This window comes from Populus trichocarpa, chromosome 19 (assembly GCF_000002775.5).
Source record: "Populus trichocarpa isolate Nisqually-1 chromosome 19, P.trichocarpa_v4.1, whole genome shotgun sequence".
NCBI classification, from domain to species: domain Eukaryota; kingdom Viridiplantae; phylum Streptophyta; class Magnoliopsida; order Malpighiales; family Salicaceae; genus Populus; species Populus trichocarpa.
In genome coordinates, this window is record NC_037303.2 from 4,581,732 (window position 1) to 4,708,954 (window position 127,223).

Consider the following 127,223-nt stretch of genomic DNA (forward strand, 5'->3'; position numbering starts at 1 on the left):
CAATGGAGGATATATGCCTATCAAGGCTTCATTTGACCGACATCTAAAGGTGCTTTGATAGTGTCCATTGATGCATTAAAAAAAAAAGAGAGAGAGAGAAGAAATATATATATATATATATATATATATATATATATATATATATATATATATATTCATTTTACACTGTTTTTTAATGTATTTTGAGCTTATTAAAGTTATTTTTATAAGTTTGAGATGCCTAAAAAATTTTATGAATTAATTATTAATAGATAAGAATTTCTGTATTTTATATTTCGGACCTTACTTCTTGTGACAGGTTTTTCACTAAGTTATAATTTCAGAATATGAACATAGACCGAATAAAAATTAAAATACACATATCAAGCTTTCCAGTAAGGTATTATAGGTTGAAATCCAAGTTTGTTTGGACCTCTAATTAGACATGCAAAATCAAATTGAAATCCTTGTTGTAGCATGATTATTTATTTTCACATATCAAGCTTTTCCGTAAGTTAAATTACATATATTAAGCTTTATAATAAGTTAAAATTTCAGGGTTTTTTTTTTTTTTTTTTTTGAAGATGCTGCTCACTGCAATCAAACTCGAGGTCCCAGTCATCAACCTGTCAAATGATGTTGCCCTTCTGCAAGATATATTGCTTGCCAAGCTGTTTCAGTAAATCGACATTGTAAAACAATTGATTGCAAACTGTTTCAATTTTGTAAGCATTTTGAGCTTACTTGATTGCTACTGATCGTATTTTCCATCTCTGTCTGCACAGGTTCATGTAAATGTCATTAGATCCGATGTAAATTTGTCCTCTGAGTCTGCTTTTTAGAACAAGGATATGACAACGATCAGTTTCAAGAACCGATCAAAAGCTGAGCCATTGCGTGTATAGTGAGGAGAGTTACATGAATTTGCAAATCACCAAAATGATACAGACAGTGTGCTGATGAAGAAGAAGAAGGTAGGGTTAAATCAGCATCCCCAGCATCGTCTTTCTGATGGAAGCCTGTCCTCCTTGGAGCTAGCGATGTGCTAAATCTGTAGCCTGTAAGATTTCAATTTCTTAAGCTGAGCCATTGGTGCATTTTTCCAAGGATTCAATTTCTTTTTGGTTCTTTGGTGCACTGCTAAGTGGACTTTTCAATTTTCACCTTGTTTATTTGTGTGTTTTAAAAATATTTTAAAAAAAAATTAATTTTTTTTTTAAAATTAAATTTTTTTTATTATTTTCATATTATTTTAATATATTGATATTAAAAATAGATTTTAAAAAATAAAAAAAATTATTTTAATATATTTTTAAATTAAGTCGGAACCTAGTATGATTTGACAGATCAATTCTCTACTTGATCGACCCGATTAAAATCTGATTTGATTTATCTAAATTTTAAAAGATAAACTACCCAACTCATAATTCAAACTTTGAATTTAGCTATAAACCGAGAAGAGTTTAATAACTATGCTATAAAGTACCTAAACAGTATCATAATATTTTTTTTTTTTTTTTGAAGGATATCATCTTTCACATTTGGGCTACTGGAACATTAATACACTGTTTGAAATCTTTGAAATTAAATTTAATTTTAAGAGTTAAATCAATTTTTTTAGTATAGAATTCTTTTAAAAATATTGATTTGAATTTAGAAAAACATAAAATAGATTATTGAAGGTGGAAGATTCTTGAATTCTATACAGGTGGGGTTCTCTGTCGGTGAGTAGTTCTATTGCTTTAAGAATGAGATAAACCATGATGAGAAATCTAATGAATAAACAATATAATTAAATTCAATTATATAATTTAATATTTTATTTCAAATATAAAAATTATAATAAATTATTAATTGAATTTAGTTTCATGTGACGTGATTCTGTTTTATCTAGACTGGGTAATGTATTTAGATAATAAAAATTTATTTAAAATTATAATAAATTATCAATTAAATTTAAATCACATGTAGAATTAAAATTAATTTTACATGTGATGTGACCAACTAAGCTATGATAAATTTGTTTAGAACACATAAATGAGAAATCTTAAAAACGGAAAGAAAGGAAGGAAGAAGGCAAGCATGTGGGTGGTTTTCTTGACAAGCAACACGCCACGAGCAATCCTAGTTAGAAGCAACCGGAGAATATCAATTTATAGTTTCAAAATGTGCAGCCAAAAACCCACCATAGAAAGGTGAAAAGATAAAAGAAAAAGATATCACCGCTTGCTTTTGATCGAAACCACCACCCCACCCACCGCCCGATCTCAAGACATTGATTGTTTTTTGTATTCTAAAAGTATTATTATTTTAAAAAAATAATTTATTTTTATTTTCTTTACTTGAAATTTATTTTTGTGTTTTGATTTGATGTAATGATATCAAAATTGATTTTTAAAAAATAAATAAATATATTTTGATGTATTTCTGAGTGAAAATCAATTTGAAAAGCAACTGCTACCATACTTTTAAACACCCCACTTGATTTAAGGAGTGTTTCTGTTTTTTTTTTTAGATATTTTTTAAAAGTGTTTTTTACTTGAAAAAATCATCATTTTGATATTTTTTTTAGTATTTATTTTTTATGATTTTGATTTGCTGATGTTAAAAATAAAAAAATATTTTGATATATTTTTAGGTGAAAAATTATTTTAAAAAATACATTACTTGTTTGACATTATAGTCCAACCGTGTTTTTAAAAATTTTTGAATATCTTTTTTAGCTACAAATTATTTTTTTGATGTTGTTAGATCGTTTAATTTAATGTGCTAATATCAAAAATAAATTTTTTAAAAAATATTATTTTAATATGTTTTCAAGTAAAAAAAACTTTGAAATCAACCTTTATCGCACTCACATGCACTACGCCATAATCCCAAATACACATTTAGACTTAACACAAGATCAAAACCATATTAATTTTACATACTTAAAAGCTGAAGGTAGAAAATGAAGGTGTTAAAGAAGAAGAAGATCTCTTTGCCTAAAAGCTCAAAGTTGTTTATATAATATTAAACTCATATATATATATATATATAGCTGCATGCAGACAGAGACAAGACGGTAGATTCACTCACAAATTCTGTGATTTTGAATTATTTAAATGCTTTTCCATTATAGAAAGCAACCCTTCACTCGATCTTGAGAGTTTCATGTCTCCATGCAGCAGCATGGTCGGTGAGGTCAAGACCTAGGCTGACCCAGTGAGTCTGCTCGAGTTGGCCCCCCCCTGGCTGGGTCCCCTTCGACAGAAGAAGAGGTGGGTTCCCCTCTCCGGGAGGTAGGCCGGCCCAAAAATATATATCGGAATACATTAATATGTAAATCCATCCTCCTGTAAAAGCATGATAAATATTAAATTTTAATTCTGTTTTAATCATTTAGAGAGAGATTGAAATGAAAAGAAATATGTTAAATAGATAAAAATATGGTGTTAACTCTTCGTTAATTGCAATCCATTTTATAATATAGTTTGCTGGTTAAATCATTCTTGATTTCAATTCAAAGTCTAATTGAGTATAAAATAGATAAAAATAAGATTTTTATGCTAAAACAAGGACCAGTAGTAAATTTAAATATAGTTGTAAAACCCGAATCAATTTTTAAATAAAGTTTGAGTTACAGATCAAGAGATTCGATTTGGATTAGAAGGATTGATTCCTAATTTTTTTTTAAATGATAAAAATAATATTGTTTTGATTAAAAAATTTTAAAAATTCAAATAATTTAATGATTAGATTTTAACTATATTAGGCTTGGATTGACTGAATCAAGAGCCAATCTAAGATTTTAATGGAGTAAATTAGATTAATTTTTTTGTAATTGTTTTTCTTTAACCGATATCGGTCCTAGCCTCGAGTTAGCAGGGATCATAATTGACCCGGCAGACCGTTCTAGATTTTACTCTATGAATTTTTTATTTTTTTATTAATGTGGGTGTCCGGGCCAGGTTGCGCGTACCTCGACTAATCCCACGAGCTTTAAAGTTAACGACCATGTAAGCCTCCAGTGGCCCTGAAATTTGTGAGACTCAAACTAGTGATCTATAGAAAGTAAATCCAGAGCCTGACTAGTTTAGCTACACCCCTCAAAGTTACATCTATGAAGAAAAAAAATTTGATAACCCAAGATATTTAGACCAACTTACATGCACCACGACTAATCCTCAAACTCTCTAAATAGCCTATAAACCCAATAACCAAGTAAATCACTGCGACAATGAAAGACATACATACTAAATTTCGAACCTAGAGCCCGGACCGGTAGGCCACGAAATTTTAGTTAAGCGAGACATCGTAAGATTCAAAATTACTGTTCATTAAAAAAATAATATTTTCTTTCTCCAAGCTTCTGAAAAGTGGGAAAAGGGGAATCCGAAAAGGCAACAATCCACCTGTCCTCATCTCATATATTCTGTCGGTGACCGACCTCCAAAAGCATGGAAAGTGGGGAAACGTCACCGTTAAACCATATGTGTACCACTGACAAGTAAAAAAAAAAGAAATTTAGAGTTTGATAATTAAGGAGAAAAAAAAAGAAATAAAGAATTGAATAAAAAAACAAAAAACAAATTATGACAAATAGCCTATGGTTGATAGCCTTGGCTCCCGTGCTTATTTGTTATTTTCACCTCCGACCAATTACCTTTTTTCTTGAAGCGAACGTGCGTTGTCAGACTCTACTTGACCGAGTGGGAGTCACGTCATTGCCACGTGATAAATCACTTTATACAAGGATATTTTTATTAAACTGGGGTAGGCCAGACTGCTTGCCACGTGATAAATCGCTAGGATCTGATTTTATTTTAAATTACTTGAGATATTAACTTGGTTAAATTTAAATGATTCGTGAATTAATGTTTCTGACTATACTTATCAATTCCGGTCTGCTTTGTCAAAATAACTCGGGCTCTTGCTCGGGTTTGAAACATGCAAATTCTAAGCCTGTAATTAACCCAATAAAACTTAAATGATCCATTGGCTCAACCCGGAAATTAGATGATCCAGCGTAACTCGAGTGAGACTATTTATTTATTATTATACTTATAAAAAATGTAGACGTTGCTTTGCATGTAAGGGGATAATCATATGTTTTTCTTTTTACTCGGTTCAACCTTGAGCGCTCAAGCCTACTACCTTTTTATTATTGGTTAATAGCTTATATTAAAGTTCACTACATAAAAACTAGAAAAAAAAATTATTTTTTCAATGTGGAATTGAAAAGTCCATTAACATATATATTCTATGTTTTTTAAAAATTGTATTTTTACAATGTGGTATAATTTGTTTTTATTTAAATACTTCAATTTAAATGAAAAAATAATATCTCTTTAATATAAAAATAGATTCCTAAATAAAAAGAGATATATGTTAAAAAACATTTCTGATTACTCCTTATCCTAGTCTTAAATGGGATGTAGCAATGAGAGGGTTCATATGTAAACATAAGCTTTTATTTAAATATGATTGAATGATTTTTTTTATAATGAGAAAGTATATAAGCTTATTCTAGTCTGGTCCAATATGAAATGAATTTATAATCATAAAATCAACTCAATTATAAATATATTATAAGCTCATGACCCTAGTTTATTCCCATTTTAAATGGAACATATTTACTAGTTAGTAGGATAGATTTTGAACTAAAAAATAGTTTCTAAAAGTTAAAAAAAAATTATCTTGAGCAATTTCAATAATTAGGCTCATTAATATTCCTGATATTGTAGACACTATTACACATACAATTATACTCAATTTGATTAAATTGTTTGATTTTAAAGGGGATCTTTTATAATTTCGCACATGAGGGGTTATTTCTTGGTTTTTTTTAACTATTGATTAAGTTTTGAAATAGTCTTTTTTAGCTTGGTGTAAGGTAATCTTTACCTTACTTAAGATAATTTTCTTTATAAACATAAATATTCATATAAATAGACAAAAAAGTCTATACATATAAATAGAAGAAAAAAAAGTCTATGAGATGGAAGAATAGTAAAAATGATTATGATATTAGGGAGTTGTAAAAAAAAAGGAAAGAGATTTTTTAGATATTTTTCCTCAAATTTGTTTTGCTCATTTCTATATTCTTCTAATGAATATTCATTTTATATTGTCTTGATTGTTTTGTTCATTGAATTCCAATCTTAGAAGTCATAATTTGAATAAAAATTATTTATTTGTTTACTAAAATACTAAAAAATATTAGGTTTTATAGAGTAATTCCCATTTCAATCGATTTTATTCAATTAAAAAATTAACCAAAAATAAATATTAATAAAAAATAAATTGCATGAATTTAGATCAATTAAAAACTTATATTTCTATGCACTGATTTAGACTAAAGAATTCTCCAATTTAGATTGATTATTTCCATGTGAGATAATGCTAAATTAAATAAAAGAAAGATAAGGGTCTACAGACTATATGAATAGGAACTATAAAATAAATATCAGAATAGTTTTGATAATTCAATAATACGGTTACTTAAATTGGAAGCTTTTAGCTGCATTACTTTGGTCAGGAGTGATTATCTTTTATTTGGTTCTGTTTTTATATATATAAAAATTAAACTAAAATTATTATTTTTAAAAAAAACTGAAACCAGTTCAAACCGACCGGTTTCAGTTTGATTTTTTAGGATAAAAACCGGTTCAAACCGGTTTGGCTCGGTTTTTTTTTGTTTTTTTCGGTTTTGGTTTGTTTTTTGGTTTCAGGCTTATAAAACCAAACCGGTCGGTTTTTTTAAAATTTTAATCTATTTAATCGGTTTTTTTTCACGGTTTGGTTTTTTCAGTTTTTTTTCTGGTTTTCTCGATTTAATCGGTTTTTTGGTTTTTTTGCTCACCTCTAACTTTAGCTCAATTAAAATTTTATAGATGGAATAATTAGGTCATAATTTATTGCTTGGTTATATCATTAATTATTTTTTTTATGTTAGGAACTTATCATAAACCCATCATTTATGTCATTTTTATTATTGTTGTTGGGCTTGCTTCATTGGAACTAGGGTTGGTGAAGGAATTACTGCGAGCCAAGTTGTAGAGGGTATTGCTAGGGAAAAATATGAGGCAATTTATTTGAGAAATTATGAGATAGTTGTAGCACTAACACTTTTATTTGAGAAATTTTTGTTTAATCCTATATTTAATTTTTTTTTAAATAATCCTATAAAAAATACATTTTTATTTTATTTTCTTGTACTTTGTGCTTGTTTTTTTCGAATTCTGTCGAGATATTACTCCTATAATTATTTATTTAGTTTTATTTTTATTAGGATAATAACCCAACATGAAGGATATTAGGATAATAACCCAAAATATAATGAAAGAATAAATCTTTAAATATTTTATTTTAATGCTGTCATTATTTTAATAGATATGTTAAAATAACTTTTCTTTGATAAAAAAATAATTTCAGCTCTTCTTTTGGCTCTTTCATTGGAGTCGTAAATAAAAAGAAAAAAATTAAAAAAAATTAATTTTTTTAGCTTTATTTTTTTAGCTTTTTCATGGAAGATGCTCTAATATAATAATTTTTTAATCTTAATAATTAGTGCTAGTACCATAATTATGCGTTCATTTCTCTCATTTTCATAGCAGGACACCAGCTAGCTACCAATGTTCTTAGAAATCTTTACAAAAACAGCTAAAATTGAAACTTTCTAGCCGTTAGGAGCCATTCCTTTAAATATAATACCAGGTCGAGACAAAACCCATCAGAGAAAGGTGGCAGGTGGCCAGGTGCTGCTTTGTCATTTCCTTGTTGGCTCCCCCCTCCGGATAAATTATGCAATCTGCATGTAAAATATGCAAATAAATACTGAAAAGATATTTAAGTAAAATTTTTTGGGAAGATAGGATATCTTTAGATGCTATGGTTGAGAACTATGATAATTTTTTAATTGATATTTATTTAAATTTAAAATTAATTAGTCAATTAGTTTGTTAAATTAATCGATCGTTTCGTAAAGAAAATCACAATACTATCAAAACTGTTAAAATCAGGATCCCAAAATAAGATTTTTAAAATATAAAGATTCGACAACGATTTCATGAATGCCCTAAGAAAAAGGGTCCTGAAAACTCCTGTAAAAATTTAAGCGTGGCCCAACGATCAGATAAAAAATTATGGTTTTTTTAAACTACTATTATAATATAACACGACTAAACCCTCTCTTAGACCTAAACCTGTTTTATTGGTCTATAAATACACCTATTAGGTCATCCACGGTGTTTTAAGATTTTCATTGGAGCCTATGTATTTTTACTCATAAAACATATTTAAAAAAAATCATAAAATTATGATTTTTGTATGAAACAATCAACCAGTTATACAGCTGTATCTAATCAGTGAACCGATTAATAATTTTTACGCTTTAAATACATAACATGTTAAATATTATTATTTTAAGTATAAAAAGATAGAAATATACTGTTTTATAACATGTTAAATATTATTATTTTAAGTATAACAAGATAGAAATATACTGTTTTATTAAAAAAATTCAAATTATATTACTCATATAAAATTTTTAATTTAATATGATAGTTTTTTTTTTAAAAAAAACCCCTTCCCCCCTCTTTGAGTCTTTCACATTTTCGTTGTCAAAAACCGTCTGTCTCTCTGTTATCTCTTTTGTTCCCCCTCTTCGACCTTTTCATTGTCAAAAACCATCTGTATCTCTGTTGTCTCTTTTGTATTTTGTTCTGACTCAACTAATAATACATATCACATTGAAAACACAGAGTTGTGGTCTTTCTTGTGTGTTTCCTTTTTCTAATTGTACACTCCTATCTATTCCTATCCTTTCCCCCCCCTAGAAGGATAGCATATAAAAACCCCCTGTTTTTCAAATCCAATGATTTTGATCTTTCCACACTAATAAGTTTTGGTTTTACTTGTTTCCTTCAAAACCCATCTTCTAAAACCCATCAATTCGTTCTCTTTGGCAGTTAATTCTTTTTAATCGTAATAAAGTATCAATCTTTCTTTCCATCTCCACTTGCTCTGTTTTTTTTTGCTCTGTTTCTTTAATTTCTCAAGAAAAAGGTGGATTCTTGGTTTATTGATTCTCTCTTTATTCACCACCCAAAAGGGTATAAAAAAGTTTGTTTCTTTTACACTTTGGGTTTTGATTCATATTTATATTCTTTTTTTTCTCTCTCTTTCTTTGTTGTATTTTTTTTTCAGTTTTGAAATATACATGGGATTCTTGCATGTTTCTCTCCTACTATCATAAAAATCACGATCTCAGAATCGTGTCCCGTAAATCGCTAGTTTTTCGTTGATTTAGTGCATCCACTTGTCAAAAAACGTTGCCTTCCCTCTCTTTCTTATTAATAAAAAAAGGAAAGAAACTGAGTTTTCAGTTACAGCAATAAACAAAAACCCTTCGACTTTACTTGCGTTCTCTTGTCTTCTCTTCTGTTTGAGTTTCTTTTTTTTTTACTTAGAAACCAAAACTAAAAATGGGCACCTGTTGGTTTCTCAAATTAGTTTTGGTTTTAGGCCTTTTAAGGAATTGTGTTGATGGTCTTGGTGTTAATTGGGGAACTATGGCTATACGTAAATTGCCACCAGAAACAGTTGTTCAAATGTTGAAGGATAATGGGATCCTAAAAGTGAAGCTTTTTGATGCAGACCAAAATACAATGACTTCACTTGCTGGTACTGGCATTGAAGTTATGGTTGCTATTCCTAATGACCAGCTTGCTGTGATGGGTGATTATAATCGTGCTAAAGATTGGGTAAAGAGGAATGTAACTCGTTATGATTTTGACGGAGGAGTTACCATCAAGTAAGTTCAGAGTTTTCTCTCTCTGTAATTTTTTTTTTTGATTGATTGGTTCTGAATTTGAGTTTCTATCATCAAGATAAACAATGGAGTTTAAATCGATGGAAGTAATCCATATCCAAGTTAGGATTGCAATATGGTGGCATGATTATCTTGGTTGGTATTGAACTTCATAATTTCCTGGAAGCTGATCTAGCTGTTCCATCTTGTGTGTAGGAAAATTGTCATTTTCAATTATTTGGCTCGAGAAGCTATTGTCCTGGAGTAGTTTCCGTCTAGGAAGTTAATTTCTTTTGTCCAAGTAAAATCTTTCTGTTAATTAGGAGTTTGTCGTTTTTGTTGGAGGTAAAATTTGTTTGCCTTTTCTTAATAAACTGGTAATCATGACCTCCCAAGGCATCATTAACGCAGTTGAGAAGTTGGTGTTCTCTAGGAGTTGACTTTAAATTGATCTCTCATGTTCAAGTTTGTGCTCAAGAAATTTAAAAATGTGGGTTTGTAGTAAGGGTTGTGATTATTGTTTTGGATATCTTTTGATAATTCTATTGATTTTGGATGAAGTTATGGCCTTATTGTTATACTTTATTACGCGTTTGTACGAGAGTTTCAGCTTCTCTTATCCCCATCCAATGTTAGGAAAAGAGAAGCTTGCGTAATATTCTTGATGTATCGAGATTCAACTATTAAATATATAATATGGCCTCACAGTTGGACTTTGCTAAAATGCTGGCTTGGTTCTTGAATCTTCCATAAGATGGCAGTTGGGATTTTTTAATTGGAGAAGCTAACAGCCTGGTAGGAATTAATGCGATGCGTTTGAGTTTTACTTCTTACTAAAAAAGGTAGGCGTTCCATTTTTTTTTTATACTCAGAGCTATTATACCTGCGTATCTATTCTGTAGAATATGATAGCATATGCTTAGAGTTTCTAGGAAAATAAAATGGGAGATTGGGCTTTGGATTCTTAGCAAGCACTCCTCCGACTTTTATCTGTATGAACTTTTGGTTTCCTTTTCGTACGCGTTCAAAAACCTATTGGAGAATCATATTCTCGGTGGCATACTTTTTTGAGAGAACTTTGTATTGGAAAGGAGAAAAAGATGGCAAGCTTGCCCACTCCAAAAGCTAATTGGAATGGGATACAAGTAGCACAAAAGAATTAAATGTTCTGCAAGACTTGTTTGCACAATTTCTCCATATCCAATGCTTGATGAGACGTGGGAATTAAATTGAAAGGAGTCCGTAGTAGAGTTCCTCAACTTAATGCCCTGTTTGCCACTTAAGTTAATTGTAGTTATTTAAAATTCTACCTTACATTTTCTATTCTTGTGATCAATTTTGAGAAACAGAAAATAGAATATCCATTTTTTTCCTTCAAGAAAATCCTTTTCTGAATGATTTGCTGTTTTGACATTCATAATTTGTGTTCTATTTTCTGTGAGAATGCATCTGGAGTTGTGTATTAGAGCTCCAGAACATCGTGCTTTGTTTCTTAATTCCATATCGATACTTGGTTGAAAAATTCAACTTTACATTTCTACCTTCTTAAAACTACAAGAGATGGACTTGTTCCTTGTGTGTGGTGTGTGTGTGTTGTGTTTGAATTCTATATCTACATTCAATGGATTGTCTGTTGAATGGAGGGATTTGTGCAAATTCAGAAACACATCATCTCATTTCATAGCATATAAATTGGAAGGTTTACATTCATTATATGGTTTTAAATACGTTCTATGTTGCTGTTGTCCGGTGTTGTTGAGAATGAAAACTCACTATTAACTTCTGCATTCCTTTATATATTTGCTGTCTCTTCACAGGTATGTAGCAGTTGGTAATGAGCCTTTTCTCAAATCCTACAATGGTTCATTCTTAAACACCACCTTCCCAGCACTTCGGAACATACAAAATGCCCTCAATGATGCTGGGGTTGGAGACTCCATAAAGGCCACTGTACCCTTTAATGCTGACGTCTATAACTCCCCAGATGACCAAGCCTATCCATCTTCTGGAAGATTCCGCAGTGATATTAATGACATTATGACCGAGATGGTTCAGTTTTTGGGTCAGAACAACGCACCTTTCACTGTGAACATCTATCCTTTCTTGAGTCTCTATGGGAATGACGATTTCCCATTTGATTATGCTTTCTTTGACGGGGCTCCTCAACCTGTTGTAGATAGAGGTACTGGGATTCAGTACACCAATGTTTTTGATGCTAACTTCGACACCTTGGTCTCGGCCCTGAAAGCAGCGGGCCATGGGGATATGCCCATTATAGTAGGTGAGGTAGGTTGGCCAACAGATGGGGACAAGAATGCCAACATAGGTAATGCTATTAGATTTTACAATGGGCTTTTACCACGACTTGCAGGCAACAGAGGCACCCCACTTCGGCCTGGCTACATAGAAGTTTACTTGTTTGGTCTTCTTGACGAGGATGCCAAGAGCATCGCTCCTGGGAATTTTGAGCGCCATTGGGGAATCTTTCGATATGATGGGCAGCCTAAGTTTCCAATGGATCTTTCTGGTCAGGTTGCAAACAAGTGGCTAGTGGGTGCGCAGAATGTTCAATATCTACCGTCAAAATGGTGCATGTTTAATCCAAACGCCAAGGATCTTAGCAAGCTTGCAGATAACATAAATTATGCCTGCTCCCGTTCAGATTGCACGGCACTTGGATATGGCTCCTCCTGTAATGGCCTGGACACCAATGGGAATGCTTCATATGCATTCAATATGTACTACCAGGTGCAAAACCAGGATGAATTCGCCTGTAATTTCGAGGGCCTGGCCATGGTTACCGAACAGAATATTTCTCAAGGGAACTGCAATTTCACCATCCAGATAGTAGCTTCATCTTCCTCCTCTCTCACCCTGTCATTGATGGGTTCTGTATTTGTAACAGCCTTGTTAACATCCCTTTTTCTATAGATTGATTTTTGTAGATACCTTGGACATCTATTGCTCTTGGCTTTTTTGACATTGGTTACTCTGCCAATTCATTTAATAAATCTCCACTGTTGCTTTGATTAACTGTTCAGAACTTGTTGCCTGATCATCATTCATTCATTCATATGGTTTTGCAGAATACTTGCAAAATCATTATAGCCATCACCCTCTTGAAGGAAAATCCCAGTTTCTTCACGCCATGTTGAAAGCCCTGCTTGCTTTATAATCAATTATCCTGAGAAGATGGCATGCATATATATATAGATAGATGTCATCCCTAACTCATTCCTTACAGCAATTTGGACGTTCGCACCATCGAGACAATTACCAACTACTACTTCCTAACACACACACAAAAAAAAAAAAAACTATCACAGAGAAATAAGAACAAGTTAGATTAGACAGGAATAATAATAATGTCAACAACAAATAGTAATTCATGTGATTTTCTCTCAATTATTGGGGTGGTCCCCTAAAAAAAGAAAGAAGAAGCAAGCAACCCGAATTCAAAAAAGCCTCTCAACTGCGGACCCTTCATTCTCCTACCAGCACAACACACCCACTTGTGCCTCCTCTCTTGGATGTGATATGTCCCAGCTAGCCAGCCCAGCCGCACTCTCTCTTATTCCCTTATATGGAAAGCTTATAGTGTCATCATAATTATGATATTTGACTAATAAAACACCTTAATTCAAGTTCAAATCCCAGTTAGTGGCAATTAAAAACTTCTCATTCATGTGGGTATTTGAGAATAAGATATTGATTATGGTTCAAAATGTTTTTTACTTTGAAATGTTTTTATTTTTTAAAAATTATTTTTGATATCAACGTATCAAAACGATTTAAAAATATATAAATTATTTTTTAAAATATTTAATTTTTTAAACAACATGTTACCAGACACAAGAAATGGTTTAAAATGTTGATGGTTGGAATCTTTAATCAATCGCTGTCACTTTTTATATTTTTCTTTCGTTTTTTTTAATTAAATTATTTGGTTACCGAAAGCTAGATGTGTGCATGTCATCCTTTTTAATAATATTTGTTCAAGAATGAAATCAAAGCCTTTGTTTTAAGAATATTACAATTACATTACAAAGCATGCATTAAACACTGTAGTAGCCTTTTTTTTTTCATTTTTGTTATTAATCTTTTTTTCTTCCATCATAACTTTCTATGCCTAAATCAATTTATTAAAAATTATTAAGAAAATAAACAATTCAACTAAAAAGGACTAAAGTATAAGACAATGAGAAATATCATGGTCAATTTCAGATTTGCTAGAAAAAGCATGTTTAGTCTACCTTCTTTTCTTTTTCTTACTCTACAATCCCTTTAGTTTTTGCAATTTTAATTTTGGTTTAAGAGTTTATATTCTTAACATTTTAGTCTTTAAATTTGAAAGAAAAAAGAGTCGTCTGAAAACAGCGAAGAAGAAAGAAAGTTGATGAATGACCACTTTTTTTACAACAAAACTCGTCATTCTTGGTGTTCACAGGTTCCATTCGATAAAAAAGAGTTCAATGGTGGTGTTTTTTCCTATAAACATGCCTAAAAAAAGTAGAATGGGTTCTGTTTAGATTTTCTTATCCAGTTGATCTTTTTTTGAGTGATTTTGGGATGTTTTAGGGCTGGTAAATGGTTTCGAAAGGGTTTTATAGTGTTTTCAAATAAAAAAAATAAAATTTGAATTTTAGGTTTAGAAACCTAGACCCTAGTTTTTTGATCATTGGAGGTAACTAAAAAATATAATAGGAAGTGACAAGTTTTCTAGTGCCACTAAAAGTGACTTGTCACCTATTTAAAAAAAAAAAAAAAGAAGTAGGCAATGCTTCAGGTCCAAACAAGTCTTGGCTTTTTTGCTTAAGACCATGCATTTGGGTTTGACCCATCAACGTCTGAACTTTTTTTTTTCTTATCCACTTCTATTAATTGTTTCAATTGAATTAGCTTTGTTTTAAAATAGTGATTGATTGTTTTTTTTTAACATTTTTTTAGTTGTATGATATTTTGAAGAGATTAGTTTGATTTGTCTTGAATTTCTTTCATCTTATGTTTTATATGAATTAGTTGTATTTGTATAATTGTTTTATAAAAATAAAAATCATTTGCTATTAGCAACAATGATTAATTGTTAAAATAAAATGAATAAAAATATTTAAAATAAAAAGTTTAGTCGATGTAAAACATTCGTATGTGAATCTATATTTTATTTCAACTTTAAAAATTAATTTTCTATTTTTATATTTAATTAGTGTTAACAACTCCTTTTGATTTATTAGTTTATATATTTTTAAATTTATTTAATAAAGCATAAATATCATCCTTTTGTTTTTCAATTAAGAAAAATATGTTAACAATTGGGTTTCATAGTTTGTTATGGTTTGATTTCTATAATTGCTAAGATAAAATGAATGAAAATATTTAAAATAAAAAGGTCATTCGATGTAAAACATTTTTATTTTCATCTATTTTTTATTTCAACTATAAAGATTAACGTCCCACTTTAATATTTAATATGTGTTCACAACTTTTTTTTATTTATCAGTTTATATATTTCTTAATTTATTTAACAAAGCATAAATAGCATTCGTTTTTCAATTAAGAAAAATATGTTAAGAATTAGATTTTATAGTTTATTATGGTTTGTTTTCTATAAGGTTATCGTAATCTCAAACAAGCATCTCAGTATTGGTTTGGTGCTTGAGTTTTTGAGATATTATTTTTTTATCATATAATTACATAAAAATAGTTTAACAAAATAAAATAAAGTTATTAAACCCAGTGAAGTTCATGACCCGAGTCATGAATTTGGCGGGTTAACCTGGGTTGGTTTGGATCAATCCAATATGTCATTGTTTCAATGCTCTTTCAAAAAACATCATCTTGATTTTTTTAAAGTCAAATCACGTTTTTACTTGTCATCCATACGAGTAACAATGTATAGATTAGAGTATGATATATATAACAATGTTTATTAATATTTTTTTATCGGGGTTTGCATTTTGCTCCTCGATTTACCATTCCACCCTTATTTAAATGTTACACATATTTAGTTTTTTATCAAGTCTTTAATTGTGAATATTTTTTATATACCAATTGATTATTATTTTTTTGTTAGGGTTTACAACACTTATTTATCATGGCTTTAAGTTTTAGGTCGAGGTTTACACTAAGAATCATGATCACTTGTAAAATAAGTCTTATGTTGGGCTTAGAAGACCCTATGACACTAAAGTTAGCATTGATGTGAGAGGAACAAATTCATAAATGTTGTTTAGTATATACATTTGTAGGAAATATAATGAGAAAAATGATAGACGTATGCAGTGATATATCTAGAAATTTAAGTTTTAGGTCGAGGTTTATACTAAGAATCATGATCACTTGCAAAATAAGTTTAATGTTGGGCTTAGAAGATCCTATGACACTAAAATTAGCATTGATGTGAGAGGAATAAATTCATAAATGTTGTTTAGTATATATATTTGTAGGAAATATAATGAGAAAAATAATAGACGTATGCACTAATATATCTAGAAATTAAAACTTATGAAATCAAAACATGTTTTACTTTGTGACTCATGTACATTTATACAACCATAAACCATGTCAACTTGTATAAAGATAAAGGTAAAATGGAAAAAATATTGTGATATCCAATTTAATGATAATCATTTAAGGTAACAACTCCTAATGGTTGGTAGTTCAATTTTCAATGAAATAATGTTGTCATGTTGGTCATTCTCTAGGTATAGGCACCTTTAACATTGTTTTATGAGTCTAGTTATGATAAGAGGATGCAAAAATATTTAATGTTAAGTACCATAAGGATAGTAGGTGGAGTAATTTGTAGATGAGCCTCAGGTATATAGTCTTGTGCCTTCAAGTATTTTTAATTATGTATAATTAATAAAAAATGATTTGATTTTTTCAATTCAAGCATTGATTTAATGTTAGAATCTTTTTTCAACACTATGAGAAACCCTTATAAAGTTAATCAAAACAAATTATGTAATTCAATTCTAAATTAACTAAATATAGATGGATCAATTTGAGAAAAAAATATGTGGCTAAATTTTTTTTTTTAAAAAAAGAAAACATTATGTGAATCCACAATGAATCCTCTCAAAAGACACAATGTTTCTCTAAGCCCCTTCAATTCTTTTATAGTAAAAGCCAAAGCCTAGATAACAGTCTAACTATTGTTATTTCTATCTTTTCAAATTCAATCAGGTAGCTTTCTATTCTACTTCATACACATATAAAGTCTTTAGTATTGTTTTTTTTTTTTTATGAATGATTAAGTTAAAATAAAGAAACTAATTTTCCAAACCTCTACTTAATCAAAGTTAGAGTGATGTGGACTTTGAATTGTAAAGTTGTAAAAATTATAATTTTATGTTCTTAACTATTTAATTCAATACAAAACAATTTACTAACTATTTTAATAGTAAATAAACTAACAACATAGAACTAAAACTCTAAAGTTTAATTTATCAAACACAAAACAACATGTAAAATAAAACTCAAACCTATATTTATGAAATTATAATTATATATATAAATTGAAATCTTTTTAGACATTATTTACAATATGGATCGTCTTGAATAGTCCAACAAAGCATGAAGAGGAACCAAATAGAATAACAAAGCAACTCTATAGCTTACTAGTTGCTTATATGTTCCATTTTATTATCTATTTTCTATAGCTTACAAGCATACAACCTATAAATTATAGCCTACGATCTATAACTTAAAATTCCAAGATGTCTAAACCTTAAAAGAGATGCATCAAATGAAGTTGTAATTTGCAACTGAGTTGTTGATTTTTTGTTGTGTGTTGCTTGCAATTTCCTTATAACTTTTATGTCTTTTATCTTTTAATTTTCCTTCTAATAATCATAATTATAAGACTCGACATATGACTCAACCTAAGGTTTAGGTCGTTGGTTGGGTGAGTCAACTCACGGATTGAGGGGTTGATCTGTAACCCAGCTCTATTGGGTTTTTTTTTAGTAAAATGACATCATTTTAAACAAAAAAGAAAAATTAAGAAATCAATGATTGAGTCCCACTCAAGTTTTGACCAAGTCTTACTTGGATTTTGACCAAATCACCCGAGTCACGAGTTGACCTATCAAGTCACCCAAGTTTGATTGAGTCAACTCTTTAAGTAGTTCAAAAGCAAAATTAACCTGGGTAAGGTCTCGAGTCACCAAGTCACTAGGTAGGCCTATGGAAACAAGTTTGATAATTATGCCAATAATATCTCTTATCGTTCACCTATATGCATGTTTCATCCTCAATTGTACTTGTTCTCTCCTAATCATGCGCTTCCCAAATTATATGGGTGCTTTATAATGAGTTTAAGGGTTCTCTCATTATTTGCAGTTGTGATGTAATTTTTAAGAAGTTAAGTGATTCTTTAAATTTTTGAAAAGCCTTTTAAAATTCAAGTGTTCATAATAATTTATTCTATTGTTTTTAAACTTTAAAGAATGATAGAAATCTTTCTCGTAGATTATATATGAATTTGTTTAGAAAAATTGTCTTTCTAAAAGGCATTCAACATCTTTCACTATAGTTAGGTTAAACATATTTGCAATCCCTTGCAATTTTTTTAGGTTGGGCTCTATGCCTTTTTAAGACACAAGGTAACCCAAAAACTATACTTACCAAATGCTCATTTGGTTATGTACTAAAAAGGTTCTAATACAAACCCAAATAATTCAAGGTTTTTTCAAAGATGATAAATATCGTAGGGTGGTGAAGATGGAGTAGTGGACTTAGAGATCACTTAAAATCATGATTACCTACAAAACAAGTCTCGTGTTACGCTTAGAGGACCCTTTGATACTAAAACTAGCACAAATATGAGAGGAATAGAGCCTTAAAAGTTGTTTGGTGTATATATTTGCAAAAATTATAATGAAAAATATGATAGAAGTATGCCCTGATAAACTTGGAAATTAGAACTTATGGAATCAAAACATATCTTACATGGATGTTTATATAGTCATAAACCACGTCAACTTTCATGGAGATAAAGACAAACAAGAAAAATAGTATGATACCTGATTCAGTGACAATCATTTATAGTAATAACTCCTAATGGTTGTTAATTCACTATTGAGTGAAAATAATATTGTTGTGTGGTTTATCCTTTAAATATAGGCATCTTTAACGTTGTGTTGTGGGTCTAGTTATGACATAAGAATGTAAGAGTATTTAATGTTAAGTACTGACTATAATGAGAGTAAATAGAGTAATTTATGGTTAGACTTTTCCTATCCGGTTTTGTTTGTTAGATTCACACTATCTTGAACTTGGTGGATAACTAAGTCTAAATACCTTTAAATCTAATATATTTATCAAAACCACGTTATTTTAAATAGAATAAATATATTTACATCCAAGCTTGTGCCTTTGGACATGTTTGTCCCTTTGCCAGGGTGCGTTCCCTTATTATTAGGCTGTGTGGAGATCTCAGATCTATTTTAAAGACTAGTGAATTATGAATAAGTTGGGTCAATTGTGCTTATTGGAAGTTATGTCACCTGTCTTAGATCTAGTGAAGCATTGAGCTAAATGATGTGCCCGAGCTCAAAAAAACATGGAGTCTGTACTTGAGCTTCGGACCCCGAGAATATTTCATGGATGAAATATTATGAGAGCGGCAGTGCCATTACATTCTTTGAACAAGTCTTGCTTTTCTTTTCTTTTATCTTTCTTTTCCTTCCTTTTTTCAACAAGCTTCGTGCCATTTATTGGCGTGTGGCATTACAAAAGACAATCATCAACTACAAGCAATCATAACCAGATAACATGCCTGGTTCGACTTTTTTTTTTCCAAAAAAGAGGAGGGTTGAAAGCACTGATAGTTTGGAATATTTTCATGGCAGAGAATTGGGAATTAGGAATTTTTCCCATGATGGGAATGAATGAAAGATCAGATTTCCCTGTATTCAAATGTCTTCCATTGTCATCAAATGCGATGTGATGTTATGTTCTTGGAGAGGATAGAAAAGAGATTCGCCTTTTTTTTCATTTTTTGTCAAAAGAAAAATAAAAGTTTATTCTTTTACTTATTTTGCAATTTCATTAAATAAAACCACAACGCAATTGAAAACAAAATATTATTCTTCCTAACATTTTTAACCGATTTAGTATGGAGATTAAGTTGCCATTCCATCAGAAAGAGATGTGATGAATCTTGAATGAAGACTCTAAACTACTAGCTAATCCTCCATGCATGCATGCTAAAGCCAATTTCGCTTCTTCAAAGTAAATGGAAAATTAGATCTTGGTGCGTGAGTTTGAGAGCAAATTACAGTAGAATAGCATTCAACCTCGTATTCAAGGAAGGAGATTCTAAAGGAGAAGACTACTCAAGCTGTCATTTCTTGAATTTTTTAATTATTTTCTTTGATGGGACAATATTCTTATTGACGATGGAGAAAAGGGGAAAAAAATTACATAGTTGTAAGCCTTCTTGGCTATCCAACCATACCAATTCTTGAAGTTCAGAGAACAATAAATGGCCTTCAAATGCAATTTTCCCATTCTAGTGGGGACTTGTGGTATGGTGTGTGCTTGGAGGGATGTTCATTTAACTATCATGGTATAGTCATAACTATTTCCCAAAGTTTCTCAACATCTCTACCCAATGGCGTCAGGTTACTCTCCGTTTAAGAAAAGATAAAAAAAAAATTGTTTGACACAATTTATTGGCACAAGTGTTCAATTTTCTTGCCCACATACGAAGTCTATTGCTTGTTCTTGCACGAAATGTCATGCTTGACTACAGCATTTACTTAACTTGAATGTTTTGGGTCTCTGGCTAATTAAGATTTGAGTGTGGGCATTTGGGGTCGAGGAGGGGAACCTACAGGCTACAGGATTTCACATGGAGGGAGTTCAAGGACTCGGAAGGATAAAATGGGCTGACTGGAGCAGAAAGGGGAAAAGAATCTCCTCAAAACATTTCCCTTTTTCATGATAACCGAAGCAGCCAAATCAAACTTCAAAGGGATAATGAAAGGTCACGTGCATGCTGAAATCAACCATCTTATCTCCTTTGAGATAGTGCCAAGGTTTACATGATACAAAATAATAATGTTAGATTCCTTTTCTAAACCTTGAATAGATTATAGACACTTGGATTATGCTGTCTTGACCATCATGATTTTTTGTCTAATAAAGAATTGCATCTCTATACAATGCTAGTTGTGGTATGGCATTCAGCGAGGGGAGGGAATCTATAGCATTTGAGAAAAAGATAGCCAAATAGTCTACCTACTCCATTAAGAGCTCTCTAGTTTTGCAGATAAATCCAATGTCATAAAATTGTAATCGAAGAGAAAAGAGAGAATTTAAAATTAGCATTTTGAAGATCTAGTTAGGTGCCGATTCCAAGTTTTCGAAAGAGAGAGAAGGGTTATGGAAAGCACTTTGTGGTGCCAATTAGCAAGGGAATCCCATATCACATCAAGTACTCCTTTCTGTGTAGAAACTAATTCTCAACAAATAATTCGGAATTCACTGCATTACCAGCTAAGAACTTGATCCAGCTTCTATGGGACTACAAGTTTTTAGTATACATTGGAAAGGGGGATTTGGAAGTTAATTACTGTTGCTGACTAGGTATTGAAGACAGCAGAGTTAGCCATTCTCATCTCCATTACCTTCTTATGAGAGTTGGAGTGCAAATAGCTCACAAAAGTAGGGCTCTTTGCTGGCCTATACTCTGGCAGTAACCTGCCTGACTTGTATCTTACTCCACATGCATTGCAGAGTGTTTTTGGACCCGATGGTCCTGCCCTCCATTGTGGGGTCCTTTGTGCAAGGCAATGGGTGCACCTCCTTGGTTGTTGCTGTCCATTGTCGCTCTCCAAACTCCCTGTACTGTCCTTACTACTGCTACTCCCTACTTCTAATACCTTTCCTAGGTCCTCCTCAACATCACCTTCCGCTCCTGATTTTTCTTGTACCTCACCATCTGTGCCTCTGTTGTCGCTACCATCTTTTATGGGCGTAATGAGTTCACTATCAGCTAACCAATGTGTTTGCTGGAGCAAAGGAGGGTCTGAGCATGCCATATTAAAGGCTTGGTTGGTATAACACCAGCTAGTTAATAGGTTTCTGCTTCTGTCACCAGCAGTCCTTCTTCTCTTGCTTCTTGCCTTTCCTGGGACTGCAAGTTTCTTCAAGGAAGATGGGTTTTCTTGGTCTTGAGGTTTCTGTTGCAAGGGTTTTGGGGGGTTTTCTTCTGTGTTTGTCTTTTGAGCATCATTTGTTGGTGCTGGGAGGCAGTTTCCTGTGCTGGATAAGCAGTCTTCTACAAATACTGACAGCCATTCCATGCTAAAATCAACTTCCTGTACCAAGGCAAAAAAAAAGTGGCCTTAATGAACTGGGTTTCTGAAGAACAAAATAGAATCTTTAAAACCATAAATAGCACAGACAGAAACTGATAAAACCCGGCAAAGATTGTCACTTTCCAAGTTCGTTTGAACACATAAAGTAGTTCAAAGTAAATATGCAGACAAAATCTAGCCAAAGAAGCAAGAACTAGAAGAAAGAACTGAACACAAAAGGTACAAAAAAAAAAACACTATTTTGCAGCACCAACTTTGCTAAACCCTTAAGAGCTGAGGATAACTCAAAAAGGTTGAAAAACTGTGCATAAAAAAGACATGAAAGAAACTGAAGAAGACCCACCGTGTTTTGAGCAGAGAAGAGGTCATCAAGAGGACTATTACTAGCGGCGGCGGCAGTAAGCGTAGAGCAAGGAGGAGGGGAAGCAAGGACATGCTCTTGCTGGTGATGATACTCACCGGAAACCGTCACATTCTGGCAAAAATCCATGGCCAAGAAAGGGAAATTAATGTTTGAAACGAACAAGAAGCACAAGGAGAGAGTGCGAGAGAAAGTGAGGGAAAAGGAAAGAAAGGAAAAGGGAAATGGCGCAGTGTCTCAACGAGAGTAGCCCTTTTATGGCCCGAGTTTTCTGTCGGCATATAAAGCTAAAGAAACAATCAAAGTTACAAACTAGCAGTAGTTTTTTTAAAAAATTAACACAGTAAACTTAAAATTTTAAAAGAAAAATACTGCTCGAAAAAAAAATTGATGAAATAGTATACTTTAACCGTATTATATTTCAAAATTAAAACACGATATTCTATAAATACTACATCTCTGAAATGCGACAACTTAAAAGCTTGGTGTTGAAATGGGAGGTGTAAGACAAAATGAAAAGGAAGTATGGTCTCTACTCTACCCCAGCACTAGACATAAGCAAATTCCTGACATTTGCTACAGCAACAAGAAGATGAGGACATGCCCTGAGCTAATATAGGACGTTCTTGGGCAAGTTCCAAGTAACATTATTCTTCATGCTAATCTTGGTGCGCATGGCCTCAGCTGATCGATTCACTTGCTTCATGACTTTCATCGTTACATTTGCTTTCTTGACTGCACAGTTGCCAGCCCTCTGCTCCGGTATCTAAAAATTGGATAAGAAATTAGACAAAATACCACCGCTTCTCAATTTATCTGAGTCCTAGAATTTCTTGGGTAAAAGGGTAAATGAGGAGTTGCTGGCCTTGAGTTGAAAGCAAGAGCTTGATGTTGAAATGAGAGGCTATGGGTTTGTACGAGATTTAGCAAAAGACAAAATGAAAATGAAGTATGGTCTCCGGTGATTATGGAGGAGGATGGAAAATAGATGATTCTTTTTGTTGAAAAGAAGTTCATTCATTTCATCAAAAAAATCATTATGTCGTGGTTTTTAATTGTGTTATTTAGTTAAATATCGCATTTTTAAACTGTAATTTTAATTAAATATTATAGTTTTAAATCCTAATATTTTAAAAGTATGCTATTTATTTTTATTCTGTAAATTTTATATTTATTGTGTTAATTGCCCAATTTATCCTTGCAAACCACATACTTATTTTTCTTTTCCTTTATTTATTTTTATTTGAAAATACTTATTACTAGTAGCTTGTTCAAAAATTAAATATTAAAGAATTTATATGTGGTACTGAAATTGCTAGTTTGAGCTTCTAAAATAAATTTTATCTCATGCATTATAATTTTTTTTATTTTTTATTTTCAATTTAAATCCTATGATTCCATAACAAGGTTATATTGGAAAAAATATAAATGATAATATATTTTTTTGGAGGGTGTGTGAATTTTTTTAATTTTAAAGATGGTGAAGAAGTGTAGCTAGGGAGATGTTATCCTGAAGTAAATGCATGTCTGGTAATATCATGAAGTCTCTATCTCTTTCTCTTTCCCTTTCTCTCTAGAAAAGATAATAGAACTAGAGTATTTGGCAAACAACACCTTAAAAAGAAAATAAAAAGATTGGCAAGCATAGCTGATAAATCTCGTAGATTTACCTAAAAAATCTAAGAATTGGAACCTAACTCAAGTCGGATTTTTAATTGAACCAGATAAAATATTAACATGAAACTTAGTTGACTTGACCGGGTTTTTCATGACCTTTGGTCAAATTGCAAACTAAGTTGAGTTAATATTAAGGAAATTTGCAAGTTAGCTAGTAGCTCAACTAGCAATAGTCAAGTGATAAGGAGTCAACTAGAAGAAGAGAACATCCATGATTCGAATCCTACCACTTGCATTTCACAACCCACATCTAAGTGTATGATCGACTAGGACTTCGAGTTAGCGGGCTCTCCCTAGTGATTTGGTTCTTGAGAGTGGCCACCCACTCATGAGTTGAGTCTAGAAATGTATCCATGATATAAAAAAAATTAAGGAAATTTAATAAAACGACATATTAATAAAAAATGGTTAACCCAATGACTCGTGGATTGACCAATAACCTAGTAACTCAAGTTATTTTACAATTCCTATTATGGCAAGTTCTACCAGTATTAACCAAAAGTTAATTGTGATTTGAAAAACACTATAGACACTGACTCATTTGCGTTGTTCACTGGAATAATGTAATGGCTTCTTTTCCTCTGCTAACAAAAAGCAAAGGCCTTGCCTTTTAAGATATTTAAATATTTTTGCAAAGTCATTAAAGGATTGATTGGGGGCATTTTTTTTAAATTTTTTAAGCATAGTAAAACAACCTAATTTCTCTTCAAATTGAGGTTCATTAAACTGGCAAACAGGGGCAGTGATGTCTTTATATTTTTTTAAAATACAATAAAATGACAAGTTTACACTTGGAATCGAAAAAATTAAATCATTTGTCTAGGGGTCTTTTGGTCTTTTTGCTCTGGTTTTTTTTGTTATTATCAAGTTCATCAAGGGTATTTTGGTCTTTTATCAAGATTTAATTATTAATTAGATTGAAAAATATGTTAGTGCCCGTGCACTTTGGGCAATACGTGCAGCGCCTTCAAGTGGAAAAAAATGTCTTTTTTGTCATGTCATCAAAAGCGTTAACATGCCCTCTTCTTTATGGTGTGGTGCGTGTCGGTGGTAGTGGAGCGGTTTGTCACCAATAGACCTTTTTTTCCTCTTGTTTTCTCTCTCCTCCTCTAAAAATTACAGGTTGGTCCTCTTTGTTGTTGATGTTTCAACTTCAATTCTTTTTTTTTTTGTTCTTAGCCCTTTTATCAAAGTTATATTTGTTTTTAATTTTATCAATCAATTTCAATTTAACATATTTTTTTTTTCAAGATGATTCTTATTCTTTTGATTTCTAATTTTCTTTTCTTAGCCCTTTTGACAAAGTTATATTGGTTTTCAATTTCATCATTTAATTCAAATTTATGGTATTATATTTTTCAATTTTTTCTTCATTGTTTTGATTTCTAAATTTTTTCTTGACCCTTTTTATAAAAGTTTTATTTGATTTCAATTTCATCATTTAATCCAAATTTATGGTATATTATTTTTACCAATTTGGTCCTCATTCTTTCTATTTTTTTTGTTAAAGTTATTTTTATTTTGAATTTCACCCTTTAATCAAAATCTTATTTTTATTTTTTATATCAATTTTTATCCCCATTCTTTTGATTTTTTGGCTAAATTGTTTTTTCTTTTCATTTTCAATACCCATTCTTATAATTGTTATTAATCCTTTTGTATAATTAAAACTATTTGTTTTCTTCCTTCAATATTTGAATGACTAAGAATTGGGTTTCATGTTTTTTGTTAAGATAGGGTGCTTCGGGTCTAATAACCTAAGTTACAGGTTTGAAAAGTTAATTGGAGTTGATATATTTTTTTTTAAATAAGCTTTATAATTCTCTTTGTTTTTTTATCAGGTTATTCTGATCTAATGGTTTGGGCCACGATTTGGCAGGATTTTCCTAGTTATCTCGACCCTGATTAACAAGGTTATAGGTTTGTCATGCTAACTGAGGTTGACCAAGGTCGATTATTTTAGATCCTTTTTTTTTTACCTCATTTCATATTTCTATATTTAATGAGTTGTGAATCAAGCTACACCATTTGTTCCCTTTTTAAAAATATTTTCCCAGGTTATTATGACCATTTAAAAAAAAACATTTTCATCTATTATTGTTGCTTATTTTTTCTGTCTAATTAAAATAAAACCAACTTATTCGATCCAATCGAGTTTATGACCCGAGTTGTAGATTTTTTTCTCCTTTTATAAAACACACTTTGACATATGAACATCATTTTCTTGAGTATTTTTTGTTTTAAGCACAACGAAATTTTTTTTTGTAAAGTAACACAATAGATAAAAATATTTGGGGATATAACACAATTTTACAAGTTGCAGATGGAAACTACGACACGTGAGTTGTAGATACCATCTACGAATTTTATTTTACAATTTCTATCTATGACATGCGAGTCGTAAATGGCATTTGCAACTTTATTCAAAATTAATACCTAAAGCCCTCTTTTTCCCTTATTCCCCCTCTCTTCTTATAGCCATTCGCCCCTCTCCTTTCCCTACCATCACCGACCTTCCTCTCTCTCTCTCTCTCTCTCTCTCTCTCTCTCCACTGTGAAACACACCTCAAATACCACAAGATCACCTCTCTCTCTATAGTTCAAAATTGTCGCCCCCTCTCTCTCTACTATTGGTCAACTGTTTTCTAGTCACAACAACCACCACCAGTCGCCATCACCACCCACATTTTACACTTAGAAGTATATTGAACACTTCCCCTCTATCAATTTGATGTAATTTATGCTAATGTGTGTTAATTTGATTTTATACAATGTTAGGGTTTTAAACCAGGACTTTTTTTTGAAAATTTTAGGGTTTTTTTTTTTGTAATGAGGTAAATTATATATAATTTGTGTTGATAATTAGGTTATTTTGTAAAATAATCAATAATTTGTTGTTGTTGTTGATTGTGAGTTAACAAAATTATTTTGTTAGAGTTGATGTTGATTTAGGTTAAATTATGGATTATATTGAATTGTGTATAAAATAAGATAATTGACTATGAAATACATGATTTTGTTTGATACTTTTGTTATAGTTCTAAAATTTGATGAATGTAGGTGTTCGTCGATTAATTTGATGAATTTAGGTTTTAGTCGATTATGTTACCATTATGGTTTTGTTAATAAATTATGCACTTTGATTAACCTCAAGATATTAATAAATTCAAATTATGTTTTGTTGTGTTGTTTGACAGAATATATGGTAATTTGGGAATATTATGCTTCCATAATAGTATCATTGTCAATAGCGACAATAGTAAAATTATAATGAAGGAAGCCATGAGTTTTTAACTGCTACATTAGACATATCTCTTAATGAGTTATCTAGAATGTTATGTGATCAACTTGGTTGGAATATGTTTGAAATAGAAGTTGAAATTACTTGGAGGATGTTGCAAATCGAGGTCAGTCAATCTCGTGATGTTGGTGTGCCAATTTGTAGTGATGAAAGTGTGAATTTAATATTTAGGTTTACGAGGATTAATGAGATTAATATGCAAGAGCTCCACTTGAATAATAGACCTAAACGAGGAAACTCTTATAATATGGAGTTAACCCAAGTTCAAAGTAACTCTTAAAGAACCACACATGCATCACGAGTAGTTGGTCCATCTAGGTTGGGTGGTAATGCAAGTAGATAAATGTCAGTACATGAAATTGTTAATATGGAACCTTAATTGGGTATGACATCTACTTCATATTGCTATGAAGAATCCAAACCAAGTGACGACAAAGATGACCATCACATTGATAAAGTTGAGGTTGAAGAGGGAGATGAAAAAGATAGTGAAGATGAGGATGTTGAGTTAGTTGAGCCTGTCAATCAATACATGGCTTCCCCTGCTCTTGAATTTGAGGTTGCGAATAGGAATGACCAACACCTATGCAATGACTAGGTTAATATTCATAGGGATTCGGACTAATCAGTTGATGAATTAGAGGTTGGAAAAAAAATTAGAGACAAGTTTGAATGTATTATTGTAGTAAAACAATGGCATATAAAAAATTCATTGCAGTACAAGGTCCATCATTCAACTAAAACTTATGTTTCATTGCAATGTATTCAAGAACTAGTTTATAAAAGGTATTTGTATGAGAGATATCACCAAAAATCTAATTCATGGGAAATCTCAAGATTAAAAAGGTCACACATATATCGGAGCCCTTTTATTTTGTAACGTCATTGTCAAATTGACTCAGATCTCATTGATGAGGTGACGTTGATAATTATAAAGAAAGATTTAACTATAAGTGTTGCAATGATTCAAGGTATTATGGAGAGGGATTATGGAAAATTATGTAAACTTCAATTATTGTTTTTGATTCAACTATATGGATGTTTAATTGTATTGTAAAGGCTAATAATTAGTTGATACAAGACCTTAATGGAGGCATGGTTTGGACTAGAGGAGGTTCTATTGCTTCCACCTGGTTATTGAGGCAGGTCCTGATGATATGTTGATTGTATATATGTAGGATCAACATCGTTCAGATGATATTTGAAAGGGAAATGTCAAGTCTTTAGATTAATATCATTTTTAAATAATTATTGTAATTAAGTATTGTAAATTATTAAATTTTAACTACTTTAATTGTTTAAATAACTAAATTGCTTGATTTTTATGGCAGTGATCCTGTAACACCTTAACATCATACATTGATAGAGTTACGTGAGCATGTTCACCCATTTGTTATCGAGGCTAGTTTTTTTTAGATCAGTTAGTTGCGTAACATACATCTTGACCACACATTAATTACAACTTTGACTTGGCAATGGAGGAGCAATACATACACATTCCATCTAAGTGTTGATGAGATGACACTCATACTACAAGAAGTTGCTATGTTGACTAATCTTCGATGGATGAAGCCCTTGTAACAGGACATGGATGGTTGATTGACAAAGATGTTTTATGTGATCATTTATTACGACCGATGTGTCCAGTCAGTGTTTATAGGGGCAGTTGCATCAAATTGATATGGTTGGACATAAGTTGTAAGACCCCCCAGCATATGCAATAGAGGACTAGTTGATTATGTATGCTCGGATATACACATTACATATATTTAGAAGTTTTATTTTCACAAGTACTACGGACAATGCGATACCATTATTCTTTTTGACACTAACTTTGTGGCTTGTCATGTCAGACAGTGCGAGGCTAACATATCACAGTAAATCCCACTCATGTCCACAAGTTCTACCGGGATGATTTGGATAAACAACATCCACATCAGGTATGAGTTGCAAATGTATTGTATTTTTTTTTTGTTATTTGAACGTGAATTATTTAGTTTTGATTTGTTATCTAATATAAGTCTTTCATATGTTCTGATAGGTTGTATAAATATCATATATAGAAGACTTGATACTTTTAGCTTTGCTTATATGCCGTAAGGGCTCTGATATTTGGTTAGCACAAGTCTCGTTGTATTACTTTGACATTGTTGAGATGCATTGCCCAGATTGGATAATGCGATAATTTGAACTATCTCAGCATATACCAAATTATATTGATATTGATTATGAGCTGCATAGTATTAGTGTTAGGGTAAGCATGAGGGGAATTGGTTGGTGATTCATGCATCTTATCTAAATCTTTAGGATGCTAAGAGAGATCATGTTTTTTAGGAGCAATATCTGAAGATTGATGTAGATACCTACATGAGACAATATATATTCATTACATGTCATTTTATTACACTTACCTAGTCATTTTTCTTAAGGTATCTACGCAATCCAATGCATTATGCGCCCCGATATCCAAGACCAAATTATTTCATATGCAAAATTATTTTACATACAATATTTATTAAATATTATTAATGTTATTGTGGATGATGACTACTAATTAGTTTTTAATATATGTAAATAGATTCATTACTTGATATGAGAGGCTTGGAAAGCAATAATGACTATTCGTGAAGGTGTTGATGAGATATGACATATTGTGGCAAACATTATGCTCAATTTATGTCATAGTGGACTTCAATAGATTAGGGAGATTGAGCGTCTTGAAGTGGCATTAGCGGAAGATGAGATTTTTTATTGTGGAAGTGTTGAGGATGTTGGTCCATCCACGAGCTAGGGTGATATTGGTCCTCCTCACACCTACACGGATGTTACATGCCTCTCCTCGAGTTGGACGAGTTGGGGGTGATGCTCTAAACTCATCCACAAGTGCTCCAGGCCTTTTCACAAGCTGGGGTGGTTATTAAATATAGTTATATGTTATTATTTGTTATGAGAATTATGAATAGATGCATAGTTAGTTTAATTTTAATAAAATGATGTTATGTTAATTGTAGGTCTAATTTTGTTACTTTTGATTGAAGATGTTATGTGTTGTTTATGTGAATTATATTTTGATGCTAACAACTAGTTATTTAAATTTTGGTTTTTTTGGTAAAGAGTTAATGGCAGAAGAAATTGTCACAGGATGTGTCTCTTAGTTAAGTCGCAGATAGCATTTACAACTTGAGTATCGCAATTGAAATTTTCGACTCTCGAGTCACAAATAATGAATACGACTCTCATGTCGTAGATATTGTATGTGACTCTCGTGTTACAGATGTTATCTGGGATTCGATTAAGTGTGCTAGTTTTCTAAATATTTTTTCACTTATGTTATTTTACCAAAAAAAAATAATTAAACTTATGACCAGCTTCTTCTTCCTTTTTAACCATTAATGGGTTACGACCAACTTGATCAAGAGATTCTACAAATGCTTAAAAATCCATGCATGAAATTAGTTAACTTATGCTGATCTTTCCGTGCTAGATATGAAAATCGAATTGAGTTCCTACCTGAATATATTGACAAGCAAGCCACACATTGAGCCATGTTCTGTGGGTGTGCAAATAGATAAATACTCGTGTTCTTTTCACACACACACACGCGCCACCAGGATGCGGTTTGAATTTGATCCTCTGAGTAGGAGCGAAGCCAATCAATGCTTGGTATATTACATAATAAATACTTCTAAAGCTTCTTTCAACTGCTGCTAAAGTTTTAGTGAAAATTTTGAAGGTATTTAAGAATATAATTACAGTTGTTTTTAAAGTAATTTTTTATTTAAAATAATATTTTTTTTATTTTTTTAAAATAATTTTTAAAATCAGCACATTAAAATATTTTAAAACATAAAAAAATTATTTTAAATTTAAAAAATTAATATTTCTTTTTTGGGGTTAAAATAGAGCTTTTGTGAAGCTAGCATCGATCACAACCTCACACAAAATTTGACCCCACCTGGTTATTATTCTTTGCAATGGCTTGGACATGGAGCATGTCGCCATCAAGTCTTAGCTCAGCCGTAGCGATCCACAGTGAAATTCAGCTCACCCAACCCAACACCCTGACCATCCTCATGAGCTGTGATGCAGGATTTTTTTGCATATAGTTTTTGTTTATTTTTTAAGTAAAAAACAATTTAAAAAAACATATAAAAACAAAAAAGAAAACTGTATCAAACACCCCCAAAGTCTTTGAAATCAGATGCCTGCTCTGCTGAATTTCTTCTCATCTCCTTCCTTTTTCCTTGCCATGATCTTGACTTGGCCATATTGTTTTTGTTCTATATTTGTTTCGTGTATAAAATTATGCAAATCCACACTGGGCAACTGTATAGTTGCTTAATTTCCCTACTGTTAAATTACTTCGTATGTTTAAAAATATTTTTTTATTTGAAAATATATTAAAATAATTTTTTATATATATTTTTTAATATCGTTACATCAAAATTATTAAAAAACATTAAAAAAATTTAATTTGATTTTTTTAAAAAGCAAATCCCAAGCAGAGCCTAAAAAACTTTCTTGCACACATTTAAAAGGAGTTACTTGCTAATTTGACATTGTGGTAGCTTCTGTTTATTAAAATATTTTTCTCTTGAAAAAAAAATAAAATTAATGTCTTTTTAGGGTTTTTTATAGTTTTAATGTGCTAATATTAAAAATTAAAAAACATATATATATATATATAATATTTTTAATTAAAAAATATTTTAAAAAAACATCGTGCAACATATTTCTAAGAACACATTTAATTATGGTTAAAATATGGATTTCATTTGAATTTTGAACCATAAATCCCATGCCTTGTGAAGAAATCAAGGGCAATATCAGTTTATTATATGTTTTTGTTTTTTAAAAGTATTTTTAAAATAAATTAATATTTTTATGTTTTTATATCGTTTTGATGTGTTAATATCAAAATTAATTTTTTAAAAATAAAAAATATATTATTTTAATATATTTTTTTAAAAAATAACACTTTAAAATATAATTACTGTAACAACCCTAAAACTTTGGGTGCTTTTTCCTGGTTTTGAAAGTGACTTCGCAAAGGGCAGCGTCACTGTGAGAGTAATGGCAGTAGGGACCAACTACATGCTTACCCCCACACTGAGGTAGAGGGCAGGATCATAGAGGTGGGACAAGTAAAGACTGGATGCGTGGTGCTAGATCGATTTATTTTTATTTTGATGTAAATGATATAAATGTTCATCTTCCTCTTTGTTTAATTATAGAAAAAAAAAACAAAAACAAGTGTATAAAAAATGTATAATTTGCCTTTATCATACTCTTGTGAATCGTATACTTAGTATTTGAAGATTTTTATTTTTTAATTTTCACTATATTATACTCTAGATGAATTAGAAAAAATATTTCATATATTTTTAAATAGTATTGATTATGAAATATTTGATCAAAATGGAATGAGATTAGAAAAATTTCACAATTAATATTATTTAAGAACAAAAAAAAATATTTTTTCTAATTCAATATCGTAAGTGAATTAGAAAAAATGTTTCATATATTCTTAAATAGTATTGATTGTGAAATATTTGACCAGCATAAATAAGATTAGAAAAAAATTTAAAATTTTATTTAAATAACTAATGACTATAATATCAAGAACTAAATAACTTAACACAAATCTACGTGAAAAATCATCAATAAACCAAAATAATAACACAAAATTCAAATTTGAACTCTTTACATCTAAATATTCAAATTATCATATCTTTCTATTTTGAAAGATAAAATAGTTTAATTTTAGTATTTCTAAATTTATTATATCATGAGTTTCTTTTTTTTCTCTCTCTTATTTTTATTTGTCTTCTTACTTATAGTTTTGAAATTAGAAAATCTTTAAATATTTCTTGTTTAAGAAAATCTAATGGTAAAAAATATTCATACAAAATCAATGGTAAGGATTGTTTAATAAAAAATTTAATTTGGGATTTCATAAAGTTTTGGATGACAAAGTTGGAATTTTATTTTGTTAAATTCAGTGTCTCTCTGTCCGGTTTGCCCTCTCAAGAACAAGGTACAAGAATTTATTTTTTATTTTTTATTTTTGTCTCCGAAAAGGACAATTTTGAGTTTTGTCCCCTTTTAAACATAATGTTTTTCTATCTCGTGGCTAGTTTTCCATCCTATACCTTGAACCCAGCGCTACCTCATTCTAGGAGTTCAAGCAATTATAGTAAGAGCCAAGAGGCTCTAATGGTATGAATATTACTCACCGACAATTTATACGGGTGTTTAAAAATGCGGTGTAAATTATATTTTTTTTTTTAATTTAATTTATTTAAAATGAATTTTTTTTTTATATTTTTTTATTGTAATATCAAAATTAATTTTAAAAAATAAAAAAATATATTTTAATAAATTTTTAAATAAAATATACTTCTAATCATAACCGTTATCATAACCTAAAACACATCCTCATCAAACCATAACCGCTATCATAACCTAAAATACATCCTCAGGCCTGGAGCTATCATCCTGTCTATGCATGTGGTGAAAACTCCACAGACGTCGCAATTATGTTCTTTTCGCGGTAGTTTTTGTTTTTTTTATATTAAAAAATATTAAATTATTTATTTTTTAAAATATTTTTATATAATTTTAAATATTAATTTTAAAGATATGAATATTTTTTAAAGATACAGACACCAAACTCAATACATGAAAAGTTAAGAGTATAGGAATATTTACAGCTTTAAATTCCCTTTGCACACATGCTTGACTTTACTAATATGGGTTCAAGAACATTAAGTAAAGATGAAAATCAGCATATGATCATTGAATACATTGAATAATTCAGAGAACAAAATCTAGGAAAGCCATGGGAGAGGACTCGCTTCATCCTCACACTACCAAGAAAGTGGAAGATGCATGAAAACAAGCACGCATCTTCATATTCAGAGCTTCATTCACATCTAAGCATCTAGCTCTGGAAAATTTGCCAGGAAGAATCATCACAGAGGAGGATTATCAGCAAACTAACCGAAACCCTTTTTTATATATCTACTTCTAATCAAACTATTATATATGAACGCAAGTTTAAGCACTTAAAATTTGAAATAACAAACAAGAGCCTACTGCAATACAAATGACGCTATGTTGATAAATGCCTCCTTTACATGAGTTTCTCCAGTACATGGAGGCAAAAAAGAAAAGAAGAGAAAAACAAAGCAAATTACATTGCATCAGAATCGATCTTTAAGACCTGGGCAGTAAGTGCTGGAAAAATCATATGTGCCGAGCACAAGAATGTACAGCTTTCACCTAGAATGTATGTCACGGCTCTGAGGATGGCCTCGCTAGATATTGTTGCCACTCTTCAGGCATTCCCTTTCTTATCCTCAGCATCCTTATTGCTGCACTTGTTAGGGGTATGGCAAGTATGTCATAATCTTTAGGGGCCTGCGAGAAAAAAGAGTAAAAGCTCTTCATGAAATATTTCTCATGTTCGGCTAAGTTTTACGTTGATAATCATTGACAAAAGTCATCTGGTTTTGGTTCATAATGAGAAAGGAAACACCTTTACATGCTATTCATAGCCACAACATGTGATATCCCAGCTTTCCATGGACGAATACTTGAGTTGCAACCATTTATTATTTACCAGAACTAAATAATACCTTGGGGACCTTACTCAGCTTCATGTTTGCTTCCTCTGGAGTTTTTTTACCCTTCTTTGAGTTGCATTTGGCACAAGCAGTAACCTGTTACAGGAGGAAGCAAGCCACAGAAACTGTGAAGAACTTCCTCAATGCCAAAATGTAAATCTTCATCAAAGTGTTTAGTCTTCTATTGGTCTTCCATATTCTCCATACATTATACGGCCATCTCTGTAGCTTATAATATATGTGTTCCAATTGTAATTAACCCGATGAGGAAAGGGTAAAGCACCAGTTTGAAAATTAACCAACTGTTCAAACATATCATAAATGCTATCAGTACAGATACTGGATCATGCATACAGAAAGATCTGGCAATTAGTTGGAAGATCGATCGTAGCAGCAACAACTACTTACAAAGTAATCCCAATAAGTTCAAGAGAATAGATTAACACAAAAAAGAAAGTCGAGGACAATCAAGCAGCTGTTAGATTGTATTCTATTTTCATCAGTGGATAGCTACTTTTTCAAAAAGCCATAGTTCCATCAAAATAAAAGTTTTCCTAGACTTACAATATATGAGTATCTTACCAGATTTTCCCATTGCCATTCGCCTCCTTGTGCGGTTGGCAGAACATGGTCAATGGTCAAATTCTCACGGGAAGAACAGTACCTACTCGTAGGGAAGCATTAAATTAGACACTAAGAAATAACGCATTGACATCGTGCATGCCACTAGTATATTTCTTCAGGAAGCAACAAGAAACTGTGGAAACAAAATAAAAATCTGAAAGAAGTACTTCCAGGTGATGTGGATCACAATATACTTGTAAATCCATCAAAATGCCAAATACTAATTTTTCCCTCTTTTGGTTTTAAGTGAAGAAGAAAATAATCTGTGATGACAATGAAAATTCTGATATGCCTTCGAACCCTATCGTGTCCCCACCTGACAACATAGATGTGATCTTTATCGACAAGAACTTGTTGATCAATATCCACATTTTACACACCAAAAGGATCAGATGGCTAGTAAATGGTGAAGAAAGAAATATAACTCTGGATGTAAAATTGAGATTTTCTGTCATTAACTAACAATTTAAACCTTGAGCGTGTTTTCTTCACTTCCTAAATCATGGACTTTGGATCTGGGAGGTGATAACACTCAAACAAATTAGAAGTCGTATGGTATATATTGATGTCGAGTAAACTGATTAAACAAATTAGAAGTCCCAACGTTCTTACAGAGATCAAATCATCATCTAACTAACCAGAAATACATGCAGGGCGGTTTTCAAATGAGCCAATTCATATGGGACGAGGGCAAAATCTACTTCTAGGAAATGAGCTTCCAGAAGCCATTTGGATGGAGTTTCTTGTTCAAGAATATATGTAAATTCCATCACACACAGCAATTCAGTGTCTGTGTCGCAATAGACTAGACTTGAACTAATATGTTGCAGGTTACTTACTGACAAGTATAGTTGTCCCGATGAAGTATATTCTTTCGACTAAGTTTGCTTCTGAATATTCTTCTTCTCTTAACGACCTGCAATAGATGTGGAACCTGAAAGCAGAAGCTTAAGATAAGCTTGAGTGGAGTGGGATGCAAGTAAAGCAGCAGAAGCTTTTAGTAAGAAAAAGGTTGGAGGTGTTTGAGGTGAAAAGAGAAAATGATGAGAGAACAGAAATCTATCTAGGAACTGCAAGAGGATGGCTGGTAAAAGAAAAATTAGATCATATGCAGTCCTCAAATGCCTACCCTTAATACAGCTGGAATGTAAAAGGATCCGCTTGGGGAATTTACTGCCTGATCATAATATTCTAGTACATCAGCCTGGAAACAGAATGGTAAAGAATTTAGAAACCGAATGTAACACACGGCTTATATGCAGTTGTGATAAAGCGCGAGTTGAGCAATGTGGTGGGCATTGTTCATCTAAGAAATAAAATGTTTTGAGTGACAATAGGTTTACAGGTATGAGGGGAAGTGGTATTGCTTGAGAAACAAGTTAGTCAAAGCAATATCATATCATGAACCAGAATGCTTCTCATGCATCGCTGCATCCTACATGATCATTCTTTGATATGCTAAAATACTAATTTGTGTTGTCATGTTCACTAGGTTTCCTTGTGGTTGATACAAAATTTGCATGAGAAAATAATGGCATAAGCTGCAACCATGAACTAGAAACTGTATATGACTGCTGTTAACATGTCTAAGTGTATTAGTTTTACACATCAGGCCAACCTTCTCCATGAATTCCAGACACATGGCACGCTTCCAGCACACAACATTCACTGGCCTGGTGCAGGACAAGAACAGTCAGATCCATATACAAATATCTTATCTAAATCTTTCTCAATTGGTAGAAAGAAAAACTAAAGGAAAAGAAAAGTGGTAATTGTATCAAGCACTTCCGGAAATGAACTTGCAGCTTCCTATCCTTCTTTCCTGTTCAGTGATGCTGAAACGAAGTGCGGAAAGGAAGGAGGATACGGAAGTTATTTGGAAACTCCCAAATTCCCAATCAACAAAGAAAAATGGGGTCAATAGGACAACGAGCCACTAAGATATCTGCAGAAGGCTATTAATCATGCACGGGCGAGCGGTTTCAAGAAACATGTGTTGAATTCAGCTTTAACCAAAAAGTTGTTTTTGCTGCATACTTCAAGCTGTGACCATTCGAATCTAATTTTCTTCGATGAAGACTACACTTCTGATTACAGGTCCACAAACACTACTACTCATTCCCATTCCATCCTGGGATTCTACCGCAAAGGCAACGCTTTAATGCTAGATATTCATACAGATCACATTTAATTGATTGATGAACCTAGTCAACAAATTAAATATATATATAAAAAAAAGAATACTAACCAAAAAACAGAAAGAAATATTCATATTAGAATGATGAACCAGGTCAAACAAACAATTAATAAATCGATACACACACAAGTGAAAATTAAGAGGTGCTTGCAATCATGTAAATAGAGAGAAATAAGGTACCTGTAAGAGATATCCAAGACAAGGCCTCTAAAGCAAGCCAATTCATCCCTCTCACTGTCATAATCTTCATCACTAGCCTCGCTAACACTTTGACTTGCCACTGTATAAAAATGCTTGGATTTCTTGCTCAAAGAAGCAGTAGCATATAACTTTGTACAATTAGCACCAAGAGACCTGATCTTTCTCTTCTGGGTCTGAGATGATCTCAACCCACCAAGAAAATCATTCCCAAGAAGCTTACAGTGAGTCCCATCATTGTTAAACAGCAACTTCAACCGACCTTGTACTGTAAATTGAGCCATCAACTACTACTCTACAGTCTATATATACTTCAAGAAACAAAAAATACTGCTTTGTTGTCTGTAATTTTCAAATGCTAATGTGGGAACTCAGAGGTTACTACTATTCTTGATTGCGTGGGAACTTTCAAGGTTTTGGTTTCTTGAAGTAGGAAACTTTAAAACAAGAAAAGAAAAATCTTTCTAGAAAAAAAAAAAGTTGCTAATTTACTGGAAAAAACCGTTGCCACATGTTATCACACGTGCCTAGACGTTCTTTTCTCTATACCTCAAATATCTTCTTCTTTGAATCTGGTTAAATTTACAAACTCGCAATCCTTTTTGCTTCTTGATTTTGTTCAGTGCAAGAGAATCTCTCTCTTCAGATTTTGGACTGTATTTGTCAACTAGAAAGTGATTTCTTAGTTTATAGTTAGATAATCGTCCCTTCTACATCTTATGTTGAATTAAAAAAACAATTATCATAAAAAATATATATATTTAAATATTATTAATGTTTTTTTTAAAAAAAAAACATTTAAGTTAAAATTAACTCTATATAATCCGACTTAGTAGATTTAAAAATAAATAACCAGTAAAGATATAATTTATTTTAAAATAAATATTAAATATTTTTTTATATATAATATATTAAATTAATTTTAATTAATCTACCAATTTGCATGTAAACTATGATATCCTAAAAAAAATCAAAATAAATTATAAAATTTAATTTTTAATAAATTAATTCAAAATTAAATAATAAAATTAGAAAAAAAATCATTGCAGCCACAGTAACATTTCTAGTACAGGCTCTCTTGGACTTGACATTGAAAAAGAATCGAGCAACAAACATCTGTGATGCCCTTAAACACCTCTCCAAACCAATAGCAACTGCCGTACATTTAAGTTTCAAAGGCATCCTAGCTAAGAAACATGAGTAGTGGTGGTAATAAAGAAAGAGGGAGAGGACAGAAACACAGTTCGTGTCAAAATTGGAACGAAGTTTTTAGCATTAAAATCATCAGTGTAGTCCGACAGGCTAAAACTCAAAAACATGTTATTCAGTCCCCCGTCCTCCCTCCCTTGCAGCTCTTAATTACACCTCACGCAAGCACTTTCCCCCAATCACACCCACTTTCTTTTGGTGGGCAAGTGACTAAACAAATTAGAAGACGGCAACAGAACCAGAGCCAAGAGGGCTGTGCCCTGGCTTCCTGGCTTCACATATGCACACTTGAATCCACCCCATCTGATACTATCCACAACACCACCAAAGCCCCATTTCAAATATAAATCTGCAACCCATCAAAAAGATACACAGATTAGGCCTGATAGAATTAAATGATCCGAAATTAAGAGATTCGAATAATCAGATATCGAAGAGAGGTCAAGAGATGGCAAGGTTTACCATTGCTGGACTTTCCTAAACTCTGTAAGGACAGGGTATATGTTTTCAAAGGCTGTGTATGTCTCATCTCTCACCTAAGATGTTGAACAAAAAGAACTATCAGCTACCAAACTCTATCAGCATGCAGGTCAGAGATAGTGAACATGAGATTTTGGATTTACCTTGGCTCCGGTGATCACAATTTTTCCTGAGACAAAAATAAGAAGCACAATCTTTGGTTGTTTCATTCGATATATTAAGCCTGGAAAGATTTCAGGTTCATACTGCACAAGTCGAGCACGAGATGTCAGGTTCATATTGCATGGCACATCCTTTGGGGTTCATACTTGCACAAGTACAACATAAGAGTTCTAAAGTTCATGCTAAAAGAATACAATTCAGGTGGAAGCGTGTCTGTATTTGAGATTGTGGTTAAAGGTGTTTTTCAAAATAACTTTTCACTTGAAAATATATTAAAATGAATTTTTTTTTCCAGATTCTTTTTCTATTTTTAACATCAACACATCAAAACCATCAGAAAATACTAAGAAAATCATCAATTCGATGCTTTTTCAAGCTAAAAACACCTTTAAAAAGCATCCAAGAACATAAGAAGAAGAAGCACTCCCAAACACACCCAAGCTCTGTTTGGAAAAAAACAGCTGCTGAAAGCGTTTAGTTAAAAAGAGATTCTCGCTGCATGCCTCAAACTCCGTTGAGCAAAAAGACCCATACATGTAAAGGTTTTTAAAGCAACCGTCTTCCTGCTAGGGCACTAAGTTCAACAGATTATGGTTTTTACTTACACTTGAGAAAGCACCATGGGAGTATGCAAGCCCTTCAAGTCTGATGGGGAACTTGACATCACACGAGCCAACAATATTCTGAATTTTAAAGTCCTGGCAGTTGCAATGAGGAAACGTAAACACAAGGGGAACTTCAAAAGACAACAGCACAAAACTAACCAGAAGAAATTCAAGAACATGCATACATATGTGTTGTATCTGTGTGTGTGTGAAATAGAGAGAGAGAGAGAGAGAGAGAGAGAGAGACCTTAAATTTGGCAGCAAAGCCAAGCTTTTGGATAATTCGTGCATACTGTAAAACAAAATATTCATTTTTGAATAAGAACCATGCCAAAGTAAAAGCATTTCAGGGAGAAACATGCAAGTCCTGTTTTACTTATCAAACACATCTCCATTACACTTCAGTCTATAGTATTGCTCATCTATGAAAACCAGCAGAATGCATTTGTTTGTTGGAGAATACTACAAGAAAATGTTCCACACATGATGGATACGAAAAGGTTGCCAGAAGTTTTTCCAAATGATGGGTACTCATGTGACAACAAAAATTTTTAAATCAATATCTAGTTGTGATATATTGTTTATCAAATGAAAGACAGAAATCTAGATTAGTGTTAGAAGGAAATTTTTAGAGACCATCCTGAAACAAAAATCAAAATTTTGGATTCAAGTTTTCTATTCGAAAAGAATTCAAATTAACATTAAATCTACTTTCCTTCTTTGTGAAAAGATTTTTTTTTTCAAACAACATTACTAATTTTCCTCAAATAAGAAAGCCATACCTTTCTAGCAGCAAGCTTTGACTGTTGTTCGCTCTTGGCACCTGTGCACACCTGATACGGCAGGAGAAAAAAAAAACTCTTTCAGACAAGGGGCTGCAAGAGATCACCAGAATAAGCTACAAGGATATGGACCGGAATTATTTTGTTTAAATGCACCCCCCCTTTCCACCATTCACTTTTGATATGGACTAAACATTTTATAATCCATTGTAACGCTGGATCAGTATTTAATCAGCATTTTTAGACTGCCTAAATCCCTCATCACTCCCAATTCTTCATTCCAATCACCATTCCTCATCAATGCATCCACGAGTATATGCTGAAGAAGGTAAAAAATCTCAAATAATCATCCCTTAATTTAACCTCAACAGACATGAACACCACCTTCTGCAAATACACTTGAATATTATCTAATTCTTTCCTGTGTTGCACACGTAACTTTTAACATCTTCATCCCAGCTATGCCTGTTTATGAATGTGCTACTTCTTCACTTTCCAACACCCATTACCATAGAGTATTGCAGGTCCAGTTATAACTATGTATAATTTATGCTTCAACCTAATAAAGATTTTTCAATCACATAACACTCAAGTCATGCTGTTCCATTTCAATCAACATTCTTCGAAACCATTGGTAATATAACAAATCTGCGTAGCATAAATTTGAAAGTAACAAGCAATATACAGCCATAAATAAACGTACTTTTCAGAGGCAAATAACTCACCATCTTTCCAGATGCAAAAATCAATGCTGTAGTTTTTGGTTCCCTAATCCGCATGATGACGGCAGCAAAACGCTGGATGAACATGCATAAAAGATGAGGGATCACATAGACCTAAAACGACAGAGCTTGTATCAGGAAGATTATCAAACACAGGCACACCTTGGGGTTGTATTCTGCATTACGGGCTTGCAGGGCAATTTGCTTAAGATCCAGCCTGCAATCTAAGTTCACAGTTGAAACAATGTTCCTAGAAGCACAAGGTTCAAACAAGAACAGTTAAATGTCATAATTAACATGGACTACCCAGTATTGAAGAATCATTTTGTAGGAAAAGAAGAAGAAGATGGTGAACCAAAAAAGAAATGGTGCACAAAAAAGACAGTGGAGTGTCAGATCTAAATATGGTCAACAAAGTCAACTCTTGACATTTGTCTTCAAATTTAGCGGAACAAAGTCAAAGCCAAAATTGAATGTGAGAAAAGAAGCAGTTTTGTATAATCTCTCCAATGCATAACAACTCAATTCCTTTATCTGAGCGCCATTCCTCCCGATACCATATTAAAATTTTAAACTACAACTTGTAAGAAGCAAGACTGCTTTATTGTCATGCATGATTTAAGCTGTGAGGTGATGTATCAAATTTACACAAGCACCTCTCTCCAACTAACTAAACGAGACAGGACAAGAGACATGATTTTAAAACTTTTTTGGCAGCCAAATGAAAACTAAAAAATGTTGTGAAAGCCCCTCAACTTCCTAGAAAGTTGCCTCTAGCTCTAACAGAAGTAAATATGGCTCAGAAACTACAAAGAAACAATGGACAATTATTTGGCAGTTACAGAAAAATTGTATTTGTCTATCTCATATATTTATTTTTTCTAATTGTAACAAGCATATTCTAACAAGTAATATAGGAAACCGTAATGCTGTATCAATCAAAGGTAAACAAAATAGAATCTGGAACTATGGCCTAGCAAAGAAGGATCCATGATTGTGTGAGGCGTGCAATTTTCTAATAGGATCCGTCATATGATTTAAATTCTTTCTTATGCCTCCAAGCTGAGACAAGCATAAACTTGTTTGACTCTACCTGTAAAATTCTCTTTGTATTGTCAAAAGCTAGTTAGTGAACAACTTCCTATTGCAAGAAAATGCAAGCTTCAACTTTAAACTTCATTCAATATGAAAAATAGAACTCAAAAACACATAAAAAAACCTACGAAATGAACAAAAAGAAAAAGGCATGCTGCTTAAGTTTATTATTCAATAAAAGGTTCATTTACAACTGCACATCAGCGAACAAATCCCACTTCTTTAATTTCGCTTCTCATTTACTATACTTTACAGCCATCAAACAAAAAGTTTCTTTTTTCCTTTGATTACTACATAAGTCAACATACCCAGCTCCACCTCTGAAGCCTTCCCCAATTTAACCCTAAACCTGATCACCGTACATCAAAAACACTGTACAGCCTTCAAAAATCTATTACAAACAACATAATCGCACTTTCTTTCTTCTCCTTCAATATACAAACATCACCTCTAATACAACCTTCTTTTAAGGAACATCAAACAAACACAACTGCAATCAAACCCAAAAACGCAAAGCTTCCACAAATTCTTCATATCACCTAGGTCAAAAGACACATGTAGGCATGCCCAAAAAGACAAAGATAGAACAAATAGCTCTCATTTATTGAAAGAAAAAAAATGGAAAAGGGAGACTTACTGGAGGATGGGAACAATGCCAGAAGGATGCTTGGAAAGATCCACTGGCTGGCTACCTTCCAAGCCCCCTTGCTCTGCCATTTCTTCCTTTTATTGTTACTCACTACCCCAATAATCCCTAAAAACACCCACAGAAAATCGATTTGTTTATCTGGGTTCCTCCTTTTCACGCCTAAAAGCTGGATCTTTTATGTGGATTTGTCCTTTCACACCTAAAAATTAGACTTTTATATCTGGGTTCTTGTTTTAACGGGTAAAAATCGAGTCTTTTATATGGGTTTCCGTTATCACAGCCAAAAGAGATGAATCCAACCTTATTAATGAATGAAAAACACAGATCTATCCAAAAAGTTCAATTTTTTTACCTTTTATTCTCAACCCAGTAACCCAAAACCCCTCAATCAAGCCGAAAATAAGGCAATTCTAAGTTTTATTTCAAGATTAGAATCCACATGTCGAGCTTTAAAAGAAAACCTCTCAAGGAAGATAGTGAGAGAGAAAGAGAGAGGGAAGAATTTAAAAGAGGGTTTCTTTTATAGGTTTTGATTTTAAAAGAGAGAAATATATATGTGAGGAATTTGAGGTTCGTGTTGTTTTGGGTTTGGATCTGGTCTGGACTCAAATCCTCTGATTACGAGAGAGAGAGAGAAAGAGAGAGAGAGAGATAAGAGAGAGGCAAGCAGGTGATGTTGCTGGTGGATGAGGAGGGGACTTTTGTACCTTCGCTAGGGTCATTTATAGGGTGACTGGCTCGTGGGAGCCTGATCCGGTCATGGTCTGTGGTTACCGGGTGGTGCCGGTTGGAGGGGTAAGCTTGGGATTTCATAGAGTTTAGGCTGAGTTTACTGTTTTAGCCTCCGTGTGGGGGTTGCTTTAAGGGCGATAGGCTGGGGTTTTGTTGGGATTTTGAAGGGGTGATGGATTTCGGACACGTGGATGGTGAGATTGGGGTGAGTGATGGATTTGTCGGGATGTGGGTCCCAATTGATGATGATATGAAGCATCAGCATCACGCCGCCCATGGTGAAAGTGAGGCCTCAAAACCGATGCCTATATAAAAGCCTCCATCCTACTGTTTTTCTTCGAGGGATCCCATTTCTTAACGTTGGGTCAACTTTTTAAAAGTATTTTTATTTAAAAATATATTATAATAATATTTTTAAAATATTATTTTTTAATATTAGTATATGAAAATAATATGAAAATATTTTTAAAAAAAATTAAATTAAAAAATTAATGTTTTTTAAAACACAAAAAAAACAAAAACTTTATTATTTTATCAACACTTCTTCAATCTTTGATAAAGCCTACTTCCTTTTGTTTTTTTTTTTTTATTATTGAAAAACATCATTTTACATTTCTTTCCATTCTAAAGGCAAGAGTCTAGAATTTAAGATAGAGTTTGATTTTGTGGTTGGACTATATTTTTAAAAATATATTTTTTTATTTTTAAATTATTTTTTATATTTTTTAATCGTTTTGGTATATTAATATTAAAAAAATTAAAAAAAATATATTTTAATACATTTCCAAGAAAAAATAGTTTTAAAAACAAATTCTACCGTAATCGTAAAAACATTATTAGACAAATAAAGCCTAAGTATTCGTTCGTTTACAAAGTACACTATGTAATGCACCGCATAAATAAACAGATCATGAAATTAAAGTTTTGTCTTTTCTTAAAATAATATTAATTTGATTTCACATGCATATGAAGCAAAAAAAAATTTAGTCAATGTAAAAAAATGTTGGTGTTGTTCATGATTTTTTATCATTAATTTTTTTAAAATATATAAACTAAATAGTTGATATGTGTATTCAATAAAATAAATTAAAAATTATATGAGTCAATAAATAATAATAAATATGTTAATTTCAATGAAAAATTGAATTGAAAAGCTAAGATAAAGATACATATTAAAATATATGATCTTATATTGCTGAGAGCTCTTAAAAAAATTTATTTAATTATACAATAAAAAAATATTAGAAAATAAATAATTTAAATTTCATTGAAAAAACAAATCTAGTATAACCCCTCCTTTTATTATTAATAATTGTTTTCAACAAAAAAGAAAAACATATATTTTTTTTGTCATGGGTTCTTAGTTTAATAAAAAAAAATTGAAAAGAAATACAAGAAATATAGATATTTGTTTCTCTTTCAATATTAATGAGAAAATTACTATCAAGATTTTGTATACAGTGGTACTAGATAATTAATTACTGAAACGAGTAATCTTCTTGAAGTTTATAAAATGGTTTTTCAAGGCTTTTTTTTAGTGTGTTTACAATTTGGAGAAAACAATGTTAACCTGTAATTACTTTCCAAACTCATTTACCGGATCATTAGACCGAAAGCACCTCACTTGAAGAAATCACGAAGCTCAATCTCCAATCAATCAAATATTAAAGTATGGAATTAGAAAAGAAATTAAACTATGCAAAAGGATCCAAAACATAAAACAACAATTAAAAGAATGAGGATGAACATTGAAATAAAAAATAAATTAAAGGATAAATTAATTTTTATGATTGAAAGGTGAAATTGAACCAATAAATATTGAAAGATGAAATTAGAAAAAGAAAACTATACAAAAAGATCAAAAACAAAAAATAACAATTAAAAGAATGAGGATCAACATGGAAATATAAAATAAATTAGAGGACAACAAAAAGTTTTGATTGAATAGTGAAATTGAAAAGAAAAACCAATTTAACATAAGAACCCAAAAGAATTCAAAAGAATGAGCACTAAATTGAAAAAATAACATATAAAAAATTAGGATTGAAATATAAAATTAAATATAAATCAAAATTTTACAAAAACATTAAGAACAAAAATTGAAAATTAAAAGAATAAGAAACGAAGTTGAAATCCTAGTAAATAACGGGGTAACTCTAAAATTTTGCATACTAATGTGAATTTTGAGTAAAAGAGAGGGAAAAGAGAGAAAACAAAAGGAAAGAAAGCACCACTGGCATCGAATTGTCACACCAACTCCGACACATGATGCCTTAACAAGAAAAGAGTGGAGCAGAGCTTTTAATGACACGGTGAAAGTTGTTGTTTGGCTGCTGGGAGGTACCACACACGTCGTCTAATGGGCTCGGATGCCTCCTACTCGCCAACCATATTTTTTAATTATATTTTATATTTATTCAAATACTGAATTCCCCTTCAATTAACCTAATAATAACAGGAAAACCAATGTGAAAATACTAAAAAGTCCTTGGATTTCTAGTTTCTAGTTTTTTGCTTTCAATAGTATTTGGTTGTTTCATTGTACTCTTAACATATAAAAAGACTTATTTATCCCTAATCAATTTTGTAATGATTAATGAGCTTTATAAAAAGAACTTAATGAGCCTTTTGGTGGGAAGGTTAATATTGTCATTAAACTTTTTCAATGAATAATGCAATTGAGTTTGACTAAACAATATTTTTCTAAGAGTTTTAGCTTTTGTTAATGTGGGTTTTCATGTGAAAAAATATTTAGGGATCTAGCACACTTGATTGAGTCGTATATAACATGTGCGATACGAGAGTCGCAGATATCAATAATCGCATTCTTCATCTACAACTTTAGAGTTGCAAATGCCAATTGTGACACTCGAGTCGCAAATGTTATCTAGGACTCAAATAAGAGACTCATCATGGGGCAGTTTCTTTTACAATTAACTATATCCCTAAAAAACCACAATTCACACAATTCAATTAACTAGTTTTCCAACATCAAAATATAATTCACATAAGCAGCACATAACATCTTTAATCATAAGTAACAAAATTAAACTCACGATTAACATAATATAACATTTTATTAAAATTAAACTAACTGTACATTTATTCATAATTCTCATAACATATAATAACATGTAATTATATCTAATAATCGCCTCAGCTCGTAGAAAGGCCTGAAACACTTGTGGACAAGTCTGGAGCATCACCCCAACTCGAGGATGGGTCTGCAATATCTATGTAGGTGTGAGGAGGACCAATATCATCCAAGCTCATGGATGGACCTGAGATGCTCATGAATGGGCCTGAGATGTTCGATAACGGGCCTAGGATGCTCGTGGACAGGCTTAGGACACTTTTGAATGGACCAACATCCCCAACACTCTCACAATAAGTAATTCATCTTCTGTTAATGCCACTTCAAAATGCTCAGACTCACCAACCTCTTGAAGTCCAACACAACATAAATTAGTGTGATGTTGGCCATAATATGTTCCATCTCATCGACACCTTTATGAATAGTCTTTGCTGCTTTCCAAAGCTCTCGTACCAAGTAATGAATTTGTATACATACATTAAAAACCAATTAGTAGTTATCATCCATAATAACATTAATCTGATATTTAATAAATATTGTATGTAAAACAATATTGCATAGCAATCAATTCTGTCTTGAATATCATGACGCATAATGCATCGGATTGCATGGACACCCTGAGAAATGTGACCAGATAGGTGTAATGAAATAACGTGTAATGGACATATATAATCTCATATAGGTATCTATACTAATCGTCGGATGACGCTTCTAAAAACATGACCTCTTTTATCATCTTAAAGATCCATACAAAATGCATGAATCATCAACCAATTCCCCTTGTACTTACCCTGATGACTAATATTGTGAAACTTATCACCGATATCAATATAATCTAGTATATGTTGAGATAGTCCAAACTATCGCATTACACAATTTGGACAATTTATTTCAACAATGTTAAAGCAATGTAACGAGACCTGTGTTAACTCGTAGATTTGAGTGGGATTTACCATGAAATGTTAGCCTCACACCATCTAACATGACAAGCCAAAAAGTTACTATATTTTTTTCATTCAATTTATATAAATAACATGTTGATTAAAATCAATTTTATTTATTATTACTTAGAACAAATGGATAATGGCTTCTAGGTGATAGTGTCAAATATATTATTCCCCCAACTCTCTAGACATCTGATATGAATATGTTCTCATAATCAGAGCTATATTTATCAACATTGACAATTTTATATTAGTATTTAAAATGTCATTAACTCTAATAATCAAAGAATTTAAAATTATTATACCTGAAGAAATAGTAAACACTTGACAATTTGTCTTTTCTTTTTAGATATGATTTATATTATTGCTAGTAAAGATATGCAAGCATGACCCCTATAGTTGTAATTAAGAATGGCTTAGAAATCCTTAAGCAATGTTAGAAAGAACAACGGTGTTGCATTGCCAGCAATACTTATGAAAATATGACCTCCAAACATATGTAATATATATGTCTGAGTACACATAATATTTTGGTCATCTATCGCATCTATTGGGGGGTCTTAAAACTTATGTCCATCCATATCAATTTGATGTAATCGCCTTTATAAATATTGGTTGGAGGCATCCATCCTAATAGATGATCACATAAAGCATCTCTATCAATCGACCCTTCACGTCCTATTATAGAGGTTCCATCTATCAGAAGACCGATCAACATGGTGACATCCTAAAGTGTGGGTGTCATCTCACCAACACGTAAATGAAAGGTGTGTGTTTCGTCCCTCCATCGCTCAACCAAAGCTGCAATTAATGCGTGGTCAAGATGTATGTCATGCAACTAACTAATCTCATAAAAACTAGTGTCGATAAAAAATGGAAGGTGATGCGAACCTCGTGATCACGTGATTACATAACCCACACGCAAAGACATCAATTTCAGAAAAGCCAAGTAAATCAGATTTGATAAGAGTGTAACACAAAGATAAGTTGTACTTAGGCACAAACACTATTGGAAATGGAAACCCCCACCCAACGAATATTGATTCGCGAACGAGAAGTATAAGGATGAGCCACGAAGTTAGTTGTTTTTCGATAAGTCATTTTTCAGTTCTTTATATAACTAAGGAAGGGAGAGTATCTCACCAATACACAGACACAAAGTGCGGCAAATAAGAAGTTTTATTAATCTGAATTGTCTAACTTACATGTCTAGTTATGCCTTTATTTATACTAACTCTAGACTTAAATAAACCCTAATAGACCTCCCTTAGGTGGACTTATATGAGGCTCACTTACAATTCATCCAAATAAGTAATAATTACCCAAAGACTAAGAAGAAAATAATAAAAATAATAAAAATCCAAAAATTATTATTCTAAATATGCTAGAATCAAATTTGTCACCATTAAGAAGTCCCAAATAGACTAGAAAATCTTATCTGAAAGTAGAATTAATTCTAAAGTCTTCTTTCCTTGTTGTAGCTAGGATGAATAAAGAATCTTTGTAAGAAAAGGATTCTGAAACAATTATGAATCCTTACCACACTTGAAAACTATGTTGAAACCTATTAAAGATCTTTATAGAAGTAGGAGATTCCAAAACAAGTTGTCACATCTTTTTAGAAAAAGAATCATAGCCAAATAGGAAGTCCACAAGTCAAAGAGAAGTAAATAACAAAATTCATACAGCCTTTGGTGACCAGTATTGTGGTGCCTTCCTGAACACCGATTGATCTGAAATTTTAACCCAAGGTAGAATAACTTGTCTGGAGACTCCAAATAAAATTTCAGCCTGATCCAACAGTCGAATTGGGAATTATGATTGTTGTCGTGAAACTGGACAATTGTGCATTTTACATTAGAATCTGAATTTAATTGTTTTTTCATTGCCCGGATCGTATTAGAAGGACACTCTCATGCAACTTCATCATGGTATTCTGTTGAGGTGTTACACAATCATCGCCCTAAAAATCAAGCAATTTTGTTATTTAAACAATTAAAATTGTTAAATTTTAATAATTTACAATGCTTAATTAAAAATGTTATTAATCTAAAGATCAGACCTCTCCGCTCTAAATATCATTAGAACAATGTTGATCTTACATATATAAAACTTATCTATCATCAGAACCTGCCTCAACAACTAGGTGGTCTTGCCTATTGGCACTTTTAGAAGTAGTAAAACCTCATCTAGTTCGAAATATGTATCCGTCGAGGTTCTATATAATAAATTATTAGACTTTTCAATATAATTAAATATCTATTTAATTTAATTAAAAACAATAATCAAAGTTTATGTAATTTAAAACAAATACAAAAAACATAACATATATTGTCTAGTTTCATAAGTTTTTCTATTATGACCACTTTGATAGCATATGTCACATTTATTCAGTGAGTGCCCCCTTTAAGGATCCATCTTATTATGTAGACTAGTGGATTTCCTTTGACCCTTATCCGTTCATCATCTAGTTGGACATCCATATACATATGGACCATTATATGTAGGCCACAATGGCGTATCAAGCAAGGGTTGAAAACAAGGACTATATGTATTATGCAATATGCAATTAGGTGTGAACATGTTCTATGAGACAATTTCCATTTGCCATAAGTATAAATTGCTTCATTGATGTTAAATGTTCCCTGCACTTCTTTTGTAACACTAGTTGTTAGAGGTGTCTCATATTGGAATATCACACATCTAAGATTAAATAGAGATATCAAGTGTGATTTAGAAGTTGTCACATCAGCAAGTATTTTAGCTAAGACCTTTGAAGACCATAATACATCACGACTATAAAATTTTCAACCTTTTCTTTGCGTTCCATAAAAGATTTATTACACCTAAAAAAGATTATCTACATTATAGCCAATACAAGTAACTCACATATAGTTTTTAAAACATTATGAAAAACCTATGATAAATTCATGATTATATTGCCATAAGGATGACCACTTGAATCATATGATAGTGCTTATTTTTCTTAGGTTCAACTTTTAGCCATGCTTTGATCACATCATCAATCTCCACTAAATTCTCATATAAAATATTAAACTCCTGTTTAGAAGGATTTGTACACATCTTATGTAACATATTTTTCAAAGTAACATTTTTTAACTTAGTTTTGAAGTTACTCACAAAGTGTCGTGAACAATATCGGTGATATCCAACATGCTCGAGAAAAATCTATGCCATAGAATTCTTAATAGCCGTATGTCTATCCGATATAATACACAACTTGATACGACCGCCAATCATATATAAACAAAAGAAAATCTAAAACCAACTTTAATTACTATTCATCTCTTCTTTAAAAATAACAAAACACATCGGATGAACTCCATTATCAACATCATAAGCAACTGCAACCAACAACTTTTTCTTGTACTTGCCATAAAAGTGAGTACTATCAATACTAGTTAGAGGATGACAATATTTAAACCCATCAATTAAAGCATAAAATACCCAAAATATCCTTCTAAGTGTTGCTTTGTTGTCATCAATCCTTTTATAATGCCAAATGACAATTGTTTCTAGATTTGAATCTCTGATAGTCAGTACCATTCTAGGTAGGTTTTGAAATAACTCTTCATGTGTACTAAATAACCACTCCAATATCTTCTATTTAGCCATTTATGCCTTCTAATAGAAGACTTCATGCTCATAATCCCTCTCCACAGTACCTTGAATCATTGCAACACATGTACTTAAATTCTTCTTCATAATTGATAACATCACCTCAATAATTATATCTAAGACAAATTGAACGATGGCGTTGAAAAACAAGAGAGTTCTGATATATGTGTGGCCCTTTCAATTTTGAAATTTCTTATAAATTAGACCTTTGGTGATATCCCCCACACAAATACCATCTATAAATTGGTTCCTGAACATATTGTAACTGAACATAAGAGTTTCATTTGAATGATGGACCTTGCACTACAATGAATTCTTTATATACCATAACTTTATTGTATTAATACATTTAGACTTGTCTTTGAATTATTTTCCAACCTCTAATTCATTAACTAATAAGCTCGAATGCTTATGACTATTAGCCCAGTCATTGCATCTATATTGGTCATTCGCACTCACAACCTAAAATTCAGGATAAAAAGGAGTCATGCATTAATTAACAGGCTGAACTAAATCAACATACCCACTTCCTCCTCAACCGCAACTCTATCAATGTGACAATCATCTTTGTCGTCACTTGGTTCGAGTTGTCCATAGCAATATGAAGCAGATGTCATACCCAACTAAGGTTTTCTATTAAAAATTTCCTGCACCGATATTTATCTACTTGCATTACCACTTAACATAGATGGACTAGCAGCTCGTGATGCCCGTGTGATTCTCTAAGAGTTACTTGGAACCCTTTTAACTGCATACTAGAAGAGTTTTCTAGTCTAGGCTTACTATTCTAGTAGAGCTCCAACATAATATTCTCATTAATTATCGTAAACCTAAACGTTGAATTCACACTCATATCACTACAAATTGGTACACCGACATAACAATCTTGACTGACCTTGATTTGTAACATCCTCCAAGTAATTTCAACTTCTATTTCAAACATATTCTAGCCAAGTCAATCATAAAACACTCTGGATAACTCATTAAGAGACATGTTTAATGTAGTAATTAGGAATTCATGGCTTCCTCTATTATAGGTGATATCATTGTCGGTATTAACAATGATACCACCATGAAAGCATAATATTTCTAAATTACCAGACGTTCTGTCAAATAACACTATAAAATACAATTCTAATTTATTAATATCTTGGTATTAATTAAAGTACATAATTTATTAACAAAACCATAACAGTAATATAATCAACCAAAATTAAAGTCATCAAATTAATTGACGAACACCTACATTCATCAAATTTCACTACTATAATAAAATTATTAATTAAATTCATGTATTTCATAGCTAATATTATTATTTTATGTGTAATTTGATATAATTCATAATTTAACCTAAATCAACACTAACTCTTACAGAATAATTTTGTTAATTCACAATCAACAACAACCCAAAATAATTGATTATTTTACAAAATAACATAATTAACAACTCATTTATATCTAATTAACAACTCATTTTATATCTAATTAACATAATCTCTAATTCAAAACCCTAACATTCTATACAATCAAATTAACACACATAAGCATAAATTACATCAAATTAATAGAGAGTAAGTGTTTAATATACCTTTAAATATAGAATGTGGGTGGTGGTGATGACTCGTGGTGGCTATTTTGGCTGAAAATGGATGAGTCGTGATGGAGAGAGAAAGAAATGGTTGGCAATCCAAGGCTAGAGAGAGATAAGTGATCTTATGTTGTTAGGTTGTTTTTCACGGTGAGAAGAGAGAGAAGGGGGGGAATGATGGTGAGAAGGGAGAGGCAGGTGGTTATGAAGAGAGAGAGTGAGGAGGGAAGAAAGAGAATAAAAAAAACTTCGAGTATAAATTTTAAATAAAATTGTAAAATTATATATTACTTGCGTGTTGTAAATAAAAAATATAAAATAAAAATGATAGATTGTATTTTTGAGTCAGCATGTTGTAATTGTCACATGGAACTCATGTTACTTTACGATTTTTTTTAGACATCCTCTTGATGTCATCAAGGCTTTGATTACACACATAATTGCTGCTTATTTCATCAACTCTCAGCCATAAATTACCATAGTTGTTATTCACCAATCCTTTCCATCCATCAAATGGCAACAACAGACCTGGTGAACCCATCATCTCTCCCACTTCAAGATCGGGTAGCCATAGTGACAGGCTCATCCCGAGGTATTGGTAAAGCCATAGCCATCCACTTGGCCTCATTAGGTGCAAAACTTGTCATCAACTACGCTTCTAACAAGGACCAAGCTGATCTTGTTGCTGAAGAGATCAATTCTTGCTGTTCTGAGAATACCCCACATGCTACGGTGGTTCAAGCTGACATTTCTGTGCCTGCCCAGGTTAAGTTATTGTTTGATGAGGCTGAAAGAGTGTTTGGATCACAGGTTCATGTCTTGGTGAATTCAGCTGCCATTTCTAACACCAAGTACCCTACAATTGCCAACACTTCAGTAGAGGATTTTGATCGTATTTTCAGGTGCCTTTTCTGATTTAATTGGGTCATGAAATTGGTGTTTTCCGCTTCTTCTTTTTTTGTTTTTTGGTTTTCTTGATCTAAAAAGTAGAACTTTGTTCTATCTTGTGTTTGAAATTGGATGTTTTTGTTTCAGTGTCAATTGCAGAGGCACGTTCTTATGCTGCAAAGAGGCAGCAAAGAGAATTAAACAGGGTGGTGGGGGTAGAATCATATTGTTATCGAGCTCATCCGTAGGTGCATTGAGGCCAAATTCAGCAACATACACTGCATCAAAAGCAGCAGTGGAGACAATGACAAAAATACTAGCGAAGGAGCTCAAAGGGACTGGTATTACTGCAAATTGTGTGGCACCAGGGCCAATTGCCACTGAAATGTTCTTCGTCGGTAGGAGTGAGGAGCATGTGAAGAGAGTGATTGAGGTGTGCCCGCATGGGAGGCTTGGCGAGACCAAGGATGTAGCTCCTCTTGTTGGGTTCTTGGCTAGTGATGCCGGTGAATGGATAAATGGACAAGTTATTCGTGTCAATGGTGGCTATGTTTAAGAATGGTGTTTACTGCAACTTAGCCGTTCAAAATAACCATTTTCGTTTCCTAAGTTGAATTCTCTAATATGTGGTATATTTTGAGACAAGATCCGTGGTAAGTTTGTAAACTATTGTTCTTCATGAACCATATTGATTTGTACTAGAGGAGGGAGAGGGAGGAGGAGAGTTTTTCTTGAAATTTTCAGCATTTATCTATCAGCAGTTTATTGCTTGTCACACCACATTTTCACTTCGCAGAAAAGAGTAGAATTGTGAAGGCAAGTATAACTCTGCAAGAGTAATAATCAAATTACAGGGATGATAGTCGCATTAATATAAAGGATACAAATTTCAAAGTATTGCACAAGCCAAACTCTAGACAATGCCACCATTAATACCAATAACCGTCCATTGATCCACTCACTAGCATCACTAGCCAAGAACCCAACAAGAGGAGCCACATCCTTGGTCTCGCCAAGCCTCCCATGTGGGCACTCCTCAATCACTCTTTTAATAAGTTCCTCACTAGTCCCAGTTAAGAACATGTGTGTTGCAGTTGGCCCTGGCGCAACACAGTTTGCAGTGATACCAGTCCCTTCGAGTTCCTTTGCAAGTATTTTTGTCATTGTCTCAACTGCTGCCTTTGATGCTGTATATGTTGCTATTTTTGGCTTCAATAAACCCTCCAATGAGCTTGACAGCCATATAATTCTACCCCACCTCCTTGTTTTACCCGGTTTGCGGCCTCTTTGCAACATGAGAATGTTCCTCGGCAAATTGACACTGAAACAAAAGCACACAAACTGGATTATGCGACATATTAAATTCAGTAAACAAGTTTTATTAACCAAGTTACCTATTAAAGAACCTGAAAATATGATCAAAATCCTCCACAGAAGTGTTAGCGATGGTATGATACTTAGAATCAGCAATGGAAGCTGAATTAACAAAGACATGAACCTGTGATCCAAACACTCTTTCAGCCTCATCAAACAATAACTTCACATGCACGGGCTCAGATACATCAGCTTGGACCACGACAGCTCGTGGGATACCATCAACACAACCAGAAGTGATCTCCTTAGCTACAAGTTCAGCTTGCTCCTTGTTAGAAGTGTAATTGATGACAAGTTTTGCACCCAGTGAGGCTAAGTTGATGGCTATTGCTTTGCCGATGCCACAGGAAGACCCTGTGACTATGGCTACTCGGTCTTGCAGTGTAAGAAATGCGGGCGTTGTGGTGGTAGCAGCCATCATGCAAACAAGCTGTGTTTCAAAGGTCTAGTATGTTCTGTTCATATAGTATCCATGAAAAATCACACATTTGAGAGTCCAAAACGCCAGTGAATATGGACCGTTTCCTCTCACCAATCAAAATCTTGATATCATCCAGGATGTCATTGTCTCTTCTCTTGGAAGGCAACTATTTTTTTGACAATTCAAAAGGATAAGCTCTAGCACCTGAAGTTGATAAATAAAAGCTAATATAATCACTTTTTACTCTCAGATTTGAAATTTAAGTGTTCCTTTCAACAAAACACCAAGATGGATGGATGAGTACCCACTAATTTCTTCCATTTGCCTTGCTTCATTTGGCAATGGAATCAAATTCCAGCGGAAACTTCTTTAGTGCATTTTATTTCTAAAAACACAAATAGAAAAGGTTGCAACAAAACACTATAAACAAGTGCCACCACCTAATAACATAGAGATGGCATCAAACTTTATGCAATTCTTAATAAGATAAAGCAACATTGTCACAAAAGAAATCCTCACTGAAATATGCTAAAAAGTCCACTCATCTTATCTTCGCGTGGTGAGAGGGACCAAAAGTAAAATATCACTGCCCAACAATGGTCTTACTGTCGAAATCCCAGACCTCTAGCACAACAGACAGCAATGTGTTTTGGTATTGGAGACATGATTCCAACATAAAACTGCACTTCGTAACATTCTCTCAATCTCTTTTATTGTAATGAGCATTTCTTCTTGCACACTCCAAGATAGTTTTGTCAACAGTGATGAAGTATGCAGCAATTGATGCTGTTGAAATCACAAAAAAATCAAGACATTAGATTTCCCATAAACTGCTACTTGGTACCTTCATGCATGAATATATACTGGCACCATGTAACTCATGTGACAGAAGTCCACATTGCTCTTAAATCTTTCAGGGATTTTGAGCAAGCTCCTCTAAATAACAGCTCCCACCCCCCCCCCCCCCCAAAAAAAAAAAAAAAAAAAAACAAAACAAAACAAAAAACGAAATCAAAGGCAAAGAAGGAAAAAATAAATTTCCATGTGTGAAACATGGAATAGAAAAACAGGTTAGAAACTCTTCCAATGATATTAATATCATACCAGCAGATATAATGAGTGCCTGAGCAGTGTAGTTGAGGTTAGCCTTTGCCCAAGGAATCACGCGAACAGCAGTTAGCTGGAGATTCAAAAGAAACACAATAATGATAAAACATTCTCAGCCCTTTTCAAGTAGAATGTATCAAGTTTAAATGCCACCAAAGCTATACTGGTGAATAAGGGATGTCAAAGAAAAATATGGATGCACCTATTTCCATGTTGATTGAAAACAGAAGAATGCATTAGTGTTCTTTTTCTACAATAGTTGAATCCACATTTTGTCCTCTCTTGATCTCAATTGATACGCGCACACACACACACACACAAACAAAATAGGCTCCTTTTTCCCCCCTATGTTTTACTTAACAATGAGTTACCCACAACTTATCAATCGAACAGCACAAATAAACAGTTTCCTAAACTGTCAGATTGCTTCAATAATGAAAGGAGGCTTAAAAGAAGATGACAGAAGCAGGGTTTTCAATTGAAGTCCATGATCCCTTACTCATAATTTATTGGTCAGCTAGGTTAAAGCCAAGTTGCACAAGTTTTTGCCATTACTTTCTATAAAATTACAGAACTGACAAAGGGACTGATTTGAACTGGGAAACTCAAACTCCATGAAAGCCCATCTCCAAGTGGTTATTAGTCTTGGCAACAACAGGCTATGCATCACCAACATCATTCTTTATTCTACTCAGTTTGACTTCCCTTTATTCCAGGGGATGGACCATCCATAACAGATTGAAGCTGAGTTTTTTTCCTAGACAATATTTCCCAGACTGCTATATGGCATGGATAGTTTAAAAGGTTCTATTAATGTCATTGTATGCAGACCATCAAAGTGTTAAGATGTTCCAATTTGCGACAAACAATTAATCCCTCAGATTAAATTTGATTCCAGAGCATACACCAATTTCTTTTTAACTTTAGCTATTAAAATTTGCTCATCTGTTTACCTATACTTAACAATCTAGCACCAGAGGAGCTTTAGATAAATCTTTTGCAGCTAAATTCACTTGAAAAGCAAATAAAATCAAGCAAAACATTACTGGCAGAAAATTTCCCATTCCTCCCAAAATTATTAACATGTGAAATTACAGCGAGATAATCTCATGTGGTTAAAAATAGAGCTCAAACGCAGCAATTGAAGCTTCTAAACTGACAGATCCTAATCATAAAATACATCAGCAAGCGCACACAGCATCAGAAATTAAACAATCATCGGCTCCCAGGCTCACATTATCATGAAAAAAAAATTGAAATAGCAAAGAGTTTATAAGATCATAACATACTGTAGGCACTGCAGTGGCAACGCAGGTGATAACAGCTGCTTTGACTCCTGCACGTACACCCTCTGCAAAAATTACCCAGAAAACCAGTCAATATACCATCTTCTCTGAACTGGGCCATTGAATTGATGATTCCAAAATTTAACAAAAAGAAAAAGCTTTTTATGCTAGGAAGCACTCTATTAATTTGACCCATAATAATTAAAAAAAAAAAAAGACTTTTATCAATTTTGCTGAATTGGGTCGATGAATTGATGAATGTAAAATCTAACAAAAACAGAAAGATGAGTACTTTATGCAAAGGAACTATTAAATCTGATCCAGAAACAGTAATAATACAGATACACGCAAAAGAAGAAAAGGAAAAATGAGAAGTATAAAAAGAAAGCTAAGAATAAGAACCTTGAGTACAAAGTCTAGCTTGCAAAATCTTCTGTTCTTCAGCTGGAGAAGCAATCAACAAAGATCTTCCATTACAATTATTAATATCATAACCATTATGATTAAGGTTTTGATTGGTTAAAGTTTTTTGTGCCCAGTAATGCCTTAGCTCAGATGGGATTCCCATTCTCTGTATTCAAGAGTCAAAGACAAACGCAATTTCGATTTGTGATTGTGTTTGAGAGAGTTTTATGAGAGAACCCCAAGGGTTGGTCTAGCCGCATGAAAACGCGGTCAAAACGGGCGTTTTATGATAAATTATTGGGGCTGGCTGATGGCTCATATGTTTTGCAATGAAGTGAGATCATGAGGTAACTTTAAGCACTGAATTGTTTTTGCATTTGAAACTTATTTAAATGTGTTTTAAAAGTGAGTTTGTATCTACAAATATTAAATTGTTATTTTTTTAGTGTTTTTTTAATAATTTTAATGTGTTAATATTAAAATATTAAAATATTAAAAAAAATCATTTAAATATATTTTTAAACAAAAAAAAAAATTACATCACAATACCTAACACATACTTCACTAAAGTAGCGTTTAGTTATTGTCTTGAGATAGAAAAGATGGAGACATTGGAAACAGAAAAGTGTTTGATTAAAAAGAGAGACATAAAAATAAATTTATTTCTGAGACAATTTTAGAATGAATTTATGTACTTTCAAAATAAGAAATATAAAAAATACATATCTCCAGAGACAATATTTATTATTTTTTATTCCTAAAATATCTTTGTAAAACATCTTAATTATAAAATTGTTCAACTAAAACATGTAAGGATAAAAATTGTTATTATCATAGTTTTAAAACCCAACTCGAGGGTCGATCCGGGGCAAAACTCGGGTCATGAAGATTGACTGGTAGTCGACCAAAGCAAGTTTTAGGTCATGAGTCAGGAAAGTCAACCCAGATGATCTTAAAAAATTAAAAAAATAATCAAAATAACCTTATTTTGAACAAAAATATTTTTTAAAAAAATAATCAACGAGTTTTTGACCTATTTTTATCCTTAATTGACCTGGGTTTTTAACCGAGTCTGATCAAGTCAATCCTTCCTTTATTTTTTCTTAAACTAGAATCACTCCAAACCTCGAGTCAACCTATTAAGTTAATCCTAGTTTTATAGTTAAGATTATTATAATATTATTAATTTCTACACTCAATATAAACTAAAGTAATATATATATATATATTAAAAATATACAAATTTGACAATAATAAATATTAAAGAAAAAATAGATTTTTTTATATTTTATTTTGTTTTATCCACCATAACCAAATATGATATAGAGATAGTCACTTTATCTTGTACAACACTACCAAACACAATTTTATTTTCGTCTTTTTTTTCATCTTATCTTTTTTATCTCCATTGTCTCCATCTTTTCTATCCCAGGACAATAATCAAACGCTACCTAATTGCTAGTGCTTTTATGTACTTAATAGATTGGTTTTTTAGATATTTTTTTAGTGCTAGTTTGTACTTATCATAATTAAATCATGCTTGGTTATTCCCTCGAGAAAGAAAAGAAAGAGACAATGAGAACATATGAAACATGTTTCCTTATATTTCTTGTTTTGAAACTATTGCAAAATTATAACAAAAACACATTTATTTTATATCTTCTCTCTTTAACTAAATATATTTTTGTTTTTTTTGTATCCTTTTCTTCTATCATGAGATATTAATCAAATTATACTAAATATTAAAATGTGTGGGATATTCACTGTAGACATCAACACTGTTCACGCACATACAAATCACTATGGATGCCCCTGATCATTTTTTGACAATGCATTTTGATTCTCAAAGTTTTATTTTAGACAATTTGATCCTAATTTAAGGTCAATTGCTTTCGATTTCTTAGTCAAGGGTGGGGTTGGAAGAATATGGACCAAAATAAAAAAGGTGCCAAGCATGGGTGTTGTTTTAGAAGTTTCGATAAAGATACACCTTTGTCCTCTAACTTACAAAATATCATAAATTATATGATTTTGGTGCCTCAATTTTTTTTCAAGTTCAATTTTGATACAAAAAATTATTTTTGTTATTTTTTTGTCATTGGTTGAGAGAGGAGAGAGAGAGGTCATTAGATTCCGTCGGTAGAGAGAGAAAAATATCATTGACATCGATTTATGCCACCAAACAATCGATGAAAAAATGGTTTCATTTTATGAAGAAAGTTCATATTAGGAGTTTTTTTACTTTAAAGTTCATGAAAAAAATAGATCTATGCTCAATTTATTTTTATTGGGTTTATTTTGGTTTTTGGGATGATTTGTTTAAGGTCAGGAATAGGTTTATAACAATTCCAAAGGTGTTTTGTAGGTATTTTGGGTCAAAATAAGTTGAAAAACCATTTTTTGATAAAAAAAAAACTTAAACCCTGATTTTTTGGCCACTACAATGGCCAAAATCTGAGCAAATCAGTCAATATTTTGTCTGCTTTAGTAGGGGACATATCATCAGCCCCAATTGTAACAAAGAAAATAAGGGTCCTGTCGCGTAGACTCTAACAAAATAGATCAAGCTTAGCAACACTTGACCCTTGCTTTTTTTTATGTTTTTTCTAAAAATTTTCTAACTCTTTTGTAAAATTAATGCCTTTTTATATGGTTTTCTCTAAATATTTTTTTATTTATATTTAGATTAATATTTGTTCTCTCTTTCATTTTGTTTAGATAACATCTTTTAAATGATAATTATTTTTTTGACTATACATTTAAATTTTGAAGAGTTTTTATGATTCATCTATAATTTTTTTTTTATATAGATCAACTTTATTTTTGAAAAAAAATATTTTCAGATAATATTTCTAATATGTGAGCCTTCTATAGTGTTTTTTCCCTTTTATTTTATTCATTCAATTTAATTTATGTTTCTATTTTTATTATCATTTGCTTAAATAAAAATATTATTTTAATAAACAAATTTATGAAACATAACCGGATAAATGTCTCATCTTACAAGATTAAATATCTTGATCTATATTTGTTTCTTATTTTTTTTTTTTTTTAGTTATCGTTTATGGTTTTTTTTATTTATTAACAAACATAGTTTTCAATTTATTTTTATATTTAAAAAAGTATTATTGTTTTTATATTAAAAAAAGTGTGATTTTCTATAATAATAATAAAAACAAACAAACCACACGCACAACAGAAAGCCATTGGCAAGTATTTAATGGATTCAATAAATATAAACAAACAAAATTAAGTAGTGTAAATTTTTTCAGTTCCGTAAAAAAAGCTTGATTTAATTAAAGTTATAATAAAAGAATTTTTTTTAAAAATGAGAAATGTTATAATTTGAAAATTCTTAATATAGTCCTTATACACAATAAATTTTCTTATTGTAGTCCCTCCATCATGATTCCGTCATGTTCTTCATCAAATGTGGAGAAGTGTCAAAAATATATAATTTTATGCTCGGAATCTTTGAGAAATAAAAGAAAGTTTTCAAAAAAATATGAGAAAAAATTAATTTGAAAATTACTAACAAATTTGAAAAATGAAATATTGTATTGAAAAATGAAAAATAGAAGATATTTAAAAGAAAGAAATGGAGTATTTTAAATTTTGTTTTTTCATAAAAGAGGAAAATAAAAATATATTAAGTCACCCTTATTTATTTATTTTAATTCCATTTCCCTTTTAAGATTTAAATAAAGGGTTTGACTTTTTTATTTATCAATTTAAAAACTTTTATTTTCCTAGCAACTTGTATATTTAAATTAGGATCTTTTATTTATTTAATTATAAATATAGACGGCATCATTGTTGCCTGAACTCCCCGTGTCCTTACGGTCAAAAGTCAAAACCCGTTTTTTACTAACTAAAAAAACAAAATTCCACCAACTATTAAACTATTCCAAACACGACACCGTTTCCACTTCCTTCCTCCCTCGTCAAAACAAAACACAAATCAGAAACCTGCAAAACCCTAGAATTTACGAAAACCTAATCCCTGATCTCTATAAATGGCAATTGCTCGAACTGGAGTATACGTTGATGATTACCTTGAGTGTAAGTTCCTCCACAGTCCCTTAATTTTGCATCAATTTTCAATTTTCGATAAATTGCGAGTTTTATTTTTATTTTGAATTTCAACAGATGCAAATACATTACCAGCTGAGCTTCAACGGCTTCTTAATACTATTAGGGAACTTGATGACCGATCCCAATGTAAGAAAATCCCACTTCCACATATACGTATACATTAACGTATTTTTTGTTTACGTGCGTTTCACTTGTGTGTATACATACAATTTACGAGAATTTATGCATGTATATAAATGTGAGTATCTATACAATTGATGAATTTTCATGCATGTATATAAGTTTTAACTGTTTTACATTTGCATGCATTTATGCATATAAACTGTAAATTTTCTTACTTTTAGGGTTGCATTAGTTGAAAATAAAATTCTGTTTTAAGATTGGGCATTGTGCCATGGCCAATATACTCATGGAGTAGTACTGGTATGGTTGTGAAAGTTTTTTTTTTTTTGTAGTTTTAATGCTTAATTATTGCACATTTTCATGCATGTATTTATATAAATAAGCTGTAGACTTTTTTTTTTTTTTTTTTTACGGTCTCATTAGTGGGAAAAAATAGAATTTGAGTTGTCATGTAGGATATAAACATGTGCATGCATCATGCATGGGTATTTGTGCATGTTACATGTTCTTGTATTGCGGAAAACTTTGGTATTCTTCTGTCTTTAAGCCTGCATATAGACAGCTTGTGTGTGTGTGTGAATGTGCATGGTTAATTTTTTTCATCTTTTGATTTGTTGGTGTTTTATGGGTGAAAGCAATGATAAATCAAACAAGGCAACAGACAAACTACTGTCTAGGATTGGCATCTCAAAGCTCGAAAAAAGGGAATGGTAGTATTTATAATTGCTACAACACTAATAATAGGGAAGAGGATGACACAGTCGAGAAAATGAGGAAGGATATTGAGGCAAATCAGGATAATGCATTGATTTTGTGCACGGAGAAGGTTTTGTTGGCACGGCAAGCTTATGAGCTTGTGAGTTTCTCTTATTCCAAGGCCTTTTTAATAAATTGTTTCTTGCAGCATGTTAAATTTATATTATATGGATCATGCTGATTTATTAAGAGTTTATTGGGGTCTGATGTGGTAGGGAACATGTTTCTTATATAGTAAAATATAGGGGGCATTATCGTGTTCAAGGATTTGTTGTAGTTCTTAGTGATTTGTTTTTCAAGTGCTTGGTGTTTGAAGACGCGGAGAGGGATCTTTTAATGCCTATAAAGTAGTTCTCTGACTAGATGATATATTCTTATGTAGCTTTCTCTGATTATGGTTTTGGAGAATAGCATGTAATATCTCCCACTCCAGTGAACTTCTTCTTTTGGGCATTGTAGGTAAATATCTACCATGTTAAAAGTGCTTTCCGCATTGAAATATGTCAAGTCCTTGGTATTTGGTAAATTCCCTAGCAGAGCACAGTCTTATCCACTTCTCATTTTAATATGATGGAAAGCTTTAGTGTTTGAGTTACTGTGAAAAAGCATCATTTGTATCTTATTTTCCATGGTTCAAATGCTTGACTGGGTTGTGTAATCTGTGTATTCAGGATGAGATTGTTTCTGCCAACAGGGACAACAAGGATCTACAATGCTTAAAATAAAAGTCTGTGCTGAAGTTAACTGACTCTTCTGTTTCCTTGGTGTTGTTTAATCAAATTCTACGTGATTGCTATGTGTTGGCCAATAACTCATGTTGCATTTGTCATATGTTCACAGATAGCGCTTAACTTTAGCGTAAATAATATAGTTTATCTTCCTAGATTGTTTGATGAGACTATCTTGTATTGAAATTTCCTGTAATCATTTGTCCATAATTTTATGGCAAAAAGTCGTCATAACCCAACTTTAGAATCCTTAACCAGTATTGCTTCTACATGTTTACTATTCTTCTATCTCGACTGCTCATATGCACCATTGGAGGTTTCTCTTTTGCTGAGGACATTTACAAGCACATAGCGATTCCACAGTTATTAGGATTTCATTTTAATAAAAGCAAAGCCACCTAGAGGTTACACCTTCACAGAATGGAATATCCCTGCTGAACTCACTTTGGTTTCTTCTAGCCACTCACTTTAGTTAGCCTGCGAGTCCTCAATAATCTAACTTTAATTTTGGTCTGAGTTGAGGATAATAATATATGGGTCTTCTCATTCTAAGCATGGCATATGATAGGTTCTCTCTCACCCCCCCCCCCCCCCCCCTCTGTCATTATGTTTGTTGTTGAATACAGATAAGCCCCTATTTTTTTCCTCTGCTAAGAGAGGGTATGGCAGACTCTTTCTAATTTACTCAATTCCCTGTACTATGATCTGCATACAGATAGACAGCCATATAAAACGACTTGATGAGGATCTGAACAACTTTGCAGAAGATTTGAAGCATGGTACAACAAATGGATCACCAATCATTCTACTTTATTTTATCTCTTGCAACTCTAATCCTAGCACAGGACTCTATTTAGTGGCTTAATTATTTTTCCTTTTTGTCTTGTATTCAGAGGGAAAACTATCACCAGATGAGCCGGCAATTCTTCCTCCACTGCCTTTAATAGTCCCTAAAATTGAGAAACGCAGGAACTTTTATGGAACACCTCAATCAAAAAGGATTGATTTCAGGGATCGGTATTGGGACAGAGAACGTGATAGGGATTTTGAGCTCATGCCTCCTCCAGGAAGCCATAAAAAGGATTTCACTGTTCCTGTTGAAGCTGAGCAACCCATTGATCCGAATGAACCTACCTACTGTGTCTGCCATCAGGTTTGACTTTTTGTTTAATGCTATATCAGTTTCAAATTCAACTCTTTCTTCTGCAGAGTTGCTTTACGTTTGCTTGCTTGAAGTACGATAAAAACTCTTCTACATCACTAAACTTCTGTGATGGTTGTGGTCATTTAGGTGTCCTTTGGAGATATGATTGCTTGTGATAACGAGAATGTAAGTACTTTCTCCTTTGCTCTCTGCATGTTGTTGCTGGTCTTCTTGATCAAAGTTCATTACTTTGTTTCCTTGTCTATAGTTTTGTATTTGCATTTGACATGTGTGTCAGTCATAACAAGTTAAATTTTTGTGAATATTTTGATAAAATTCCAAGACAACATTTGTGAAGTTAACATGATAAATTTAAATGGAAAAAATAATAAGAATTTAGAATCCAGTATCATACTATCTTTCATCTTTCATCAATTTGATTTGAGCAGAATAATTTTAATAGCTAGTTGTTTCTATTCCGAATGTGTCACCTTTTTGGAGAACTCTTGTGCACTCGCTCACTTGTTTTTCTGCTTACAGTGCCAAGGAGGTGAATGGTTCCATTATTCATGTGTTGGGCTGACACCAGAGACAAGATTCAAGGGGAAGTGGTACTGTCCAACCTGCAGGAATCTACCCCAATTTCAATGGTAGAATGTATTCAAAATTATATAGTTTCCTTATTTGTATCATCAATTTTCATTAGCAACAAAGCATTGCAACTGCGCAGGTCTTGTAACAAAGTAGGATTCTCATGAGTTCCTCTTTCCCCCCAGCCCCAACACCAATCCTTCCACCGTTTCCTCTTTTCTTTGCAGGAACAGAAAAGGAAACAGATGTGTACATATCCACAACCAGGCCACATGATAATCCATTATGCATATTTTGCTATCAATTCTTGCATCCATAGCCGAAGCTATCTCAGCAAGTGAGAAGTCCTCTGGATGAGCTGACAAAGTAAGTTCTATCCAAGAGTGGGGGAGTCTCTCCTCAAGTTCAAAGCCTGCCTCCCATTCTTGTTGCTCTTTCTTCCTTAACGGTGAGGTTATTCTCCGATTTTAAATTTTCAACACCCAAATCCTTTGGCTGTTGAGAGAATTAGCCTTGATACACAAAAGCTAACCTGAAAATAGCTTAACTGGTAAAACCAAAATAAATAAATAAATAAATACCCTAAATCCCATGGGCATTATTACCAGAAGGCAGGCAAAAGCAATGGTATCTTATGGCTCTGGATTCACATTCTGGTATTCAAATGTGTTCATTAAGGTATTTGTTCATCAAAAGTGTGTTAAATCTGGTGGAAATCCAATTCTTTACCTTGGTGAATCTTCAACACACTGCAGAATAAAAGCAGCAAATGCTACCTTCTTGGACATCCAGCAATTTAAAGAACTCAATCTTCGGCTCTTTGGACTTTGACACGCAGGCCATACCACAAGACTCTTGCTTGGTTTCGCATGCTAAAGGCCCAATTTAAAATGGCATTACGGTTATTTCACGAGGCTGAATTCGCTAAGAAGATTTTAAGTGTATTTAGTTGTTTACTAACAAAATTAATTAAATTTTTTTAAAATATATATTTTTTAATATTATTTTGTTAAAATAATAAAAATATATAAAAAATAATTTTAAACAAAAAAATTAAATTGAATTTTGTTTTTTATTTGAGTTTTTTTTGTGTTTCACGGTACTTTTTAAAAGTATTTTTTAATTAAAAATATATTAAAATAATTTTTTTATTTATTTTAAATATTAATATATCAAAACAATTAAAAAACATCAATTTAATTTTTTTTAAAAAAAAACTTTAAAAATTAATTAAAACAATGAGTTGTTACAAAGTTTATGTTTCTGCACGGACACCAATGCAGATGCTTGTAGTCCTCTCAGTAGCTATAGATCGATGAAGTTCCAACATCTACTGTAGGGATTATGATTATGCTACATTAAAAGTTATTACTCTTTATTCACTGCAAATTTGTTTGTTTTTATATTTTAAAAATATTTTTGAAATTATTTATTTTTTTATTATAAATTTATTTTTTTTATTTTGATGTTTTATATCGTTTTAATAACAAATTTTTTTTAAAAATTTTTTTTTTAATATATTTTAAAACAAAAAACAATTTCAAAAGCAATAATTACCATAATATTAAATAAGTTCTAAATATCAAAGGATTTGCAATAACAAATGTTAAGCGAAGCGTTAATATTAATTATAATTGTTAGATGGATTAGGGAATTATCGGGTTTTTAGATTAATTAATTTTATTAAAATAATATTATTTTTTTATTTTTTTTAATATTAACTCGGCTAAATTTGAAAAGATTTATGTTTTTTTTTCTAATTTTTTCCATTCTAAATACTTTATTACGATGTTAAACTCATTTTTAATGAAGGTGTATCTCAATATTTTTCTTTGTATCTTTTACAATGGAACCATATTAAGTACTTTTTTTCAAAAACAGAAATAAATAAAAGTAATATTTGCAAGTTTAGCTTGTTACATCTTCATGAATAAATGCAGGATAATTTGATTTTGTTTTCCTTTTTTTCTTTCAATCTCGTATTCTCCACACTTTTTACCTCACCATCAAAGGATTGGTTGTCGAGTGTATTTATAGGTAAAAAGGAAAACTAGTTGCTATAAAGCATCCACATAAATAAATAAATAAATAAATATTTATTCATTAGAAAGAATCTTTACTCGATATTGAACTATCTGTTTGAAATAATCTTCACTATATATATAGGAAAACTAATTGCTGAAGAATATCCACATAAATAAAAATTAAAATTGTTCATCGCATAAAATCTTCGTTAAATATAAAAGTAATTTTAAAGAAAAATCTTCAATTTATATGAGATAATTCGTATAAATATGTCAAAAAGCTAGAAAATACTTGTTGACTCTAAGGGTTTATGACGACAATGATTGTAATTTGATGATAATAAATATTTGATATTCTTAATATTGTACTTGTTAATTAAATGCAAGCATATTGTTTTGAGTTTAAAACATTAAAAGAATGAACTTCATGACTTACTTATTTTTTAAGTTTATTTGCACAAAATTCATGAAGAAAAATAAAAAATTCGTTGTATAATTTATATGGCCCTTTGTCAACATCATACAAGAACGTCTTTTCCCTGTTGATTAACATGTAAATGCGTAAGGGTGTTTTTTTGTATTGCGATAGATAATGTGGTTTGGGAGTGTGGTTGTAGTTCCTTTTTAAAATGTTTTTTTATGCTGAAATGCATCTAAATGATATTTTTATTATTTTTTAAAAATTATTTTTGAGATCAGCACATCAAAATGATCTAAAACATACAAAAAAAATTAATTTTTTTTAAAAAATGAATTTTTGTGGAATGCGGTTTGCACCGCGTTCCCAAACGGTGTAAAAGTTTTTTTTTTTAAAAAAAATTACTTTTAGTTGAGGTTGGTTTAGAAAAATATATGTTTGGTTAAAACTGTGGTTAAAATTGAGGTTGAACAAAAAGTAGTTTAATGTGTTTGGTTAAGAATGCTTTTCAAATTGAGGTTATAAAATAACTAAAACAAACATATATTAATATTGATGGTTTTTAATTGAAATATTATAGATTTAACTACTGCTATTACGTCATGAAATAAACAATACTTTATATAAAGTATTTTTTATTATTTCATTGAACTATATGCAATTTCATCACGTAAGAAATCTATCCGACAAGGACTATAGTTTTCATGGTTTCCTGAGCGTGCAACAACATCAAGTAAATATCATCAGGAACAAAATTGGGATTACGATCAAATTCTGCAAATGCTACGTCATCATACGATCTCCTTCTAATGTAATTATATAGTGTCATTGAATCATGTTAAACATTAGTTTTTCGAATAAAACACAATATCTGAGAATTTTTTTTGGCTTTTTTTTTTATTTTACTGGGTTGAACCCTGTTCAATGCATTTAGGTTTGGGCCGGACCCGGTCCGACCCATTAACAATGGAGTTGCTCTCCACTGTTCACATGCAACGTGAATAGTGGAGAGCAGCTAAATACGATAGAAGAAGGAGAAGGAGAAGGGCAAGGGGAAGGGGAAGAGCAACCTACCCTGCGCGACGACGATGTCTGGCTGGCGGTGGTGAGGGAGCTGCTCTCCACTGTTTATGCTGCAGAACAGTGGAGACAGGGAAGTGTAGAAGAAGAAGAAGAAGAAAGGGAAGGAGAATGAGAAGGGGAAGGGGATGAGCCGGCTACCCTGGGCGGAGGCAATGTTTGGCTGGCGGTGGTAACGGCGGAGGCCGATGGTGAACTGACGGTCCTATGCTCTCCATTGTTCATTGTTCACTGTTAACTTTCTTTTTCCTCTGTTTCTGCTCTTCTTCTTGCGCGCCTCTGGTTATTGTGTTGTAACACAGTTTGCAACAAAGCATCTTGAAGTTGCTTCAACAAATCTTGTGGTTTAAACGCAAATTATAATAGGTCCCACAAATTTCAAGCTGTGTTTATATTGTAACCAAACATATATAGATAGTGTTTTTCTGTAAACGCATCCTTAGCGCCAAACACGCACTAAATGCATTTTATTTTAATAAACAATACTATTTTTTATTTTTATTTTTTCATTTTTCATTTTGAACGTTGAACTTTAATTTTTTAAAAAACTTTATCATTCCATCTAATGTTTGTGATATTTTATGTGTTGATTTTTTCTTGTTGCATATTCTTGACAATTCAGAGTGTCCGGTAAGATTTTAGAATTTAGATATAGGCCAAAATATGATTTAAATTTGTAGTGTAACATTAGAATGATCAAAATAAAAACCCAAAAAAACCAAAGGGCCTTTTCCACATTTACATGAAAAAAGTTACTTTTTGTCCGTAATCTCTCCATTTAGTCATTTTTGGTCTTTTTAGTGTTGAGATTTTATGTTTAGATCATAGACTACTTTTTCCCCTCACATTTAAGTCTTTTAGTTTTGAGCAAGGAGAGGGTCGCCAAGAAATGAAGGAGAGAAAAAGTTGCAGATGGCAACATTCTTGCAAAAAAATGTTGATCTTATTGGATTTCATTAGATGAAATAAGTGTTATTGAGGTGTATTTGAACTTTTATCTAGCAAAAAAAAAAATAGATCGAGGATCGATAAATGTTTTTTTATTTGGTTTAGTTTTGGAATTTTTGGTCGATTTTAGGATGTTTGAAGTCTGGAATAGGTTTATTAAAGTGTTTGAGGTATTTTTTTAGGTGTTTTTGGGTTAAAAAAATGGTTGAAAATGGATTATTGGAGTTCAAAATCTTGACTAATTTTTAGGCTATAAAAAGTGGTCGAAATCCTTACCAAGTGTCATATACTTAGTTTTTTTAAAAAGAATACCATCAAAACAAAAGAAGAAGAAAAAGGCTAGGCAAGTGGTCATGCCCACTCATGCCTAAGCCTCTTTGTATTGGGGCAAGTGTATTGGCCCACCTAGGCATGCACCTAGGTTCTTTTCAGACAACCATTTAGTTTTTTTTTTTTTAAAAAAAAAAATTTAAATCCTAATTTAAACTCATTATAAATAAAATAAAATAATTTATATTAAAAATATTATTTCATTAAACACCATTCAATTTTGCTTTTATTTTCGAATAAGATTATAAAATTCTTTTTTGTAATATTAGCAAACATTTCATCAATTATATATGAATCTAATGAAATCTAAAGACACCATAAACTCTGATAAAATGATGAAATCTAAAATCAATGAAACTTTAATAAAAGTGTTAAGAAAAAAATCAGAAATAAAAAGAATAAGGATCGAATTGGAAAAAAAATAAAAGAGCCAAGAACAAAAAATAAAAATAAAAAGAACAAGGATTGAAATTGAAACACAAAAAAAAATGACAGAAAAGATAGAGATAAAAAAAGAAAAAAATAACCACCGACAACAAACCGTCCATCTTTTTCCATCACGAGCAGCACCAGGAGAAAGAGAATGCAGCGATGCTTCCAACTATATGACAGAAGGGCAGGTTTGGCCAACAAGAGGTGCTGAACGCGTCGCCCAACAACATGATAGAAAGGCAGGTCTTGCCTATGAGAGGTGCTGAATGCGTCGCCTAAAAGGGTGCAAGTGTGTGGAGAGCACATGCCAGCACCTTTTTTAACTTAATGATTAATTATTCAACGTAAAAAGATCAAAATGCTCTTCATGAATATAGAATAAACAAATTAGCCTATGTAAAATGACAAAAATACCCTTGAATGTATGTCTTATTTTCTTATTCCAATGGCAAAAATGTTTTTTTTTATTGTAATACAAAAAATAAAAAGACATAAATATTGTTGGTCAATAATTATAATTTTCTTTATTTGAGGGGTAAATTAATCATTTTATGTTTTTAAAAGTGAAAAAGACACATATACTTTGGTAACTTTTTGATGGCCAATGAGCCACTAAAAAATATCAAATTATCCTCAATACCAAGGCATCGTATTTTTTCTTCAAAGGGCAAGAACAAAATTTCACTATAGCAATGAATATATTTTTTTTTGTGTCTGTGTGTATAATGATTTCCGCGTTTCATAGTTTTTTGTTTAATTAATAGTAATTCAGCTTACATTCTCAAGAATAAAAACAGGGGGTTTATAGTTGTTTTTTCATAAATGTTTTTTCATTCTCTTGATAATTCTTGATATTACATAAATTTGATAATTGTTCACATATCAATCAAGTTGAACATCAGAATTTATAAGTTCCACTGAAAAATGGAAGAAAAATATAAAATCCAATCATTTATGCTAAAAGTCTCAATTAGCAAAGCTTTGAATAGGCCAACTAGCTTTACAATGAGATTCTCTCTTAATTAAACATTAATCTTAAAAAAAATCTTCTTCAAAATCATTATTATCATATTAACAGCATCGGTTTAAGTTAAGAATCACTTGGACAATAATTAAAAAGATCTTTATTTAAGAAAAAAATACTATAAAAATAAATCTTTACTTATTAGACATAAATAAAAATAATAATTATTTTTTAAAATATTTTAAAAATTTTCATTTATAATTTTGCTCAATTTACGTTCACCTCGTATCAACTTGAGACTAGGGATGATCATTTTCGTCTCAGTTTGGTTTTTATATAAAAAATAACCAAACCGATTTTTTTTTAAAAAAACCGAAACCGGTTCAAACCGATCGGTTTTGGTTCGGTTTTTTAGGACAAAACCCGGTTCAAACCTGTTCGGCTAGGTTTTTTCGGTTTGGCTCAGTTTAGATCGGTTTTTTCGGTTTGGCTCGGTTTTTTTTCTGGTTTGGGTTCGGTTTGGTTTTTTCAGTTTCAGGCTTATAAAACTGAAACCGAATCGGTCGGTTTTTTTAAAATTTTAATTAGTTTAATTGGTTTTTTTTTTATAATTTGATTTTTTCAATTATTTTTTTTCCAGTTTTCTTAATTTAATTGATTTTTTTAATTATTGTACTCACCCCTCCTACTTGAGACCTCGTATCTACCATCTAACACTTTGTTTTTTCATATACTCTATTTTGTACGTTCCATAACATTCCCATAGACACTCATTAATTGCTTTTAACAAAAAAGGTAATGAATAGGTTCATGAAATAAATAACCAGAAAATCAACAAAAATTTCTTTCAATGCCACTGTTACTATCCCGGAAGAATTCATGACTTTTTTATCCCTAATTTGAAGCACAAATCTTAATTAAATAACTAAGTTTTCTGTAATATAATTTATTTGTGTAAACTATAGTTATCAAAGTTGATCAGCCTGGAAAACAAAATTGAGTCAATTCTCATATTATCGAATCAATTGTTTTTATTAAAATAATAGTTTTTTGTGTTTTTCTTGATATTTTATTTATCAATTTTATTTAATTAAACTAAAAACCTAATTACACTATACTATAAAATGCATGAAAAAATTATTGTGCTGATATTATATACATAGAATGTTTGTACTATGGATGATATCATAGATATTTAGAGGACCATGAGGACGTTATCTTCTCTATTTTTTATTTTTGAAAAATTATTGGGTCTAGCTTAACCGCCAGATTCAATACTCATGGGTCTGACATGACCATTAAATTTAAAAGCCTATAAAAAATAAAGAAATAAAATTTTAAAAAATTAATTAGGATTTCATTCAAGAATAATTTAAATATTTTTTATAAAAAAATAAAAAATTATAAAAAAATAATTATCATTTCGATTTAGGATACTTTAAGGGTAGTTTAATTTTTTTTATAACAAATAAAAAAATTTAATTAGACATAGCCGCTAGATCCAATGCTCTTGGGTCCGCTAGGTTGTCATACTCAAGGCTCTTAAGCCTGGCATGACCACCAGACTCAGTAGAATTAAAATATTTTCTATACTTTTACTATTTTTTTGATATTTTTTTTTAAAATTAATATTAACCTAATGCAGAGCACAAACCAATATGCTAGTAAAAGTTAATTGAGGTTGGATTCGATAACTATAAATCTATTTGTTTTTGCGTTTTAAAAACGTATTTGAAAAAATTGAATTTTTTTTATTTTTTTTGCTTCAAATAAATATTTTTTTATTTTTAGATCATTTTGATGCGTTAATATTAAAAATAATTTTTTAAAAATTAAAAAATTATTATTTTAATATTTTTTCTAATAAAAAATATTTTTAAAAATAACCATAACCACATTTTTAACCCCCTACCGTTAACTGCTTTTCAACGTTTTCACAGTCTAATCCCATAATCATAAAGGGCAGGATGGTCCAAGACGGAAAAGCGAAACTGGAGCCCGCTGAAAGAGGGATAGCGGCGGAATTTCAGAGAAAGATTTGAATTTTAACGTCCCCTCGACAAAAACAAAAGAAGCCACAAAAGGAAACCTCAGAAGACAGCCCATGAAAATCCACCAACTAAAACTAATAAAAATAATATTAAACTGTAAAAAACTGAACCCACCAACTAAAACTCACAAAGAACCAATCTTTAATTTTGTTTCAAAAAATCTGATTGTTTTTCAAATTCTTGAGATTGAGAACCTTCTGTTTCTTGATTTGTGTAAACAAGGAAGTGGAGAGAGCAGTATCTAAAAGAAGAAGAAGAGGTAACTTTTTGCTTTTTTACTTTTATGTTTTGTTTATGCTGTTTTGAGGCAAAATTTGAATGGCTCATTTTCTAGTTTGAGTTCTTTTGTTGTAATTTCACTCGCAAAGCAAAGTTTGGCCTTTGGAAATCTTACTTCAGGCTTAAAGATTTGATCTTGGAGGAGAATTTTTGTTGTATTTTAGATTCATATGTGCAATTTCTGATACGGAATCTCAAGAAGTTCTTTTTTTTCTAGTCAAGTTGTTTGTCATTTCTATCAAAGTCTGTTTTTCCTCTGATTCCATTGAGCGTGGAATTATATTTCTGGTTTGGATGTTAATGAGTCTATCACGAATCTGATAGTTGAAGTTAACAGTTCTCATGGAGAGCCCTTCGAATTGGCAACAACGAAGAGCCTTTGTTAGGTACTGAAATCATTGCAAATGACAGAGTAGCAACTCAGTTGTGGAGATGATATATTTTGATAATTTCGATCCCATCTGATTGTTTGGTTTCAGGTCAACAATGGGAAGAAATCTGAGTCCAATACTGCGGCAAGAATTGGCAAATCTTGACAAAGATGCTGATAGTCGTAAATCAGCAATGAAAGCACTGAAATCATATGTGAGAGGCTTGGATTCTAAGGCAATCCCACAATTTCTTGCTCAAGTTTCCGAAACAAAAGAAACTGGGTCTTTGTCCGGTGAATACACAATTTCACTGTATGAAGTTCTTGCGCGTGTCCATGGAGTTAATATTGTAACTCAGGTTGATAGTATCATGGCTACCATAATCAAAACTTTAGCATCAAGTGCAGGATCTTTTCCTCTTCAACAAGCGTGCTCCAAGGTGGTACCAGCAATTGCAAGATATGGGATTGAACCAACGACCCCAGAGCATAAGAAAAGGCATATAATTCACTCGCTTTGTAAGCCTCTTTCAGAAGCTCTCTTAGGTTCTCAAGAATGCCTGACTTCAGGGGCTGCCCTTTGCCTGAAGGCTCTAGTGGACTCAGATAATTGGCGATTTGCTTCAGATGAGATGGTGAATAGGGTTTGTCAGAATGTGGCTGTTTCTTTGGAGGAGAAGCCCACGCAAACTAATTCACACATGGCCCTGGTAATGGCTTTGGCTAAGCATAATGCTTTGATAGTTGAAGCATATGCAAGACTCTTGGTACAATCTGGATTGCGCATCTTGAAAGCTGGGGTCTTAGAGGGTAATTCTCAGAAACGATTATCGGCTATCCAAATGGTCAATTTCTTGATGAAATGTCTGGATCCTAGGAGCATATTCTCAGAAATTGATTTGATAATTGAGGAGATGAATGAGAGCCAGTCCGATCCAATGGCATATGTGAGTGGAGCTGCATTCGAAGCCTTGCAAACTGCAAAGAAAATTGCTGCAGAGAAAGGGTCAAAATTTGAGAAGAGTTCTGGTTCAATTACTGGATCAAACTTTGGCAGGAGAGACCACAGAGGAAGGAGAAATTTGTCCAGTGCCTATGGTGATCAATCTCCAGCATCTATATCACCTGAATCACAAACTCTTGATTCCTTTATGGAATATGAATCTTTCATTGAGTCACCTATTTCGACAACTAATACTTCTTCCAGTGAGTATGACCGTGGGAGTGTGAATCGGAAACTATGGAGTTTTGAGAATGGAGGGGTGGACGTATCTCTAAAAGATGGTTTATTTTCAGAGTCTCAGGGAAGTCCCATCCATGATGCATTCTCTGATCAGTCTGGGCTACATGAACTTACTGAAAACAGAGGAAGTTGCACGGGTGAATTTGCAGGTTTCTTGCCTAGAAGTCCTAGAAATGGACTATCGAGGTGCACCACTCCCAGTCCTCAGGTATTTTCCTCACACATGTTTCATAAGTCACTTGTATTTTTTAACCACGGATTTAGGCAAGGATTGAATAGTGATAATGGAATTTTAACCTCATGGTGCAGAAAATAGGCTGGCTACAGTGTTTATTTGCCATTTAAATCATATTTGAGGAGGGTTTTAAACTGCCAACAACATTTTCTTAATACATATCAAACAGCTGGAGAACCAGTTTGGGGGATTTTCCCACTATTTCTCATTTGGAATTGGCTTTAGTTTCTTGTTTCCTTGTCGTGAAATGGATATATTTCCTCTTTTGCTGTCAAGTATACGTTAAGTCATAGCTTATAAAGGTTGCCTATGTTAATACAGTGATCATACCTTCTAAAGGAGACTAGAATTATTGCTGAGATTCTTGCACTACAGCTGAACAAATTTCTTATTTACTTTTGTTTGTAGGCCTGCGCTCTTTTTTTATACCAGTTAAAGCATGAGATATATCAACATTTGCCAATCAAAACATGTTTACTTGATGCTTGAGATATTGGTTTTTGATTGCTAATATAGATTGCATATCACACCTTTTTGTGTGTTTCAGCGGTCACGCTCTCATATAAATGTCAACAACGTTAGCATCTTCACAACTCCCAGGAAGCTCGTACACGCTCTCCAGGATCCTAATGATTTGGATTCAGATTTCTCTGAGAAACAGAATGAAAGGTTCGGAAGTCCATGCTCGTGCAAATTTGATTATAGGCCCACTCTGAGGTTAAAACAAAATGGCTTTCAGCAGGATATGGGTTCGGAGGTCAATGAGAACGGAAATTCATATGCTGGTGGTGAGCAGTTACAAGGTCCCTCTGAATCAGTGGCATCAACAGAGGAAATTCCGGTCAACACTGATACGCAAGTGTCTACAGAGGTGATTCTTGGAAAGAAAACTGATGATCCTAAAAAAAATTGCGCTGAAAGGGAAATGAGGAAGACTTCTTCCCTGTTAGTTGTTGGGTTCTGCATTGCTTTGCTAGCAATTCTTGCCTCATTAATGTTCATTTATCTGCAGGATGATAGTCATCATATGGTTCCAACTTGATTCTCTCATTTGTATCAAAATCTCCCAGTTACACTGTATTAGGTCATTTTGAATATCCTAGGTTTCTCTGTAGCAATGTTAGGTAGTCAATTGCTCCAACTATGAGTTGGATGTTTATGTGTTTAATATCATGAAACAATTTGTGTTCTTGCAACTTTTCTTTTCTTTTCTTTTTTTAATCGTTGAACATGTTAACTACATCAACTGAATATTGTTCCTTAAAATCACCTGCAAAATCAGTTTGGGTTATTTTTAAGAAGAGGAAGGGGAGAGCTGGAGAAGCAGACAAATTGTCTTATGGACAGTGAAGTGATGTGTTATGCAAGCTGAGAGTTATGATGTGCAAAATATATTTTGATTTTTTTAAAATGTTATAACGAAAGCTTAGTTATTAAATCTGGTTTGGGTCGATCTAATATAAAGGTTGGGTGTTGAATTATACATATTAACTTAAATTAACTCGAGAAATCTGGTTTGGGTCGATCTAATATAAAGGTTGGGTTTTGAATTATACATATTAACTTAAATTAACTCGAGAAAATTAAAAAAATATTTAAGATTTTAATATTTCATGTAAAAAAATCACATGAAAAGATTAAGAAATTTGTGTGGATTTATGATAGATGTGAAATGGTTTCTTCTCTTCATGAACAAAGTATGTTGCCTTTTTGTACCACCCTGGGATCCATCTTGAGCATAAAAATCAGATGAAAGCGCAATGTTTCAATGGTACTCAGAGATTTGGATTGTGTAAATGCTGACTGCCTGTCCATGCGTCTCCAGGATTCAAAGTTACTGGTTTAAGCATGGCTGATTGGCCTACACATATAAAAGAATACATGCCATAGCTTTCACGGCTTGAACCAGGACTAAATATGTATAGTTCCTCGAACCCCTCCCTTCCTACAACAACTGAGTTTCTTCTGCCCTGTTATAGCAACAGAAGGGAAAAGGAAAGCATTTGTGAGCGACCAGCATCTGTAAATGTGGAAACCAACACTAAAGTAGAGAAATAGAATCACTGAACATGAACTTTGGGTGTCAGCAATCAAGAATTTGAGCTTGAACTAGCTTGAATTATTGAAAATGAGAGTCGATAAGAAGAGTACCCTGTCAATGATTGTGAAGTCTCGCGGTGCGCTGGTGTAAATCCTGCTCATTTCCTCAGTTAAATTCTTATAATTATCATTCTCTTCACCCTCCATTTCTTCGCTCTCTATTAGACTATCGTTTCCTTTATCACCGTTCTTCTGGTTTCTTGCATCCCAGCCAGTAAGAAAACCATTGAACCCCAAATTGCCCCACAGTTGGCCAGAACCAAATCCACGTTTTTGGCTAAGGTCAGGAGGAACAATGCCGAAATTTGATAAGAACACAGGCCTGTTATAGAAGTCCGATCCCTCTAATCCATATGCAAAGGTTGCTTCTGGTGTGCTTACTGTCAGATGGCTAATGATGCCGCCCCTCATTTGGATCGATGAAGATTTTAAGTTTGAGACTGTTAGCTCTGAGCTTAAGGTTTCTTCACGGAGACTCAAGATGTATCTTACTTCAACCATATCTTTTGCATCAGTGCTTACCATTTCAACCTGCATTCTTCAAGTCCATATTTTAAGAATATCCCAACAACTCCAAGCATCAGCAAAAAAAAAAAAAAAAAACCCTTGAAGAACCAACAGGCAAAAGTTACAAGACAGGTTCAAGAGAACTTGTGGACCAATTGAGAAACTTAGTCAGTTTTTGGGACATTTCAACCTATTCTTGTTTACAGATTTTGGTGTCACTGCAATTTGATCCTTCACAACCAATTTTAGTTACAAGTAAGAAACTGCATACTTGATAACATATCATGGTCTAGCAAATTGTTTGCAAGGCCATTAAAGAAGGCGTTAGTTCTTTGCCATCACATAATATGACACTGCAGAATTAAAGACAGACCTGAATAGTGTCATGAGAATCTCCTCTAATATCCTTGAGAGCCCAAGTACTTGGAGACCATGAAATTTCACCATCACTGTCAAAGTTAAACGCTGGAGAAACCCCTCCTCGTATAGCAGCACTTCCATCCTCCCCCTCCAAGACTGAAGTTTGCAGCAGCTCAACTGTACCTCCATGCCACATGCGAGCCTTGTATGATGTGATTAAGCCGCTTGGTAGCATCAATGTGACGCTGCTCCCATTTTCCACCGTCATCTTGGCAACGCAGCTATCACTAAGACGTTCGAAAGTGACTCCATGGCCACTGAATTCTTCTTCCAAGTAGTCTACATTGATTGGTTGGTATGGAATTGAAGCCACTGATGGAAGTGGGAATTCTCTCTTCTTGCTAGAGTATTGAAGAGAACTAGAGTGAAGATGAGGGTGGAAATTAAATAAATGCCTGTTGGTGAGACTTGTGCAGGGGGTAGAAGTGAAGCTCAGTGAAAAGAGAGAACTCAAAGCCATACTTGTGAAAAATATCTGGCATCATCAAGCAGAAAATGAAAAAAGCTGCTATTCTATTGCACATAATGGAGAGAAAAAGGGTTAGGCCCACTTATCAATGTATGGCTGGCTGTTCGGATAATTTAGCTACAGTTTTTTGGTTGGTTCTATTGAAAACTACATAGATATTTTGAGACTTTTTGACAGGTTCATCTTATTTTACTGCTATCTAAATGCCAAATTGTTGGTCAAGTATTCAGCCTTATCCTTTCAGATGATGGGAGGGAAATTGCTCCCTTTTCTTTTGCCTGAATTTTTTTATTTCCTTCTCTCTATGTTGGTCATATATTCCAAATGATGGAAACACCCTTGATGCTTATCTTGTGTAAATTGTAAAATCAAACTCATCATATTTTACCAAGCATATGCTATAAACACACATCTAAGCTGTATTTGAGGCCTTGTTTCTCTCAAGCCTCCGTAAACTTTCGATTCAATCTTCGCAAGCACGGACTTGAGCATTCTAGTTATTTTTTGTTAGCAGAAACCATACAGATCCTTCAAGAAGTGATGGGCTATAATGACATTCATTGAACAGTATAACTGTATGATTACAATATGATTTTGGAAAGAGCTAAACCAGCGACGAAGGGAAAACTGAACAAGCTAATGGAATATTGATTTTGAATCTGATATCAAAATTTGTAATTACAAATTATCATGCTCAATCATCTGTGCCCCCTTCCATTCTTCACCAGGTTTCACAACGACAGGAACCAGCATTGCAGCAGGGCCAGTGCAGATAAAATAGTCCTTGCCATACTTTTCTGCAAACGAGCCCGGGCTGCCAATGTAGATATCTTCGAAACCAATCCGTATTACCCTAAAGAACAGCTCTTTTCCCTGAAATGAACCGCTGATGTTACTCATTAATTTTCTCAGTTGCAGATGATGTTATGACATGAATAGACAACAAGCACATGGAGTTCAATCAAAATATTCTGTTCACAAGTATTTGGATAAGAAAAACCAAACTATCTGTGTACTTGAGTCAATGCGTATTTTAAACAAGAAAAACTTCATTCACAAATCTCCTGTCATATCACTTGTATCTGTGAAATTTTGAAAACGAAGATGATAAAATTTCCTTTTGTATTCTGATTTATAAAGCATTTAAGGAAATGGATGATTCTGAAAGTGATGAGCCATAGGTCAAGCTCAAAACTTTCCCAACGCTGAATTCATGTGCTCCATCTATATGTTAAGAGCTTATATCTTGGGCTGGAAGTAGAAGTGACAAACGCATACCTGATCAAGCGTTTCATATTTTGTAGGTGAGGTGTTATAGAATGCTTTTAACCTCTCTTGCGGTGGAGCAGCATAAACTCTACTAAGCCTATCCTTCAAAATTATGTAGGGCTCCTCTTGCACTTTCCATGATCCTGGTTTCTCTTCGGGCTCAAAATCAAAATCAAGCAATCCCGGAGACTCCGGTTTCAATGCTTCCGATGGAGATAAAACTTCGAAAGGTGAAGATAAAGGAGGCTGTGTGCAGTAATAACATTTCCTCAGTCCTTGGATCCCTGCCTTTGCTCGCTTTTTGAATTTGAGATGACTAAGTATAGCACTAGTTAGAGTCACATCCTTGCGACCATTATTCTTTACTATCACTGCTGATGCCATGCTCAGTGGATAAAGGGAGACTACATATGATATTTCAAGAGGTCCACTGCTGCAGCTCAATTCAACCTGCAACAAGCCAGAAAAAGAAGCATGACATTTTCATTCCTCGAGTACACATTGATCCTAGTTCTCCCAAAGAAAAGCAGACTGCTGCTTTAATTTTACAACCCCCACCCCACCTGTCCTCTCTTTCTCTTCCCACTGAACACAGGAGAAATTGATTGATAAAAGAAGTTTAGTTACTGTGAAAATAAATGGATTCAGGCTCATGAGTCCAATAAAAAATCTTGTTTACTATCATACAAAACCTGAGGGGAATAAGAGGCTTAAATTGTACAGCCCCCTACGTTATCTCAAAACTAACGCCTTTTTCATCCTTGGAGTTGACCCTTTTTCCCTTTCCAAAATGAAAAATTAAAGACAAATTAATTAATAAAATTGTCCCTTGACCCTGTCCATAACTTGTTGCTACAGAATCTAAAATTCAACCTCAAAAACATTAAAATTAGCTTTTCCTTAAAAAAGAACCATACAGGCATGAACTGGTTTCAAGAACAATGACAAAAGCTGGAAAAAAGTTAAGGAACCAAGCAAATACCTGAACAGCATCAATGGAATCAGAGTCAACATCCTTTACAGTCCATTCAGAAGAAGAAATGAGTGACCCTTTGGAACCACCTTCAGAGGCATCATTGATGACCAAACCAATTCCGCCTTTAGCTATACCAGAAGAATCCTTTTCCTTACCAGGAAGGGTATAAAGAACCTCCTCAAAGCCATCATCCTTCCAATAAACTTTTGGCTTGTAAGAACTGACATAAGCATTAGGTATCTGGACCCTCACAGAGCTGCCATTTCTAACTTTTAGCTCAACAGTTGGAACATTGTTGGATTCCAAGAATTTGATGCCTTTTCTACCAAACTTTTCTTCAAGAACCTCTGGAGTTGAAGGGCTGGTAGTTGTTGGAGATAATGAAGTAGCTTTTATAATGCTTGGTTTTCGAAGAGAGAAGGAAAGAAGAGAAGCCATGGAGAGGGAGGAGAAAGAAGCACTCTTTAAGAGCTCCCACACACACCAGTAACTAGTTTGCTAAGCTCATCCTTCACGAATTATTTTTGTTCGGATCTGTATTTTGGCTTTTATACTTGCACTTTTTGCCAAACATTGCCTGTCAAGTGTACCGACTCTACACCCCTAATTTTGTGCCACTGTGAGAAGTGATAATGCAGACTAACTACAGATATTTTGCCTTTCGAACAAGGGAGGATATATCGTAAAACCAAAGAGGTAATAGCCACCTCTTGCAGCTCTCTGCACGCTGGTGAGTTTCAAATGCTTGCTCCAATGCTTCTAGGCAAACAGAAGGGGGGGGGGCAAAAACACCTAGTCCTGACTCCTACAGTAACTTTCAGTCACTGGCACTTCACTTTTTTTTTTTTTTTTGTGAAACACCTTTTATAATAATAATAATTGTTTTATTTACATAATTCACCGATTATGTCTACATAAAATAAAGTAAATGCGATCATAGTAATGGTTACTTCAAGTCATGAAAGAAAAACACAAGACACCCATACATACCAAAGTCAGCAACAGGAGCACGAGAGGATGTGCTCAAGTTTCCCCAGACATGAACATGCCTTTAACATGGAAACACGAAGAACATACCCAATCCATTACCTTGTGCTATACTATCATTTTATATTATTAGTAGACAGCTCAGAGTCAGAATCGGAACGCTAAAGAAACCAAATTCATTCACTGCAGATGAGGCTCAAAGCAAGGAATGCAAACACCTCTCAGTAAAAACTACAGGGAACAACTTCCAGACCATCATCGAAACCATCACATCAGCCAGATTTGAAGTGGCATATACATAACTTCTCTTTGACTCTAACAAAATTGTTTTTAGAATAAAATTTTGGCATTCGAAAGAAAAGAAAGGATGCCAATGCAAGTTAAAGATCCTGCAAAAAGATACAATCAAGACAAAAGGGAAATAGCCATGTGCAAAACTAATCTTCATCCATCCCTCCAGGCGCTGCATCTCTCCTTGGACCTCCAGCTGGTTTCGCCATTATAATCTGCATGGCAGAGAGGGCAAAATAAAACAAAGTAAGCTAAAGTCACAATTCAAATTCATGTCAATTCCATATATGTTGCTGTCAAATCAATTCCACTATTATTTCATACAGGAATAATCGACCAAAATTCTAAGCTGAAAATAGACTTGAGAGTAAAAAGTTTATTTAGTCAAGAATATGTTTATATTTTATTTTTATAAATTGTACCCTGAAAAGATTACATTACAAAACCTAAACTGAGCAAAAAAAGTTGCTCAGGAAACTTCAAATCACAAGAAAATGGGATGGATCAGCATGAAGTAAAATACCTGGTCCACTCGCAATACAGTGCAGGCAGCATCTGTAGCATATTTGAGAGCGAAAAACCTGTACAAAAGGGGGGAAACAAGAAAGGTTGAGCTTGTATTTTATATAGATAAACAAAAGTTTTAGCTTGATAAATGATTGCTCCTCATCTATAGTAGTTAAAAATCAATTACTAGAATCCACAATATCTGATCTGATTCTGAAAATATAAGTTTTCGTTGAGTACCTATAGGATTGTCTAAAAGGAAAGAAGCCCTAATATTGACAATGGGTTACAATTAAAAACTAGCAACCAATATCCTGTGGAAGAATAAGATCCTTCTATCCTTATTTTTTTTCCTGATAAAAGACTGCTATCCAGCTTATAAATGAATCATGCAAAATATTTTGGTTTCAAAGATCCAAATCCAATGCATGGCTTCTCAATTCATCCTACAATCCATGGTTATCTTCTAGCTACACAACTAAGCCTTTCAAAACATAGCATAACAGGACATGGAAGAAAATAATGACCAACAATCACAGTGGACTAAAGTGCAATGTTACATACATGAACACACAAAAATAAACAGACTGCGGAAGTCAAAGAAAAAGAAAAGGACAACTTAACCAAGGAAAAAGTTCTGTCAAGCCTTAAAATGCAACAAGTGTAAAAAAACAGCTTGGCATGCAAACATTTCACAGAGAAGTGTGAATGCTACAAGATAAAAACAGAAACATACTTTGTAACGTAGAGGTCCCAGATTTTCAGGGTTGATACATCCTTACAAACACCTTCCTCTAAGTCAATGCCCACTTTGATATTTCCAGAAGCATGATCAGCATAGAGGGAGGATATGATCTCCATTGCATTGAGACCAGCATTCTCAGCCAATGTTTTAGGTATCATCTCAAAACTTTCAGCAAACTTTGCAATAGCATATTGATCCAATCTGCAAGATAAACAAAAAAAGCATAATAACAGATCATTCATGTAAGAATTACAAACACAGAACTAATACAAAAGGACAAGAATAGAAAGAAAGCACTTACCCTGTTTCTTTAAATGAGAATTCCTTGAGTCTTTTGGCTAACTCAATTTCAGTAGCTGCCCCTCCAGGTACTATTCGACTGTCCCTACACATTGCCTGGAACAAAATGTACAAGTTTAGAATTCACTTCCTGCAACCAAACTCTCCACTGGAATGTTTAGCAACAATAACCTTGTAAGTATTGACTCCATCATCAACAGCTCTTTCAAGGTCATCTAGTATACTATCTGTACTTCCTCGTAACACCACAGTGCATACAGAGTTTCCACCTTCTTCATTTCTCACAACAGTGACCTGTTTCATATAATTCATACAGAGCACAAGCATATCATTTCAAGCGCCAAAAGGAAAAGATGCAAGACAAAAGAGAGAAAAATCTACAGCCAAAATGATAGAATTAAGGTGATTCTAAACATACTCTAGTTCCACCAATTTCCTCAACAGAAATCGAATCTACATATCCCAAGTCATCTGGGTTGGGTGGACTAAGCTTCAACTATAGCAACAACACAAAAGAACATCAGAATTCAACCAAAAGAACTTTTGAAAACAGCACGAACAACTATTTCTAACAATAAAAAAAAAAGTTCAAATAGAAGAGAACGCACAATAGCAACAGCACCAGTGGTGCGGCAAAATCTTCTCAGTTCAAACTTTGAGCTGATCTTCAGAACCATGAGTCTACAAAAGTTATAGGTGCAATGAAAAAGCCACTTAAGCAACCCATTAACAGTGTTACAAGCAAATGAAATGCAGCATAATATGACCTCAATTTGGCAAAAATACTATCCCACAACCCCTATAAATGGATATATTCAGAGAAAGTAAAAAAAAACCACAAGGAAAAAAGCTTATGTACTTGTAACGTTCGCAGAAATGTAATGCCATTTCTCCAACAGCTGCTCCGCTAACAATTACTTTGGCACCAGAATTTGCCACTGCTTTAATGAGCTCCTCAACCTTGGCTTCTTCAGTTTTTGCATAATTTTCTAGCTGTGGGGTTAAAAGTAGGTAGTTGTTAAAATATCCAGTTGACCACTATCTTCATTTATTTTTTTAGTAATAAATATAAAGCTTCATGAATATTAAGCAGATATATTCCACAACATTGCAAAGAACATATAGAGAACAACAATAAATGTAATTGCTTCCATACCTGCTCAGCAGAGTGAATTAGGACAGTTCCCTTGGTTTCAGTTGCCGAGGTATCAACACCACCAACAAAAACAGCAACCTATGAATGCACAAGAAAAAATAATTTATTTGAAATTGTTAAATCACATGATAAAGAAGTCCATTTAAACAAATAACAATAAAAGAAAACATCAACAAATTCAGAGCAGCTTCAGATTAAATGCTATAAACCAGAAAAATAAAGAACAGATGTCTGCTCACCTTTGCCTTCTCCACTCTCTTTAGGGTTCCCACAGTATCACCTTTCAAAACCATTCCGCGGACTGTTGAAGAATTGTTCAAACCTCCTCCCACAAGCTTTGCAACCCGCACATTATCCACATTGAAGTTTGCTGGGTTCTTGGGACACACTTGAATGCATGCCTACAATGCAAGAAAATAAGAGCACAAACAAAAAAAAAATCATAACATAACAGCTAATAGAACAACCGACTAATAATTAAAAGAGAATAAATACACTTACTTCAGAAATGAGATTACATAGAACGTCTTCTTGTCCGAATTGCTTGCTAGCAACAGCAGCCTTCATACGAAAAATAACTTGCTCCTTATTCCTCACGTCCATGTTTTCAGAACCTGGCTCCACCAGTTCGCCTAAGATTTCAATTGCCTAAGAGTGCATTTGCAAACAGGGAAAAAAAAATCATATTAAGTGTGAGGAAGGTACATGCAAGGTCTCCTTGACACAAAAAAACAAGTCATTTAAGCATATTCATCACAGAGCAAACATACCTTGTCAATTGATTTATTGTAACCACTGATGATCTCACTAGGGTGAAGGCCCATCCTAATAAGCTCATCCGCGTTTTGAAGTATCTCTCCAGCAAAAGAGATGGTCAGGTTAGCTCCATCCCCAATTTCCTCTTGTTGGGCCTTGCCAGCTAAGACCAAAATTTTGGCAGCTGGATGTTGAACCTCAAGCTCATTTACAATAGTGGCAGCATCATTGGTGACAAATAGTTTGTCCAAATGGTTAATAACCATCTTATTCATACCTAATCACAACAACAAAAAACATTAGCTTCAGAATAATTAATCCATGAAGGGACGAACCGAAAAGAAAACAAAAAAAAAACCCCTAGATGTGAGTAAAGCCATTTGGTTTCCAATTTGGCCATTGAATCCCTAATCTATAGACCTAAATCCCAAATCTTTCCAGCCCTCAATTCAAAGTGCCAAAATGTATTAGTAGTGCACATTTGTTGCTTACTCTAACTTACAGATTTTCCGTTCTCTTTCAAAACAAATAACACCAAAAAGTAGCAGAAACCCTAAATCAATAGAAACCCAGGAAAAAAAAGATGGGATTTTCTTTTATTAAAAAAAAAAGAAAGTTACTTTCTGGATCGAGAAATAGAAGTACCATTAGGGCCGAGAGAAGTGCGAGTGATGGTAGACAACTGTTTACAAGCATCAATGTTTTTGAGAACAGCTTCATCGAGACCTGATAAATGCTTGTGTCCTTCCTTTAACATTGATTGTATTCCGTATGGTTGCATTGAGAACCCCATAGTTCTTTCTCTCTTCTTTTACTTTCTTTCAAACAGAAAATAACTCAAAACCCTAACCCTAGAAAGAAAAGGAGAGAAACCTGAGATGAGATCAGTGTGAGTGTGACCGACTGTGTTCTGTTGTGTGTGCAAAAAGATGGAGGGTGTGAAGAGTGCAAGAATGCCCTAGAAATCTTATTTTAAAAAGATTCTATGAGGTCTTATGCCGTCGTTAGAGTTTCTGTATATAGACGACTTGTCGTTCATCGTATGAAGAACGGTATACGTCCTTCGTCCTTCTTCCCTAAAAAGGAAAATATTATTTATTCTTATAGTTAAATAATTGATAGATCCACATAAAAGATATGGGTGAATGAATTATGATCAACTCGAGATTTTGTTTTGTTAAAATAAAGTTATTTTATTTTTTATAAATTTTTTTATATTAATTTAATTAATCGAGTTTAGTTAAATTAAATATATCACTAAAACTATGGTAAAGTCAACTCTATTTAGTTGACTATTTTATTCAACTTAAAATATAATTTAAATTGAGTTCTAGATAACAGATTATGTAGTTCAACCTATTAGATTAGTAGGATTTAACAATTGTGTTATTAAATTAATTTTTATTTTTAAAAGAAAAATAAAACTTCTTATAATCTTATCAAAATACATATTTTATAAAATTAATAAGAGTAATTTTAGAAAAATTCTTTCTTATGAGAAGAATCCTACACACTGACACTATATGCATTTTAAGCATAGACACTATTGTGAACCATTTAAAATTAATTTATATTTATTATTTTGGTGGACATGGGCTAAGTGCATGTTTAAAAGTGTTTGGAAGTTGTGTTTTTAAAATGTTTTTTATTTAGAAATATATTAAAAATAATATATATTTTTTATTTTTTAAAATTTATTTTTGAGACTATCATATCAAAATGATTAAGAAATATTAAAAAATTAATTTTTAATAAAAAAATTTAAACTTTAAACAAACAATATTTTTAATTGCAATTTCAAACACGCTCTAAATACATTATCAATAGATTTGTTACTATTTCTTCAAAAATCCACATCCATATATATGAACTCTGTGTCAAAACATTTAATTTGAAAAAAAATATCTTTAAATTTTACTAATCATCACATGTATTTAAAGTATTTTATTAGTAATTAATAAACATATTGTATTACTTTAAAAAAATTCTAGATGCTAAAATAAAAAAAAACTTATCTCCCAAAATAAGGGTTTTTTTATATATAAAAATGAAAATAATACCAATACTAATATATAAATTCAAACATATCTCTCATTGTAAGAAAGAGAATAATATATTAATATAATTCTCATAAAATAGGTTCATCATGTTTTTCTAATATATGATATATAACGTAAAACTATAAATAATATAAATAAACTTCTCAAGACACCCCTAACATATATAGTATATCACCGGATTTATTGTTTTTACTATCCAAACTCTAAAAATGCTTAAAAATGAGTCAACAAAAACAAATAATTAAAAGCTAAAAGATACTAAAATTACATTTAATTGTATTGTGCTATTAATTAACAAAATCTTTAATTATTTTCTCATGTTATCTTTGACTTGTTTTATTAAAAGAATATTTCTCTAAATAAAATAATTCATAAAATTTATATTCATAACTATAATTTTTAGTTTTTATTCACCCCACACAAAATTAAAACTCAAAAATAATAAAATAAAATCAATATTCAGGAAATTATTAAATAAGACCTTAGTTATTTTTTATATGAAACTCTTGGTTATTGACTTACACTATCTTTGACTTTTTATATAAAATCATTTATATTTTATTTTTGACAAATTTTAGCTATTACTAGCTATATGACTTGTGCTCAGCCGCGGGTCAAATATTTTTAATTTTTATTAAAGATTATTTATGTAAATTTTTCAATGTATTTTGATAGTTCAAAAAATATAACAAATTAAAATATATATTTTCATGACAACCATAGTTATCAAATCCGATCTGGGGTTGACCCAGCCAAGGGGTCTTATCTTGGGTTACACGGGTTGACTCAAGTCGAATCGGGAAAATTGAAAAAACTATTTGAGGTTTTAATATTTTATATGAAAAAATAAAAAATAATCCATGTGGATATAGGCTATACATGTAAACAATTAAGTTTGAAAAATTACCTCAAAATATTTTTTATCCCATATTGGAAAGATATTATTTTATTCTTCTAAGTTGAAGTATTTAAACCAAAAATGTTTTTTTATCCCACACTAAAAAACCATAACTTTTTTCTTGTGAACAGAAAGCATATATACTAAAGGGCTTTAAATCCCACATTGAAAAAATAAAACATTCTTCGAGTATTTATATAGTGAACTTTGAAATGAGCTAATAATCAATTGAAAAATATGAAGAAAAAAAAAAGGGTCTATAGGTAGGAAAAAAAAATCCAAATAAAGGGGACTCCATCGGATTTTGCCAGGTCTCCTGAATTTTCGGTTGACCGGTTTCCCTCGGCCCAATTGCAGACCCGATTTTCAAATGAAACAAACTCGGCCAACGCTCTTGGATTCTGGTGGTAACAGGGTCCACCGCTGCTAGGTCCAAGTGAAAGCAAGGCCTAACTTTAGTTGCAGCTCTAGGCCCACCGTTGCTGGGTCATGCTTACAACAATACCCAGCAACAGTGGGTCTTGCTGGCAGCCGGGGCTAGCAGCAGGGCCCAACTTTAATGGGTCATGTTTCAGTTGGACCCACCAACATTGGGTCTGGTAGCAGAGCCAAATCTAATAAACCTAGGTCTTGGCAACAAAACCTACCAGCTGGGTATCCATCTGGGCCCACGCTGCTGAGCCGCAAGATCCAGCATCAGTGGGTCATGCTTGTCAGAAGATCCCACCAACGGTGGGTCCTGCTAGGTAGCAAGACCCAACATTATTAGGTCATGCTTGGCAGAACGACCTATTACCCTTAGGTCCTGACACGAAACCCAAGAGAATTGGGACCCGATGCAGGACCCAAAAGAATTAGATCCTGAAGTATTTTTTAAAATTTATTAACAATAACAATAACAATTTTTATTTTTCCATTTAAATCAAATCTATGGTTGTTTTTCAATATTGATAATAATATTTTTCAAATTTATTAATTCTTTTATTAATACTATTAATTATAATAAAAAGAATAATATTTCTAAGACAAATAATAATATTTATAATATTAACACTATTAATTATATTAAAAATAATAATATTTGTAACACAAATAATACTATTTTTAATATTAATAGTTTTAATTATAATAAAAATAATAATATTTATAACACAAATAATAATATTTTTTATATTACTACTTTTAATTATAATAAAAATAACAATACTTATAATACAACTAATAATATTTAGAAACCTAAGACCCTAGAACCGTGGGTCATGACGCAAGACCCATTGTCTTTGGTCCGGACGCCGGACCCCAGAGAATTGAGTCCTGACATCGAACCCAATAAACCTGGGTCAGGGTGAGGATTCATATGCCCATTGTTGTTGGGTCATGGTGGTAGCAGGGCCCAACTTTATTGGGTCATGTGATAAGTTGGGCCCACCGTTGCTGGAAAGCCAACCCACTATCATTGGGTATAACGGCGAGCAATACCCAATAAACTTGGGTCAGGCAGCGGATCTAGTTGCCCACCATTGCGGAGTCCTGGTGGCAGCAGGACCCAACTTTATTGGTCCTGCTGTAGCGGGGCCCACCACTATTATCAGCCAAACTCACTATTATTGAGGCTGGCAGCTAAGACATACCCAATAAACTTGGGCCTTGGCAGAAGGACCCCTTAGCTGGGTACCCTTCTGGGCCCTTCGTTGCTAAGTAGCAGGGCCCAACATCATTGAATTGGGTCATGCTTGTCAGAAGGACCCATCAACTGTGGGTCCTGCTGTAGGTAGGGCCCAACGCTGCCATAGGTCTGGCTACGCAGCCAGACCCAATCTCAGTACAATTTTTTTAAAAATAAAATTTTAAAAAATAATACAAAAGGATAAAAAAAATATTAATTTGAAGTAAAAAAAAGTTAAAAAATTATAAATTTCTTGGGTCTCCCCACTTAGCCAGACACAATCTCAATATATTTTTTAGAAAATATATTTAAAAAATAATACAAAAACATCATAAAAAACATTATTTTAAAGTATAGAAAAAAATTAAAAATTTTAAAATTTCTTGGGTCTAGCTTCGCAGCCATACACAATCTCAACATATTTTTTTTAAATAATACAAAAACATAAAAAATATTAATTTGAAGTAAGGAAAAAAACTTTAAAATTTTCAAATTTTTTTCAAAGAATTTTTGAAACGCAAAATCAAACATAATTTAATTAGGAAATTCAACCCAACCTGAAACGGAAAAACAATTATCATCACCTAACTTTTGTTCAATATATTAACAAATCTCATCAATTTATTTTAAAAAATAAATTTAAATTAGAGAAGGCAACGCCTAAGAAATTTAATTGGGTATGGTTGTTGGGTTTTGCTACGCAGTCATACCTAATATCCTCGGGTATGGCTGCGCAGCTAGACCCAACTCCTTTTGAAAGCGATTTGAGTCTGACTGCCAAGTCAGACCCAACAGCTCTTGGCAGAGAAGGCAACACCCCCAGCCGCAATTCTTGATAAAAAAACATAACAGGGAAGGCCTCTCAGGGTGTTACAGTGTTGTCCACAGTGCAAAGACTCTATTGCTACAGTGTTGTCCACAGTGCAATGTGTCTATGTGTAACAGCCCGGCCCAACTTGCCATATATTGTCCGCTTTGAGCCTTACCACCCTCACGGTTTTGTTCCTGGTGACGCGAGTCCACTTCTAAGCCTGACGCCCCAAAACGTGTATGACAAGTTAGCAACCAGCACTCTTAATAAGATCATCTACCACTCCCTCACCCGACAATATCCCACATCGGCGGGTGAGGGAGTGATAGATGGCCTTATTAAGAGTGTTGGTTGCTAACTTGTCATACTCGTTTTGGGGCGTCAGGCTTAGAAGTGGGTTCGCATCACCAAAAACAAAATCTTGAGGGTGGTAAGGCCCAAAGCGGACAGTATATGGCAAGTTGGGTGACAATATCCCACATCGACGGGAGAGGGAGTGGTAGATAACCTTATTAAGAGTGCTGGTTGCTAACTTGTCATACGCGTTTTGGGGCGTCAGGCTCAGAAGTGGGCTCGCGTCACCAGGAACAAAACCGTGAGGGTGGTAAGGCCCAAAGCGGATAATACATGGCAAGTTAGGCCGGGCTGCTACATTTGGTATTAGAGCCGACCTCACTGGCTGTCCAGTTGTGCCGACGGGGTCGTCGGGCTTCTTAAGGGGTGTGGATTGTAATATCTCACATCGACGGGTGAAGGAGTGGTAAATGGCCTTATTAAGAGTGCTGGTTGCTAACTTGTCATACGCGTTTTGGGGTGTCAGGCTCAGAAGTGGGCTCGCGTCACCAGGAAAAAAACCGTGAGGGTGGTAAGGCCCAAAACGGACAATATATGGCAAGTTGGGCCGGGCTGTTACACAATGTCCATAATAAATCTATAATGCAATCCACATTGAATTCACTTGATATATATAGTAATTCACTGATCCCTCTGCTGATCTCTTTTAGTTTTTACACCTAACAGTGCAATTCACAGTGAAAGCACTCACAGTCCACTGTACTTCACTATACAATAGAAATCCCACATGTTTTAGAGTTTTGTTATATGAATATTAGAGGAAAAAAAAGGCATACAATTTTTATTCATTTTATTCTAACATTTTTCTCATATATATTAAAAATAAACTTTTAAAATAAAAGGATTTGTTAAAACTATAATATTAATATAATCTTGTTAAAATTCACACCACATATCTATTTATTTGTGTCAATGCCTAGTTATTAAACCCTAATCAGCCTGGCTGGTCGACCTAGAACCTGGTTGACCTGGTGACTAGACCAATCCGGGTAAGGCAAAAGACTGGCCAATGCAAAAATCCAGCCAAACCCGATCGACCCGGCGGGTCAACCCGTGACCTAGGCAAACCCGAACAAGACCCCTTTTTTTCTTTCAAATGTGGTTTTTCTCCTAGACCCCTCTTTTTTTATATTTTTTTAGTTGGTTATTAACCATTTTCAAAGTTTACTATATAAATACTAGAAGAATGTTTTATTTTTTCAATGTGGGATTTGAAACCCTTTAGTATATATACTCTATGTTCCCAAGAAAAAAGTTATTTTTTTAATGTGGGATTTGAAACCCTTTAGTATATATACTCTATGTTCACAAGAAAAAAAGTTATGTTTTTTCAATGTGGAATAAAAAACTTTTTGATTTAAATACTTCAACTTAAAAGAATAACATTGTATCTTTTCAATATGAGATTTGAAGGATTTGAAACCCTTTAGTATATATATTTTATGTCCACAAGAAAAAAATTATTTTTTCAATGTGGGATTTGAAGCCTTTTAGTATATATACTCTATGTTTACAAGAAAAAAAATTATATTTTTTCAATGTGGGATAAAAAAATTTTGGTTTAAATACTTCAACTTAAAAGGATAACATAATATCTTTTTAATGTGAGATTTGAAGGATTTGAAACCTTTTCGTATATATACTCTATGTTCACAAGAAAAAAATTATGTTTTTTTAATGTGGGATAAAAAACGTTTTTGATTTAAATACTTCAACTTAAAAGGATAACATAATATCTTTTTAATGTATGATAAAAAAACTTTTTGAAATATTCTTTTAAACTTCATTATTTACAACATGTATAGCCTATAGATGGATTTTCTGGCTATAATAAGATAAAAATGGCACAAGAGGATAAGGAGAAGAAACCTTTGTAACACTACGGGGAACCTTTTGCTACAAAGTCATGCCATTTGGGTTAAAGAACGTTGGGGCCACCTACCAAAGGGTCATGTTGACTCTATTTCACGACATGATGCATAAAGAGATGACATGATTGCTAAATCTAGAGAGGGAAAGAATCATGTCCAAATATTGAAGAAATTGTTTGAAAGACTTAAGGAAATATAATTTGAGGCTTAACCCAACGAGGTGTTCATTCGGGGTGAAATATGGGAAGTTGTTATAATTTGTGGTAAGTGACAAAGGGATAAAAGTGGATCCCAACAAAGTAAAGGCTATTCAATCTATGCCACCTCCCAAGACTGAGAAGGATGTAATAAGGTTCTTAGGAAGATTTAATTACATTGCTCGGTTTATATCCCAATTAACCATGACTTGTGACCTAATCTTCGATTGTTAAGGAAGAAGAATCTTGGAATGTGGAATAAGAGTGTGAAGAAGCTTTCACGAAAATCAAGCAGTACCTACTTAATCCACCCTTATCTATCAAGCCAAATGGCAAGTTCTACTGGCTGAGTACGACATAGTATACATGACAAGGAAAGCCATGAATGTCATCGCCGATCACCTAGCTGGCCATGCTATGGAATATTATGAGCTGTTAAACTTTGATTTTCCTGATGAAGATGTGTTTTCATTCGAGGAAGGGAAATCAGATTAGTGGATTATGTACTTTGATGGTGCTATGGTAACGAAGTGGGGGCAGTGCTAATCTCTCCTGATGAGAAACATTATCCGGTTTCATTTAAGTCGTAGTTTGGGTGCAATAACAACATAGGAGTATGAAGCTTGCATTCTCATTTTAGAGGTAGCATTGGAGCTGAATATCAGAAAGATAGATATGTATGGAGACTCGATTTTGGTTATTTGCCAAGTGAAAATGGCAAACCAAGGACGAGAAGTTGAGACCTTACCAATAATACCTGTCTAAATTGGCTAGAGAATTTAAGAAAATAAAGTTCACCCATCTAGTAAAGGAAGGAAACCATTTTGCTGACGCTTTGGTCACGTTAGCTTCTATGGCTAGAATAGACTTTGGGCATAAGGTACAGTCGGTACGCATTACTATCAGAAATAACCCAGCTCATTATTGCTCAGTTGAAAGAGGAATAGATGGAAACCCTTGGTACTATGATATCAAGAATTTCATCCAAAACCAAACATATCCCATGGGGGCATCCACAATCGACAAGAAGGCTTTGAGGAGGTTGGCAATGGATTTCTATCTTGATGGGGAAACTTTGTATAAGAAATCATCTGACGGAACATTGTTGAGATATTTGGATGACGTGGAGGCAAAAGGTGGTGAAGCAATTTATGAAAAGAGATTTGATCTATCGATATGGTCCACTAGAAAAGATTATATCTAATAATGCCCAGAACTTCAATGGTAAGATGATAATAGAACTCTACGCTAGATGAAAAATCAAGCATTCCAATTCCTCGCCATATAGGCCAAAGATGAATGGTGCGGTAGAAGTTGCTAACAAGAATGTCAAGAAGATTATTCAGAAGATGATATTCATCTACAAGGATTGGCATGAGATGTTGTTATTGGCCCTTCACGCGTACTGCATCGCAGTCTGAACCTCAATAGGAGCCACCTCATATATGTTGGTATATGGAATGGAGGCGGTGATGCTTTTAAAAGTTGAAATCCCCTCATTAAGAGTATTGATAGACTCTAAGCTAGAAGAGGTAGAGTGGGTAAAAGTTAGATATGAATAGTTGAATCTGATCAGTAAAAAGAGGATAGCTGCAATTTATCATCATCACGGATGACCAAATCATATGATAAGAAGGTCTGACCTCGAGGATTCCATGAGGAGATCTTGTACTGGAGAAAATATAGCCTTTACCAGGAGAAGATCAGAGTAAATGGGTGCCAAACAATAAGGGCCCTTACGTGGTAAAGAAAGCGTTCTCGGGAGGAGCTTTATTGTTATCTAGAATGGATTGAGAAGATCTAGTTAGACTTGTGAATGCTGACTCTATAAAGAAATACTATGCTTCCGGATCCATAAAATAAAGTTCGGCCATGAATTCTCTCTGTAAAAAACCTTTTCTTCATAAAGCGCATGATCTCATAGCATTCAAAATCTTTTACTTAAAAAAAAAAAAAACTGTTTTTACACATGACTAAGAAGATGACTCCATCCATTCTCAAAATTGGAGGGATCCCAAACCAAATTTAAACCTGATAGGTTTTGTACACCACACTAGGGGGCAAAAAGCGCACATAGGGGTCTATTAGTGAACCAAAGCCCAAAGGGGTATCATTATAGAATTGTTGAAACACCTTTTATGAGAGTTGCTTAAAACAAAACTTGATGATTGCATTAAAAGTTTCAGTTTTCATGAATAAAACTAGATCCTTTGAGTTTTCCTCTGAAAATAATTTCTTAAAAAATGGAAAAAGACGATTAAAACATCTGCAAAAGTATAATAAAAGACTATTCAATGGAGCAAGAAAGGGCCCCATAAGAAACTAGAGATCTCTTCACCAAGCATAAGAAGGATAGGACATATAGAGCATGGAGCATATTCCAGTTCCAGAGGATAGGTCGGGCAAACAAATGGAAACAAGAGCTCGAAGAAGGCTACAACGAAAAAGGGGGCCTAGGTTTCCAAAAATAGGTAAACAAAAACATGCATGCTATATTATCATAACACTAACCTGTCATGAAAGGTGTGACGAAAGCCAAATAGTTCCAAGTTTTGGGATTCGCTGAGATACGAAATCTCAGGTCAACGGAACTACGAAAAAGAATATGAATTGTGAACCAGCACTGCTTCATTACTCGAGGTAAGATAATTTCTTTTGAAATTCAAAACGGGTAGGTCACCCATCACAATGAGACCATCATTTTTTCTGGGTAGGTCACCCATTAGAATGAGACCATTCTCCATCTTCTTTTTTTTACCTGGGTAGGTCACCCATTATAATGAGGCCATTCTTCCCCCTGGGTAGGTCACCCATAAGAATGAGACCACTCTTCCTCTTTTCCACTTGGGTAGGTCACCCATCACAATGAGACCACTCTTCCTTTACTGGGTAGGTCACCCCAATTAGAATGTAGGACCAATGGCTATTCTCCATCTTTTTTTACCTGGGTAGGTCACCCATTATAATGAGGCCATTCTTCCCCCTGGGTAGGTCACCCATAAGAATGAGACCATTCTTCTCCTTTTCCACTTGGGTAGGTCACCCATCACAATGAGACCATTTTTTCTGGGTAGGTCACCCATTAGAATGAGACCATTCTCCATCTTTTTTTTACCTGGGTAGGTCACCCATTATAATGAGGCCATTCTTCCCCCTGGGTAGGTCACCCATAAGAATGAGACCACTCTTCCCCCTTTCCACTTGGGTAGGTCACCCATTAGAATGAGACCATTCTCCATCTTTTTTACTTGGGTAGGTCACCCATTATAATGAGGCCATTCTTCCCCTGGGTAGGTCACCCATAAGAATGAGACTACTTTTCCCTTCTCTCCACTTGGGTAGGTCACCCACCACAATGAGACCATCTTGCATTTGGGTAGGTCACCCGTCAGAATGAGACCATCTTGCATTTGGGTAGGTCACCCGTCATAATAAGACCACACACACATTTTTGTATTGGTTTTGGTTAAAGGAGATTGCCAGATGGGATCTCAGGTTAAGCCAACCACACACAGAGTCATGTGGCTATAATAAGATAAAAATGGCACAAGAGGATAAGGAGAAGAAACCTTTGTAACACTACGGGGAACCTTTAGTATATATACTTTATGTCCACAAGAAAAAAATTATTTTTTCAATGTGGGATTTGAAGCCTTTTAGTATATATACTCTATGTTTACAAGAAAAAAAATTATATTTTTTCAATGTGGGATAAAAAAAAATTTTGGTTTAAATACTTCAACTTAAAAGGATAACATAATATCTTTTTAATGTGAGATTTGAAGGATTTGAAACCTTTTCGTATATATACTCTATGTTCACAAGAAAAAAATTATGTTTTTTTAATGTGGGATAAAAAACTTTTTTGATTTAAATACTTCAACTTAAAAGGATAACATAATATCTTTTTAATGTATGATAAAAAAACTTTTTGAAATATTCTTTTAAACTTCATTATTTACAACATGTATAGCCTATATTCACATGAATTGTTTTTTAATTTTTTTCATATGAAATATTAAAACTTCAATAATATTTTTTAATTTTTCTGGGTTGACCCGTGTAACCCGCTACCCGACCCCTTGGTCGGGTCAACCCCCGGATCGGGTTTGATAACTATGTCATATGTACATTTTATTTGAATAAAAAAACTTTTTAAGGCAAAAGTAATTCATAAATATTGTTATATAATAGTATTTGTAATGCGAAAAGACATTACAATTTTATAATATTAAAATATAAATATTAACAAAACACTAAAGATTGGGTTATTAAAGTATTACCATGTATCATTATTTTTTTTATTCGATTATCTCAATTTCATGACTTGATCCATGATGGTTAAACCACCCATGATCATTCTAGAAATTATCACTAGAGTAGGGACGTTTGCTACTATAGAGAGAAGGAAATTGTTCTTGATTTTAAATAGGAACAAAGGTGAGCTGCTGGTTGGAATGTCTTGACATCACTGTTTTGTCGAATAGAGAGGTGCTAAAGATTATTCATTTTGATAACCTCAAGGCGTGGTAAAAAAAAAGTATAGTTTATTAAAGCTTACTGCTCTTGTGTAAGCTATAAGAGCGATGAATAAGTTGAGATTGAAATTAGAAGCATTAAGAGGTTTGCCAACGGGTGCAAACTCATCATTATAAGTTTTCTACATTTTAAGTAGGTTATGACATTTTCATCGGGTATTTAACGTAATTTAATTAGAGTTGACTGTATAAACATGATGTGTGTTCTGAAGAGAGGGGATAATGTCATTGCTAAAACAGTTCGAATAACATGAGATGTGGTGTAACCAATAATTAAAGACAATACATCAACGAAGAAGGAGGCAATCAGTGTGCTTATAAGTGGTTGGCTATATTGCATTCACATGGTATAGGTCAGATGACTTCTATGATGTTATAAGTGATAATGGTTTTGACAACGTATGAATGAAGTCATTTATGAACTTAAATAAGTTTTGGCCAATTAGAAAAGGTTGAACCTCTACTTTTCAAAAAAATAAAATATATAATTGTTAATTGTAAGTTTTAGAAAGAGGTAGTATTGAGCAACTTGAAGGTTGCAACTATTGTAGCTGGGTGTATAGATATGGTACGTGTTATGAAGAGAAAGGCTAGTGTCAATGATATAATGGCTCAAATAGTATAAGATGTGGTACAATCAATAATTAAAGACAATGCCTTAATGGAGAGAGAGGTAATCAGTGTGCTCATGAGTAGTTGTTCATGATGCATCTACATGGTATATGTTGGATTGAATTCTATGATGTTATTAGTGATAATGGTTTTGGTAGGGCATGAATGACTGTCATTTATGAACTTCAATATGTCTTAGTCAATTTAAAAGGCTGGACCTCTACTTTTCAAAAAACATAACTGTTGCTTGTAAGTTTTAAAGTGAAATAGCAGTGAGCATGTTGAAGGTTGCTACTATTGTGGGTTTATTGAGCAGAACTAACTCTATTAGGTTTGTTGTGGGTTGTGATATGGAGAAGGTTTGTGAAGGAGACATTTTTCTAGAGTAATCATGTGTGTAGTTATGCAATAGGCTCTCACACCATAACATAACAAGAGAAAACACTAATTGAGAGAAAGTGGGAGAAGTTGTCGTGAGTTGCAAAGTATTCTAGCAGTTTTAATGCATTTTCTAATGATGAATTATGTATATTTGTTATATATATATATAAGGATAATCAACCCTAATAGATTATGTATAATGGGCCCTAATATAATAAATATAGTAATGATAATATAATTAGTATAAGGATAGTCAACCCTAATGGTTTATGTATAATGGGCCCTAATATAATAAATATAGTAATGATAATATAATAGATAATTAAACCTAGAATCATATTGAATCATATTGTTTCAATATAGAACACTTCGTGATATGGGTACAAACAACTAGGTTGATATTATATAATCTATAAAAATAATTTTCTCAATTGTGGAGATACTTGTGAAGAGTTGATATATATAAAGATTATAAAAGTATGCAATATGCATTTTCAATGAAAAGCTTATAAAACAAATTTTCATTTAGTCAATACAAAAACAATTAACAATAAAAAGAATCCATAAATCTTTAGTTCAATTTTTTAATAAATAATATGTCGCAGGGACATCTTAGAGAACTAAGGGTAAAAATGGATGAGTCACTACTTAGTTTTATAATAATTAAAAACTCTAACTAGTCTTTAGAGTTCTAGATAATGAGTTGGTTATGGTAATAGGAAAGATGACTATCATCTTATTCATCCTACTAAAAGTAAGTTGTATTGTTGATTGTTTTTAATGATAAAGATACATATTATACTCTTGCTAAGGATTTGCCTGAACTAATGTATTCATATGTGTTAAAAACTACTAAAACCTATAATAGTGATTTGGGACTTAGGCCTAACAAGGGATGTTGGGTCCAAGAGGATGGTGAATGATAAATTGGACTCTAAGACCATTTCTTGGATTGAATTCAAAATGAGCATGAAGATCTCCACTCACACTCAACAGGATTTAATGGAGACATTAACCCCGTCCAAGTTTGTTTGCAATGATGGGGAAATATCTTAGAATGTAAAAAAAATCTAAACATACATTTGACATATTGATAAAATACAAAGAATATGTACAAACACGAGCAAAAACAAAATTCACACTATATATTTTTTAAAAAAGAAAACAAATGTTATCACCTCAAAGGCGACTCTAATGGTAAGATAGTGGTTTATTATATGATAAAAAAGTGAATCAAAAGGATACCATTCAACTCATAAATTAAATTCACATTTAAATAAAACAATATACATATACAACTCTTAAAAAACATATCAATTTTTTTTTTGTTTTCACCTTCCAAATAATAGGGTCTGTTTAATTATCGCACTATTTATAGTTTGAAGAAAAATAACATAAACAATTAAAAATGTTTTCTAGGAAAAAAAAATAACAAAGTTTCAACATCCAATTGGCAGAACTCATTTGATGATCTATCAATGGGTCAATTCTTTGATAAAAATTTGAAATCCTTTATATGTGTGTGTGTGTGTGTGTGTGTGTGTGTGTGTGTGTGTGTGTGTGTGTGAAAAATACCCGTACTGTTTTTTTAGAAAAATCATTAAAAGAATAAAAACTACATATAGATCAATGAGTCAATACATATAATTAAACACACCACATCACACATCCATCATTCTCATATATAAATCAATAATGGACTCAACAAAAAATAATCCTCAACAACATCATTAATATATAAACTTAAGCACCATACTCATCAAATTCACAAACACACCATGTCAAATTATTACATAAATAAATTAGTCAATCACAAAATTTAACATAAATCAATGTGTTAAGGTTTGAGATTGACCTCTAAAAATTATAGAATTAAACTAAAAACAATATGGAAAAATAATGGCAAAGGCGACGAGTGTTCTTGACGAGGTGTGACATGTAATACATACATGGTTAATGGACTTGCAAAACAATATAAAGAACTATGGTTTTTTTAGTGGAAATTATAGGTGATGTGTTTGGGTTACCTTTGGGTTTGATTTTAAATGTTTATGGTTGAGTTTAAGACTAATATTTTTTCATGGGTTTTAGGCTAAAAAGGAGTTGTGATTTCATGTTTTATTAGGCAAGGATTCACAACGTGGAGGGATGTGGTGGTTGATCATTATTTTTTTGGTTAAAGTTACTGGTTAATTGACAATGAAAATGGAAGAAAATGGGTTGTTTGACTTGTGGAGAAGATGAGTGTTTTGTGTTTTTCGGTTGGATGGTTTTGGGGTGGATTTGGTGATAGTGAAAAAGAAGAACAGTGATGTTATAAAAGGTTAGATGGAGAGAGACTAGTAGTTTGAGTTGGGCTGCTAATCAGAGATGACAATGGTGTTTAGGTAGATTGACAATTGATATGGCTATAATGACTTGTATGGGTTATTGAGGACAATGACGAGATGGAGGAGAAAAGGACTATGATTGTGGCTTAACTAGATATAAAGGAAGAAAATGAATGGATGGAAGATGACAACTGGGTTTGGTTGGGAAAATAAAAGATGAAGGCTAGGATTTTGAAATGGAGAGAGATAGTCTTTTTTTTTTATCAGATGAACTAATTTTTGAATGATTTTTTCTACTTTTCTCTCTCTTTTTCTTACTCTATAATATCTTTCCTCTAATCTTTTTTTTTTCCCTTGAGTTTTTGGTTTTCTCTACTTGATTTATCATGTATTTTTCATGTCTAAGTTCTTTTAGGCTTTTCTCTTCGTTTTTACAGTGTATCTGCTTCTTTTATTCTAAGTATATAGTTTTTTTATAGCTCAGGATTTGCTTATTTTTAAGTTCTTCTTATCTTCTCATCTCTACATATCCCTATATTTTCATCTCACAATTATTTTGGAGAAAGGTTCAAACTTTTTATATTTATTTCGATCCTTTTTTCTTCATTCACATGTCGTTTCACTTCCTATTTTTTTCTCAATTTTTTTATGTTGGAAAAAAGGAGTATTGCTCTAGTTCCGCGTGTAAATAAGTAATATATAAGATAGATAGATTTAATATTGTTTTGGTTGGAGTTGGTGGTTGATCGATAATTAAAAAAATGAAAACATGGTTGTTCGACGCGTAAAGAATATAAGTGTTTATTGTTTTGGGTTGGATGAGTTCTTAGGTGGATTTGGTACTGGTGAGAGAGGAGAACAATGATGGTGAAAGGTGAGATGGAGAGAGATTATCAACTGGAGTTGGGTTGTTAATCGAATATAGTAGTGGTATTTAGGTATATTGACAATTGATATGGTTGTTTAGGTATTTAGAAGAACAATAAAGAAGAAAAGGAATGTAATTATGGTTTGTGGCTTAGCTGAAAATAAAGGAAAGAGATGGATGGTTGATAAAAGATGGTTGTATTTTGTTGGCAGAATGGAAGATGAAGGCTAAGGTTTTGTAAGGGGGAGAAAGTCTTTTTTTTTTTTTGGATCAGTTAGACTAATTCTTTTAGGGTGTTTTCTACTTGTTTTCTTTTTTTTTCCTTACTCTCCAATATATTTGGTTTTCTTTATTTGATGTCTTGTTATTTTTTCTGTGTTTGGGTTCTCTTAGTTTTTTCTTAATTTTTATCAATGTATCCTTTCTTTTTTTTCTATGTATCTAGTCTAGCCCAGACTTTTCTTATCTTTTCAACTCTTCTTATCCCTCATCTCTTCATATTCTCATATCCCTCTCTTCTTATCTCACATTCTTTTTTGAAGAAAAGTTTAAACTTTTTATATTTATTTTGGTCCTTATTTCTTCATTTGCTTCTTGTTTCACTCTTTATTTTTATTTATTTTTTCTCATTTTTTATGTTGAAAAATAGAGGTAAAAATGTTTTATGACATAATGTATCTTTAATTTTTGATTTATTGTCAAGATAATAGAATTTAATATAGTAGACTCTTGTTTCACGTGTAAATAAGTAATATATAAGATAGATGAATTTAATTTTAATAGTAAGTTTATCTCTCTTTTGGTATTAGGAGTAGTATTTATTTCTTATTTTTTTCCCTTAAGATTATTTAGGGATGGATGAAGGAAGGTGAAAAAGTGAAAGGAAGAAGAAAGTATAAGTAATAATAAAAAAAATAAGAGAAAAAGTGAAAGGATGAAGTAATAAGAAAGTATTTGTTCATTGTTTTTGCTCTAACCTACACCGTATACACACACTTATAAGAAAAAGTATAAGATTACTTTATTACCCTTGACTTCACATTATAATTAATGATTACTCCTAACAACACTCCCTCTCAAGATATGGTATAAATATCTCTCATACATATCTTGAAAGTAATGTGGAACAACCTACTACTAAGGCTCTTATTAAATACATCAATTAATTGTTCTTCAGTTTTTACAAATGAGATACAAATAATCTTTTCATTCAACTTCTCATTGATAAAATGTTTGTTAACCTCAACATGTTTTGCCCGATCATGTTAAAAAAAAGATTATGAGCAATGTTGATAGCTACTCTATTATCACAGAATAACGATATAGGACCACCAACAGTTATTCCAAGCTCATACATTAGATTTTTAAGCCATAAAAGTTCACATACTTTATGTGTCATTACTCAATACTCTACTTCTACACTAGACCAATCTACATCTAGATATTGTGCTTTTATTAGTGGTAATCTAGTCTTATGAATGAGTAAAAAACAAATTATTTCCCTATTATCTCCCTGAACTATTTTTTTTCTAGTTCCTTATCACTCCTATATTTTTTGACTCGTGCTGAATTTTCATCTCCTTCTTCCCTCTCCCTTTGATTTGCTCCTTTTAATTATGGTCCAGGATTTAACAAATAAGCAGGGGATACTAAGAACATACCCTCACTTTCATCGACCTTCTTTTGAGGTGTGAGTTAACAATATATGACTTATTCTCATAAAAAGCTACATCCATGTTGACAAATATTTTTCTACTTGAAGGGTAATAACATTTATACCCTCTTTGAATAGCTAAGTATCCAATAAGAATACATTTGAATGCTTGTGGATCCAACTTCCTAACAACTTATTTATGATCCTAAACAAAACAAACAAACCTAAAGGTTTTTTGCAGGATAATTTAGGAACTCCCTTAAGAACTCTTATTGGAATCCTATTAATGAGATATGTTGTTGTAAAAAACTCATATCCCCAGTAGTTTTTGGAAAAATTCCTTGTGAACATGAGAGAGATCTAGCAATTGTTTATTTTTTTGCTTAACTGCATAATTTTGATTTAGTGTATCTACATAACTAGTCTAATACAGAATCCCATGTTCCAATAAATATCTTTGAAAAACTTCATTCATCTACTCAATACCATTATCACTCTTTAATATATGAACTTTATCATTAAACTGTGTAGAGATCATGTTATGGAACCTCTTAAAGTAAGAAGACATTTTACTTTTATTATGCATCAAATAAACCAAAGTATTACAACTATAACACTTAATAAAAGTAACAATCCATCTACAATTAGATAAGAAAACAGATTGATTAGGACCCCAAACATCTTAGTGAATCACCATAAAAGTTTACTATTTCTATTATGAGTTGAGGAATAAGAAGCATGTATATGTTTAGCAAATCACAAGCATCACAAGATAAGGTTTTTGTAGTACATTGCTTAGATTATGCTAGAAATAGGTTTCTTAAAGCTACAATTGATGTATCATTGAAGTAATTCTTCATTGACATCCTTATAAATGGTCACCATAGCCAATCATTTTCTTTGTCTTCAAGTCTTTCAATACACAATATGTGGAATAGAATGAGACTTCACACTTTTAAATCATTAGTTATTTTAGTTACATATATAGAAGATTAGCAGAGAATTGGGAAATATGAAGAACTGAGGTTAAATATAAAGTAGGAGTATATTGGATTAAACTTTTATCAGAAATGGAGGCTGGAGAACCATCAACTATACATACTTTATCTTTACATGAGAAAGGATTATAAGATGAAAACTTTTTGAAAGATCGAGTCATATGATAATTAGCTCTTGAATCTATAACTCAATGATCAGAATCAAAAAGGGTGGAAGAATTAGAAGTTATTATCGGCATACCTGCATATGCAAAATTGGATGAAGATAAAGGATCAAGTTTGGCCATTAAATGTCTAAGTGTATGAACCGCTTATTTGGACAAAGTTATAATGTTTGATTGACTATTATGAACTACACTCTTAGTTATCTCTTACACATGAATTTGTGATCTAGGAAAAACTATTTTTCCCACCTTATCTTTTTGAATGATGTCTATGTAACTTCCATTATATCTCATTGTGTGTTTAGTTCATCCACAATAATCACCTTTTAATTGTTCTTTATCTGCTAACCTTGGTTAATTAAAACGTGTAAATCCTCATCTAAAGTTTTTCTAATTAGAGTTACCTATCATGATTGACCTTTTATAAGTAACAATGCACAACATTGCATTTTTCCTATTTTTCTTTTGCTGAATATGAGAATACGTCTGCTTCAAGAAAGGGAAAAGCTCTCTCTCTCACAACTTAAACTCTAATATGGTCATACTCAATGTTTAACCTAGCTAGAAAGTCATAAACATGTTTCATATCAATTAGTTTTTCAAACTTAATAACATGTAGACATTTCATGTTGTTTGGTTTCTTGAACCTTTTTTTATAACTCATAAACTTGTGCATCATTGTCCAATTATGAGCATGTTAGGCTAGCAACATTCTAATTTTTTTAAGCAGAATCCAAAAGGAGATAACCCTGAACAATCGAAGGTTGCATAGAGTTGATGAGTTAGGACATAACTAGAAAGTCTCCTAACTCCCATTTAGCAAATGGTGAGTTGTTAGGTGTTGGTCTTTTTTTTTTCCTGTGATATACCCATACAATCCACATGCCTTGATAAACAACATATAGGATTAGGACCAAGCTAAATAATTATTTCCATTTAATTTGATAGAGTTGGGTAAAATCTTCACTCATAACTCTAACTTGACTCCCACTACTCTTACCAGATATAATACTTGTTTTATCAGTTGTACTCTTCCATGTCATATTCACAACTCTACCAAAGATTATATATTTGACCACTGTTAGAACCCAACTAGTCATTGATTAATAATCATCTCGCTAACTTAATTACAACCAACTATTATCACTTAATCCAAGAAGCAAACCTTTGGTTCATAAGATTCAGACAGCTGAAACCTAATATTTTTCCCTACAAAATTAACAGCTCAAATAACAATTGTTAGTGAGACATTAAGGCTTTTGTTCATTGATTCAATGAATTTCTGAAAGTATAATCTAAACATTATGGTGATGTCGTACTGACATCAACATGTTGTCATTACTGATATCAATAAAACAATTAACATCCTTTTAAAACAACGACGATTGAACTCACTAGATCTAGTTGTTGTACTCTAATAACATGTTTTTTCTAAGATTATTTGGAAATGGATAAAGAAAGGTGAAAAGATGAGAGGTAGAAGAAAGAGGAAATAAAAGATGAAATGACAAGAAAATATTTGTTTTGGCACTAGACTACACTGCATGTGTGTGTGTGTGTGTGTGTGTGTGTGTGTATAAAGTATAAGAAAATTTTATCATCCTTAACTCTACAATATAATTAATGATTGCTCCTAACAACATTTTTAGCAAGATAAATTTTTAATGTTAGTTAACTTGTATTTGAAAGATTGATTTGTCTTAATTATATCGATTATGCTATAAAGCTTCATTTTTTTTATTAGTTATGCTCCTGTCTACAAAACTAAAAAACTTTAACTCGAAATTTTGTGATTAAAATATAGAAATGTGTAATGAACTATAAGATAATATTTAGTATGCTGGACAAATATGGATGAGATATAATATTATTTTTTTGTGAAGTTGCTTGGTGTATTTTTGGACAATACAAAAATCAATTTTTGTCATGTCCAAGGTGTTCTAATTGAGAAGTTTTTGTCCCACTAAAAGAGATAGGACAAGCTTATCAAATTCTCTATATAAGGATTAACTCATATTGATCCAGATCAATGTAAAGATAAAAGTGATGATTATCATTATTTTAAAACTCGACTAGAGAGTTGACCTGGAGCACGAGATTGGGGTCACGAGTCTGGTTGACCATTAATCCAAGTCAATATAAAAGCTAAAAATTATTATTAGCATAGTTTTAAAACCTAACTTGGAAGTTGACCCAAGACAAGACTCGAATCACAAGTCGAGTTGACCTCTGACTCAGGTCAACTTAAGAATAAAAATGATTAATCATAGTTTTAAAATACAACTCAAGGGTTGACCTGGGTCACAGATCAAGTTGACCATTAACCTAAATCACCATAATAATATAAATAGTTATTATCAGTTTTAAAACCCAACTAAAAAGTTGACTTGAGACAAGGCCTGAATCACGAGTCGAGTTAACAACTTACCAGGATCAACATAAAAATAAAATTAATTATTATCATAGTTTTAAAATCCGACTTGAAAGCCAACCCAGAACAAAGCCAAGGGAGTCAAGTTGACCAATGACTAGGGTCAACATAAATATACAAATGATTATTATCATAATTTTAAAACCCGATTTAAAAGTCACCATAATAATATAAATAGTTATTATCAGTTTTAAAACCCAACTAAAAAGTTGACTTGAGACAAGGCCTGAATCACGAGTAAGTTAACAACTTACCAGGATCAACATAAAAATAAAACTAATTATTATCATAATTTTAAAACCCGACTTGAGAGCCAACCCAGAACAAAGCCAAGGGAGTCAAGTTGACCAATGACTAGGGTCAACATAAATATACAAATGATTATTATCATAATTTTAAAACCCGATTTAAAAATCAACCCAGAACAGGTTGAATCACGAGTTAGAAAGATCAACTCAGGTTGACCCAAATCAAGATAAAAATAATTATTATAGTTTTAAAACCTGACTCGAAAATCAACGTGAGACAAGACTTGAGTAATAAATTAAAAAGATCAATCCAAGTTAGCCCAAATAAAATAAAACAAATCAAAACATTCTTGTTTTGACTAAGAAAAGTACAAAAAAATATACTTAATTTTTTATCTATGTTTTATCTTGAGGTCAAATGTCAACCCAGGTTTTTTATCAGATCAATTCTTTTTTTATTTTTTCTCGAACCCAAACCACTCAAGTCTCTAAATCAACCTTATCCCATCCATGTCAATCAAACATAAAATAAAATAAATTATCCAATCTAGTCCAACACACACCAAACACAAATCAAGACAATTACTTATTCAGTCAAATCCTATGAGATTCAATTAATATTTTCCAGCATACCAAACAATACCTAAAATACCATATCATGGTTACATGCCCCGCTAGACATAATTAATTTTCTTACTCAAGCTATGTCATCTCATGGAGAGGTCAAGTAGAGGAAGCAAACAGACGATGTAGCACATAAAAACTGAAAAATAGAAAGCCAAACCCATTCTTCTCAATACGCCTAATTCAAAAAAGAATACTGAAAAAACCTTCAGAGGTCTTGAGAGGCCATTTCCTTCCTGCCACACTAAGAGAGCTGAAGGGGCCTTTCATTTGAAATAGGAACTCCCATAAAGCATGTGTACGCTGATGGTAGCTAGCAAATTCATTACCACGATAACGAAACCAACCAACTACAACCTATCCTAAGAATTCTATGCTAAAATTGTATAATGTGATAGCAAACGTCCCAAAAATTAGCAGGCACTTGCAACCACATTTGGAGCAACGTTTTCAGATGATACAGCGGATGTAGCATCCCTGCCAGAGTTTTCAACAGTTAAATCTGATCCATTCTCTTCTTTCCCGTTTACCTCTCCATTCATCTTCACAGATTCAAGTGGTGTAGCACCAGCTGGTTCCTTTATGGAGGCTGCATCTGTTTGCAAACTCTCTTTCCCAATCGCAGCAGACTTCCCCTCTGAAATCTGTCACTCAAAGAAAGTTTTACAAGCCTAATCAGCACCGCAAGGACATTAAATAATCTCTCCTAAAGACGGAAATATTCAGAGTAAAATTACAAAACAGAAGCAAATCTTGCCTGCTTGTGAATATTGTGCTTGGCCCTTTTTTCCTGCATGATTCTTTCACGACCTGCATAAAAACTAAAATCATCCAGGATTGATGTCTTTCCCTTGTGATCCTTGAATATTTTAAGAATTTGAACACCCTTCTCAAAGATAACCTAACAGCCACAAATAAACAAGATTAAATGATAAACACTATGGTCGAGAGCCACCCCAAAATATACACACATAGAAAAGAGGTGGGGCAGAGGGGTGAAGAAGGGAGGGAGGGGTGAAGAAAATAATTTAATTACCTCTTGGGTATCCCTACTATTGGTCACAGGCTTGTTTTCATTGTTTTCAAGTGTAATATGCCTCAAACAACCATTTGGAACATCCTTAATAATATGCCACTTTAAAGGAAAGCAACCGGTCCACTTGTCCTGCTGCCAGTACTCAACAGTTTTGTTAAAATCAACAGGCCCCACCATCTCTGCCAAACCAACAAATTGCCCACTGGTGTTGACCTTGAAAAGCAAATATTCAAGATTGTTAAAATTAGGAAAAATATGAATTGATAAACTCAACTTGTAGTTGGTACAGCACTAATACTCACTGAGAATAACAGAAATACAGGACAGTCACCAGGATTCTCTTTGCCCTGTTTATATGCAGCATCCAGCTTCTTATTCCCGTTAGGCGTGCTTGTCCACACACTATATTTGATGCTCTTGTGGACATCATCCTCACTGAATGATTTAATAACAAAGAACTTTGCATCTGAGTATTCTTCAGGAAAGTCTTCCTTATTGTACTGTTCCCTGTCTGGAATTTGGAGCAAATTCTCATCCCTATTACTCTCGGACAATGGGAGGTTCTGCCCCTCTGCTGTTTGTGTGACAGCTCCAAATTCCTTGTGGTTCCTGAAACTCTTGGCCCTCGGTCCTCTATTTAGCTCATTCAAACCATCCCGGTTCTCATTTCCATAGCCATGGCCCCTGGATTTGTACTTGTTATCAACAACCACCCACCCACGTCCATTTGTCCATGAGTTATAGGCATAAGATCCAAAATCAGCACCAGCTCTGCTTCCATATTGACCATACATCCTGTTTCCATATTGACCATACATCCTGTTGTTTGGATTCATCAAGTTCATGTACCCAGATGCTTGGTCCATGCCAGATATTGGTCTTGTAGGATGAGTGTTCTGAGAGCAGATCAATAAATCAGAAATAATTAAACTGCTAATATATTTCAAACTGGAAACTACAAGAAAACACAAGAACTATAAAACACAGAACTTGACAAAAACTAAACAACATAAAATAACCAGATAAAAAGAAAAACTTGGGAGGCTTCTTCAAGTTTTAAATATATCACTTCTGCTGGGTACTGAAAACCCTTAAATCAAACCAAAACAAAGAGGCTTCTATAACTAAATCATGGTCATGGTCTCCAAAATAAATAAATAATCATACAAATAAAGATCAAAATACAATAATTTGATTTGCAAATAATGTAAATAATCTAAAGCTTAAAATAAGAAACAGGTAAGACTGCTGGTTTACACACCAGTGTTGATGAGAACCCTGCACCAGCTGCTGGTCCGTTGCTTCTATTTACACTTCCAGCATTCACTTTGTTATTGGAGTTTCTTGTAGCAGTACCAGCAGAAAAAGGTACTTTGTCAGCTGTACCTGAGGATGCTACATGCCCTTGAGAGTGATTGGGCTGGTTAGAGGGGTAGAACAAGCCTGCAGAAGTTGACGGCTGGTAAAAAGAACCAGGATACTGGTACTGCTGCTGTGCCCCATATAGCTGGCCATCATATCCCATGGTAGGAATGGGTGAATTTGGAGGCAGATATGTTCCAAAAGGCGCATAACCATAGCCTTGGTTATAAATGAAGTTTCCATTATCGCCATAGAAATCCTGCCCAATAGAAAACAAAATTTCAACCCCTAAGATAACTGATAGCTATTACTCGCTTGCAGTTCCACAGATTATACCCTCAATACTATGCAACAAATAAAAAAGGCAATCTAGCTTATAAAGTTCAGACATAATACCACCCAGCAATTAAAAGTTATCAAAATAATTTTAACATAGAGGCAACTCAACACCAGATTTCAAGTAAAAGAAGATTCATTGCCGAATATTTAGATGCTCTTGAAGTCAAAAGTGAGACCCTCTCTCCTATTTATAGTGGAAAGGTTTGATAAGACATTAAATAGGTTGAACCACAAATCCCATTTAATCAAACAATAAGCAAACCCTCATCCAGTATGAAAGATTCAGAAACCATTTCTCATGCAACCTTAAATATAGCATGTACCACAAATAAGCAACAAGAAATTACTGCAGCTGTTCTTGAGTTTGAACTTGAGAGATTAGATTTTCTACCATATTTAATCTTCTAGAGTAGTTTTCTACTCATTGTCATAGCTATGATAGACTGAAGAAGAATGCACAGATTGCTAATGATCAGGAAAATTACAAATGATGATAGCTTGACCAGTCTAATCAACTTAAATACCCATTTTAAAAGATGTAGGGCAATATACTCAGTACACATCTTGCCTCCATTATATGCAATCAACAAATATCCATTAGGGAAAAAGGTACACATTTGGGTCTACATGAAGAGGCATTGTAGACCGTTGTAGAGCTTGGTTGTATTAGAAGCCAAGTCACTTGATCCATAGTGACAAGTGGAAGGCTATACCATCAATTCACTATAGAATCAAACAATGTCACATATGGGATTCTAAAAAATCAAGAGTCAAGATTCCAAGATACCTTCGTAGCAGGTGCAGGATTTCCAGCAGTCTTGGTCTGAGAATCTAATGACAAGTTCTCTAGCAAACCTGCAGCTTCTGTGAGAGTATATGTAAAGGACCAACGAAAGAGGTCGGTCATACATGGCAAGAAACATTCATCACCAAATAGCAGAACAAAACAAAAAGTCTCAGTCTTTATCCTTGAAGGCACATCTAGCATGATTAACAGCATCCCAAAATACATATAAAATACCATTCTTGTCCAGGAAAATATTTAATTCATAATAAGCACCAAAAAATAATAAACCCCACATTTATAAACTGGTTCAAAAGCTTAACAGGACATGTGAAACTCATTCATTTACAATTTCACATTCACGTCCCATGAGAAAACCCAACATCAAAAGAATTCTTCAAAGATAGATATTAAATAGAAAAATAGAAACTTCAAATTCAAAGCCCGCACATAAATATAAACCCCCCCTGCACAAATATCACAAAAGGAAAAAGAAAAAAAGGGGAAAAAAAAAAACTCAGTCAACACCATTTCAATCAACCAAGTCACCATACATGCATAAATAACACATATAAAATCAAGAAAGTAAAAATTCAGCACAAAATTGATTTAAGAACGCAACTTTACTGACTTCTCCAAATCTATACATAAAACCCAACAAAACCCATGTTCCAAAGAACCCAAAAGCATAGAAAAGGCATTAAAAAGAACAAAACACAAATAATTCAAAGACAAAGTAGCATCAGAACACTCCAAATCTTGCAAAAGAAAAAACAAATCCCAAATAAGAGGAGAAGGCAAGGATACTGTCAGTAGCAGAAGGAACAGCTGCCATGACGTTGTTGATGAGATATAGATCGAAGGAGCGACAGAGAAACCCTGGGAGGAGGCGGGTGTTGGGTGTTGGGGTTTCAGTTGTTTTAGGTCGAGTAGTGAAAGAAGAACTTAAGAGAGAAGGCTTGGAGAAGGGGGTAGCCGCCAAAACATCCCCCAAGACCTAGGGTTTTTATTATTATTCAAAAGACAACACAATAGCTACCAAGAAACGGTGTGTGTGTCTCAATTGCACCACGAGTCCCACTAGATTAGATTTTCTTGGCATATATTTTACCTTTAGTTTTTCCTCTTGGAGTAGTAGATAGAGAAGAGACTAAAAGATGGAAAGAAAAGAAGATAGTGGTGATTTTGCACGTGTATCTGTCATAAATGCTGCTTTGAAGTTGAGGGTAATTTACCACCCAAATCATGTTCTTTAGCATCAGCTACTCATTGCCTGCGAACTGTCACGGGTGACTTTTCATTTTAAAGTGTTTTTTTAAAGAATATATATTAAAAAAATATTTTTTTTTTATTTTTAATATCAATATATTAAAATTATTGAAAAACAAATTAAAAAAAATTAATTTAATATTTTTTTAAAAAAAAAAACACACTTAAATAGTTAGAAATACAATTCTAAACATTTACATGATAGTGGATCAACATGATGCTCTTTCCACTTGACCTCCACATCAATCTGGGTTTTAAAGTGAATTGAATGAGTATTAACTGTGTGATCAGTTAAATTAAATTTTTAAATAATCTAAAAAAATAGAAATTTTCATAAAAGACAATAAATAAATAGTAGAGGAAAATTTTAATTTTTTTTATTGAAATTATCTTTTTATTGGTGCAAAGTTTTTTAAAACAAAAATTGTTTTTTTTTATTAACAACATAATTCATTGAATTGAAAGCAATAACAATTAGAAAATAAGTTTGGAGAAACTATAATGGTTTGAAATAAAAAGGAAAAATTGTATGTTTTTAATAAAAATAAATAAATTCTCCTATTCACAATTTTTTTTTACTTTTGGTGAAAACATATTTTTTTTATGAGTGTTTTTCTTAAGTAAAAATTTATTATGATTGTGAAAGCAAGCTTCAATTAAGAAATAAAAAGATCATGAATCAATCATCTCTTCCTAATTATATAAAAAAATTAAGAACAATAAATTTAAAAACAAAATTGTATAAAAATATTACAATTAAAAAATTAAAAAAAAAATGAATATTTTATTCTCATTCAATATTAATAAGCAAATAATTTTAAAAAATTTACATATCAAGCAAATACATAATTATTGATAAAACAGTTGGTAATATTATCATAAAAAAATATTAATCTTCTTAAAACCAACAACATAACTTTTCATCAAGAACATGTTTAATGACAATTAAAATAAAGGTTTTTTAAAAAACTAATCATTTTAAATAAGTAGAAAAATATATTTCTTTGATCTAAACTCTATTTTCTTATTAATGCATCTCTTGATTGTTTTAACTAAAACATGTTTTTTAATTAAGCTAAAGGTTTGTTTAAATAAAGGTTTGTAAGATTTTCAACCATTGGAAAATGTGTTTTTTCAATCTAAACTTCATTTTTTTATTAATGCATCATTGATTGTTTTAACAAAAAATATGTTTTTATTATTGTAAGTAATGTTTTTTTAAAGAACTTGTAATAATCTTAAGAGCAAGTTTTAAAAATATTTAAATAATATTTCAATATTATGTATGTGTTTGAAGGCAAAAAATTTAATAATATTATAAAATCATGTAAAAAATCTATTAATTATTTTAAAAATAGAAGTTTCATTTTTATTGAACATTCACAAGTAATTTGTCATTTTTTTTCATATTAGGTACATAGTAATTGAAAAGGAAATTGTTAACATTTTGATAAAAACCTATAATATTATTCAAGAACCATGGAAAAATTGAATAATAATTAAAATATCATGTTAAGCATTTATTTTATATAGTGCATTTCAATCAAGATCTCAAAAAAATTAAAAAAGAAACCATAGAAAAGGGTCAGGTGCTTGGGTCAAAGATACGAGGCCTGCTTGTATGGCCTAATAGAAAGAAGGCCTTGTATGTGTGGGCCTGCAAGCCTAAGTTGGCGCGTTTAACCATATTATTATTTTATTTTTTTTATCAAGGGGTGGACAACATTGAGCCTACCTTTTTATCTTTTTCTAAAAAATAAAGCAGATAATGTGTCATCTACCATGATAGATTCTGATCACAGGAGAGGTGATTGAGAAATTAGGCTATAATTTTTTAAATCTAAAAATCTATTTTCAACCTATTTTAACCTAAAAACACATAATAATCTCAATAAATCAATTTATCAACCCAAAACACCCATAAATCGATCTAAAACACAAAATTAAATATTTTTTTTTCTCAAACTCAATCTACTTTGTCCAACAAGATGAAGATTTAAGAACACTTCAATAGAACTCGTCTTTTCAAATTGAACTCGTTAACACTGAGATCAATTTTTTCATTATTAGAATGTGATCAATTGATAAATTTCTTTCTTTTTTACTATTTTTGGCAGCTTTCTTTCTCTTCTCTCAAATCATGAATTAAAAAATAAATAAAATAAAGTTTTGGATCAAAATTAAATGTAAACCCCTGAAAAAAATGTAGAAAAACTTAACAATAAAAGACAATTGAAAGAAGAAGATAATAATAATAATAATAATATAAATTACATATGTATAAAAAGGCCGGAGGGAATTAAAGTTTATCATGTGTGATGTGTATGGAATTTTATGAATTGTGAGCGTTATGAAGAAATTATAATTAAATGAATAGATGATTTTCTTTAAGAGAGAGAGAGAGAGAGAGAGAGATTCAATTCAATTCGGGTCAAATTATAAGGTCAAATTAAACTAGAAACTTAGGAAATTACCTAAAATAATTAAAAGGAAAAGTAGGGAAAAAATGGAAAAACAAAAAAACAAAATTACTCCCTCCTTCCTTATAAGCATGATCGACAACCATTAAAGGGGGAAAAAAAAGAGGATTTATTTGTTTTTCTTGTAATTGTGAAGGGATTTAAGCTTGTGAGTGGATTTCAAATGGTTTAAAAAGGGAAGGAAACACTTAAACACAAGAGTAAATAGAGATTAAACGGAGAGAAAGGAAAAGTTAGAGAGAGAAACTAGAGAAATCAAGAAAAGAAGAAGAGGGGTGGCAAAAATTTTGATTGGTTACATGTCGAAGCTCACATAATTACTTGGAAAGGTGTTTAGAACCTAATTATGTAAGTTTGAGTAGAATTAAAATGATTTAGAAGAAAACTACGAAAATTTGAGTTGGGGTTCTTAGTAAAAATCTTGAGAAAATGTAAAATTGATGGAAATTGGTTTATTTGAGATGAAATGGGTATAAAAACCTTGGGATAATGAAGCATGAATTTGAAAAATGGAGTGTTACATGGTTGGCCAATAAAGAAAAAGAGAGAGGAAATTAAATTGTTAATTTAAATACTCTTTAATTGTATGAAAGTAATGTGTATAATTATTACGACTATGCATGAAGATGAAAGCATTGCTTGGTTAAACTTAATTGAGATTTTAAAATGTGTTGGAATTGAGATTTTTTTGAGAAAGTTAGGAGTTAAATGCATGGTTGTTAAGGGTGTTGTTAAACTAGTATGTAGTGATTATATACTAGTTAAAATCATTAGGAGATTATATAAAAAGGGGGGAAGGCTTATAGGACTGACTAAGTGAAAGGTTTGGAAGGAGTTGGATAGGTGACGATGAAACTTGAAATAATAATAAATTTTGTAGTACAAAATCTTTGACGAACTCGGGATGTTACAAGCAAGATTGTGCAAATGTTGATTAATCAAATAAGCATATGAAATTATCTTCTAAAGAGGGCATGTAAAGGGATAGGGGGTATATTCGTAGAAGATTCCTTAGTATTAGCTTACATATATGGGGCCTCCTTTCAAATTTTGATGTTTTTGTTGGTTGTCATTGGAACTGCAGTTATGAAGTTGAAATATCATACACGTTATTGATGATTTGATGTTATTTACTAGTTCTTTAAATTCAAATATGCTTGGTATTGGTAATGTGGTTTGTAAGGACAAAAAATAAAGTGTTTAGAGACCTAAAAGGCCAAATATAGGTTTTGGCAATAGTTCTTCAATTTTTGAAAACTTTTCAAATTCTAGGTTCATGTTCTTCACATGAACATTGTCTTAGCCTCTTGTTTTTAGCTGATTTGGGTTAATTTTTAGCACAAACATGTTAACGTGTCATCTTTAGTAAATAATCTAGGGTTAAAATGCATCAATAACACGTATTTATGCATTTAGATTTGAGGGTTCTTTCGACTACCCAAACAGATTTTCATCAAATCGTGGCTTTTAAGTGTTAATCGAAGAAATTGGATGCTTGTTCTTGATCTACGCATGATTACGCATAAAATCATGCCCTTGATTCTATTGAAATTTTTTTGGTTTGTGATTTGTGTTTGTTGGGTTTCGGTTTGAATTTTCATTGTGTTCTCCATGTTTTTGGTATTTGATATATTTTTGTCATAAAATTTTATGTTTTTGTGTTTTTTAGTTTTGATCTGTTTTTGCTTTAATTGTTTGTTTTGCTTTAGTTTCGGATCAAACCATGGTTTTCGGTTCGGTTCAAGGTTGAGCCAGTGTTTCCGAGTAAACCCGATTAGTTTTGTTTTGGGTCAGATACTAAAACTTTGTTTAGTTGGTTACTTTTTTTTGTTAAGGAATTTTTTATCTAAAGGGTTGTTTGGCAAACACGCTATTATACCTATTTTGACAATTTTGGTTTGAATAAAAATGGTTTTTTTACGAAACATGCCCCAAATAAATTCATAAAAATTATAAAAAAAATTTAAGGACCAATTTAAAATTATTTGTGAATCTCTTGCATATTTTTCCAGTAATTTTATTTAATATTGAGGTGGTAGACTTACCTTGTAAAATGCTAACCTGATATTAAAATACTCTGTTTTTTTGTCAAAATCTCCAAAAACAAATTCTCATTTTCAAAAAAATAAAAAATAAGTTTTATGTGGTGTGCATTTAGTTAAGTCTCTCAAAAGATAAAAATTATATTTTGCTTTATTTATTTATATATATATATATAAATAAAAAAATACATTTGCATATATTTTTAGATTTAATAACTAGTTTATTGAATTCATGAAAACTTGGTCAATATTTCAGTAACCTCTAAAAACTTTTATTCATGAGAATTAAGAGTTGACATTCTAGTATAAATGTTGGACATACAAGAAGGTTGGCATTTAAATACTAGAAGTTGACTATAAATTTCTCAGAATTATTTCAGGTGTTCACTAATTTGAATAGGGAGTATTTTTCACCATAATAAACGAGTTGTGGAAAACAATTTCGCCTTACAGGATAGGTGAACTCTGTTAGGGCACCTGGATGAACTTTTCCCACAAGAATTTATTTGGGCATACAAGCCCATAATGAATTCGAAATGCCAAATTTATTCATGAGAATAAATATTTATTCTAAGCCATAGACAGACCATCGGTTAGGAACCCATCAATATCTTTAAGCCACTTTTAGATCACATAATACAACTTACCTCAGCTAAAGTGCGCTAAGAGTGCTGATACCTTCCTTAATCATAATTAGTCCCTTAACCCTAAATCAAATAACTAGGTGGTCACTTCTTGATCCCGACGCCACAACGCCGCATGCGTATATGTGACAGAATGGTGATTCCACTAGGTACCTTCTATTTTGATAGTATTGGACTTAGCTCTATATGTTTTATGTGGTTTATGTAATTTGATGTGTTTAAATCTTCACATTTAGCTTACTTTTTTATGTTTTTTGTATGTTTTATCTTGTTCGTGCATGTACATTGGATATAAATGAATGTCTTTATGCATAACTAGTCTATTTATGATACATCGCTTTGAAATGCACATATAAACAGGGTTTAAGTTCGTGAAACCATATGACTCTTTGTTGAGTGCTTTGATTGGTAATAATTGATATACATGCCATCCCATCACCTACTACACTCCTATATTGCCTCCACAATGGTGATCACTAAGACAACAAGAAATCCTTTTTAGAGACCAAGTAGTAAACCTACCTCTTATCTTACGTAAAAGGATTAAAACTTGACTTTAGGGTGTATGCTCCCTACATATGTTTTGAATCAAGCCAAGCCAAACATCTTGAGTTCAAGACTTACGGGTGACACAATGGTCGTCACTTAGAAAATTTTCATTGTAAAATTTGGGCAAGAATCAAAATTCTTGTTCATTATGCAAGAGTAACGACCATGTGTTACCTCTTGAAGGGAAAATTCATCATAGAAAAACATACTCATACATTTAACATGCATACTCATAGGTTGAAATATAAGTCCCCCAAATTTGGTTTTTCCCTAAAGAGTCAAGAGTTGCCAATGTTTGACGGTATTAAGGAGGATTTGCTCAACTTCTAATCCAGAAGCATCGCTATGCTTTTCTTCAAGCTGATAACAAGAACCTCTATTTTACCATGACCTAAGCTTGTGCCCTATGCTCGAATGTCATCTATGAAGTCTTAACGCATTTATCAATGGAGATTGTGGTGAAATATAGGCTTCTTTCTAAGGAAGGCAACAAGTTCACTTACGAATCCACTTGTACGAAGCTACACAGCCAAAGAATCAACATTGTCTCAAGGTTCTTTATACAAAGCATGATCAAGAATGAATATCATGTTTCCTTTATTTCAATTAACACTCTGAAGCCCCATCCTGAAATGTCATTTGATTTCCATCCTGATCATGTTGAAATAGTAGCATTAACAAATCAATGAGTGTTACTTTGTCACGCATACCATGGACTATGCTATTATAAACCCTACTACTAAACAATGGCCTAAGATCTTGAATCTGAAAAAACGATATGATATTATAAAACGTAGTATGATGGTTGAAAGATCAAAGCCTTTATGCTATAAAATTATGTGATTCTTGAAGCCCAAGTTCCACCCGCATGATAAAGAATTCTATATATACCACTGCATTAGAGTTGAGTTGTTTGACTCAAAGACTTGGAGGTAGAAGCTGTTATATGAGGTAAAGTTGCCACAAGAGAAGTTTCTTTGTCGTATGATAAAAATATTCGTGAATGGTTCACTTCATTGGCTTACTTGGAAGAGAAATATATTTGTATTTAATGAGAAAATATAAAGTTATTTCTTGTTTCCTTTTCCTTCACCAGCCTTTAAAGGCAATGATAGTAAGGATATTGGGCTTGTTGAATACAAAGAAAAACTTGTCTTGACCTACATTTATAGGGAGAGTGATTTCATGAAAATATAGATCATGAAGAGTTACAACGGAAGACAATGGAACAAAAGGCATTTAATAAACATAAGGGTTTTAATGAGAAAAGAACCTCATGTAAGTCCTTTAAACTACAATGCTGACATTGTGCTGATGGGAAAATATTTTCCTAACATGACATTTTTAACTTCAAGATCGAAAGTATTGATATGTTGTGATTAGGGAAGGGTTTACTCCATAGATTCTTCCATTTCGATCCATTTTTATTATCGAGGAATGAGCACGGTTGGACACAACATTGGAATTGTCATGCCTTTAAAAACAATTGTCATAAACCATCATTCCCTAAGTGGTATAATCCATATGAGAGATGTGAGTAGTTGCAAGAGTTTCAAGTATTAAGTCTAGAAGTTAATGAGCAAGAGGCAAGTTAAGGATGTGAAAAATGATATTATCTGCCATATTGTCACTAGATCATCATAAGCATAACAATGATTGATAAATGATGACAAGACACGGGTGATTGCTGGAGAAGCTGGCCTAATTAGGGTTTTGCATTGTCAACAATTTTGTTATGGAATTTTTTTATTCAACATTTTGTTTAGGGATTAAATCATATTTATAATGAAATATGCCTTCTCTTTTTGTTGTTCTAAAATCAAAAGATGATTAGCATTTTATTATTGGCTATGATATTTTGATCAAGCTCCAACATGCAAAATTAAGATTAATCAATCTTGAAAGATTAAAAGTGTCTTGATTGCAGAAATAATTCAATGTTTGTTAAAATAGCATGACAAACAATGTGGGATGACTAAACAATTTTGAGCTCATATATGAAATTAAACCACATATCATGGAGTTTAGCAGTATGCATAATGACTTACAGTAGATTCAATAGTTATGGACTCGTGAATCATGGTTCTTTGCAAGTCCAAATTATTACGCTGGACAAGGTCAAAATTTATCAATTCTAACTGACCTTGCTTGAAATAAAAAAAGACCATATTTGTTTATTCCTTTCACAATTCTTAAGATAAATCCCTTATATATCCTAATTTGAGCCTGATATAATCTTTCTTATGAAAAAAAAAAACCTGCCTAGATTACACCCTACACTGGGTCAAATGAGGGATTTTTGGTTGAAAAGATGAAGACAATAGTAGAATCATGGTAAAAGGAATGCTAAAAATGAAAGCTCAACGATCAAGAAAGGGCTAAAAATGAAAAAAAAAAAAACCATTAACTGGATGGCATCCAGGAAAACTTTGAGAAAGGAAGTGAGAAATCCAAAAGTAGAAATTATCTCCACTTAAAGGCAAATCAAGTTTTGATGATGGAATGCCATGAAAAGATAAAAGGTAGGAAAATGTCTATCGTGTCTAGGAGGAGCAAGAAAGGTTTTAATTGAGGAAATGCACAACAAATGTCAAAAATTGATTTTGAGGGCATGAGAAAAAAAAAAGATATTGGACTATGAACATATCCTTTTATATCTGTGATAAAACCTCTAATGTCTTCAAATGATTTTATTGGTTGGAGTTGTGTTTATGGTCTCTGTTAAGAGAATGTTGATCTTTTAGGTAAAAATGGAATGTGTGGCATGATTATATGCCACTTTTTTACAAATATAGTAAAAGAAAATGAGGAAATGATAAGGCTAATGATTGATAGTGAACCTTGACCCTTCCTTTGAGTTGAAACATAAGACAACAAAAAAAATGAAGTATCATGAGATAAATAATGGCAATGAGCTTTAGTATTCTCTTTAAATTTGAGATTGATAATGGAAGGAATTGCATGGTTGTATGTAAATGACAGATAAAAATGGAACTTCTTGAACTATTAATTAAATGAGGTAAAAATTCTTGTTGAAAAGAGTGGCATGGTTATATGCTAATGTTTGACTTTGATTGATAACATTGAAAGTTTTTTTATTGATGAAAAGTCTTGCTAAGAGGTGAGGCATAGTGCTTGATTTTGATTAAAGGAAATTCAATAGAAAAGGTAAAGCGTAATTATTTGCCATTATTTGATTTTGATTAATGAAAATGGAGTTTCTTGTCTAGTTTTAGGAAACTAGACTTTTTGATGAAATGTATGGCATTGTTATATGTCATTATGAAGATAACAAAAGAAAGAGAGTGAAGTGAATAGTTGATGATGATCTTAGGTCTTTAAAACCCTCAAACACCTTGCTATTGAAATCAATAGAATATCACCTCGTTACCTACCATCAAATGACATACCCAAAATAAGATATTAAAATTGACACAAAGAACTATAAAAAAGCCAAACAAACTATTTTAATCTTACGAGTCAATTGATGTTTTCAAAAGACAAGATAATTAGATTCCATGTATTGAATGATGTGTGTTAAATCTTTGACAAAAGAAGCTTAATTTTAAAAATACTTTCAAAACTGACATCTCTCTAATTTCATTTCAACAATGAGAATTAAATAGACATGATCCTAGAAATTTATGAGTTGATTTCTAAAGAAGAAAGATTTTCAAACAAAAAAGATCATTGATCGAGTTTACAAAGCCGTTGACAAAAATGACATTGACACTTTTAAGTTAAGCAAACGAAGGGCAATACAGTGGACCCTAAGAGGAAAAAAAAAACATTATTCAGATTTGTTAGAGGGGAAAGAAACACATAATCAAATGATGATTCAGTGAAATCCATCAAAACTATGATTAGCATCTGTTAATGATAAGTGCCTCTTGATGATAGATCGAAGAATAAGCATTATCAGATCAGTTGAGGGCAATGTTGCTAAAAACCAGTCTATGATTAATGAACTCTAGCAGCAGTTGATAGTAACGCTACACTTGAGGGTAGTCTTCATGTCTAAAAGCTTGGTTTACCCTTTGAAATATGGTTATGACTCCTTAAAGATGTTATCACATGAGTACATGTTGGAAAGATGCACGCTACCTAGATTGACAGGGGAAAATCTACTTTGAAGCTCATTGATTCAAGGTGCATTCCACCGAATTGATGTGGGTGATAAAAAGAACATCATTGATGATGATAATGTGTTTCTTTCCATGATTGAGTTTAGCTAATTACAAAGCTTTGAAATGAGGGACAATCTCTAAAGATAGATTTGGTCTAAAAGGATGAACCTAGTTGTATCAGCTAAAGAGATGTTGAAAATCATTAGTAAAAGATTACTGTAATTGTTTTATTCAAGAATCTAGAAAATGTTTTCATATTGAGGAAGCTAGCCCAATTCAGGGACAACTTCATGGCTATATAAGTACCTGTAATAGTTATAATAAATGTGCAGACTTATTTAATAAGATTAGACGGGTTAAAAGCCATTTATTATGAAGAACATTAAATATACATTGATGAGCCTTTACTACAAGCAATGATATGCATGTCTAAATGACTTGAAAATTTCATGAAGGTTGATGCTTGAAGAATATGTTTCAAAAAGGGGCAACGTCATGGCTAATTTGCAATCTAAGATGAGGTTGACACCAGAAAACCTTTAGATAATTGTTGGCAAAATGCACACAGCTAATTAGGAGGTGGTTTTTGAAATGATCCAAGAAGTTGAATGATTTGTTAAACTCCTTCATGATGAAACAAACAACACCACACTTAGGGGCTTGGTTAGGCTTGATAAATAATGAGAGCAGTAATCATAGTGGATAGTCCAAAAAGAGCATTTATATTCGAACGGAGAATTGGCAAATGATAAACTCGAATGAGAATTGGATAGTCCAGAAAGCATCAGATGGCAAGCCAAGGCACCTTAGGACGATAAAGTGTCAAAGAAGAAGGGCCTATATTTCAAATCAGGTAAGGATGCATGCATGTCATCTAACTCTTAAGCATTGCATAAATGTTTTTAAAATATTATAGGAAAAATCCACAATGAAATCATTTGAAAAATAATCATTGAGCAATGACAATAAGGGATCTCAGTTTTAACCCTGCAATTAGAAAGAGAATGAGAAAAATCCTGCCATCAAGAACTTCTTAGTTTTTTGGCATTGAAGAATGTCAAAATGTTCAAACCCCGTGACCGGGAAGTATCAAATGTCAACCCTGCAATCAAAGTGTTTTGGATTCAATCAAAATGCCTTTGGATATTTCTAGTTAAAATGAATCATCAAATTGAGATTTCAAGTTAATGAGCTGAAAACATGAGTCGCTGAGATAACAGAACTGCTAGAAAAGCTGCATATAAAGAATAGTTGTGAGAAAATTATTCTCCTAAAAGATAAAGATTTTAGTTTTGATTAAAAAGGATTGTCAGATTGGGATCTTAGGTTGACCGAGTTGAAAACAAAGATTTTAGTTCTGGTTACAAAAGATCACCAGATTGGAATCTCAGGTTGATCGAGTTGAAGACAAAGATTTTGGTTATGGTTAAAAGAGATTGTCAGATTGGGATTTCAAGTTATCCAAACCGAAGACAAAGAGTTTGGGTTCTGGTTAAAAGGAATTGCTAGATTAGAATTTTAGGTTAACTAAGCTATGAAACCAAAGTTCCAGTTGAAGGGAATCATTGAGATGCAAGAGTTCAAGTCAACTGAACTGAAAACAAAAATCATCAAAATGATAAAATTGATTAGAATAGCATTCTCCACAACTTAAATACTCACGAAAAAAGAAGTCTACAAAAGCAGCTCAACACTCGAAATCTGCATGGGTGAACGGAAGCCAAGAAATGGCAAAGACATCCCACCTATAGGGTGAGGATAATCAAGACGGTAAGATAAGGCACTTGTTTTAAGAGTTTACCCTTAAGAGGTATTTTTATTTTGAAATTTTGTTTTAGAAAAGTTTTGGAAGGATCCGATGTAAATCATAATAATTAGAATTTGAAAAGGGTAGGTCGCCCGTGAAAATAAATCAATTTCAGGGAAGCATAGATGCTTGCTAAAATTCTTTTTAGAATTTAAAAAGGTTAAGCCACCCGTGAAAATAGATCAAAACTTTTGAATTTTAAAATGGGCAAGTCACTCATGAAAATAGATTAATGTCATAGAAACATTGACGCTTGCTGAAATTCTTTTAGAAATTTAAAAAGGGTAAGCCGTCCGTGGAAATAAACCAAAACTTTTGAATTTCAAAATAGACAGGTCGTTCATGAAAATAGACTAATTCTTTTGAATTTTAAAATTGGCAAATCACCCGTGATAATGAGACCATTTTCTGCAAAAAGCAAAGTCTTTGGATGAGTGGATAACCTAGAAAATCATACAGACATTTATTCTTTACAAGCTCACTATGCAAAACTTTAATGAGATTTTGCTTCGTAAT

General features: G+C 32.5%; 12 protein-coding genes across 16 annotated transcripts; 4 read left to right on the forward strand and 8 right to left on the reverse strand.

Moving 5' to 3' along the window:
- Positions 1 to 8,574: 8,574 nt before the first annotated feature.
- On the forward strand, positions 8,575 to 12,805 carry LOC7469872 (glucan endo-1,3-beta-glucosidase 8). The gene is made up of 2 exons (XM_024590816.2): positions 8,575 to 9,775; positions 11,590 to 12,805. Exons 1-2 carry the CDS (start codon positions 9,447 to 9,449, stop codon positions 12,701 to 12,703), a joined length of 1,443 nt encoding a protein of 480 aa, XP_024446584.1. The 5' UTR covers positions 8,575 to 9,446; the 3' UTR covers positions 12,704 to 12,805.
- Positions 12,806 to 21,161: 8,356 nt separating this feature from the next.
- Positions 21,162 to 22,757, reverse strand: LOC7469873 (GATA transcription factor 2). The gene is made up of 2 exons (XM_002325790.4): positions 22,445 to 22,757; positions 21,162 to 22,101 (listed from the first exon to the last, which is right to left on the reverse strand). Exons 1-2 carry the CDS (start codon positions 22,589 to 22,591, stop codon positions 21,364 to 21,366), a joined length of 885 nt encoding a protein of 294 aa, XP_002325826.4. The 5' UTR covers positions 22,592 to 22,757; the 3' UTR covers positions 21,162 to 21,363.
- Positions 22,758 to 34,796: 12,039 nt separating this feature from the next.
- LOC7453590 (uncharacterized) lies at positions 34,797 to 44,479 on the reverse strand. Its single transcript, XM_052449484.1, is given in 17 exon segments — positions 34,797 to 34,862; positions 35,081 to 35,370; positions 35,651 to 35,732; positions 36,532 to 36,626; positions 36,822 to 36,896; positions 37,311 to 37,365; positions 38,070 to 38,355; positions 38,419 to 38,499; positions 38,502 to 38,524; positions 39,759 to 39,832; positions 39,920 to 40,021; positions 40,544 to 40,636; positions 40,791 to 40,835; positions 41,326 to 41,376; positions 42,051 to 42,122; positions 42,210 to 42,297; positions 43,780 to 44,479. Coding segments are annotated over 16 exon segments (1,431 nt in total). The 5' UTR covers positions 43,860 to 44,479; the 3' UTR covers positions 34,797 to 34,862; positions 35,081 to 35,241.
- Positions 44,480 to 54,208: 9,729 nt separating this feature from the next.
- Positions 54,209 to 55,451, forward strand: LOC7453591 (NADPH-dependent aldehyde reductase-like protein, chloroplastic). The gene is made up of 2 exons (XM_002325376.4): positions 54,209 to 54,690; positions 54,824 to 55,451. Exons 1-2 carry the CDS (start codon positions 54,302 to 54,304, stop codon positions 55,230 to 55,232), a joined length of 798 nt encoding a protein of 265 aa, XP_002325412.1. The 5' UTR covers positions 54,209 to 54,301; the 3' UTR covers positions 55,233 to 55,451.
- A 33-nt stretch (positions 55,452 to 55,484) lies between these two features.
- LOC18108234 (NADPH-dependent aldehyde reductase-like protein, chloroplastic) lies at positions 55,485 to 56,919 on the reverse strand. 2 transcript variants are annotated; one of them, XM_024591333.2, is made up of 3 exons: positions 56,776 to 56,919; positions 56,071 to 56,675; positions 55,485 to 55,997 (listed from the first exon to the last, which is right to left on the reverse strand). In XM_024591333.2, exons 2-3 carry the CDS (start codon positions 56,469 to 56,471, stop codon positions 55,520 to 55,522), a joined length of 879 nt encoding a protein of 292 aa, XP_024447101.2. In that variant the 5' UTR covers positions 56,472 to 56,675; positions 56,776 to 56,919; the 3' UTR covers positions 55,485 to 55,519. The 2 variants fall into 2 exon arrangements, with proteins under 2 accessions (XP_024447101.2, XP_024447102.2); XM_024591334.2 differs by lacking the exon at positions 56,776 to 56,919 and having other exon boundaries at positions 56,083 to 56,684.
- On the reverse strand, positions 56,824 to 59,626 carry LOC7491032 (early nodulin-93). The gene is made up of 4 exons (XM_002325796.3): positions 59,267 to 59,626; positions 58,868 to 58,929; positions 57,576 to 57,651; positions 56,824 to 57,257 (listed from the first exon to the last, which is right to left on the reverse strand). The coding sequence occupies exons 1-4, from the start codon at positions 59,430 to 59,432 to the stop codon at positions 57,172 to 57,174; spliced, it is 390 nt and encodes a 129-aa protein (XP_002325832.2). The 5' UTR covers positions 59,433 to 59,626; the 3' UTR covers positions 56,824 to 57,171.
- A 3,534-nt stretch (positions 59,627 to 63,160) lies between these two features.
- Positions 63,161 to 67,010, forward strand: LOC7491033 (PHD finger protein ING2). Of its 2 annotated transcripts, none has more exons than XM_052449422.1 (8): positions 63,161 to 63,331; positions 63,419 to 63,490; positions 64,123 to 64,343; positions 65,687 to 65,750; positions 65,865 to 66,124; positions 66,263 to 66,301; positions 66,656 to 66,765; positions 66,846 to 67,010. In XM_052449422.1, the coding sequence occupies exons 1-8, from the start codon at positions 63,286 to 63,288 to the stop codon at positions 66,871 to 66,873; spliced, it is 840 nt and encodes a 279-aa protein (XP_052305382.1). In that variant the 5' UTR covers positions 63,161 to 63,285; the 3' UTR covers positions 66,874 to 67,010. The 2 variants fall into 2 exon arrangements, with proteins under 2 accessions (XP_052305382.1, XP_002325414.3); XM_002325378.4 differs by having other exon boundaries at positions 66,934 to 67,010.
- Positions 67,011 to 74,973: 7,963 nt separating this feature from the next.
- LOC7491031 (protein SINE1) lies at positions 74,974 to 78,276 on the forward strand. 3 transcript variants are annotated; one of them, XM_024590966.2, is made up of 4 exons: positions 74,974 to 75,212; positions 75,570 to 75,618; positions 75,712 to 77,053; positions 77,628 to 78,276. In XM_024590966.2, the coding sequence occupies exons 2-4, from the start codon at positions 75,575 to 75,577 to the stop codon at positions 78,120 to 78,122; spliced, it is 1,881 nt and encodes a 626-aa protein (XP_024446734.1). In that variant the 5' UTR covers positions 74,974 to 75,212; positions 75,570 to 75,574; the 3' UTR covers positions 78,123 to 78,276. The 3 variants fall into 3 exon arrangements, with proteins under 3 accessions (XP_024446734.1, XP_002325413.1, XP_024446735.1); XM_002325377.3 differs by lacking the exon at positions 75,570 to 75,618; XM_024590967.2 differs by lacking the exon at positions 74,974 to 75,212 and having other exon boundaries at positions 75,221 to 75,618.
- A 565-nt stretch (positions 78,277 to 78,841) lies between these two features.
- LOC7469878 (protein NDH-DEPENDENT CYCLIC ELECTRON FLOW 5) lies at positions 78,842 to 80,634 on the reverse strand. Its single transcript, XM_024590968.2, has 3 exons — positions 80,061 to 80,634; positions 79,232 to 79,711; positions 78,842 to 79,050 (listed from the first exon to the last, which is right to left on the reverse strand). Exons 1-3 carry the CDS (start codon positions 80,565 to 80,567, stop codon positions 78,856 to 78,858), a joined length of 1,182 nt encoding a protein of 393 aa, XP_024446736.2. The 5' UTR covers positions 80,568 to 80,634; the 3' UTR covers positions 78,842 to 78,855.
- A 471-nt stretch (positions 80,635 to 81,105) lies between these two features.
- Positions 81,106 to 83,385, reverse strand: LOC7491034 (photosynthetic NDH subunit of subcomplex B 2, chloroplastic). The gene is made up of 3 exons (XM_002325798.4): positions 82,828 to 83,385; positions 81,855 to 82,295; positions 81,106 to 81,449 (listed from the first exon to the last, which is right to left on the reverse strand). The coding sequence occupies exons 1-3, from the start codon at positions 83,257 to 83,259 to the stop codon at positions 81,255 to 81,257; spliced, it is 1,068 nt and encodes a 355-aa protein (XP_002325834.1). The 5' UTR covers positions 83,260 to 83,385; the 3' UTR covers positions 81,106 to 81,254.
- A 578-nt stretch (positions 83,386 to 83,963) lies between these two features.
- On the reverse strand, positions 83,964 to 88,528 carry LOC7491035 (T-complex protein 1 subunit theta). Its single transcript, XM_002325799.4, has 13 exons — positions 88,209 to 88,528; positions 87,578 to 87,840; positions 87,309 to 87,455; positions 87,047 to 87,208; positions 86,808 to 86,885; positions 86,511 to 86,644; positions 86,260 to 86,332; positions 86,070 to 86,147; positions 85,823 to 85,945; positions 85,653 to 85,747; positions 85,343 to 85,552; positions 84,623 to 84,680; positions 83,964 to 84,314 (listed from the first exon to the last, which is right to left on the reverse strand). The coding sequence occupies exons 1-13, from the start codon at positions 88,354 to 88,356 to the stop codon at positions 84,246 to 84,248; spliced, it is 1,638 nt and encodes a 545-aa protein (XP_002325835.1). The 5' UTR covers positions 88,357 to 88,528; the 3' UTR covers positions 83,964 to 84,245.
- A 21,702-nt stretch (positions 88,529 to 110,230) lies between these two features.
- Positions 110,231 to 114,922, reverse strand: LOC7491036 (YTH domain-containing protein ECT2). The gene is made up of 7 exons (XM_024591535.2): positions 114,597 to 114,922; positions 113,793 to 113,869; positions 112,566 to 112,925; positions 111,607 to 112,200; positions 111,305 to 111,517; positions 111,026 to 111,169; positions 110,231 to 110,912 (listed from the first exon to the last, which is right to left on the reverse strand). The coding sequence occupies exons 1-7, from the start codon at positions 114,622 to 114,624 to the stop codon at positions 110,682 to 110,684; spliced, it is 1,647 nt and encodes a 548-aa protein (XP_024447303.1). The 5' UTR covers positions 114,625 to 114,922; the 3' UTR covers positions 110,231 to 110,681.
- Positions 114,923 to 127,223: the final 12,301 nt, after the last annotated feature.

Bases quoted from the DNA above. Each gene is read 5' to 3' on its own strand.
- LOC18108234 (XM_024591333.2), bottom strand. From the start codon at position 56,471: ATGATGGCTGCTACCACCACAACGCCCGCATTTCTTACACTGCAAGAC. The intron at 55,998-56,070 runs GTAACTTGGTTA...CTTTTGTTTCAG, and splicing joins ATTTTCAGGTTCTTTAATAG to TGTCAATTTGCCGAGGAACA.
- LOC7453591 (XM_002325376.4), top strand. From the start codon at position 54,302: ATGGCAACAACAGACCTGGTGAACCCATCATCTCTCCCACTTCAAGAT. The intron at 54,691-54,823 runs GTGCCTTTTCTG...TTTTTGTTTCAG, and splicing joins GATTTTGATCGTATTTTCAG to TGTCAATTGCAGAGGCACGT.
- LOC7491033 (XM_002325378.4), top strand. From the start codon at position 63,286: ATGGCAATTGCTCGAACTGGAGTATACGTTGATGATTACCTTGAGT. The intron at 65,751-65,864 runs GTACAACAAATG...TCTTGTATTCAG, and splicing joins TGCAGAAGATTTGAAGCATG to AGGGAAAACTATCACCAGAT. The intron at 66,125-66,262 runs GTTTGACTTTTT...GTGGTCATTTAG, and splicing joins CCTACTGTGTCTGCCATCAG to GTGTCCTTTGGAGATATGAT.
- LOC7469872 (XM_024590816.2), top strand. From the start codon at position 9,447: ATGGGCACCTGTTGGTTTCTCAAATTAGTTTTGGTTTTAGGCCTTTTA. The intron at 9,776-11,589 runs GTAAGTTCAGAG...GTCTCTTCACAG, and splicing joins GACGGAGGAGTTACCATCAA to GTATGTAGCAGTTGGTAATG.
- LOC7491034 (XM_002325798.4), bottom strand. From the start codon at position 83,259: ATGGCTTCTCTTCTTTCCTTCTCTCTTCGAAAACCAAGCATTATAAAA. The intron at 82,296-82,827 runs GTATTTGCTTGG...GGCTTGTTGCAG, and splicing joins ATTCCATTGATGCTGTTCAG to GTTGAATTGAGCTGCAGCAG. The intron at 81,450-81,854 runs GTATGCGTTTGT...GGTTCATTTCAG, and splicing joins AATATGAAACGCTTGATCAG to GGAAAAGAGCTGTTCTTTAG.
- LOC7469873 (XM_002325790.4), bottom strand. From the start codon at position 22,591: ATGGATTTTTGCCAGAATGTGACGGTTTCCGGTGAGTATCATCACCAG. The intron at 22,102-22,444 runs GTGGGTCTTCTT...GCCTTGGTACAG, and splicing joins TCTTCTCTGCTCAAAACACG to GAAGTTGATTTTAGCATGGA.
- LOC7491035 (XM_002325799.4), bottom strand. From the start codon at position 88,356: ATGGGGTTCTCAATGCAACCATACGGAATACAATCAATGTTAAAGGAA. The intron at 87,841-88,208 runs GTACTTCTATTT...TGTTGTGATTAG, and splicing joins CACTTCTCTCGGCCCTAATG to GTATGAATAAGATGGTTATT. The intron at 86,148-86,259 runs GTGCGTTCTCTT...TTGTTGCTATAG, and splicing joins CCACTGGTGCTGTTGCTATT to TTGAAGCTTAGTCCACCCAA.
- LOC7469878 (XM_024590968.2), bottom strand. From the start codon at position 80,567: ATGGCTTTGAGTTCTCTCTTTTCACTGAGCTTCACTTCTACCCCCTGC. The intron at 79,712-80,060 runs GTCTGTCTTTAA...TGAAGAATGCAG, and splicing joins ATTCTCATGACACTATTCAG to GTTGAAATGGTAAGCACTGA. The intron at 79,051-79,231 runs GTACTCTTCTTA...TTGCTATAACAG, and splicing joins ACTTCACAATCATTGACAGG to GGCAGAAGAAACTCAGTTGT.
- LOC7491031 (XM_024590966.2), top strand. From the start codon at position 75,575: ATGGAGAGCCCTTCGAATTGGCAACAACGAAGAGCCTTTGTTAG. The intron at 75,619-75,711 runs GTACTGAAATCA...GTTTGGTTTCAG, and splicing joins CAACGAAGAGCCTTTGTTAG to GTCAACAATGGGAAGAAATC. The intron at 77,054-77,627 runs GTATTTTCCTCA...TGTGTGTTTCAG, and splicing joins GCACCACTCCCAGTCCTCAG to CGGTCACGCTCTCATATAAA.
- LOC7491032 (XM_002325796.3), bottom strand. From the start codon at position 59,432: ATGGGAATCCCATCTGAGCTAAGGCATTACTGGGCACAAAAAACTTTA. The intron at 58,930-59,266 runs GTTCTTATTCTT...TAATTTTTGCAG, and splicing joins AGCTAGACTTTGTACTCAAG to AGGGTGTACGTGCAGGAGTC. The intron at 57,652-58,867 runs GTATGTTATGAT...TTGAATCTCCAG, and splicing joins TTGCCACTGCAGTGCCTACA to CTAACTGCTGTTCGCGTGAT.
- LOC7491036 (XM_024591535.2), bottom strand. From the start codon at position 114,624: ATGGCAGCTGTTCCTTCTGCTACTGACA. The intron at 111,518-111,606 runs GTGAGTATTAGT...TTGCTTTTCAAG, and splicing joins CTGTATTTCTGTTATTCTCA to GTCAACACCAGTGGGCAATT. The intron at 110,913-111,025 runs GCAAGATTTGCT...TTTGAGTGACAG, and splicing joins AGCACAATATTCACAAGCAG to ATTTCAGAGGGGAAGTCTGC.